This window comes from Thermothelomyces thermophilus, chromosome 5 (assembly GCF_000226095.1).
Source record: "Thermothelomyces thermophilus ATCC 42464 chromosome 5, complete sequence".
NCBI classification, from domain to species: Eukaryota; Fungi; Ascomycota; class Sordariomycetes; order Sordariales; family Chaetomiaceae; genus Thermothelomyces; species Thermothelomyces thermophilus.
The window spans coordinates 2,030,868-2,148,166 of NC_016476.1; the positions used below are offsets into that span (position 1 = coordinate 2,030,868).

The 117,299-nt window shown below is 46.7% G+C and overlaps 23 protein-coding genes and 2 non-coding genes across 25 annotated transcripts; 10 read left to right on the top strand and 15 right to left on the bottom strand.

The window, feature by feature from the left end:
• Window positions 1–12,956: 12,956 nt before the first annotated feature.
• MYCTH_2308475 (uncharacterized protein) lies at window positions 12,957–14,863 on the bottom strand. The gene has a single exon (XM_003665063.1). It carries the CDS (start codon window positions 14,765–14,767, stop codon window positions 13,058–13,060), a length of 1,710 nt encoding a protein of 569 aa, XP_003665111.1. The 5' UTR covers window positions 14,768–14,863; the 3' UTR covers window positions 12,957–13,057.
• Window positions 14,864–15,127: 264 nt separating this feature from the next.
• On the bottom strand, window positions 15,128–17,407 carry MYCTH_2308476 (uncharacterized protein). The gene is made up of 2 exons (XM_003665064.1): window positions 16,386–17,407; window positions 15,128–16,267 (listed from the first exon to the last, which is right to left on the bottom strand). The coding sequence occupies exons 1-2, from the start codon at window positions 17,089–17,091 to the stop codon at window positions 15,333–15,335; spliced, it is 1,641 nt and encodes a 546-aa protein (XP_003665112.1). The 5' UTR covers window positions 17,092–17,407; the 3' UTR covers window positions 15,128–15,332.
• Window positions 17,408–19,463: 2,056 nt separating this feature from the next.
• On the top strand, window positions 19,464–21,756 carry MYCTH_2308477 (uncharacterized protein). The gene is made up of 5 exons (XM_003665065.1): window positions 19,464–19,748; window positions 19,824–20,204; window positions 20,334–20,723; window positions 20,908–21,263; window positions 21,498–21,756. The coding sequence occupies exons 2-5, from the start codon at window positions 19,911–19,913 to the stop codon at window positions 21,727–21,729; spliced, it is 1,272 nt and encodes a 423-aa protein (XP_003665113.1). The 5' UTR covers window positions 19,464–19,748; window positions 19,824–19,910; the 3' UTR covers window positions 21,730–21,756.
• A 1,776-nt stretch (window positions 21,757–23,532) lies between these two features.
• MYCTH_2119965 (uncharacterized protein) lies at window positions 23,533–24,585 on the bottom strand (the record flags this gene model as incomplete). Its single annotated transcript, XM_003665066.1, has 3 exons — window positions 23,533–23,805; window positions 23,903–24,158; window positions 24,218–24,585. 3 exons carry the CDS (start codon window positions 24,583–24,585, stop codon window positions 23,533–23,535), a joined length of 897 nt encoding a protein of 298 aa, XP_003665114.1.
• Window positions 24,586–25,370: 785 nt separating this feature from the next.
• Window positions 25,371–27,561, bottom strand: MYCTH_2068188 (uncharacterized protein; the record flags this gene model as incomplete). The annotated part of the gene is made up of 3 exons (XM_003665067.1): window positions 25,371–25,608; window positions 26,116–26,391; window positions 26,507–27,561. The coding sequence occupies 3 exons, from the start codon at window positions 27,559–27,561 to the stop codon at window positions 25,371–25,373; spliced, it is 1,569 nt and encodes a 522-aa protein (XP_003665115.1).
• Window positions 27,562–28,982: 1,421 nt separating this feature from the next.
• MYCTH_2308482 (uncharacterized protein) lies at window positions 28,983–33,257 on the bottom strand. The gene is made up of 5 exons (XM_003665068.1): window positions 32,817–33,257; window positions 32,718–32,765; window positions 32,496–32,664; window positions 30,033–32,440; window positions 28,983–29,957 (listed from the first exon to the last, which is right to left on the bottom strand). The coding sequence occupies exons 1-5, from the start codon at window positions 33,141–33,143 to the stop codon at window positions 29,277–29,279; spliced, it is 3,633 nt and encodes a 1,210-aa protein (XP_003665116.1). The 5' UTR covers window positions 33,144–33,257; the 3' UTR covers window positions 28,983–29,276.
• Window positions 33,258–35,047: 1,790 nt separating this feature from the next.
• MYCTH_2308484 (uncharacterized protein) lies at window positions 35,048–37,500 on the top strand. The gene is made up of 3 exons (XM_003665069.1): window positions 35,048–36,192; window positions 36,252–36,390; window positions 36,447–37,500. The coding sequence occupies exons 1-3, from the start codon at window positions 35,063–35,065 to the stop codon at window positions 37,347–37,349; spliced, it is 2,172 nt and encodes a 723-aa protein (XP_003665117.1). The 5' UTR covers window positions 35,048–35,062; the 3' UTR covers window positions 37,350–37,500.
• A 20-nt stretch (window positions 37,501–37,520) lies between these two features.
• MYCTH_2128965 (uncharacterized protein) lies at window positions 37,521–38,911 on the bottom strand (the record flags this gene model as incomplete). The annotated part of the gene is made up of 9 exons (XM_003665070.1): window positions 37,521–37,610; window positions 37,675–37,837; window positions 37,911–37,929; window positions 38,022–38,181; window positions 38,238–38,437; window positions 38,505–38,572; window positions 38,644–38,668; window positions 38,739–38,770; window positions 38,871–38,911. 9 exons carry the CDS (start codon window positions 38,909–38,911, stop codon window positions 37,521–37,523), a joined length of 798 nt encoding a protein of 265 aa, XP_003665118.1.
• Window positions 38,912–39,716: 805 nt separating this feature from the next.
• Window positions 39,717–41,323, top strand: MYCTH_2308489 (uncharacterized protein). Its single transcript, XM_003665071.1, has 2 exons — window positions 39,717–40,168; window positions 40,353–41,323. The coding sequence occupies exons 1-2, from the start codon at window positions 39,929–39,931 to the stop codon at window positions 41,226–41,228; spliced, it is 1,116 nt and encodes a 371-aa protein (XP_003665119.1). The 5' UTR covers window positions 39,717–39,928; the 3' UTR covers window positions 41,229–41,323.
• Window positions 41,324–41,483: 160 nt separating this feature from the next.
• MYCTH_2308492 (uncharacterized protein) lies at window positions 41,484–43,845 on the bottom strand. Its single transcript, XM_003665072.1, has 6 exons — window positions 43,436–43,845; window positions 43,063–43,347; window positions 42,453–42,941; window positions 42,255–42,366; window positions 41,802–42,141; window positions 41,484–41,693 (listed from the first exon to the last, which is right to left on the bottom strand). The coding sequence occupies exons 1-6, from the start codon at window positions 43,713–43,715 to the stop codon at window positions 41,559–41,561; spliced, it is 1,641 nt and encodes a 546-aa protein (XP_003665120.1). The 5' UTR covers window positions 43,716–43,845; the 3' UTR covers window positions 41,484–41,558.
• Window positions 43,846–45,010: 1,165 nt separating this feature from the next.
• MYCTH_2128968 (uncharacterized protein) lies at window positions 45,011–47,639 on the top strand (the record flags this gene model as incomplete). Its single annotated transcript, XM_003665073.1, has 10 exons — window positions 45,011–45,159; window positions 45,289–45,444; window positions 45,659–45,927; window positions 46,119–46,204; window positions 46,291–46,430; window positions 46,504–46,633; window positions 46,715–46,811; window positions 46,900–47,169; window positions 47,365–47,449; window positions 47,522–47,639. 10 exons carry the CDS (start codon window positions 45,011–45,013, stop codon window positions 47,637–47,639), a joined length of 1,500 nt encoding a protein of 499 aa, XP_003665121.1.
• Window positions 47,640–47,845: 206 nt separating this feature from the next.
• On the bottom strand, window positions 47,846–47,927 carry MYCTH_t156. Its single transcript has one exon. It is a non-coding gene; the product is annotated as a tRNA-Ser (tRNA).
• Window positions 47,928–48,038: 111 nt separating this feature from the next.
• Window positions 48,039–48,112, bottom strand: MYCTH_t155. Its single transcript has one exon. It is a non-coding gene; the product is annotated as a tRNA-Val (tRNA).
• Window positions 48,113–48,291: 179 nt separating this feature from the next.
• On the bottom strand, window positions 48,292–48,759 carry MYCTH_2128969 (uncharacterized protein; the record flags this gene model as incomplete). Its single annotated transcript, XM_003665074.1, has 1 exon — window positions 48,292–48,759. The coding sequence occupies one exon, from the start codon at window positions 48,757–48,759 to the stop codon at window positions 48,292–48,294; it is 468 nt and encodes a 155-aa protein (XP_003665122.1).
• A 1,396-nt stretch (window positions 48,760–50,155) lies between these two features.
• Window positions 50,156–52,629, bottom strand: MYCTH_2308494 (uncharacterized protein). Its single transcript, XM_003665075.1, has 3 exons — window positions 51,002–52,629; window positions 50,771–50,882; window positions 50,156–50,693 (listed from the first exon to the last, which is right to left on the bottom strand). Exons 1-3 carry the CDS (start codon window positions 52,485–52,487, stop codon window positions 50,513–50,515), a joined length of 1,779 nt encoding a protein of 592 aa, XP_003665123.1. The 5' UTR covers window positions 52,488–52,629; the 3' UTR covers window positions 50,156–50,512.
• A 581-nt stretch (window positions 52,630–53,210) lies between these two features.
• MYCTH_2308497 (uncharacterized protein) lies at window positions 53,211–54,859 on the bottom strand. Its single transcript, XM_003665076.1, has one exon. The coding sequence runs from the start codon at window positions 54,574–54,576 to the stop codon at window positions 53,512–53,514; it is 1,065 nt and encodes a 354-aa protein (XP_003665124.1). The 5' UTR covers window positions 54,577–54,859; the 3' UTR covers window positions 53,211–53,511.
• Window positions 54,860–69,932: 15,073 nt separating this feature from the next.
• On the top strand, window positions 69,933–71,195 carry MYCTH_2308500 (uncharacterized protein). The gene has a single exon (XM_003665077.1). It carries the CDS (start codon window positions 70,020–70,022, stop codon window positions 70,965–70,967), a length of 948 nt encoding a protein of 315 aa, XP_003665125.1. The 5' UTR covers window positions 69,933–70,019; the 3' UTR covers window positions 70,968–71,195.
• Window positions 71,196–71,823, top strand: MYCTH_2308501 (uncharacterized protein). Its single transcript, XM_003665078.1, has one exon. The coding sequence runs from the start codon at window positions 71,206–71,208 to the stop codon at window positions 71,371–71,373; it is 168 nt and encodes a 55-aa protein (XP_003665126.1). The 5' UTR covers window positions 71,196–71,205; the 3' UTR covers window positions 71,374–71,823.
• Window positions 71,824–87,200: 15,377 nt separating this feature from the next.
• MYCTH_2112012 (uncharacterized protein) lies at window positions 87,201–88,052 on the bottom strand (the record flags this gene model as incomplete). Its single annotated transcript, XM_003665079.1, has 1 exon — window positions 87,201–88,052. One exon carries the CDS (start codon window positions 88,050–88,052, stop codon window positions 87,201–87,203), a length of 852 nt encoding a protein of 283 aa, XP_003665127.1.
• A 775-nt stretch (window positions 88,053–88,827) lies between these two features.
• MYCTH_2308502 (uncharacterized protein) lies at window positions 88,828–90,373 on the bottom strand. The gene is made up of 2 exons (XM_003665080.1): window positions 89,643–90,373; window positions 88,828–89,479 (listed from the first exon to the last, which is right to left on the bottom strand). The coding sequence occupies exons 1-2, from the start codon at window positions 89,694–89,696 to the stop codon at window positions 88,913–88,915; spliced, it is 621 nt and encodes a 206-aa protein (XP_003665128.1). The 5' UTR covers window positions 89,697–90,373; the 3' UTR covers window positions 88,828–88,912.
• Window positions 90,374–90,925: 552 nt separating this feature from the next.
• On the top strand, window positions 90,926–91,381 carry MYCTH_2128976 (uncharacterized protein; the record flags this gene model as incomplete). Its single annotated transcript, XM_003665081.1, has 1 exon — window positions 90,926–91,381. One exon carries the CDS (start codon window positions 90,926–90,928, stop codon window positions 91,379–91,381), a length of 456 nt encoding a protein of 151 aa, XP_003665129.1.
• Window positions 91,382–92,611: 1,230 nt separating this feature from the next.
• On the top strand, window positions 92,612–94,954 carry MYCTH_2308506 (uncharacterized protein). Its single transcript, XM_003665082.1, has 3 exons — window positions 92,612–93,604; window positions 93,699–94,164; window positions 94,239–94,954. Exons 1-3 carry the CDS (start codon window positions 92,776–92,778, stop codon window positions 94,714–94,716), a joined length of 1,773 nt encoding a protein of 590 aa, XP_003665130.1. The 5' UTR covers window positions 92,612–92,775; the 3' UTR covers window positions 94,717–94,954.
• A 1,113-nt stretch (window positions 94,955–96,067) lies between these two features.
• MYCTH_2066239 (uncharacterized protein) lies at window positions 96,068–96,861 on the top strand (the record flags this gene model as incomplete). Its single annotated transcript, XM_003665083.1, has 3 exons — window positions 96,068–96,387; window positions 96,515–96,560; window positions 96,655–96,861. The coding sequence occupies 3 exons, from the start codon at window positions 96,068–96,070 to the stop codon at window positions 96,859–96,861; spliced, it is 573 nt and encodes a 190-aa protein (XP_003665131.1).
• A 192-nt stretch (window positions 96,862–97,053) lies between these two features.
• Window positions 97,054–97,750, top strand: MYCTH_2308510 (uncharacterized protein). Its single transcript, XM_003665084.1, has 2 exons — window positions 97,054–97,397; window positions 97,474–97,750. The coding sequence occupies exons 1-2, from the start codon at window positions 97,194–97,196 to the stop codon at window positions 97,627–97,629; spliced, it is 360 nt and encodes a 119-aa protein (XP_003665132.1). The 5' UTR covers window positions 97,054–97,193; the 3' UTR covers window positions 97,630–97,750.
• Window positions 97,751–97,961: 211 nt separating this feature from the next.
• On the bottom strand, window positions 97,962–98,854 carry MYCTH_2308513 (uncharacterized protein). The gene is made up of 3 exons (XM_003665085.1): window positions 98,400–98,854; window positions 98,265–98,322; window positions 97,962–98,208 (listed from the first exon to the last, which is right to left on the bottom strand). The coding sequence occupies exons 1-3, from the start codon at window positions 98,709–98,711 to the stop codon at window positions 98,147–98,149; spliced, it is 432 nt and encodes a 143-aa protein (XP_003665133.1). The 5' UTR covers window positions 98,712–98,854; the 3' UTR covers window positions 97,962–98,146.
• Between the last annotated feature and the right edge of the window lie 18,445 nt (window positions 98,855–117,299).

A 117,299-nucleotide genomic window follows, 5' to 3' on the forward strand; every position in this document is an offset into this window, starting at 1 on the left:
TATAAATATCCTTTAAATCCGAATAGGAAGTCTATTTAAGGATTTTCGTAACTTTAGTATTATTAGGCAGTTGCCCTTCGGGTATATAGAGGTAGCTAAGTAATACCGTTTATAGGCGGTACCACTAGGATTTCCTAGCTATAATAATAGCTCTGGTAAGCTTAGCGTTTAGGAGAACTATATTAACATTTTAGAGGTATTTAACTATAAACTTCCGTAACCTAGGGGTAACTTCTTCCCTATTATAGTCAAACTATAGCCCCTTTATATAGATATCATCTAGGTAAACATAATATATATCCGGAATTAGGTTCTAAAAGATCTAGGTCATCGCTTATTAGAACTAGGCAATAGAGTTTATTCTACCTATAAGGAGAGTATATATCTAGAAGAGGCTAATAGGCGTTTAAAAGGTAGTAAGATCCTAGCTCTATTTGTCAAGGCTAACTTAGTCGTACCTGGAAAACAGGTTTAAGAGGGAGATAACTTTATAACCTCTAAAGTCCTTACTAAATTCCTCTATAGCCGGCGGCACGAATACGTCCTATATAGTCATAGCGTTAGCTTTCTAGGCGTTATTAATTAGCCAGAGACCGCCGTCCTTTTTAAGGACTAGGAACTAGTTATTATAATAGCTCCTATAGCTAGGCTCAATAATACTATACTAAATCCGCTACTTTAGGAGGTTAATAACCTTTGGCATTAACGGTTTTAGGATAAGGATACTCTTTAATTGCTACGCTATATAGGGGATAATCCGGATAACCTAAGGGGGAACAATATTAAGGTAATTCTATCTATATTTAGTAAAGTCCTATACTAAGGCGGCCTCCTAGTTCTATAGGACCTATATAAAGAGTTCCTTCTCCTGGTCAGATAGAAAGCTTCCTATAGATATAAGTAGTATATTAAGCCGTTTGGTTATAAGCTACGCCCTAGGTTCTAAATCCAAAAACCGTAGCGTGATAAGGCTATCCTACTCTAACCTAAACTTTATCTTCTTAGTAGCTTCCCCTAGGCACCGTTCCTACTAATTAGGGTTACTATTAGGTACCGAACTATCGCTAATAGCCGTATCTATAGGGTGAACTTTTCTAGCTATAGACTTTTGTATAGTAAACGTTTATACCTCCTATAACTCTTTTTTAACCTCTAATGTAAGTTTCCTAAGCGTTTTCTATCTATCTAGATGGCTAGGCTCTTCCATTTCGCCTTCCGTTTCTTAGTATCTCTATTTTAAAGTGTCCTATCTAGTAAGACAAAATATTGAAACTTTAGTAAGTGTATTAATAAGAGGTAGGCAAGAAATCCTTGGTATTATATTAAAAATAGCTTCATTAGCCTAATTATTAAGAAATCTAAGTAGAATTTCACTATCCTAAATATTAGCGAACGTAAGGGTAATAGTAGTCATTATAACTAGATGCTAGAGTTTATCCCCTATAAGTTAATATTTTCTTTCGAATGTCGTTTTAGCTATAATGTCTAAGATAACTAATACTTTAATTAATTTATTTTTAGCGATAATATTCGCTATAACTAGACGGCTAGCTTTATAGCTAAATGTTAGGCTTATATTATAGATAAATAGTATACCTAGTAAGATTTGGTAGCTACTAGTATCTCTATCTAAAATGAAGAAATGCTTATAGATCGAAATAGCCTTTAAGATAATCGTATTAACTATTTCTCTAATAAACGGCCTACTATTATAAAGACCCTAGGAAATCACCGTCGTTATCTATATAGGGAGATAGTATCTCTATACTAGGCTAAGGGTAATTATATTATACTTAGATCTAGTATTAATTAGAGTAAATACCTTCTTACCCCTTAGATCTTTAAAGTTATAATAAAGTATTAGTAATATATATATCTATATAAGTATACCTATCTAGATCTTCTAGCTAGTAGAGAGCGTATAGATTAGAGCCTAGAAGGATGTTTTAATCTTTTATAAGTCTAGCTAGTCTTACCGTCTAGTAAGGTAGTTACTTTAGAACCTATCTATTATAATAGCCCACTAGCTATTACTAGTAACCCCTAGAAATGCTAGAACCGTGATCACGGACTTTTCTCCCTTAATACTACTCCATCTACCTAGATGGCTAAGGTATATCTTAACCTCTTATAGCGTTCTCCCTCTTACTTATAAAGCTAGCTTATTAGGGAAGAGAATAGCTAAGCCCTTATACTTGATTACCTCCTAAGGACTTTTATAATCCTACTTAAGGAAAGTAATTAATACGTTCTTAAACGCTAGGGAGATCCTTAAGACCTTATTAATAGTAAGTATCTTTACTTAAAGAGCCTTACTAACTAGAGAGAGTATATTATAGGCTATACTCTCCTTAGTTAATTTCTCTAATTCTCTAAAGCGAATAGTTTATTTCTATCTAGCTAAGAGGAGAACTCCCTTACTAGTAGGGTTAATAGCCCTCTTAGTAATAGCTATAACCCTTTAGCTTATAGCTAGAGGTTTAGCTCCTCTTATTTCTATATTCCTTTTTAGTAATTAAATAGTCTTTACTTTATTAATTCCCTTTTACTAGATAGGATCCTATATTAGCTTATTCTTTATTTCTATAAAATAGCACTTTACAAAGGTAATACTCTATACTATAGTTACTATATCACTATCCCTATTAGAAATATCTTTACTATTAACCTCCGACTCGACAGTATTAAAAGCTTGTATTACTATCTAGTCAGATCGTAACACGTTTATTGATAAGCCCTTACAGTCGGTGGTAAAAACGAGGTCATCTGTCCGAGACATTATCTATTTTACCTACTAGATAAAAGTATATCTACCTTGCTTACGGTCTATCTAGAAATTGATCTCTCTAGCCTTAGTATAGTTATAGATTAACTCTAGGGAAACTCTCTTAATATTAGTAAGGCGATTTAGAGAGATTATAACTACTTCTAGTACGTATAAACCTTTAATATACTAAAGGAAGGCCTTATTAGTAATAAGGTTTAGGTCTAGATAGTACTCCTAACTATATTCCTTTTAGTAGCTCTCTATAAACCATTAATATAGCTTTTAGCTAGGAAGATTTAGCCAAAGAGAGGTATAAGTGTAAATAATATACTACTAGGTCCCTTGATTAGCTATAGTAGCTATATCCTTATTAAGGATTTCGATTTACTAGCTTTCTAGAAGACTAGGATCTCTCTTACCTAGAATCTACTTAAAACCAAGCTAATAGACGAGACCATTATAGATATCCTCTACTAGGACCAGATACCTATAGGTAAAGTATATCTAGTTACTATAGTAATAGTAGCTATAAGGTATAGCTAAGGTCAAACTTAGCTAGAATTTACTACTCTTCTTCTTTTACTAAGATTCTTAAGTAGCTAATAGGTAGGTCCGGATTTCCTTAATCTTGTCGTCGCTTAGGTTATCTATCTGGTCATAGGAACGCCTACCTCTCTCTAAAAATTTACAGCCAACTTTGCCCCTATTGATCTAAAGCTTATATAAGGTGTCTATAAGCCTATTAACAATCTTATCAAAAGTAGTATCTCTTTAAGCAGATAAACCTAAAGGACTCTCCTATATCTAGGGAGTTAAAGGACTTTTCTTAATAGGTTAGCTTACCTATAGCTTGACTTTTCTTCCTTTCAGATCTAGCTTATAGTATACTAACCTAATATTAACTCCCTTATATAGATATTCCTATATAAAGTTATAGAAGTCCTCCTACTCTATATTATTAACCTATAAGTCACCCTTCTTATAGACCTAAGGACTAGTCTAGAGAGTAAGGGGAAATCTATCCTATACCTTCTAGATAGCCGACGATTAATAGACCGCTTTCTTTTTCTTTAGCACTTAGGTAAGCAGGACATTAATATACTCTAGGTAGTTATAGATAGACTTGGCCAAATCTATATATTAGGAATCTAGAAGATGCTCTAGTTCTCGAGTAGAAGTTTCCTAGAAAGAGTCGTTCTACTTCTAGCATTCCTTAATAGTAGCTTTAAAAGTAGCCTAGTCCTTTTTCTTTGACTCTAGCTACTAGTTAAGGATTTCCTAAAGGTTATCTATATATTATTATTCGAAGTAGGAGATCTTATTATTATTATCTTTACTAAAGATCTTATAGGCCTTTATAAAACGTTTAAGGTACTTAGTAGCATTATAACTAGAGAAGAGACTAGGTAATCCCTTATCTATTAGTAAAGGGAATATAACCTAAATAACTTTGGCAAGTCTATTTACTATAATACTTACTTAAGTATAATACTTGACTTCTAAATCTAAAGTAAGGTTTCTAAACTCTAATAATTAAGGCAATTCTAATAGCATCTTTCCTAATAAGGTTTTAATATATCTAGATATAAGAGGCATTAAGAGTAGTAATTCTAATTAAAGTATTTACTAAACTAATAAAAAGAATAATACCTAAGGTTACTATTCTTAATTATACTTTTTTATTTAGGTAACTTCTTTAAGATAACTCTTCCTTCTAAATAGCTAATCTAGGAAGCCTTCTTCCTTTCTTTTAGGTCTTCCTATAACTAGTAAGATCAAATATAAACTTAGTCTACCGCTTTTACTCCTTCAAAATATACCTAGTAAAGCCATTCCTAAACCTTTTAATAGGGGATACCCTATAATAATAGCGCTCTAACCCCTAAAGTTAGAACTCCTAAAATAATAAGACAAACCTATACTAGACTATTAAAGAGTAATAATATATAAATAGATATACCCTTACTAGCAAGCGCTAGTACTAAGGTAACTAGGGCTAGGATAGCTATAAAGCTTTCCTCTAATGTCTATATAAGTCCAAAATCTCGTTTCTAAATCCTGAATAGTTCTAGCATTACTAATCTATATTTTAGAGTTTCTTTCCCTTTAGATAGACGTTAAACTCCTTTAAACGTATTATCCCGCGATTCCTACTATCTCTACTAGCGGTGTTATTACGTTAGGGCAAGAGTGGTTCCCTAGCCTACCACTAGATATACCGATCTCTTAGTACCTATATTTGCTCTTCTTACTTTCTTAATAGTTTTACTATACATGCCTCTATATATATATCTTTACTCCTTTATTGTAAACGTTACTATCCTACTATACTTAAAGTCTAGTAGTCTAATTTAGACTTAGAGCTAAGCTCTTCCTTGATTAAGCCCCTAAAATATAAGCTAGTACTAACCCTCTAGGGTACCATTTAGCACCTCTAGAACCAAACCTCCGTCTAGTCAGATAGGGAAGAGCTTTAGCTTAAAATGTCTAGGGCATCTAAGTATTTATAGTTATAGTAGGCAAGTTTAACTATCTAGATTATAATAGCGGTAAAGGTAGTAATAGTAATGTCCCTCTAGATAGACGTAGAAGAGTCTACTTATATGGAAAAAAGATATCGTAGCTTATAAAAGAAAGAAGAACTATATTCTATTACTCTAATCTATTAGAGTAAATGAGTGTTAAAAGCTATCTATTATCCTTATCTATCTGTCCAGTGCCCCTAGATAGGCAACTCCTATTTATACCTATTATATATAGTAAAGCTCTATAGAACTGGAAAAATAAAACTGTACCCTATGCTCCTTTAGTTATATTAAGAACTTCTAGCCCTAATCTAATAGGTAATAAGAGCTAAAGGTAGGGTTTATAGTAATAGAGGACTATAATAATTAGTAAAGAGCCTATAAAAAGAGAGGTAAATAATATATAGAGAGATACTTATTTAGCTAGTAAAATGCTCTATATTCCATATACTTAACATTTTATATACTAAGATTATATAATATAATAGACTTAGAGCTATTAATGGATAATTAACTAATAGGTTTACTAGTTATAAGGAGTCAAGTTATAGCTTAAACCTTATAGTTATATGTACGATTAAAATAGCATTAACTACTATATTTAATATAAGTAATATAAACTATACCATTTAAATATATATAAAATGTAAAATAGGGCTTATAATAATAATAGTAAGAGTAAAAGGAGTCTTATAAACTACCTAGATAGCAAACTATATAAGGGTAAGGCATTTTATAGATATAAAAGAGTTTTATAGAGGAGAGAAAATAAAGGCTATAAAAAATTAGTAATATAGGTAGAACATGCTAAAAATTTAGACAGAGAAAATAGGGGCTATAAAAATTAGTATGCTAAGGAGAATAGGTAATCTCTTAGAATACGGAACTTATATCTTTGCAAATACCCTACCAAAACATACGAAACTACCATCGCTGGAAAGCTCTCGAAAACCGCTATCTAACGGTACCACTTTCAACTACGCGCGAGCCGTTGCAGGTGTGCAACAGGCATCGTAGGCGTAGGAACCGGACCCGACCGCAATCCGACCGTACCTCACACGCCTGTCAAAATTTTCACCGTATAGACCACCTAGTGCCCCTAAGCGTAACGTCGATTTAAGGCCTAACGCTAAGCCACTGAGTGGGGAGGCCTATGGCTTCGAACTAATTAAAGGGGGGCCTACTATAGGACTACCTTGCCCTAGATATTAAGGAGCTAAGGGGTCTCGTTACGTAACTAGTCAACCTTGTACTAAGCCCTAAATAGGGCAAGGTATAGGACCTTGCTAATAGGCTCTTATAGGGCCTTATGACTACTATTATAGGCCTGGTTCTGAACCTATAGGAACTTATAGCTAAGGAAGTTAAAAAGGGGCTTAAAGAAGCCCTTAAGGCTACTCCCTGCCCTACCTAGGCATAGGTAGCTATAAGCTTGTAATAGGGGGTAATAGGCCCCTAGGGAGGCCTACTATCGGCCAAGGCGGTGCCGTTATAGGTCTTGTAGGAGGTTATAATACGGAACGTAAGCCTATAGGAGGACCTTAAAGCCTGAACCCCGGCCGAGATAGTCTAAGCAGTTAACGGGGCTTCTAGCTGCTAGGGAGCTATTACGGCTAGGAAGCTCCCAAGCAAGGATATAATAGTAGTCTTTAAGGATAAGGCTACTAAGGATTAGTATTTGGTTAACAAGCGATAGGTAATTATAGCCTTTGGAGAGGAGGCTAGGGAGGTTGGTAGGGCCTATATAGTTCTAGCCAAAGGAGTCTAGAAGGAGGAGCTATAGGGGGTTAGCGAACAAGATTTCAAAGGGGCTATAGGCCTATACTTAGTCGAAATAGTCAAGTTCTGGCTGCTAAAGAGCCTATAGAGGAAGTGGGCTATAGTACTCCTAGGCCTATAGAACCTCGAAGAGGCCCGGAAGGCCTATAATAAGGGTGTAGTCTAGGATACCTAGGTATTAGACTATAAGCCTTACTAGGATACTTTAGAGCCGAGGTAGTGCTATAGGTATTAGAGCTTTGGCTATACCTAGTAGTATTACTAGTGGCCGGCCTATTATAGCTATTATAGCGTAAAGGCCTATAGGGAAGGGGGGAAAGCTAGGGAGGCCTAATGCCCTACCTACTCTAACCAACTCCCTTATAGGTATACGGCCTGTAAGGGCCCCTATATAGCCTAGTATAGGGGCTGCCCAAAGAAAGTCAAGGCCTAGGAAAGGGCTAGGGAGGCCTATTAGTATAGACCCTAAACCTTCTAACTACTAGAGTAATTATACTAGAAGGTAGCCTTCGAGTTTAGTAACTAGCCGGAAGATAATAACTACTATTAAACCAGGGCTAAACGCCCTTACAAGAGGCCTACCCTAGCCTAATAGGCGGCTAGGAGCGCCTTATTTGACGCCCGACAGACCCGTATCTCCTTTCTATAGCCTAGAACCTCCTCCTTTTTACAACTAGCCGAGGGGGTAATGGTTATAGAGCTAACTACTATACCCTCGGCCTCTGCTCCAGCCACCTCGAATGCAAATTAAGATCCTTTAGTAGAATACCTAAGGTAACAAATAAGCCCTTAAGGTCCTATTAGAGGAAGCCAAATACGACCTACTAGCTATTTAGGAACTATAGATTAACCGGTTTATAAAGTTAATATACTACCCCTAGGCTTTGAAATACTACCTAGTCTACAAGCCTAAGGGTAAGGCAGCTATTCTAGTGGCTAAGCGCTTCCTAGTTAGCTAGTAGGACTATTTAGCAGAGGAAAACTGGTATAAGGTAACCTTTCTAGCCCTAGGAGAGAGGGGGTTTAAGCTCTAGTTAATCTATAATAATAAGGGGGAGCAGGCCTTCTTATAGGACCTACTAGCCCTACCTTGGCCAACCTACCCCCTAATTCTTATAGGTAACTTTAACCTCCACTACCTAGTCTAGGACCTATTTAACAGGCTTAGCCCGGGGGCTAGGGATCTCCTTAGCCTTATAGACTAGTAGGACCCCGACCTATATACGCCTTATAGCCAGGTCACTAAGGCCCCCTAGAGGGACTAACGTAGCTAGCCTTCTATAATAGACCTATTCTAGGCCTTGGCCGGGCTAGAAGTGACCTATAGAGATATCATAGAACGTGGGAAATCTGACTACTACTTATAGGCCCTAAATGTCTCCCTCTAAGGGACTAATAGGCCTGTACCGGCTAGTAAAGGGTAGGACTAGAAGAGCCTAGACAAGGAGGTCACGTAGGCCGAGGCGGCCTACCTCCTACTCTGGCTTGGTAGGTAGGTATCAGCCCTGGCTAGGCCTATCTTCTAGGGCCTAGAGGAGCTTTTACAGGCCTTTGACAGGCTTATAGAGGCCCTCGAGGAGATAGCTTTGGTCTCGGCTCCGGCAAAGAAGGCTAGTATAGGTGGTAAACGAGCTCGATAGTAGACAAAGGAGGTTTAAGAGGCCTAGAAGAGGGCTAAGGAGGTAGAGAGAGCCTATAAGGGCTCCCTAAACCCCTATATATAGGAGGCACTTCAGCAGGCCCTACGGGACTAGGCTAAGACCATTACAGCCGCGAAGACCAAGAGCTAAAGAGCTACGCTACAGGAGGTAACTAACCGGCTAGACCTGCTATAGAGGCTAGAGCGGTAGGCAAGGCTATAAAGCTACCTACTAGTCAACCCTCTAAAGCTCCCGGCCTTTGAAAGAGGGCTTATAACCTACTAATAGAAGGCTAGGGCCCTAGCCGATAAGTTCTTTCCGAACCTAGAAATAGACCTATCGGATATCGACAACTCAGAACTAAACAACCATTAGGAGCCGAAGTTTGAAATAGACCAAGAGGTCACGGTAGGCAAGGTTAGGGTAGTACTAGCTAGAGCGGCCCTATAGAAGGCCCTAGGGGAGGACCTCCTCCCTATAGGCCTATTAAAGGCCTATAGGCGGCCGCTCTACCAGATACTAGCTAAACTAGCCTCGGAGAGCCTATAGCTTGGCTATTTCCTAGCCTAGTTTAAAAGGGCTAAGACAGTAGTCCTCTATAAGCCTAGCAAACCCCTATAGGCCTACTTTACCCTAGGTAGCTATAGGCCTATAGCCCTCCTACTAATAGTAGGTAAGGTACTAGAGGCTATAGTTACCTAGAAGGTAACAGCCGTTGTAGAGGCCTATAGGCTTCTCCCGGCCGAGTAGATAGGTAACTAGGAATATAGGTCTATAGAACTAGCCATTTAGCTTGTTACGGCCTAGGTTTAGGAGGCTTAGAGGTATAAGGCGGCTACTTCCCTCCTATAGCTCGATATCTTAGGGGCTTTTGACACTATTAACTATACCTAGCTACTAGCCACTTTACAGAGCTAGGGCTTCCCAAAGTGGTTAGTAGTCTAGGTCAGGGAGTAGCTATAGGATAGGGTAGCTATCCTCTACTTTGATAGCTAGGAAATAGAGGATATAGTAGTAAGGGCCGGGGTCCTATAAGGGTTACCCCTCTCCCCTATACTATTTATCCTCTATATAGCCTCCCTCTACTAGGCCATTTGCTAGGCTAGCCCTATAGTTAGTTTAATAGGTTTTACTGACGATACCAACCTCCTAGCCTTTAGAAGGGCTGAGGAGGCCTGTAATGGTTAGCTACAAAGGGCCTAGAAGGCCTACCTCTAGTAGGCAAGGACCCGGGGTATAGCTTTTGCCCCGGAAAAGTGCGAGCTCATCTACTTCAACAGGGGCCGGAAACAGTGGTTACAACTGCTAGAGCTCTTACAGCCTAGAGGGGGTATTACTACTATAGCGCCTTCGAAGTCGGCCAGATTCCTTAGGGTCTGGCTAGACTAGAGGCTATAGTAGGGCCCCCACTACACAAAGGTAGCCAAGAAGCTAGAAATCTAGGAGTTTGCCCTAACCAGGCTTGCTACAAAGACCTAAGGCCCTGGCCTCCTATAGGCCTACAAGGTCTATACTAAGTATATCTATAGCGCCTTAGCCTATAGAGCCTTGAACTTCTATAAGCCTACTAAGCTAGGGGGTAAGCCAGAAGGCCCTGCTAGGGAACTATCGAAGGCCTAGTATAAGGCCCTTTAAGTAGTTACTAGGGCCTATAAGGCTACCCCTATCCGGTACCTCGAAACAGAAGCCTAGGTACTACCCCTCGACCTCTATCTTAATAAGAGGCTAGCTAACTTCGAAGCCAAACTCGACCAACCGCTCTTATAGACCGGGGTAGGTCTAGGGGCCTCCCAGGTCCCTACAAAGGCTCTTATCTAACAGGCCTATAATAGACTAAGCTAGAGGTTCCGGAAGAGAAAGGCCAGGGTAAGGGGCTAAGAGCCGAAGCCTATAGCCCTAGAGGTAATAAGGTCGACGGTCCGGCAGTAGGTTTAGGAGGGCTATAGAGGGGGTCGACCCCCCCCATAGACCCTATAAAGAAGGCTATAGGCTATAGAACTAGCCATATTAGCTAGCTAGAGCAACCGTTAGAGGGCTAACCAAGCTAGTAGGAGGATATAGTACGTATTAGACAAGGACCCTCTATACCTAGTTTTTATAGGGGAAGGCCTATAAAGGTACTAGGGCCTAACAAAGGCCTAGAGCTCCCTACTAGTATAGGCCTGTATAGGGGCTATTAGCCTCCGTGACTTCCTTTTTAGGGTTCAAGTCCCAGGGGTCAGTACCCCCTACTATGCCCATAGCCAGGGGAGGGAAACTATAGAGTACCTAGTCGTATAGTGCCCGAACCTATTAAGAAGCCGAATATAGGAATCCTAGGAAATATGGTTATAAAGGGACCTAGACCTTGTTCTACGGGGTACAGGGACCCGTAACCATCGTTTGGCAAGGAGGGTTCTATAGTGGCTAATGGACCTAGGGAGGCTCCCAGAATACCGCCTCGTAAGGAGGCTAGACCGGGAGGGAAGGCCTCTATAGGGCTAATCTAGCCACTTCTCCTTTTCTTTGTAGTATATTGGTACTCCGGATTAGGCATTAGAGGCGGGACAGAGGTTTTTATCCGGCCTATTAGGCACGGTTTCCTTTGTATATAACTAGAGAGGCTCTGGCATGCTTATTAGCATAGCAGTGTAGGACTAATAATAATAATAATAATAAATTAGTACGCTAAAAATTTAGGCTATAAAAATTAGTACGTTAAAAATTTAGACTAATGAAAATTCTTAATAGTTTTCGTATATTAGAAAGTTATCTATTAATAGCCTTCTTAGCTATAAAACGTTAATAATTAGTTAGTATAGACCCTTGCTTTCCCGTAAAAAATATCATCCTACTAATAGTAAACGTTTTTTCCGTTCTGTAGTCTATATATAATAGACAAGCCCTGGACACGCTGTCGCGTCCGGGCTGGTCCTGGGCACGCTCGGCTCCTGCCTGTTCTGGCTGGTCGGGTTCGTTCTGCTAAGGGTCTATTATGTCGTCGTCGGCGTGTGCAAGGAGGCGGAGGGTGTAGTGAAAGCCCCAAAGATGGGGCCCCGGAAGAGGGGAGGGGAAGGGGGGGTAGGGGAAATAGAATGGACAGAAAGGGAGAAGAGAGACAAAAGGTTCGGCGATGAACTGTTAATCGGGGTGGGCGTGGTAGCGGATCCGACTAGCGGCGGACGAGGTTGTTGACCGGAATGGTGAGCCTCCTAGATCCGACCTCTCCGAGCGTCGAGCAGCCCGATGTGTGTCATCACTTGGCCAATAAAAGAAACCTGAAAAAGATCAGCTGCAAAGGGTACCTACACAGCATGGTGGAACTGAAGAGGAATGAATAAGCCTGGGCTAGCTTGGGCCTTGATTGTGTAATAATATTCCCTGCTGACCCTCTAATTACTCTTACCATCCACCACCGTTCCGAGACTGGGCGTCGATTGACACAGCTCGAGATTGCACTCCTGAAAGAGAAGAGACTGGCTAGTCTCTTGTAGGTTCGACAGTTATCACATCATGATATCTCGCAATCATTTAATTATCCAAGGGTCAGCAACAACTCAGGAGCAGTCCACAGCACTCATACAGGTGTCGGGCCAGGATTCCAACGTCACGCAATCTCCCCACCGCTCTAGTACTGTTAGACAGTAAGGTTCCATAATCTGCCCTATATCTGATTAGGGGTCTACATTCACCTACTAATTCGCATGTCAATTGACATTCCGACAAGGCGCTTGCGCTCCGTCCGGAGTCGTCAACACCACAGAACCACAAAGGTCTGGTGCACGACGACGCTTGTTCCTCAATTGCCGCTGCAAGCATGTCGTCTTTATCGAAAAGCCCTCTATCATTCTTCAGTTCCCGAGTAGATCACGCCAAATTTGGCGAGAACCTGCTAATGCCCCCAATCAATTTTGTCTCTCTTCCGGCCTTAACCCAGCCTGATGGCGCCCACGGTTGACGGTTGTCCAGTGCTTGCAGCAAGATGATTGGAGTGTCTCGAGATTAATCGAGATGAAACCAAAGACTTATACTGAGTGACCGGCGTGAGAGCAGACTGAAGAAGAGTTGAGGGATGTCGACCAAGCCGCTGCCGACGAGGGGGGGCCAGCCATGAAATACGTCCCAGGTGTGTGGAGCACACGCAGCTCAATCCATCGACGGGGAGTTCCGCCCCGGCGAGCCATGGGTGACACCAAGAGCTACCGTTCCCATTCGCGCTGCGAAGGTCACTCCCTCCAGCAGCACATAAATATGGGCAAGACCACAACGGAAGAGGGAGTCTTCGCATGGCGCCGAAAGGAAAAGATGCAGTGGGGGTCAATATGTGCGCATTCCGATTCTGGCTCTCGCACGGCTCCCCCTCCTAATTACCTCCGCTCTGCAGCTTCACCGACTGTGTACCCCCTGGCGACACCACTCCTGCCCTCCTCGATAGCGGCGCTCTCCTCCATGACGTAGTCGCTCCCGAGACCCTGCCAAGTGCGCTGCGACCGGAGGTATTCGGCGCCAGGGCTGACCACCCCGTTGACCGTGGCCAGCTCCGCCTTGGGCCGGAGGGCCAGCGCGCTGCTCGATCTGGCCTGCCCTTCTTCCGGTCGTGTCCCTCCCTCCTGCTTGGCCTTGCCGTTCGCCCTCGTTGTCCCGCTCCTCATCGGCCGACTGTGACTGACCAGCTTTCCGGTCCTCAGATCGAACTCGGGCGGTGCGGACTCCTCCTCATCCTCCTCCTCCTCCTCTTCATCGTTCCTATCCTCGTCCCTGCTCCCATTGACCCTCTCGTTCTCTCCTCCCATCTCCATCTTACCTCGCACACCCGCCTCCTCCCCCGATACCTTCTCCTCCTTCTCCATACCGCTCGCCCGCCCGAGGACTTCGATGCCGCCCCACCACTCGCCGGTCCAGACCCTCCGGTCGTCCCCGACGAGGGCGAGGTCGAGCTCGAAGGGGGTGACGATGGGCCGGTAGTAGCCGTCGGCGTCGCCGTCCTCGACGAGGCTGCTCTCCCAGCAGCCGACGACGACCCAGCCTTCGACCTCGGCAAAGTTGGCCAGCTTGGCCGGGTTGAGCTTGCCGACGACGACGGTGTAGCTCTTCTTGCCCGCGGCGGCGATCCGCGCCCGGATCGCCTCGACCGACGACAGGTAGTTGGCCACCGAGAGCGTGTTGACCAGGATGCCGATGATGCCGGCCGAGGCCAGCGTCAGCAGGCGGGCGTACCGGCGGCCCAGGAGGCGGGCCGTCGAGAAGGCCGCGGCGGACGACGTCGCGCCGCTGGTGGGGTCGGTGGTGGGGTGGATGTGGAGGTCGCGGACGCGGGAGGAGAGGGCGAGCAGGAGGGCGGTCGGGGGGGTGGAGATGTGGAAGATGGAGTGGGACTTGAGGTCGACGGCGGAGGGGTCCGCGTCGGTTGCTTCGCCGCCGGGGAGGACGAGTTTGCGGTTGGGGATGGCGCCGGTCGGGTCGTGAACGATGGCTGTGGAGAGCAAGTTGGCGTAGCCGCGTTTGTGCAGCTCGGACGCGAGCGCTGGCACGTGGTCCTGATAGGTCACGTCGGCCATGAGGACGACCTCGGCGTCCTTGTCGGGATATTGCTTCTCGAATGCTGCCAGGGTCTCGCCGTGGTCGAGGTCGTGGTGGGTGAAGACGTAGACGACGGGGAGGCGGGAGGTTGGAGAGAGGCACGAGCGGCCGTAGTGCACCACGACGTCGGCATTGACGTGCTCGGCAGCGATCTCGTCGACGCAGCACGCGCTGTAGGAAGTATCGGCCAGGATGTATATCTTTTCCGGTCGTTCGGATGGATCGCCGGACCGGCCGAGGGACTCGAGCTCTGCGTTCAGTGCCTGGACCACGCGTGGCCCATCTCGCAGCATGTGGTCGGGGAACTGGAGGGCTATCCTCTTCCACCCGCCCTGGCGCACCTCCCTCGCCGTCCGAGCAATCTCGTACACGGCGCGCAGCTCATCGTCGGATTTCGGCGGCGCCTGGGCGTCGGCTTCTGGGGAGGTCACAGCATACTCGAAGACGTGTTCCGCCGGGGTCGAGAGGACGGGCGCTGCTGATAGTTCGGCGGTCATGGCTGCGAGACTCGAGAAAAGAGGGTTGGCTCAAGGTCGTAGGCGAGGTCGACTTTCGGCCGAAATTTTTGGCGGGGTCGTTGTCCAAAGCCAAACTTGCCCCGCGATTTGGGGGACGTCGGGTAACTGCGGGTCTGGCTTGTTGCTGGTCCGCCGCTGGCCTGCAGTGGCCGAGCGGTCGAGCCCACGGCCACCACCGCGGGTCCGAGAGGCACAGGAGGCGAGCCAACTACCTTAACTACCTAGTACCTCAACTTCCTTTCCAAGGTCAGTCGGAAACTCTTTAACACGTCATACTTGTCGGCAATACAGAGCGCCTTCTGAAAATATTTGCAAAGTGAAAACAAATCGAACCAAACCGGCTTGCATCAACCAATGATGAAGTAACTACTGTGCATCGTATTTACGTTGACATTAATTGTGGTTCTCGACTTGCTCTACTGTGTAGACTACGTTCTATGCTAATTAGATACCCCATATGAATTTTCGCTGCCGCTGATGCACCATCCAAGCACCTTGTAAAAAAAAACCCTCTCTATATCTATCCGACATCTCCGCAGCTCAATTAGAAAATCTCACGCGGATCCCATCCAGCCCCCAGAATTCGGGCAGTGGTGTAGCACCCTAGCGCGACAAAGTACGACACGCCCGCGAAGATGACCAGGTTCCTCCAAGCGCTCTCTGACGATCCCAAATCCAAAATGGCGCCGCCGATCGGCACGCTGCTGAGAGTCCCGAAGCTGGCCACCATCATGGCGGTCGAGAAGAGGCGTCCGTACCGTCGGTGATCGCACAGCTGGCCGAGGCAGACGGGCACCAGCCCCAGGTTGCTCCCGCTCGCGATCCCGAAAAGCACCGCGTACGCGATCAGCATCGCCTGCGAGCTGCCCGCGGGCAGCCACAGCGCCAGCACCGTGATGACGCACAGCGCAATGGTCACGATGATGACGTTGAAGCGCCCGAGGCGGTCGGCCAGGAAACCCGGGAGCACCCGGCCGAGCACCGAGCCGGCGTTCAGGTACGACAGGAGCAGGTAGCTCTCCGTGGCGTCCTGGCCGTGGGCGACCGCGTACGAGACGATGTACGTCAGGGGCACGAACAAGCCCCACTCCATGAAGAAGATGCCGATGGAGGCGAAAGCGAACCGGGCATCCGTGAAGACGCTGAAGTCGGGCCACACCGACTGCACCTTGCGCCGGCCGTCCTGGCCCTTGGCGGGCGTCAGACGCGTCTTGATAAAGAGATTCGACGGGACGGCCAGGCCCAGCATGATGAAGGCGAGGACGCGGCAGCTCCATGCGAACCCCACGCCCGGAAGCAGCGCCCTGAGCAGGACGGGAAACACGACCCCGCCGACGCCGCCGGCGGTGGTCGCGATCCCCGTCGCCAGCCCCCGGCGGACGTTGAAGAAGTGCGCTATGGCTCCGTAAGCCGGACTGTTCAGCAGCGCACCCCCCAGGCCTCCGAGGACCGAGTACGTGAGGATGATCTGGTAGTATTCTGACGTCTCGTCAGCACCACGAGGTTCGACCAAGCCAACATGGGATAGGGAAAAAAAAAGAGAGAGAGAGAGAAGAAAGAAAGGCAAGAGAGATAATTAAGGGGAGAGACGACATACCCTCGCACCAGCTCAGCAGCAGCAAGCTCAGGAAGATCAGCCCGCTGCCGGCGGCGACCAGCACGCGGGCGCCGAACCGGTCAAAGACGGGCCCGACCTGGATGCCGACGAAGAAGACGATGAAGAGGTAGAGGCTGAAGATCCAGCCGATCTCGGACGACGTCTTGTGGGCCAGCTGGTGGGTGGTGAAGTACGACTCGAACACGGCGGCCGAGTTGATCAGGCCAAAGAGCGACAGCATGGCGCAGAAGGAGCCCAAGACGACCAGCCAGGCCGTCAGCCCGCCCTCGGGGAAGTCCACCGTCGTCGCCGCCGAGGGGTGCAGGGTCAGGGCGGCGCCGGTGGGGAGGTCGTCATCGACGCCGCAGCCATCATTGTTGTCATTATTATTATTATCATCATCATTCTTATGGTTGTTGGTATTGTTGTTTCTGTGCTTGTGCTTGTTGTAATCACCATCCTCGTCGCTGGGGCTGTCCGAGCTGGCTTGTTTTCCCTCGGTGATGGCGGAGGTGGTGGTGTTGTCCTTCTGGAAGGTCCCGGGCTTATCGGCGGAAACGGTGTCGCTGGAGGTGGAGTCCGGTATTAACCCGGCCTTTTTGGGATCAGGCAAGGAGAGGGAGAGGGCGGACGAGTCGCTGGCCGTGTAGCTGGCGTCGCTAAGGCAAGCGACCGCCGGCCTTACCCCATCGTTCTTCTCCCCCATCTTATCGCGGCCTGTCCCTATCGGCTACCGCGATAACAGGCGCCGGGAAAGCCGGCGTAGGGTGGATTCGGCTCGGTCCCCGACAGCCCCCCTGAAGGGTGCCACTTTCTCCCTACGGGTCCTTATAATAATTGGTTTTGTTTCGCGTGGTCCTGGTCGGAGGTGAAGACCAATTTTCGCGTTCCGGCCTGATGAATCCGGAAGATTTGTAACCACGGCGGAGTGCAGCAGAGATGAAGATTGAACCCTATCAATTGACACAAGAAAACAGTTTGATGACGTGATGGCAGATGCTTTTTTTTTTTTAGGAACTCAGTGAGCTCTCACCGCAGAAGAATATATTCAGAATATATTCACTCGGTTTCTGTCGCCTTCTTACGTGACCGAAATAGAATTTTTGCCTGGGTCTCGGCTCTCCTTCTCCACCTTCCCCATTGCAAGGTAGTAATAACAGGTAATGACAGCAAGCTACAGCCCTCACCTTTGCCGGCAGCCGCCGCTCTCCTACCGCCCCGCTTCGATTGCAAAACGGTTGAAAGGTGGTTTGCTGCAACATGTTGACTCCATCATGGCAGTGTGACAGATTCCAACTGTGCCACTGTTCAAAAGAGCACAAAGATCCGACTTCCCTCGTCTTGTGTTTCGGCGCCCCGTTCCCACTTCCTCTGAAAAAAAAAAAAAAAAAAAAAAAAAAAAAAAAAAAAAAAGCTTTGACGGCCTTGAACCGGAGACCGCCATCGCCCGGGACTTGGCAACCCCCAACAGCCGAAGCTAACCAGAGACTTGAGATCCACCGGAGGGCAGTTCGCACGTGCAGACATTGGCACTGAGACACCACCACCTTGGACAAAATAATTAGACGCTCCATCACCTGACGCGCAAGTACTCAGTAGGAGTCAGCACGAGGTCAGAGACTGGATCTGACCCCTTTCGGGTCGGGTTACTCGGGAGGGGAAGCTGGTCTCGTGCACACACGGACGAGATGGCGCTCTCCCGCCAGTTTCACCCCAGCTGTGCAGAGTGTGCCAGCAGCGTGGACAGCGCTGGTCAAGATTGGCCGTCACACTGGCACAAAGCATCCGAAGCGACGTATACGGAGTATTATAGTAGAGGTTGTTGTAGGGAAGGTTGGTAGATAGGCCGGGTAAGCTAATAGGCCATCTGCCAGGATGTGTTGGCGCTTGTAGACCGGCTGCCGGGTTCGTGGTGCGTCAGAGGGGGCATCAGAGTATAGGCGGTGTGTCTTGCTGCCAATTGTGTAATTACTGTACAGCACTGCCGGTGTGACGTACAGTACACTATTGTCAAACAGTTGCACAAACAAGGCCTCCTTGTGCTGCTTGATCGGGGTTGGTGTAAGTATAGTACATACATATGTACATATGTATGTACTTAATCCGTACAGCACATGCAGAATATCTTGGAGGTCCTCTATATCCAGACCTGAAAGCATTTGACCTATTATATGGTTAGATATGTATGTAGGTCATTAGGTACATACATACTTCTTTTATCTACGTGGATCGACAAGGTAGAAGGGTATCCCGTGGAAACAAGGGTCTTCCCCGCTAGGAGAGGACTAAACGTATCACCCAACACCATACGTTCTACCCGAGACCTGGTAGAACAAATCTTGGCATATCCTATCCTACGCTCTGCCTGACGATTGGCTCTGATCGGTTTCCTCTCCTAGTATCGCAACCCAAAGTTACTCTCTGCCTCTGAACAAACGGCAGGTACTATTTGGCAAGGGACCTAGGTGATTAGACGATGCTGTATTAGTCGGTGCCAGATGCACCCTCAGAAACTGTTTCGCCGTACCGGCTGTTTGTTCACAACATTAGCTAGCGCATTGGACCCCTTAAATCTAGGGACACTACCTAATTGATTAATACGTGACGCAGGCAAGGACGTCGATCACCTTGAATATTCGATACTGCAGCGGCCTTCGAAATCAAGCCGTTAACAGAACGCACTAGTCGCCGGATGCAACAGGGCAAAAAAGGAAGGAAGGAAAGAAAACAGAAGAAAATCAAACACCCTTTCGTCTCTGTCGTGCAGGCTACGGTGGAACGAAGGACTGCAACTGTCACAAAGCCGCAGAGAGGGTCAATAACAACCAGCTTGGCGAAGGGAAGATCCCCACGACTTATACGATACCAAGAGCCGACGTATATTGCGATTTGGCGAGTCGGACAACCATGGTCCGGCCCTTTTACCGGACAAGACAACCCCAACGTTGCTCTGAGCCGACGCTGCGACCGGTTGAATGTGGCAGCATGACCGCCAAGGAATCACGGATATGACGGACCCCCGCTTCTTACAACGCATCGACGACCGTCCTTGGTCTCCAACCTTCCCTTCGCCGCTGCTTGGTGGCAGTGGCGATTAAGGACAGTTGCAGACTGGGAGGGAGCACCTAATTTGGTTGAACCCCGGTAGATAGGCTTGCAACTTGCGACCCGGTCGAGCTCTCATGGGCTTATAACCCCCCCCCCCCCCTTCTTCGAATGATGCGAAAAGGAGGATCGAACGGTTAGGGAGAGCAGGGTGTATATACCATCTAATACGCTCTGGTGGCCGCATTCTTCCCAGTGCCGGAGATAGAAGCTACCTAATTAGGCACTACCTGACCTTTACATACATACCTATATAAGGTAGGCAGGCACCTAGGTTGATAAGCCGATCATCATCTTGCTTTTGATCTTTCCACTAATATTAACATGGAAAAGGCATTAGCAGCGAACTCGCGCGGCGCAGGCAGGAGAGACGACGTTTGATACTCAGGAATTCGTACGCCAAAGCCTCGAGTCGGAATCATGGGCCCTCACAGCACGCTGGCGGGCGTCATTGCCCTGGCCGCCTTGTTGGTGACCGACGTCTCTGCTCAATCCTGTCCCGGCGTGACCGGCCGGTTCCAGCCCAAGATGGGCTCGGGGTACAGGTACAGCGTGCTCGCGACCGGGCTCCGCAACCCTCGTCACATTGCCGTCGACGCTGCGGGCAACTTGTTGGTGGCCGAGGCCGGATCCCAGGCCGTTCGTCGACTGGTGCTGCAAGACCAGGGAGACATTGTGTGCGTCCAGTCTAATACACAGATCATAAGCGGATCGGTAAGTACCTAATTAATTACCTAGTTGAGCTGGGCATGCGTCTCGCCAACGAGTAATTATCCCCCTTAATTATCTCACCAAACCTTCTTATTCTATAAACACACGCTTAATTACACACTTCCTCGCAAGACAAACCACGGGATCGCACTCAGCGCCGACGGCAAGACCCTCTTCACCTCGAACCTCGCCAGCGTGACGGCCTACTCGTACGACGCCGCCACCGGCCAGGTCGGCCAGGCCAGGCCGATCGTGACGGGCATGTCCTTCCAGGGCAGCCATCCGACCCGCGCCATCGCCACGTCTAAGTGGAGCCCGGACACGATCCTGGTCGCCCGGGGCTCCCAGAGCAACATCGACACCCTGGCCGTCGACCGGGCCGCCGCCCGCAGCATGATTAAGACCTTCAGCATCAGCCAGGGCCTGCAGGCCGCCCACGACTACGCCACCGGCGGCGAGGTGCTCGCATGGGGCCTCCGCAACATTGTCGGCATGACCGAGGATCCCGTCTTTGGCGGTATCGTACGTCCCTATGGCTCCTATTGCTTTTTTTTGTTTTTTTTTTTTTCGTGTATGTGTGTGTGTGTGTGTGTGTGTTTGGGGGGGGGGGGGGGGGGGATCAGGGGAAAGGGGAAAGAGGCAATCCAACCGTAGGGAAGAGAACAGAGTCGCTAACGCCGTCTGCACCCCCCTCCTTCACTTCCAGTGGTCCGTTGAGAACCAGATGGACGACTTGCGCCTCAACGGGAGGGACATCCACAACGACAACCCGGCCGAGCGGCTGAGCTACCACGGGATCCTCAACGACACCGAAAACCGGTACAAGGGCCTCAACTACGGCTATCCGTCGTGCGTGCCCGCCTGGGACCCCCAGAATGTCGGCATCGACGGCCTGCTGGTCGGCTCCCTGTTCAAGCCCGACAACGTGCCCAACGTCGACGCCAACGAGTGCGCCAACAATCGCATGACAGGCCGTCTGCACTTCCACGCCCACACCGCCCCGCTCGACATCAAGTTCAACAAAAACAGCACGGCCGCCTACATTGCTTTTCATGGAAGCTGGTGCGTTCTTCCTTTTCTTTTTGTGCCCCCTCCCCCCCGTTTTGCTTTGCCATTCCTCCTGTCTTAGTTCCGCTTGTTTCTTCCCTCGAGGGTGATTGATTGAAGGGTAGAATGGAAAGCATGGAATCGAGAGAGATGAAAAAAATTGAAATAAAAACTCGATTCCAAATCGAGTACCTAATTAATTTACAAACTCACTCTTACACGTACACTCACACACGCACACACATATAGGAACCGCAACCCGGCTGATGGCTACCGCGTCACGCGTGTCGACTTTGCCGACGGCCAGCCCGTGCACCACGTCACCAGCAGGACGGCCCAGGTCCCCGTCATGGAGAACAGCAACATTGGCGCCTGTCCCATGAACTGCTTCCGCCCCGTCGGCCTCGCTTTTGACGAGAAGGGCCGGCTGTTTGTGTCTAGTGACTCGTCGGGCGAGATCTATGTCATTTATGGTGCTTAGGGGCTAGGATAGGAAGACATTGGGAAGTGAAGGAAAAGAAGACGGGTATTGGGTTAAGTTGTGTTTATGATTCTCTTGGGCATGTTGTACCTATCTGAATTAACATTTAAACCATGAGTACGTATTCCAACATTGGCAATCACTCGTAGATGTGCCCCGTACTCATACCCCTTAATTATCCTTCAAGTAATTAAATGTTTGGTAGGATTTACTAGGCAGGGGGAAGGGGGGGAGCGTCCCCCTGTGCTTTGTACGTCGCTTTGTCGGTTTTTGCTGAATGGGTGGTCCGGTCCGCAGGCGTACCTGATCACTCAAAGCTGCCTCTCTTATAAAACGTGACACTACGCATAAACAGGCGAATTGGCGTCACAAAGTGTGAGAAGCGTACAGTACAAGCTTCTCTTGCATGCTCCACAAGCGCCCAGGGCAACGTGTATTGCTCGCTAAACACATTGGCCATTCCCTTTGTCTATAAATAGCGCTCTTTTACTCTCTCTTTCTTAGGTAGTCTACAAGGCACTCTGTTGAACCTTGGAAGCCACCGCCGCAGGAACTTCTTCTGTTGTTCGAGACTTTTAACTGCGTTTCGTACAAAGCTTTTGTTCCAAACTATTAGCTTGTAAGGTCTCTCGGCTCGCAGTTGAAGAAACAGAAACACCACGACGGCTTATGATGGACAGTGAGGGCTTCCGCCTAGCTCTTTTTTTTGCCAGATTCGAGTCAGGCGAACACGAACAATGGGCATCGTGAACAGCGTGGTCCAGGTAACCAATGACCGACCCTTTTGAAAGTCTACATGTACCAGTATAAGAATCACTGCTCCTCTAATACCCTTTACTTGAATCAATATTACTCTCTCCACGCAACTTAGCATATCCAGGAAGAGGAAAAAAAGGAAGAAAAGAAAGCAACAGGGCAGGACTCCTCACAAGTGATCTATATTACAACTCGCCCAACCCCATCACCACAGACTCGGCATATCAAGGCCCCTGACCAGAACGAACATCAACATGCCTTCTCCTTCTCCTTCTTCTCCCTCCGGCAGCACCGCGCCCTCGGTCCGCATCACGGACGACTACGGCACGACAACGACTCACGACCACACGCTCCCGCGTATCGTGGTGGACCCGCCCAAGGAGAACCGGGGCAAGTGCGGCGCAAGCAGCACTGCTGCGGCAGGTGTGCGAAACGGGGACAGGCTCGGCCCTGTCCACGCTGCCAAGACCAGCAATAAGAAGTGACGGCTGCCTATTCCCCTTCTCTAGCGATCAGGGAAAGGTGAGAGCGGGACGGAATGCCAGGCTGGTGCGTAATTGCATGTCCCAGATCTGGATGGGGGTCTTGGCGTGGATAAGGTATACTGAGGGATCCGTGAGATGCCGAGTTCATCTGGGTAGTAGAGGGTAGGAAAACATGCTGAGCTCCTTTATTGGCTTGCTTAGAAACAAGAAAGCCATGGCTGGCTGTGATTGGTGAATAGGGAAATGAAAGGGCGAGAGACGGCCACGAGTTTGTGCTGACACGTGGTTGACAAAGGCTAACCCTCTGCAGAGTGCCTAATTACGTACCTAATCAATTGAAGTGAGGATAGGATGAGATTCATGTGCTTGGTGGCCATGGAAGCCTAGTGGGGTGAACGACTGATTAAACAAAACTGCCAGCCAAGCACGTAGAATTTCTATTTTCCAGGCGGATGCTCTTTTGGAGAATGTCGTACGTACGACCACCTCTGTCCGGAACCGGAGACTACATGCGGTCTCCTTTTCCTGTCGGATAGCCCGCCATCGTCACCATCAACATCGTTTATGATGCATATCCCAGCAGGATCCTGGGGGCCGTGTTGGAGGAGTCCTTCGTCGTCGTCCACTCGTCGGGCTCCGGCTCGTCGACGTACTCGGTCTGGCCGACGGGGCGGTTCGCAACCCAGCGGACCAGCAGGTAGGCGTCCTTGGGGGGCTCGGGTCCCCGCAGGTCAAGCCGCCGCGACCGGCGCAGGACCAGCTTGCTGGACTTGCCGTCGAAGTGTACCTGCGTGATGCGCGCGAACAGGTCGCGATGGAGCGTGTAGAGCATCCCCTATGTCTCCTTTGTTAGCGCACGTTGGGGAGAGGTCGCTAATGAAGAATGCCGGGTAAGTGTTCTCGGGGAAGAAGCGTAGGGGTCCAAAGCGTACGGGTTTGGTATGATGTCCGGTGTGTTGGCCCTGCTCTAGCCGGAACCTGACCAGCCGGACGGCGGAATGGACCTCGCTATACAGGACCTGATCACCAGGCGCAACGTTGGAGTCGGCCATAACGCACGCAACATGCGGCTTCGTTTTGTCGACGGGAAAAAAGGCAGCCACCGGCAGGTAATACTCCTCAGGCATTAGCCGCTGGCGGAACGGGAGGGCCAGCCCCGTGCACTGTCTGATTTCCAAAGCGTCAGTGCTAAATCAACAGGGTGTCAGTCTTCAAAGGAATCCGCTCAATCAGACGGGGAAGCTTACAACCAGGGATCCCAGATCTCGTTGTCCATCTCGTACAGTTGTTCAAGACAGTGCTGAAACCATCTGAACTTGTAATCCTCAAACCGCCATTCTGCGGGGGACATGTCTGGTCCGAGTCTATCCATCCATAATTCGTCGCAAGCAACTTCGGCGACGAGCTCATCCGGGAGCCATGATTCAAAGAAGCGGGGGTCGAAATCCCGCGTCCCGTCGTCGTCGACATCGAGTGGCTGGCGCACGGCAACCCCTAGATAATCGAGATGTTCTTGGTCAAGAAAAGGGGTATTGATCAGTTCAAGCTTCTCCGAGATCTGAAGAACCCTGAACAACTGTTCCTGCTCAAGCGCGGCGCGTCGGATTTCCTCCATAGTGCGCAAAATATAAGTTAGCAGGGACGGGTACACGCCGAGTTTGACTCTGAATGTTGGTGCGTGTGAATGGGAGCGACAAGTTTCTGTTAGGCGACGATTGTGGCCCAAAGCGGACGAGAAAGCTGCGGGTTCCGAGTTCAAGAGCTGCGGATTTTCCTTCCCTGTAGGGAGTATTTTTGAGATGGTCGCCTGGCTGCCTCGCAAGGCATGCCCGCGCACCCGCCGAACAAATCACAGGCAGGCGCCCGCACTCAATCTCTTCCAAGAGTACGATTGGGTGATATAGAGAAATGTCGGTCCCAACACACAAACAAACAACAAGGGTTCAGAGCGATCGCCCAGTCAAAGCTTGCAGGCACGGAACGCCTACAGTGTACGGATTATTCCGGATGCTCTGGAATCGGGAAGCCCTACAGAGTAATCCGTATGGGACAAAGAAGTGGGAACTTGGCACTGTGCGCCATTTCGTTCTGATGGCCTGCATTATGCGACCGCTCTCCACATTCATGCCATCATGCCATAGCACCGGAATAACAGCGCGCATGTGATTGAGATTCGAAGAGCGTGGGAGACACTTTATTTAAGGTAAAGTTCGTGAAAAAAAGAAAAAGCGAGAGCGAGAGCGAGAGCGAGAGAGAGAGAGAGAGAGAGAGCGAGCGAGCGAGCGAGCTAAAGAACACGACTAATAGCTGAACGACAGAACGATGAAACGACAAAAAGCCAAAAAAACATGATGACAACAGACAGAACGACGTTAAGGCCAGGGCTCGTCAAGGCTGTTTCTACTTGGACGATCCGCTACTGGCAGAGTGAGAGTGCGAAGATTCATTGATGTGCAGCTCTATCATCAGGCCGAGGAGCCGACGGACGAAGACCTGCATGTTCTCTTTGTCGAACGTCTTCCAGGGACCGAAGCGGTGCATAACCAAAAAGCCGTCAATCTTTGGGAGGTCTGGAGTTTGAACCGGTTTTTTCGGATTGTCGCCGACGCTGGCCTGCTGGGTCGCCCGAGCCTTGGCCCTCGTCACTGGGCCGCTATCCTCTGGCTGGTCCGACTTCGTTGCCGACCGTATTGCCAAAGCGCCCGAGATGCCAGAGGTGCGTGTTGTCACCCTCGGCTGGTCGCCACCGCTGGCCTGGGGCTGCTTCTTCTTTTCCTCACCCGCGGGGGCATTTTCTGATCCACGCGACCCTCGAGAGGGACTGGTCGAGCTGCTACGCTGTGACTGGTTTGAGGCCGGCGGCCTCAATGTCTTGCCCGAGCCACCGTCGGCGCCGGTCGTAGAATGGCCCGCGCCCAACTGCGAGGCATGTTGGGTCGCCCCAGGCTGAGCCCTCGTGGTGCGCCCGCTATTCGCGGGCTGGCCGGTCTTGGTTGCCGACCGTGCCGTCAGCGTGCCCGAGGTGCCGGTCGAGCTGCTGCGCTGTGACTCGCTCGATGCTTGCGTCTCCGGTGTCCCGCCTGCGCGGCCGCCACGGGTCGACTGATTACTTACCAGGGATGACTCGGCCTTCTGCCGACGCGACCTCTCGCTGAGAGCTGCCTGCACTGCCGGGTCTTTCCATCCTTTAATATCGCCTTCCACGCCCATCTTTTCGATCTGGTCCAGAAAGGCTGGCGAACCGAGCGTTTCCTCGAAGTTGCTTGCTAGAAGATCAGGACGCGTATGCTTCAAGGGAGGCGGTCTCGTCGTCGTCATGCCCGCCTTTAACGGGGCGTTACGGATGTACTCCTCATACGCCTGTCCATACTCGCCGATGATGATCCATATCTCGTCGCGGGTTTGGGAAATCATCAGTCGCCTGAGGAGTCAGATGCACGGCGGTTAGCAATGGCGTTTTCTGTGAAGAAGTGGGGTGGAAGGACGTCGATGGAGAATAAGGTATCACGTCTCTCGTGTTGCTTCGTGGTGCTTACCTCTTTCTACCGCTGGCAGAAGCCTGAAGGAGTCCAACGTGACTCTGGCTGTTGCAAATCCAAGCGGCCATCTCAGCCGCCTCTTGTCTCTCAGTCGGCACCTGGATGGAACTCCTTACGGCCGACTTGGCTTCACAGATGGCCAGCGGCCGTGACAGGCCGCCTTCAAGCGCTCCATTGCACAGGTAGCCGTCCACTCGCGCCTCTAGCAAGACGCTTTCGTCGTATTTTCTTGTCTCTTGATTTGCCGTCGGTACCTTGAGGTGCAAGGCCATCCGGGGCGGAACCCAGTGCAGCGGTTCGAAGTTCTTGTGGAAGAGCTGCGTCACCGCTTGGAGCAGCAGCAGCAAGGCCGTGTTCACGTACGCCTCGTCTGCCGATGGCCTGTTCTCTGCAGTACCTCTGGCTGCCGGGTACGATCTCGCCGCCGGCGTCGCGGAGATTGGAGGGATCCCAGACGTGGACGGCTGCGAGGGCAAATCCGCCCCCTGCGGCTCCTGCTGCTGCGGAGGTGTCACTGGTCTGGCGCTGCTGGTTCCAACCAGAGGGCCCGATCCAATCCGAGGTTTGAAAATCTTGGACCTTCCTTCATTGTCACCTTTTGTGTGTGTGATGGCCATGACCTGCCAGTACCGCACCATGGCAAAGTAACCGGAGGCAGGAGACGGATGCAGGTACTCCGGGTCCCCTTGGCGCCTCTGAAATTCATGCAGGTATTGGTCCAGAGGGGCGAGTTTCTGGGACATCAACCGACTTGCCCATTCATCAGCTGTGTGGGAAATGAATCCCTTGTACCCGGTCTCCTTGTCGTCTCTGAACAGTCTCGTGAAGCTTTCGATGTGGGTCCCGTTGTACCGGTACCAGATTGTGCGGAGGTGGAGGTACTCGGTGTGAGTAATATCCGATCCAGATTTATCGAAGAGGCAATCCGAGACGGCAAGTTGGGTGAGCCTTCCATGTCGCTTGACCTCGTCTCGGATATCTTCGTCTTCTCGGACTGCCGAGGCCCATTCGTTGATGGTTTTGGCCACATCATGCCGCTTAGCAGTCGCCATCGTAGGGGAATGCGTAGATTGACAGATAGGAGAGAAAGGTGATATCAAGACGTGGTTAGATGAACGCCGACCTGCGGTGTTGCTCTAGATCTGATCTCTGGTGCTGGGGAATGCGTAGATTGACAGAGAGGAGAGAAAGGTGATATCAAGACGTAGTTAGATGAACGCCGACCTGCGGTGTTGCTCTAGATCTGATCTCTGTTGCTGCTGTTCGTCATCTGTCCAGACAAGCAAGGCGCGGAGATGTGAACCTTCTTATCCTCTTTCCGTCGCCGATGGTCTTTCTCTTTGACAATCCCTCTCAGGAACTCCTGAGCCGTTCTCGAGGACGCCGCCTGGGTTGTCCTCCAGGTTGACCTTGGTGCTTGAAACAAGACAACCCAGGAAAACGGGCCAACATGGCCAAGATGTCACTATCTTTAGGACGGCTCTGACCACAATCATCCATACGCAACACACATTCCACCTTCCAGGAGGAGGCTGAACGGAGGGCCGACAAGCGGCGCAGCGGACGCTTCACCTGGCCGGGTGATGGCGTGGCCTGCGGCGGGAAGTTTGGCTTCAGAGTGTTGATTTGCGGGAGGGCGGCCCCTGAGACCCGATCGGATCAGGACGAGATTGCTGGACGAGATGGCATAGCTTACGCAGCCCACCATTAGCACCAAGACATCCGCCTTTTGCTCTCCTCGAAGAGCCTGAAATGGCGAGAGAAGGGTTGTGGTGTGCTGGCGTTGCGTCCCCATCGTGAATCATAAAACGCTCCCAAGATGAAATAGCTCGGTCGATAGGGAGATAATAGGTAAATAGTGCGCCGCAGACAGACTCTCTCCACCACCGTCGGATGCTCGTTCCTCTCTTAGGTCTCAACTGGAACGAAACCGGAAACAGAATACAAACATTCAACCCACTGACTGACCATCTACTGTCGTACTGCGGCGCAAAAAATGTTGGCGTTTTTGCGCCCCTAATTCAGCCCCTGACCCGACTCTGCAGCCGCGAGTCGTCTCAAAGGCCGCCGGACAAGGCCAGCCAACATGCGACGCATTTGTGCGGGATGGCCGGCTGCACTTGGCCGAACACCTCAAGGGCCTCTCCAAAGACGCCAGATCATGTTTGGGATCTCGTCGCGTCGGGGGCGGCCAGCTTTGGTGGTCTGTTGGGCTGCCGTTCCGGAGCCTCGGGACCGCCCGACGTGTTCGATTGGGCAGCGCCTCCAACAAACCTCACCAACCGGCCAGCACTACGGTCCCAACGACACAGTTGGCAGGACCTGCCGGCCTGTGGCGAAGGCAAAATCAGAAACAAGATGGGCAAAAATTGTTCTCGGAGCTTCTGGAGTCTTTGCCGAAGGGGTGCGGTCGCAGGTTGGCTTCCATCGAGTCTGCCTTTCGCAACCGTACTAAGAAGTTCCCAAGCAGGCAACAAGATCAGTCAGGTCCGTGTCCCAGATCAAGCAAGTCCGCCATGTATTCCCTCCATTACATTACTTCCCGTCCCTTCCAGGGATGCCGACCGAGCCTCTGGTGAAGCTAAATTGCTTTGCCCACGAAGCAATTACAGTTGCAACCATTTCTATGAATAGCAGCAGAAGAGCATCCAAAATACCGTTATTCCCTGCGACCGTTAAGCCGAGCCTCCCGCAACAGCAGATAAACATCTCCAGCAACCAACCGTAAGCAACTTCCCTGGTTAAGCGTCGGAACCGTTTCTCCTCCTTAGAGCGCCTCGATAGCCCTCAACAAGACCTCCAATCCCCTCTCCCCCACTTCTTCTTCTCCATCTTCCCGCAACAGGCTCGCCACGTCGCTCTGCACGCCCAGCGGGATGTAACATCCGAGCTTGGCCTGCTCCAAGCTCTCCTTCAGCCGGCTGGTGTGCTCCCACGCCCGGGCGGCCACCTCGGCGCGCTCGATCACCCGCCCGGGAATCCCGCACATGGCCGCGCAGTGCATGCCGAACGACCCCTCCGCCACGCCGTCCTCGAGCCGATACAGGAACGTCACCCGCTTCCGCTCCTCGTCTACGTCGATCTGCATGCGGCGGGCCCGGACCTCCGGGTGGTGCGCAAATTCGGCGGCCAGGCTGTGGTAGTGCGTGGCGAAGAAGCCGACGCATCCGATGTGGGACGCGACGTGGTGCAGCACGGCCTGCGCGACCGCGACGCCGTCGTACGACGACGTCCCGCGCCCGAGCTCGTCGAGGATCACGAGAGACCGCGGCGTCGCCTCGGAAAGGATCTTTTTGGTCTCCGACAGCTCCACGAAGAAGGTGCTTTGGGCCGCGAAGATGTTGTCATTGGCGCCCAGCCGTGACATGATGCGGTCGATAGGGGTAAGCCTGGCGGAGGACGCCGGGACGTAGCAGCCTATTTGCGCCATGATGACGGCGATGCAGGACTGCAAAGGCCCGGTTAGCGACGCGTTTGATGGGATATGGGAGGGAAAAAGGAAACTTGGGTCTCGGTAGCTTACCATGCGGAGGATGGTCGACTTTCCCGCTGCGTTTGCACCCGTAAGAAGATTGATCTTCGCCTCGTCGCCGCCGAGCTTGATGTCGTTGGGTATGAAGTCAGCAACGGTGTTTACCATGCACGGGTGGCGGAGCTCCTTGAACTCGATCACGCTCCGGTCGTCATCGACAAACACCGGACGGCAACTGGGTGTGCCGAGAGCGGACGAAGACTTGGCGAGGCTGATCAAGCAGTCTAGCTGCGCGATGATGCGGATCGCTTGCAGCCAAATATCGTAGTCGACGTCGAACCGCTTGAAGAACCTCGACGCTACTTCTTTCACAATTTGGGAGTGCGTCTCCTCGGCCTCCTGGAGCTCTCGCACAAGGTCCTCTAGTTCCCTGAAGTAGTAGCGCTTGACGGTCGACGTGGCGGACATCTGCCGCCAGCTCGCAGGGACCTTGACCGCTTTGGGGACCTCGATCTGGTAGATCTCCTTGCCTACGTCGGTAAACTTGAGTGTCTTGCACTTGAGAGCCGTCTTCTGTCTCTCAAGCAGGGCATGCAGCTCGTCCCTGATCCGATCAAGCTCGTTCAGGCTGTTGTCGAAATCCTCCTCAATGCCCTTCTCAGGGATGAGCAGTTTTTCGTCCCGGGCCTTCCTCCGATCGAAGGCAGTTTCCCAATACCCCAAGGGTTCTTTGAGATTGGGCATAGAGGCAATGAGTTTGTCGACCAGGCCGTTGCCGCCGCCGAAAGCGCCCAGCAGCCCCATTACGTAGTCAATCTGCTCGAATCCTTCGAGAACGCGGACAAAGTCTTCCGGCCGGCATGCACCGGCGTGAATACGTGAAATCAGCCGCTCGAGGTCCGGCATCTTGGCCATCTGGGACGAAAACTGCTGCAGAATGCTGCGGTCCGCGTTGAGCATGTCGACCGCGTCGAGCCGCTCGTTGATCTTCTCAATGCTGCACAGCGGGTGGCAAACCCACTGGCGGAGGAGGCGCTTTCCAAACGGAGTAATACACCTATTTAGAAGATTGAACAATGTGCCTTCAGGCCCGCCGTTGACCGTGTTTGCAAAAATCTCGAGGTTGATCAGGCTCTGGCCGTCCAGGATCAAGGTGCCGTTCCGGTGGATCGGGCTGTACCACGTAAAGTTGCCTTGAGACAGCAGGCTCTGGTCGAGTTTCAGGAGGCGCAAGTAGTGCGTTAGGCCTCCGAGAGCTGACATGGCCAAGTCCTTGTCCTTCGCCTCGTTGAGCTTCTCGGGCCACACCCCCTCCTTGCCCTCTTCGGTGCTAAAATACCCGCCGCATTCCAGCTCCCGTCTGGTGAGCTCGGCATCCCAGAACTCGGTGCCCGGCTTCAGGTAGTTCCAGATGGTGGTTGGTCCGGTATTGTTCTTCAAGATGCGCAGGGCCCTGGTGGACAAGCGGGACTTCTCCAGAAGCAACTCACGAGGTGACGTCTGAGCAACAAATGTTTCGAACTTTGTCAGATCCACGTCGTCCTCAAATTCAGAGAGGAAGAACTGGCCCGTCGCGGCATCGACAAATGCGATGCCAAATGCGGGCTTATCATTGACCACGGATTCCTTGATAGCCGCGCAGTACGTGGCCATGTCATCCTGCAGCATACTGCCGTCCACAAGAGTCCCGGCCGTGAGGATGCACGACAGCTCCCTGCGGATGACCTTGTCGGCCTTTTTCGCATTGCTCTCGCGCTCACGCATTTCCTTGCCCAGGGCGGACTCCATCTGATCGACGCGTGCAACCTTGTAGCCCTTGGCCACGAATTGGTTGACCCACATGTCTAGCGAGCTTTCGGGAACGCCGACCATGCGCATATTGACGCGGTCCGTAAGCTTGAGGTCGAATAGCTGGTGCCCGATTGTGGCATCGTTCTCGTAGAGCTCGTAGAACTTTCCCTTCTTGAAAAAGACGATGGTATCCCAAAGGTTCTTCTTGATGTCCCAGTATTGCTTCTCGAATGGCGAGAATCCCCGCTCGGCCATTGGGGGTATGTAGATCGACGTGGGATCAAAGTCCGGGTGCCCTGGGGGGTTTTTGTTGCCATCTAGAATGTTGGCTAGCCATGGGTATCGTTCCTCGGGTTCCTTTGTGTGCGCTTTGGGTTTCGGCTTCGGCCCTGATGGCTTTTGCGTCGGAGGGACAGCCCGAGACGCGGGCTCACTGGGTCCGATGCTATCCGGGTCATACTTCCATTTCTGCGCGGTCGATGTGGACGGGGGGATATCCAACATCTCCTCATCATCAACCGCCGACGGGGATCGCATATCAGGACTGGGTGAAGAAGAAAGATTGGCCTTTTTCCGTGGGCCAGTGGGCTTAACTGCCCCGCGCTTCCTCTTCTTTGTCCGAGAGGGCGCGTCGGAATCGTCCGAGACAACGAAGTCCGCCAGGTCATCTGGCCCAGACTGTTAGCTTTGGATATTCCATAGTGTTGGGACAGGTAGGACTACCATCATCTTCCTCGTAATCATTCTCGTCGGCCTCGTATGTGTCTCCGTCGTCCTCGTCAGCAACTGTAGCGCGGGGCCGCCGCTGTCTGGACCGTCTCGCCTTCAGCGTAGCGAAAATTTCGTCGTCATCCTCATCGGAGGATTCGGCATAGTTGACAGTCTTTTTTGCCTGAAAGATATTAGCAAACAAGCTCGAGCGTGGTTGGATGGGCAGGTGGGTACCTTTCGAGATGGGCTGCTGTGTAGGGTTGCCTCTTCGTCGGCAACGGACTTCTCGAGGTTAGCTCGTGTATTGCACGAGGAAACGTCTGCAGTAGGCACCTTGACTGTAGTCGTATCTCTGTTTTCTTGAGAGCTCGAGGGCTCGATGGCATCACTGCTTGGGAGGGGTGTGACTGTCGTGGTACGCCTCGCGAGCATCGAGTTGACTCTGGTGGTCTCTTTTAGGCATCGCGGCGACGTGTCTCTCTTGCTTGTGGAAGCCGGCTTCGTGGATGGCGAAGAGCTGGCCCCATTGGTGCTTCCGGCTCCGCCTGTCCTAGAGAAGAAGCCGAGGATGCTCTGTTGCTTGCCCGTCGAAGGCGCCTTCTTTGCAGTGGTTGGTATCTTTGCGGGAGTGCGGACGCCAGCAGCCGATTTCTCTCCCATTGTGCTACGTTCAAGGACTTTGTAAGAGCAGTCAACTGCATAACAAGAAAACTAAGTTTAAATCGAATAAACACACGTATGGGAAGCAGTCTGGTGGAAGCTGGTGACGCTGGGACAACTTTAAGTGGAACGCGAAGAAACGCGACATGCTGCGAGACTCGCGTTTGTGCCAAGCCCAGCTGCCGAGCCAGTGACATGCCCCACGCGGCACCTTCAGGGTCCGCCCTGCGATCAACAGCACCTGCTACCATCAAGACCCCGGCTTTCACATTGAATATACTTGGTACGTACATACTAGAGAAGAAATCCTCATTACCGCTCGGACGAGATTGCGCAGTGCAAAAACGGCTACCTATTCTGAGGCAACAACGGTGGCAAGCATAATATTTCCAACCACCTTGTTTTCGTCCATTGCGCATCTCTCGATCAAGATCAAAACTCAACCAGCCACAGCCAGTCGCAAGTTCAATTCAAGAGCCATCAATGACAGCCGCCAGATACCTTGTTATATCAGCTACTCCATATTCTTTTGGGGGCTCTGCACTATCACGTTTTCCCACAATGCTTCAGTTGGGATGCATGGCCGGGCAAGGACTAAACGGAACTAAGGCACGTAATCCAGGATCCGTACAGTATACATATGCACATCTGTCTTTATAAAAGGTAGCACGATACCTTTCGTTTTCTGAAGACAATATTTCTTATTTACTTTGTACCATGGATCAAGACTTCCAAGACCAACGCCGCCCCTAGGCCCCTGTGTTGCAACTAATGGGTCTACACTATACGACTGTGTATGTTGTATGTACTCCGTACTGTACAGTACATCCATGCGTACAGTACTCCGTACTTCTTGAATGATTATACACTATACGCTAAGCGGGAGGGGCATGTGACGCGGACATCGACCATGAATGCTCCGTCTCCTTCTCCGCACCGATCCGACCGTCGTCCGGGTTTGGCACTGGACGCCCAGACAGGCAGAATTTGCCCGGATGCCCAAATACCCATGGCGTGGCCGAGGTGGGAGGAACCGATAGGCTGGCGCTGGGCACGGGTAAATCCTCACCGGACAAGAGGGCATGTGTGTACAGGCGACGCAGGAGGTCGACCAGGATTCGAACCTGGAAATGATGCGAACATGGGGATGCAACGTTTGTCTCACGGAGCATGAGCTGCCGGCGCCGCATCAACCTTCAATGATAAAAATCATTGATGCGTTCGCGGGGGCAGGCGGAACCGTCTCCAAAAAAAAAAGACGACACCGTAAAGCGAAAGCGATCGGAGAATTGTTTTAACTAGTTTGTTTCTCCAGCCCCAACACAAAGCTGCTCGCAACGGAAGTGCACGCTGAGGGGGTTCCCCGAGCCCGCCCCGGACACAGCTGTCAATCGCCGCTTGTCAGCTGCCATCGCCCAGCTTCCCCCGGATTACCCCAACGTCCCCGACCCTCCGCGACTCCCAGCGGCTCGGCTGCCCTTGGTGCGACTCCTCCCCACAACAGGCCCGAGGCGGGGATTTGAGCGGTCGAAGAGAGAGAGCCACACGGGTTGCGCGTGTGCGGCGCAGAGATGGTTGCCGACGTGATGGACCGGTCGGACAGTGTTACCGTCGCTACTGACGGCGCCCGCGACTCACCAAAGGACCAGAACAGCCGCAGGGCGGCCGCTTGCCTGGTGTGCCGCCGATCCAAAATCAAGTGCGAAAAGGGCCGCTCCAAGGATGACGACCGCTGTCACCGCTGTCTCCAGCTTGGAGTCCAGTGCGTGCGTCCCGACTTCCACGTCGGCCGCCGGAAGGGAGTGAAAAAGTTAGTTTTGCACCTCACCTCTTTATCATTGTTCTTTTTCTCGTTTCTATATTTTTTTTTCTCTATTCTCTATGTATTCTGTATGCAATTGAGACGGCTACTGACGTGTATGCACAGCAAACGTACGGGACTGGAGAAGGCGCTGCATCAAGTGGAGCAAGCCCTCAGGCGGACCAGCTCCGGCGCCGAAGCTACCAAGATTGTCTCGGAGCTCAAAGTCCTCCTGGGCCCCGGGCCCCACGGGCCAATATCGCTGCTTAATCATGACCAATCCGGGACCAGGAGTGCGGAACCTCGCCGGGAATCCAAGCAGGGCGACATCCTCTTGCCGGATGCCTCCTCGGATGCCGGCGACAGCTCGACCTCGGATCAGGATGCCATGAGTGTGCCGCAAGGATCGACGCCGTCTCAGGGCCATGTTGCGGAGGAGAGTTTGGCGGTCGACGACGCCGAGAACCCTCTCCAACTGCTCGCGCGGGCATCGGATCTGCATGTCTCACCTAAGTCAGGGGCCGACCACGTGGCGGCGGAGCACATGTCTCACCAACGAACGCGCCAGAACAAACAAAGCGAGAAGATATCCGAAGTCGAGAAATTCTTCAAGCTCAGCCAGTTCAGCCTCGACACGGGGCCGGACCTGGACCCGATCAACCTCGGCCTGGTCACGGCCGAGGAAGCCGAAACACTGTTCAACTTCTTCCACCAGAACCTTGCCCACACCCGCTGGGGCCTTGACCCGGCCCTCTACACAGCCTCATTCACGCGCTCCCGCTCCGCCTTCCTCTTCACCTCCATCGCCGCCGCCGCCGCCCTCTTCATGCCATCCGCCTCGGCACTCTCACGGCGGCTGTCCAACCACTGCAAGACTCTCGTCAACCGCATCATCCTCGACCGCTATCGCTCCGTGGAGATTGTGCTCGCGTTCATGGTCAACGTGCCCTGGATGTTCCCCGGCAAGCACAGCACCGACGATGAGACCTGCTGGTACGTCTCGATGGCCACGACCATGGCACTCGACCTGTCGCTGCACAAAATCCTGGTGCCGGTCGCGTCGCTGAGGGATGGCGCTTGCGGGCGCGCCGGCAGCTACGGGGGCATCGCGCGCGCGGATTGCATTGACCCCAAGGTGGCGCTGGCCCTCGACGGGTTCGCCGACGTGGACCCGAACTCCGAGTTTGGTATGAGACTCCTGAGGAGGCGGGAAAGGTGTTGGATCGCTCTGTTCGTGTTGGAGCGAGGGTAGGTGTATCCACTTCCAGAGGCCCGGAAAAAACGGCAGGCGGCTAACGCGACTGTAGGATGTGCCTGGCGAGGGGCCGCTGTTACACTCTACCCATCACTCCCATCCTTCGGGGGTGCGATCAGTGGCACCTTTCGAATATCGCGGATGCCATGGATGGGCATCTGGTGTCGATGGCGGTCTTACGAAGGGACCTGGTAGGTTTGGCGAGGAAAACTGAGTCTGTATGGGGAGCCCGGCTGACCAGGTGCAGGATGAGCTCTTCTCCTCAATCAGGACCCTCTGCGACGAATCAAGGGACGGCCGGGTGGACGGAGCCATGGTTGCGCGATCAATTCAGATGATGGTAGAAAAGTTCTTTGACGAGTGGCATGCCAAATGGGGCATCTCCATCGGCAGCGGGCCCCAACACCGGCTACCCCCTTACGTCCAGATCCTAGTCACGCACACTCGCCTCTCCATCTACAGCACAGTCATCAACCACCCGACGGCGCCGACCGAGGTTCGCCACTTCTTCCACGCAGCGGGGCTCTCATCAGCCCTGAACGTCATGCGAGCCGCGATCCAGGGCGAAGGGCAGCTGTCGAGCATGCCCAACAACACGGCGATCATGATATCCTTCGCGGCGTGCTTCGCGTTGCGCTTGAGCGGCCAGTTTGCGGGCAATTCGAACCTTGCGCCCAGCGTCCGGACGCTGATTGGTGAGACGGCCGAGGTTCTGGAGCGCATAGGCTCGACTACGGAGCATCGCAATGGCATGTCGACGCTGTATGGCAAATACCTCAAGTACATTGTTAAGAAGGCTGCTGCTGCTGCGCCGGCCCCGTCTGAGAACGGGACGAGGCCGCGTGCGGGGACGCAACCGGAGATGCTTTCTCGCCACCACCCGGCGGCCGCGTACGCGCGAGGGAACAACGCTCGCGCCAGCTTCAGTGTGGCCGACACTATCCACCGTAGCCCGCCCGTCTCGAACTTCATGGAGCCGCCGCTGTGGTCGGAGCCGGTCCAGTTCTCGTCCATGTCTGACGACCAGATCGTCGAAGCACTGAGCAGGGTCAATAACGAGTTCGACCCGGGGCTGAGCATGTACCCTTGGGACGACGCTGCTGCTTTGGACTGGCTAAATTGGTCTAATCTACCTGACTTTGGAACCTGAGTACAAATGTTTGCACAAGTCAAGCAGTTGCACGGGCGGGCGTTGAGGCCGTCAGATTGACCAGGTCCTGCAACTTCTCCATGAACACAAATGTCAAGACGGTATGTGGCCTGGTCGGGTGTCAGTTAAACGCCGAGGCTGGGAAGGGTAAGGGGAGGGGAGGAGGGTCACTTACGTCAACCTCAGCCATGCAGGCGTCCATCCTTTCATCAAGAACATCGGGCCCTCCCGACTCAGGCCTTCTTTTACCACTTGCATCACCTAGGGACAAAGTCGAGTCAGCGATCGGCTCAATAGGGGCATGCCGGATGGCGGTAGATTGTACAGTGGACCCCTTTGCGGCATTCTGTATCCGGCTCTTCAACACATCGGCGGGGGCACACGCGGTCGTGGCTACCGTCCCAGCGAACAACGAGGCAAGCGCATGCGTCCGGATGTCGTCTCGAAGATTGGTCCTCGAGAGGATGGTTCGTTTCGCTGCGGCATATCTGGGCGCGCAAGGTCAACAAACACCTTTCTGCCTCGCCCGTTTTCAAAGGTTTTTCTTGGGTTACTCCTTACGGCGCGATCTGAGAGACATCTTGGCGAAGCGTGTCAGCGCGCGTACACACACACACACACACACACACACACTGTATGTAGCTTGGATCGAACGACGAGGGGTTGCCTTACTCATGAGCACGCTCCTAACAACGTTCGCAGACAACCCCCTCCCAAACACCCTGATACCCTCCTCTTTTCCGATGCGGTACAAGCCGGTCACCGCGTCGGAGTATCCAAAGCGTTCGGGAATCGGCTTGGCGGCATCGGCGCACATGCGAACAAGGATGACCTTGCCGACACTGTTTTAGTGGTTCTGCCAGCAGAGCCGTTCCGGTGGCTGCTTACCTCTGTTGGGTTCCCGATCATGCCCGCCAAGCCCCCCGCAACCCCAGCACATGCGATGGTGGACGCGGTGGACAGCTTCGAAGTTTCTGACTTCTGCTGCATCTGCCGAGAAAGAAGGTTGTACAGCCCGAAGCGGGCGGTCGAGTAGGTGGACTGGCGGAGGATGGACGCCGAGAGACCGGACCAGAGGGAGAGGAGTCCTGTAGCGAGGCAGGACAGTCAGTTGGCCGGACGGTGGCGGGAGCCTCTCTTCGGGGGGGGACTGACCGTCGCGGAGGGCAAACTTGTAGAGGGTTGATAACATGGGGGCGCGCGTCTGAAGGACCTGCATCCGGCTGCGGGATAGGTATGTGTTAGATCGGCGGTCCTGTACAATAACAAAGAGGGAGGGAATTCAGTTCCATACTATTTTGTAAGATCCAGGGGATGTGCTGGCACAGGAATGTTAGAAGTGGATGTATAGACAGTAGTTGCTCGGCTGCCTTAAGTTTAATCACCTACTGAAGCACACGGCCATGGAGGCTGCGGCTCCGCTGTTGTGCGGATGCAGTCATGCAGTTGTCAGGACAAAGACTCCAACATTTTTTTGCGGTCCAAGTAAGTCAGACAATGAATAGGGAGAGGAGCACTCACCCCAGCCAAAACGGCTGCTTGGTTCCCTTCTGCCCGGCCATTGCTCCGCTCCGGCCCAGCATTCAAGAACAAACAACTCGTCAGGTTTCGGACGGGATGGCCTTGCCACGTTTGGGTTCACAACAGGAATATGGGGTACTGTACATATACACCTAGGTTAAAGACATACATTACACGGCTCGCAGCTGTCAAGGAAAGCTCTCAGATCATCACGGATGTCTCTTAAACCCTACGCATACGGAGCCCCGGGGCCCTGATCTGCGACCCCCAACTCCTCCTGGCGCGGCGATGCAAGCACAAATACCCCCGACAGGCCACGCGAGCCCCGACGGAGTGGGCCGACATAGCCGCTCTCAAGAAATGCGACAGGACATTCATGATTCCAAGAGTCTAGACATGAGAAGAGGACCTTTGGTTCGCTACGCTACGGCTCTGTGACCCTTATCGCTCGCTCGCGTTTGACGGCGATGCCCCGTTACTGTACGCATCACATCGTACATACATACATAGATACATACGTTCATCACATGCCCGCCCATTCCCGGCACTGCAGGCACGTTCCAGGCTTCATAGTCATCAAATTCGCTGGTCTCGGCTGCCTCGTATTGTATGTACTACTAAGCATGTCTATACAACCACTTACACCGTTGTGCCCACTCCCCTCCCCCTCCCCCTCCCCCTCCCTCCTTTTCGCAAGTGGGTCTCGGCCGATTCTTTTGGCTGCCGAGACGCGGGCGGCCAAGTGCGGTTACCCACTCCGATGGGGCCAGCGGTCGAGGTCATCGGATCAGGGGTCGCAAGCAAGGGTTCTCGGTCTCTTTCTTGTCTTCTCACCTGCCGGCAATCCGAAGATCGCAGACCAACCGATGATGCAACACTGCGGCCCACAGACCAATTGAGACGGAACAAACACTTGGGAAGAGCAGACCTGAACTGCCGGAACTACCTTGCTGGGATACTGCCTTATTTTTTTTTAAAAAAAAGAAAGAAACTAACCTTGTTTTCTTTATCTTTTTATTTTCTTTCCTTCAGAGCTTTTTTCCCCCTCCAGACTTGGCATGCCAGATCCGGCGGCCAGGAACCGGAAGAGTCTGAAGAAGCGAGTCGACAAGAGAGCCGCCGCCGCCGCCTCCCGAGACATGTCGAAACTCTCGCCGTCGCTCAAAGCGCTCATCAACGCGCCGTTCGCACGGCCCGGCCAGGCGCCCGCGCCACGACACATTCGCGATGTGTACACGCGCATCGCGCACGAGGCTCGCGAGCGCAGGTACGGCGAGCGGCCGTGGGTGACTCTCTCCGTACGTTGGCTCCCCCTGCAGGTCTCCTAGCCATTTCTTTCCCCTTCCTTTTCTTCTGCTTTTAATCTGTTCGCCCTGCCCTCTATTCCCCCTCTGCCCCTGGAAATTCGATTTAGAAAAAAAAAAAGGAGAAAGAAAAAAACCATCCCAACATAAATAATAATAACCATGGACGCGACCGCAGGCGGCAGCAACGTTCACGCTCAACTCGCCGGCCTCGCTGCTGGTCCTGCACGAGCTGGCGCCGGGCCTGAGCGGCGGGGTGCTCTCGCCGCTGGCGGCGGCCGAGCTGATCCGCGAGGTCGGGCTCAAGTGCATCTCGTTCAACGGCATCCCGCGCACCATCAACTGCCTGGGCGCCTTCAGGGCCGGCGTCGCGCACCACCCCTGGGCCGCCGACCTGGCCGCGCGGGCGCCCTCGCGCGAGGTCACCCCGGCCGCCCTCCCGGCCGTCGACGCCCGCGGCCGCGCCCTCTGGCACAGCGTCTACACCCCCTTCGACGACAAGCTCGTCGCCAAGCTCGCCGACAGCCACCCGGACCTGCCCGTGCACATCCTCGGCAGCCACTACGGCCCGCTCCTCTCCGACCCGCCCCGGCCGCGATCAGGGACCGCGCCCGCGTCGTCCCCGTCGTCCCCGTCGTCCCCGTCGTCCCCGTCGTCCCTGCCGCCGCCGGCGGAGGCGACGGTCGGACGGAACCTGACGAGCGTGGTGGCGGTGGCGTGCCTGCGGGCGCAGACGGGCGTGGGGCCGCAGGTGCTCTCGCACGTCTTCGGCCTGCGCAAGGGCGTCGAGCAGGGCGCGCACCGGGACGAGGCCGCCGCGGCGCTGGGGCCCGAGCGCGGGCCCGCCGAGGCCGACGGCCTCGAACGGCTCGCCTCGGACGAAGGCTGCGAGTGGCTGCTGCGGAGCGTCGACGCCATCGCCGAGGCGGTCGGGCCCAGCTTCGCGCGCTGGGACGGCGAGGGCCAGGGCGAGGGCAAGAGCCAGGGCCAGGGCAAGAGCGAGAACGGGAGCGAGAGTGAGGGCGAGGGCGGGAAGGAAAAGGCCAAGTTATAGGCTGAATCTCATTTTTTTTTCTCCCTCTTTTTTTTTCATCCCCGGTCTCACTTCGCTTTTGCTTTTTCGCTTTTGTTTTTTATATATACCTAGAGCGTGTGGGGAGGATGAGGCGACCGATATCAGACTAGGGGAGTAGATCAGACCAGCGCTAATATGAAGTATGTATGTACATACGTGTGCATTGGTAGTAGATACGAAGGTATGCCACATACATACATAGATGCTAAAACAAAAGCAGGAAAGCTACGGAATGCCATGCGCTCCACAACTCAACCGTATCCTCCTGGCTTGTGACAAAGGTATCAAACAGGGGATTGCCCCCCCGCGCTATTCCATGAGCTTGAGGTCTTCCGCCACCGTAAACGCCGCGTCCGTCTTGTTCTTCACCTCTTCCGCCTCCACTCCCGGTGCAATCTCCGTCAACGTCAACGTCCCGTGCTTGCGGTCAACCTGGAAGACACACTTTTTGTTCCCATGTCAGCACCGTTTATTTACACCCCATAAACGAACATCCTGACACACAGCGACATCTTCTTTCACTAGGAAAAGGGGGAAATGAGGCGGGCTCACCAGGTCAGTGATGATGGTGCTCACGACGCGCGCGCCCGTCAGCGGCAAGGTACACGTCTGGACGATCTTGCTCGTGCCGTCCTTGGCCACGTGCTCGGTGGCGACGACGATCTTGGTGTTGTCCGGGTTCGAGACGAGGTCCATGGCGCCGCCCATGCCCTTGAACACCTTGCCGGGGATCATGTAGTTGGCCAGATCCCCCGCGGCGCTGACCTGCAGGGCGCCGAGGATGGATACGTCGACGTGGCCGCCGCGGATCATGCCGAAGGACTCGGACGAGTCAAAGGTGGCGGCGCCGGGGACGAGCGTCGTGGTTTCCTTGCCCGCGTTGATGATGTCTCTGCATCGCGGGATAACGTTAGTTAGGAGAAAAAGAAGAGGGGGGTAAGAAGAGGGGGGTAAGAAGAGGGGAGAAAGGGGGGGAGGTTAGTGATAGGGAAAAGGGGCCCTTACGGATCAACCTGGTCGGGGAGGGGGTAGTCGCCCATGCCGAGGATGCCGTTCTCGGACTGAATCCAGACTTGTTGGCCTGGAGGGAGGAAAGAAGGTGCCAGGGTAGGAATGCCTGAGAAGAAAGAGAAGAAAAGAAGATGTTAGCTTTGCCGCGTCATCTCTCTCTCTCGGAGGCCGAAATTGGAGGTTCTCACTCACCGACTCCCAAGTTGACGTAATAGCCCTGCTTGAGTTCCTTTGCCGCCCTCCGTGCGATGCGGTCGCGCCGGACCTGGGCGTCTCCCTTGCTCTTGACCGCCTTGCCGTCGTCCCCTGCCGAGCGAGTCTTGAGAACCTCAATCTGGGACGGCTCGGTGGCCGGGACGATGCGGTCGACAAAGATGCCGGGGAGGTCGACGTCGTTGGGATCGATCTCGCCTACTTCGACAACGTTCTCGGCCTCGACAATGGCGAGCTTGGCAGCCTTGGCCATCAGGGGCGCAAAGGACTTGGTCGTATAGCGGAACACGCAGTTGCCCGCCTTGTCCACCTTCCAGGCCCGCAGGATGGCCACGTCGCCGGGCAAGGCCGTCTCCATCAGGTAGGTCCGGCCGTTGAATATCCTCGTCTCGCGCGGCCTGCCGTACTCGACCACGTTTCCGTCGGCGTCGAACCGGACAGGGATAGCCCCTTGCTGTACGAGTGTATCTGTGTGGCTTCTGTTAGAGAAGATGGTGCTCCCCTGCTGCTGAAACGCCCGTTTTTTTCTTCTTTCCCCTTCTTCTCCTACGTTGGTTTTTTTTTTTTTTCAGGGGCTGCATTGACTTACTGCCGCCAGTTGGGGTAAAAAAGGCCGGGATCCCGCTCCCCGCCGCTCGTATCCTCTCAGCCAGCGTCCCCTGGGGGCACAGCTCGACCGCGATCTTGCCCGTGAGGTACTGGCGCTCCAGCTTCTTGTTCGAGCCCAGGAAGGACATGATCATGCGGTCTACCTGCCCGTTTTCGGTCAGCAGAGCCAATCCCCCGCGCCCTTCGGCTCCGGCATTGTTGGACACGACGGTCAGCGAGTGGAGGGATTCGGGTCCTCGGTTCCGGAGTGCCGTGATGAGTGTTGCTGGTTTGCATGTCAGCTCTCTCCGTAACCCACCACTTCCTTGGTCAAGGCAAGCCGTCCGGCTCCTGTCCGGACACGGAAAACTTACAGGCGACGCCGCACAAGCCAAACCCGGAACTCAGAATCACGGAACCGCTGTTGATGTCGGAAACAGCCTCGTCCGCGCTCTTCCACACCTTGGAGGCGGCCCGGTCAACGTCGGGGGCCGCAACCGACCTCCGATGCCTCGACTGCGAGAAGCTTCTGGTGCAGCCGATGGCCAACCTGGTCCCGCCTGGCAGCAGCGGCGCCCTGAGCCCTCTGGAGACGCCACTAACCGCGACAGCGGCTAGCTGTCGGGAACAGGAACAGGCCTGTCGCGCCAACATGGGCGCCGTTTGCCTTGCTGCCCGCGCGACGCCAACCATATTAAAATGTCTTTTGGGAAAAATCACTGCCAAGGAATGGTCTCTTCTCAGCTCGTCGACCAATTCTGAAACATTGAGCTTTGTGTATTTATTTTATTTTATCTTATTTTTATTTTATTTTATTTTTTCTGTTTTGGAGTTGAGCGGAGAGTTTTGGTCCTCGGCCCAATGATGGCGCCAACGGCGCAAGCTGAGCCAGGCGGCTTCTTCTTCTGGCAACCGGCGGATCGGCGCCAAGCCTACGTCACAGAGGGACCGACGCGCCGGAGCTCAGATTTTGGCGCCGGGTCCGTGGCCGGTACTGCCCACTCAGCAACCAGCTTCCCCACAAGAAAAGGCCTAGCTCCCTGCTGCCTGGGGGAACCGGCAGCTTGGCTCGGGACGCGATCTTGTCCAAGCGACCCCGCTTTCATCCAAGAAATCCTGGGGCTTGTTTGCGGGCCGTGAACGACGGCGCCACGCTTAGTGTACAATATATTAGCTGAGACGACTGGGACTCCATACGCTTAATACCTCCACATGCAACCCGCAAAAGCTTAGCGGATGTATGTCTCACGTGGTCAGGCTCGGCAAGGCAATTAGTCTAGTGAACAAGCATTTGACCGATATATACAACAGTACATATTATTATCCCTATCCAAAAACTTTAGAGGTAATACTACAAGCATTCTACCCAGATAGCGATTGCCCGCATCTGGTCTTTGAGTGGTGATACTTTGTTTGTAGTGTGGTGTTCGGATTTATTCGCACTTCTTTTTCCGTATGTAAGGCACAACAAGCAGACGGCCCGGCGGTGGTCATGTCTCGGGTCCGGTGCCCGGTTGCGGGCTCGGCCCGCAAACAACACTACTTGCAGTATAGATCAGCAGGCGGTGGGGGACACAGCGGTTTACCTTTCAGCTACACTACTACACTAGGCAGGTGGCTAGCTAGGCTGCATCTGCACCTCTCGACTTTTCGTCACGGGTTCTGGGCATCCAACCAACAGTAACCAACAGTAAGGACTAGCGAATGCAACCCTGGTGTTGGTAGTTGTTATCCGGTTGCTCACTTCCACCTTCCTCAGCTACTTTACATCTATCGACTCTGCCCGAACAAAGCATCTCGACAATTGCAATCTTGTCTCGGAACCTGGGAACCCGAGTCGCTCAAACCTCACACACGACAGCTTCACACACCATCTCTCGACAGCCAAAAATTCATCGCCGTTCACTCGTCCTTCCCAGGGCTTCCAGCTGCGTCCTATTATTTAAACCATGTCGGCCACGCATTCCGCTGAGCACGACAAAGAGAAGGGCGAGAGCGAGCATGCGCCCTCGGCTCAGGTTGGCTTCGTCTCCAACGCAGAGACCTTCGCCAACGAAGCGCGCCTAACCAGGCGCATTCTCTTCAAGACCGACACAAGGTGAATGACCCTCTTCCATGCTTATCATCTCTCCCTCTACATGTTTACATCCTCACTCATAATTAATCCGAATGATCCTCCTCGGCCCGGCCTTCTTCGACGCTAACCTCTACCAAACACGCAACGCAGGATCATCCCCATCCTCTCCCTCCTCTTCCTCTGCTCCTTTCTCGACCGCACCAATGTCGGCAACGCCCGCATCCTCGGCCTCGAGGACGACCTGGGCATCACCAACCTGCAGTACAACCAAGGTCTGGCCGTCTTCTACGCGACCTACATCGTCAGGTACTGCTTTCTCCCCCCCCCTCTCTCCCCCCACCCCACCCCACCGTCTCTCCTTTGAACGCCAAGCACTGCGTGATTGATGCCTTTGTGCGTCACGATTACTCTTGGGATAACCTATTGTTGAATCTGATGATTTCTGATCTGATGATTTATGATGTGATGATTTCTGGTATGATGATTTCTGACGCGGGTGAGGCGATGACGACGACCACAGCGAGATCCCGTCCAACTTGATCCTCAAGGCGATGACCCCGACCGTCTGGCTGCCCGTGCTGACCGCCCTCTGGGGCATCATCACCATGTGCCTGGGCTTCGTCCGCAACTTCGCCAGCTTCTTCGCCGTCCGCGCCGTGCTCGGCCTCGCCGAGGGCGGCCTGCTCCCCGGCATCGTCCTCTACCTCTCCGGCATGTACACCCGCCGCGAGATGGCCCTGCGCATCGGCGTCTTCTACACGGCCGCCTCGCTGTCTGGCGCCTTTGGCGGTGCGTTTGTTTTTCGTTCTTTCTTTCTCTCTCGCTTTTCGTTTCCTTCATTTCATCTTACTCTTTTTTTCTTTCTTTTTTCGTTCCTTTTTTTGAAAGGGGGTTTAGAAACGTTCACAAGTGTCGCACTCGTTGGAATCGTCCTGGGGTCGCGCTCTGGTGTGCATGTACTGACGACCGTCTGGATGTAGGACTGCTGGCTCGGGGCTTGTCCGCCATTGGCCCGAGGGGAGGGCTGGAAGGATGGCGCTGGATACTCATGATCGAGGGCCTGATTGTAAGTCTTCTTGGAGTCTTCTTGATAACAGGGACCCAAATGTAGGAGAAAATGGGAGAAGTATTAAGTGCTAACTGCGGATTCAGACGGTCGTTGCCGCGGCCATGGCGTACCTACTTCTCCCGACGAGCATCGCCACGGCGTCCTATCTCAATGAGGAGGAAAAGTCCTTCGCGCTGCGTCGTCTGCAGGGGCTTACCCCTTCGGCTCGCGATGACAGGTTTGAGTAAGTGGCTGACCGAACGATATTGGCCGACACACAGCGGTGCCGCCCGAGTACTGACTTGGATGTTGCGCAGCCCGGTCCGGGAGCGCGAGGAAGAGTTCAAGTGGTCCGAGGTGCGCCGCGGTATCTTCAACATACAGGTCTGGCTCTCGGCAACTGCCTACTTCGCCATCCTCTCCGGCCTGTACAGTTTCGGCTTGTTTGTCAGTAGCCGCCCCCCCTTTCCCATCTCCCAAGTTGCTTGTCTTCGCACATACTTAAACTAACGATGCGTCCGCTCTCAGCTCCCAACCATCGTTGAAGACCTTAATATCACTGAGGGACCCAATGAGACCCAGCTCTGGACCGTTATACCCTACGCGGTGGCGACCCCGATCACGGGTAAGTCACCCGCATCGCATCCCCCAACCAACCTCAGAAACCAGAGCCAGAAACTAACCACTGAGGAACCATGCTCCGAACCAAAAAGTCTTTGTCGCCATGCTATCCGACCGCCTCAACCGGCGGGGCACGCTCATGCTGACGACGCTGCCCATCTCCATCGTCGGCTACGCGGTCATCGCAAACGTGATTTCGGCCAGGGTTCGCTTCGCCATGACCTGCCTCATGGCCATCGGCATGTACGCCAGCGTGCCCTGCGTGCTGGTCTGGAACTCGAACAACTCGGCCGGCCACTACAAGCGCGCCACCACCTCGGCTCTGCAGTTGGCCGTTGCCAACTGCGGCGGCTTCGTCGCCAGTACGTCATGTTTTCTTTTTTCACCGTTACATTCTTCTTTTATTACAACGCCTAGTCCTGTCGCTGCTGTTGCTGCTGCTGTTGCTTTAGCAATTCGTTCTTGGCAACCGTTTCTCTTCTACCCACGGCGGATAAGATGGAATTCAAACAAGGGCTCGACTTAATTAGACCAGAGACTGACAAGAAGATGCACAGCTTTTATTTACCCCAGCAAGGATAAGCCACTCTATCATAAGGGCCACACTATCGTCCTGGGACTGCTGGTTTATGCCTGGTTTGCGTAAGTCTGGCCGTCCTCTTTCCCTCTTCTTTTTCCCCGCAGTGGCCGGGTTTGCTGACATAGAGACCACAGCATCTTGGCCAACGTCCTGTGGTGCGCCAAAATCAATAAAGACAAGAGGGATGGCAAGTACGCGCAGTACGAAGGCAGCGGAGACGATCGGGATCCAAAGTTCAAAATGGTTCTGTAAGGTTTTGGTATGAATTGGTGTGCTTGTGTGTAAAGCGCATTGAAAACGCGGCCGCTAGTAGGCCTTGTCGGGAAGCGAACAAGAAAGATCTATTACATAAATATCTGCGAGTCATAATAGTCGCTCTTTAATAAATCGGGTGACTTTATCCCTCGGGACAGAGGAGCAAAAAGGTACACTTAAGGAGTCCAAGAGGACAAAAGGTTCGACGCGAGCCGGATTTGAACCGACGCCTCCGAAGAGATGAGATTTCGAGTCTCACGCTTTAGACCACTCAGCCATCGCGCCTTGATGGAAGAAACCGGTTGTTTGCAGAGTTGATAAGCACGGAGACAGCACAAGTGCGGTCAGAAAAAAATATGTGGCAAAACAATGCCGGAAAACCAGCAAAAGACAAGCTGATCCGATCCAGGTTCGAACTGGAGACCTTCAGTGTGTTAGACTGACGTGATAACCAACTACACCATCGGACCCATGCTTGCTAGTTCTCAGGACTCTGTCCCGCCCTCTATAATCTCTTGCAGCGGTCACGAAAACATGACAAACAGCTTCCTTTCAGAGTAACCAATCGATCCAGGCCCAGCATATATACGCTCTAATGAGAATGACTAAAATCAACTTATCATCCGATCATATCACAAACCGACGACATCTATGGGTGGACTTGAAGTAAACCCGTCTCGGAGCCGGTCCTGGCGTCCGGTCCAAGACAGGTGCCCCGCATCCCGGTCGCCGCAAATGGGCTGCCGGGGGCGGAACCACCAATCGCGGGCAGCTGTGCCAGGTCGGGCTTCGACCCGACCCGCACAGGGACGGCTTTTTTTCGCCGTGCGTGTGCCGCGGCCGCTGCAGGGGACCGCACAGCGTCGCAGCTCGGAACAGTAGCCGAACGAGGCCTGGCAGTCGCACGCCCGGGTCGCCTTCCCTGAGGGCCCTTATTCTGGGGCTCCCGCTGGCACAGCTGCGGCGTTGCTGAGCGGCTCGGCAGTTCGGCGGCTAAATTGCCGCCAGCCCACACACACCCCCTGAAACACAATGTCTGGGCTGACATCTTGCTGGCCGTCATGATTGCCCGTCGCATTCTCGCAACAGGGCGCTTCCAGACGCCACATACGGCCATCGCGGTTCTGTTGTCTTCTGAAAAACACCGCTGGGCTCTGGCTATAAGTAACGGATGTGCTCATCTCCGTCCCTCTCCCTTTGTTTTTTCTATCCATCCATATCCTACACTCGCTCATATCCCGGGTCCCCGCCCTGGGGTCTTTGTCGCTCTTTTCCAGTCCTGATCCCAGCCAGGGGCACTTCCACTCTTTTTTGTATGCACTGTACAGTACATACATAATTACACACACTTCGTTCTTACCGACCTACTCTACTCTCGCGTATATTAGCTCCATGCCGCTCTCTTCTCCGCGCACGACATCCGCTCTCAGCCGCTCTTCTCATGCACGTTCGTTGATCACGGCAAATTGCATTGATCAGCATCGTCGATTCGGGAAGGGGGATAATTATTAATTACGGTCGCTTTCTTTGAGGTGCCAGGTTTGGGTGCTGTATTACATTCTTGGGAGTCTGTTTGGATCACTTTCCATCCCTCTCTCGTTTACTTCTTGATTTTTCCGCCCTCGCTACGGGTATTACGACGGTCACTCATTCTCTGCGGCATCGCTACGCTCGCTCGCGCACCAACTGAACAGAACCACCCGCTCACGCTCTCTTCACTGCCGATTTACGCTACGTTCCGGCCCCCGACTCAAGTCGCTCTTTTCACCCATAATAGCCCGTCGGCTTCTCTGCCATTCCTTCAATTACCAAGCTTTTGGTCGCTCTTTTTCGCCGCATTTTTCACAGTCACTCCGTCAACCATTAATTAATATTACTCGGTGATCTCAGCTCAACTCGGATCTGAATCCACAGATCCTGAACCACCTCCATCCACCGGCTCCTCTCGGCTCAGGCTGCTTCCGACACTCCTTCTCTTCATTCAGCCGCTTGACATTCGAACTCGCTCTCTTTCCATATCCTTCGAGTCGATCTCTTCATATCTATCACTCCAGTTCGTTCGGACCACGCTCTTTCGGCTGCCCCATCCCTTCTAGTGCAGTCGCTCATGACGTCGATCGACCGCTCCCTTCGTCAATCCGGGGAGGGCAACAACTGACAGACGCGAAACAAATTCTTTCTTCGCTCGTCCCCTTCAAGCGCACCGTCCGTTCGTTTGCATGCCGTTGCGCCTCACAGACGCTGTCGCTGGTTTAATAGCCCGCAGCAAAGCCATGCTCCCATTTGAGCTCGCATTCTGTCAGCAACCGGTCCTGCCATATCATCGTGCATGGTTTCAACTCGGGTATTATAGACCAGGTTTATCAGAGGCGTTTAGAGGGCCTGGCACTAGAATGTTAGTTAGATTTTCTCTGCTTTGCTATAGAATGATTGATTTGCTTTGTTACGGGCCTCGGGGCTACGAGATATCCTGTTTCCTACTTTGTGCTGTGCATTCGGTAATAATGCTCAGTCCTCGATTGAAACACCAAACGTGCATGATCCTTGTGGCTTTCTCCGCTGATCTTAGGCAGATTCCAAGCCTGAGCAACCTGATATGAAAAAAAGAAAATGCTTATCCTGAAAACTTGGTTCAACAAATAAGCTATAGACGACACATCAGTGGACCGGAACAGATGATGCGCTGGCAGTCTTGGCCTCGAGACTCAGAGGATAACAAGCCTCTACTCGCATCTACTGATTAGTATCGGCATCTCATGCACTCAGCGCCGGTGACATTAGAACGTGGGTATAGATAACCGCTCGTATCGAGAGTCGGTGCCACTCTGGGTTTACGTGTAGGCGGCTGACGCGATGTTCTACTGGTGACTCTAATCCCATATCCAGCTTATTGCTCTTATCCAACCGCTCTTCTTGCTCAGTGTTTGCTCCGGGTAGTAGTCGTCTGCCCGGGCTAGGGCATCCCGAAGAGGTATCTCGTCCAGCGACACAATCTTGGTCTTCTTGAAAACTTTCCAAAACAAGAAGGCAGTAAGCATGATAGGGATGTCCCTGGTTGATGCGAGCGAGCAAGTTAGCAAAACAATCAAGTCATCGCCCGCGCACCTTCGAGTGGAAATCTAACTTACAAGTACGACGAGACGAACTGTGCAGAGTCCCAGTTACCCCTGGTGAAAACGGAGAAACCGCTGGTGAGAAGGATGATGACGCACATGAACAGCCCGGCGGGCGAGGAGTACTCTTTCATCAAGTGTCAGCTGGTAGTCCTGCCAATTCCCAAAAAAGAAAAGAAGAAAGACACAAATGGAAGGGGAGAGAGGGAAAAAAAAAGAGAGAGAGAGAACAAGAAAAGAACGTACTTGTCCACCAGTTGTGCCACGGTAGCCGACTTGGGTCGATGCCCTGCCTGTTCAGAGCTTGCAACAAGCGGATGTGATTGAACAGAATCGAGGACCAGGAAAAGAGCACTCCGGCCGCCGTCAGCGAGACCAGCCACCAGAAGACGGTGATGGCGGCTTCAGACAGGCTCATGAAGCTGAGGAACATGAAGGCCGTGAACAGCAGGACGCACACGTAGGGCGTGCCCCACGGAGTGGTCCGGAGGAAGATGCCGGGGGCCTGCCTCTTGACCGCCAGGCCGTACAGGACTCGGGTGCCGGCGAGCAAGGCCTGGTTGGAGGCGGACCAGGCCGAGGTGATGACGACGGCGTTGACGACGGACGGGATGGCGGATATGCCGGCCTGCGAGGCGGCAATGACGAAGGGGCTCTGGGCGACGGTGCTGCCGGAGCCGTCAAGGCGGTCGTCGTTGCTGGGGACGAGCATGCCGACGACGAGGACGGCCAGCATGTAGAAGAGGACGATGCGGATGAAGACGCGCTTGCAGGCGCGCGGGATCGCCTCGCGCGGGTTCGTCGTCTCGGCGGCCGCCATGGCAAGCGACTCGACGCCGGCGAACGAGAAGACGGCGCCCGTCATGACGGCCCAGAAGCCGAGGAACTTGCCCCAGCCGCCCGTGGCGATGTATTCGACAAAGGGCCCCGGGTCTTTCCAGTAGCGGAACCCGATCCGCTCCGTGCCGGGGACGCCGCCGAGGTTGATGACGAGCCCGAGGATGATGAGGAAGATGACGAGCAGGATCTTGACGAGGGCAAACACGAACTCGACCTCGCCAAAGACGCGCACGAAGGCGAGGCCGACGCCGGCGGTCAGGACGACGAAGACGATGATGATCCAGGCGGCGCTGACGTCCTCCCACCAATAGCGCACGAGGACGACGACGGCGGTGGCCTCGCTCGGGATGCTCAGCAGGTTGCCGTAGACCAGGTTCCAGCCGATGGCGAAGCCCCAGGCCGGGTCGACGAGGGCCTCGGCGTGGCGCACAAAGGAGCCCGTGACGGGCATCAGGGCGGCCACCTCGCCGAGCGCGAACTGCACCGCGCACACCACCAGGCCGATGACGGCATAGCCCAGCAGCGCCCCGAGCGGCCCGCCCCGCTGCACCGCCCCGCCCAGGCCCAGGAACAGGCCCGTCCCAATCGACCCGGCGATCCCCAGCATTGAGAGGTGCCGCTGGGCAAGCCCTCGGCGAAGGCGGGCGGCTTCCACCGCCGTGGGAGCCGTGTCGGCATTGTTTTCGATCCCGGGAATGGTGGGGGACTCGTCATGGGGCCCTCCGGCGCCGTGGTTGGCCGATGGCGTCGTCGGATTGATGGTGGTGTAGTTGAGGACAGCGCCCGTCTTGAGGTGCGTCGATGAGGTTGGCGACGGTGCGAAGGCCCCGGCGGCTTCTGGGTCGGCGTCCGGATCGGTGGCGGGGGCGCCGCTGCCTTGTGACGGAGCCATTGCTGTTTGTTGTGGATTGCCAATTAATATTAATGAAACAGAAACCGACGCGAAACTCGTCTGCCTCGGCTCGATCCGTTCCTGAGGAGTGTGACTTCACAAGCTAAAATATTGCCCCAAGAGCTGTTGATCACCCTCGGTGGCCAAGAAAAAGAAAAGAAAAGAAAAATGAATGAAAACAATGAGAGGAAAGTGCCGTCGGACATGTCAGCTAGCAATTGTGCTGTTGACGCAATGCAACATTGGGATTTCGTGCAGGGTCAGATCCACTTGGCGAAGCTTAGAACGGCAAGTTCAATCCAACCCGCTGATAAGAGCTGCCAGAAGAGGCGTAGTCACCCTACAAGGACGGATTCGGAGTTCGTACTTAATTACAGAGAGCTTGTCTAAAGACAAGTCTGCGAGTGATCCAAAGTTATACTACAGTAGAAGGAAAGATTTTTTCCCCAAAAGAAGGTTATAATTAAATCAACCCAAAGCAAGTAATCTTACTTGATTCTCGGTTGGTCAAGGAAGGAAGAAACATTGCAGAATTAAGTTTTACTCTTTCTCTTTCTTTCCTCTCCCTTTTCTTATTTGTACCTTTGCCATCACAAATCCGTACGGAAGAGTTTGCGGGTTTACGGGATTGAGGCAGCAGGCGCTGACACTTGCAAGGACAAGTGCATATTAATTATGGATAATTAATTGGTTAGGTATGTACTAAAGATGCGAGCACAGCACAGGGAACGGAATCCAATCTATACAGGCACCTATCTACGTACCTCCTGCTTCGTAGCTTTCATGTCGTACTGCAGAATATCACGTCATCGGTATACTAAGAACAAGAGTCTTCCACTTCTTTTCTTTTCTTTTTTTTTGACGTCTTGTACCCATGGTCTGGGCTAGGTAACATGCGCTGCTGCGAGGGATAAACGGAGAGACAAAAGAGGCTCAGATGCTATATACAGGTCGTTCAGGTGGCCGTTACGGTCATGCTCGATGCTGAGGGATACGGGCGGTAAAAAGCATGCTCTCCAGTCACTTAGTTTCCGGTTTCGGCCTCATCACCGTTTTCACTCTCGCTGCTGCTGCTGCTGCTGCTCCTGTTGCTGTTGTCGTTGGCAGCGTTGCCTCCACGGTTCCTCCCAGTCCTCCCTCTGCTGCGCCCGGTGCCATTTCCAGTCCCAGTCCCGGTGCCATTGCCAGTGCCATTGTTATTGCCGCCAGCGGCACCACCGGTCGGGGTCGGGGTCGGGGTAGCCGTGCCCGCGTCGATCACGGTGGGCGTCAGCGTCGGGAAGTTGGCCAGCGTGGTGGACAGCTTGAGGATGGCCTCGACGGCGGCGCGGTTCTGCTCCGCCTCGGTGCCCCCGGCGATGCGGTTCGCCTCGACAGCGGCCGGCAGGGCCGCCTGGTTGCTGGCCACCTCAAAGTTGATCTTGTCCAGGGTGTCCTCGGTCTTGATATCGGAGGGCTGATTGGCGGCCGGGAGCGGGGTGTTGTCGGTCTGCTGGACGGCGAAGCAGCCGCCGAAAGGTCCCGCCTGGGCGTTGTTACGGCAGCGGACGGTGCAGACATTGCCGGTCGAGGCGCCGAAGCAGTTGAGATTGTCGGGCAGGGCGACGGTGATGTTGAAGTCCTTGGCCTGGACCTGCGACAGCCCGTTGGAGCCGGGCACGTTGTTGGTCACGGTCAGGTTGTGGGTGAAGACGCCCGTGTTGCTGCTCTCGTCCAGGTCGCAAAAGTAGGGGCCCGCACCGTCGGCGTTGACCTGGTGTATCGTGATCTGCAGCTGAGTGCCCGCCTTGACCTGGGTCACGGCCTTAGCCGCGAGTGCGTTCTCGGTCGCCTCGCCCACGTCGATGTTGCCCGTGAGCTTAGTGCGGCCGCAGCTGTTGACCGTACCGGCCGCGATCTCGGCGTCGCGGATGATGGTCGTGTCCATCTGGCACGGGTTGATGGTGGTGCAGTTGCGCGCGATCGCATCGTTGACCTGGAACCCCACCGACGGCGGCGACCCGGCCTCTCCCTGCGCGGCCAGGATCACCCCGTGCGCGCTGGCCAGGGTTGCGAGAGCCGCCAGCGGTGGTACGAGCTGGGCGAGCATGGCGGAGACGTCGAAAAAAAAAATCGAAAAGGAAACAAGATGGGTTTGGTCCCTGACCAGGAGAGAGAAGACAAAATCCGAAGCAGGGAGATTCGGAGAAGAATGAATAAATCAGGCCCAGCCTGCTACGGAAAGAAAAGAAATCAAGAGAATGAGCAAAGGGCTCAGCAGTGCGCAATCTCTGTATGATGATTGTTGGTGTAAGAGGGGGATGAGCAACGCTGCGTGTCCCCCTCTTTATAGTCGTCGAACTCTCATCCCATGACTTTTGATACCATTCTCGAATTGCGTTTTAGCTAGATGGGTAAGGCAAGCACGGAGTTGGTGGTCTGTACCCTTCGAGATCTGAGCGACAGCGGCTGGCGACTCCAAGGAGGCGTTTCATGCCCACCATGTATTCAGCGAGTCGCAGCGACGTGGACGACGTGTGACGGTATTTCGGACACCGGGTTGCATCGAAATCCCCCCTTCCCGGGTTTCACTTAGATGGAGTCTGGAAAACTCGAACGTTCGCCGTGGCCCTGGCGCGTAGTCGGGTCGCGAGATCAGGCCGGCATCGTCCGATATCGTGACGATTGATCCACTCAGGGGTTGTTCCTTGTCGAAAAGCAAAAGCGACGCCGCAATTGCCCGCCAGCAATTGCACCTTGAGTATGGGTATTCCGACTTTCCTCTTCGCCGGCCCACACACTGCAAAACTGTTAAAACTGTTTGAACTGTTTGATACCTGACCCTTCAATGCACTCGGCACCCAAGCGACGATGGTTATTCCCGGAAAATCCCCGAGGCTCTTATGGTAGATGAGATCAGCTCGCCCGTCCCATTCCGTTTCGGTATAAAGATGTTTTCGTAGAGAGCACCGGATAAGGAAGGCTTCGCGTCAGGTAATTACTTCTAGATCGATCCCTCGCACTTGACTACCGAGATTCACCAGGTAGCTAGATACCTAATCAGGTAAGTGAACTTCCTACCAGCACAATGATGAATCCTTCACAGGTCCCTTCCAGATGTGTTTTGCAAGGAGCATAAGACAGTACCTTACACTACTATGTGCATGTGCATGGATCTCGTAACTGCGATCTAGCCACTGGTTTCCGGACGACTGGCTCCGCTGCCAAGACAAGGAAGTGTTTCATCATCATATACTTAGCAGTGTTCTGCCTTATCGCACCCTTTCAAAAACGCTTCGAATTACCAAAAACGACACTCTCCTTCTTCCAGGCTGGCCCCCTACATCTGAGGTAGACGCTCGGTTGAAACTGAAGTCTACGTAGAGATGGTAATTATCGCACGAGCCGTGACATAACGAACGACGAACGAGCCGATCTGGCCCGGAGTTGCACGGGATGCACTATACTCCATCCTCCGTATTTAATCAGTCAATCAGTCCGTCTCAAGGTTCAGGCGGCTCACGGCTCCGGCTTTGGGCCTTTGGTAACGGGGTAGGTTCAGGATATCTCAAAAGGTACAGTGAAGTGGAGAAATGAAAGCAAAAGCTCCCTTGATCATTTGATGCATCCTCTCCTCCCCTCTTGCTGTTCGCAACATCCTGTCATCCGACGACGCTCTACTGCCATCACGACCCATAACAAAGCTTTGGGCGCGCGAAAGCACCAGTGACCCGCAATCCCTGCCTCTCTCTTAAGCCAGTCAGAATGACCGACTTTTTGGAGCGCCTTCTGCCGCCCTGGAAGGACACAGTCACAACTACTATCCGCATACCCATTCCGCCCTCTGCGCAGAACGAAATGGAAGGAGAAATTCTTGCGACGGCTATGAAGCGTGAGTCTTTCTTCTACTGTCCTTTTACTTGGTCCCTTTATGTCATCGCTCGCGTCGCGCAATAACCCACCCTTCCCGCGGCCCGCTGCTGACAAGTCCCAAGACTCTCTTTCTAAAAAGGACGCCGACGAGGGCTTCGACCTGGTTGTGCGGAAGCGTGTCTTCCACTTCGCGACGACGGAGATCAAGACGAAGCAATCCGTCACTCTGGATCAGCTATGGGCCGCCGAGATGGCGGCCACTCGGATCTCCACGGCCTCTGCTGGATATGGGGCCGTGCTGATCGGTAGCATTCTCGCCACGGGCCTCGCTGTTTAGTTCACGGGAAGCCGCGAGGTTGCCAGGAACGCTTTCGTCAGTGAGTTTTATCCCCTCCTCGCGCACGGTCCCATCTTTATTTACTGATCATTCCTACTTGTAGTGCACACAAAGCGCAATTAGCATCACGGTATTCCAAGTCATCAGAAACTCCGTTATAACGAGCAGCTCAGTGCAAGGGAGCACTCTCAAGACTCAGGGTCAGCTTGGTCATGCTTGTGGAGAAACCTGCCAGGTGCGCCGTGACCATTTCGCAGCCCTATTCTGCTCGCCTGTGCCGGAACTAACATCTAGACTTCTGCCAGCCTTCTGATGGTTTCTCATAGCACCGAGACTAGGCGTCGATGGTACCTGTGCGAGGGATATGATGGGATTGAGTTGGGGACAGAACTTTCCGTGCAGAATTCGGTGGGGGATTTCTCGGACGGAGAACACCTACGACCTGTTACTAGAGAAGGGGCTGTCCCAGATTGGTTGCCCCAAGGCAGGTTGAGAATACATACTCCTCTCCTCTGCAGTTTGGCGCTCTAGCTCGAGGCTGTGGCTGCCGAAGACATGTCGCTATACACTGATAGAGTGTACATCATCCGCTCTCTCCCGTCTTTAACGCTCACTTTATCCTTTTGCATAATAAAGGACCTGCCGAACGCAGTGATGAGCTTCCGGGAGCGTTGAAAGCAGTCTACAGCGGGTGGCTATACGAAGGAAAAGAGTGCCTTGTTAAACTATCTATAAAGGAGACAAAACAACTAATATTTATAGACAAAGGAACTGGCCAATGCGTTAAACAGCCTTATATAGTTATGGCAAACGTGTGGCTAATACGTTTGGAAGCTCTACAGCTTCCGATATAACCCCTAGTTAAATATAGTAGTCGTTTAACTATGCTTTGTAGTGATACTGTTCTTAGTGTTATATCCTTTGTCGCTCTTACCTCGATGGCTCCTTTAGGGGCCTACCTTCTGTATTTAGAAGTCTAAAAGAGTTAAATATAGTAGAGTGATTCCTTTAAAGCTATAGATTAAATATAGCTATTGTAACTATAGTAACGATAGTATCTCTAGTTTTAATTATAGTAATAATAATGGGATAATGCCTTTTATATTTAAATTAATAGATAACTTGTTAGGTATACCTATTATAAATACTATAACTACTAATAGGTTAACTCTTACTCTTATAATGCCTTGAAAGTGTAAGTATATCAAAGCTTCCATATTATAAGTGTTCTAGTTATATTAAGATTGTTTGAGCTAACTAAATATAATAATATTAAAGCTAGTAAGCTTTATAAGATACCCTATAAAATATATATATAGTCAGCTCTAATAGGACGTTCTTTTAGCAAATGTTATAATCATTCTAGCACTAGCTCCTATTACTACTATTATACCTATAGTTCCTATAAGTATAAAGATATATACTAATTATATATATATCTAATAGCTCTTATAATACTTATATTAACTATAATAGTAGTCTTACTTCTTATATTAGGTCGGCTAAGAATTTGACAAAGGCTCTATTAGATAGTGCTAAGGCTTTTATAAGTCCCTAGATCCTAAACCTCTACTCTTAACGTATAGGCAAATTACTAATAGTTATACATAAGATCTTAAGAAGTTATATATAGTTCTTTGGAATGACCTTAAACATGCTAATATAGATAATGTAAAGGAGTATAAGCTTAATAAGGCTAAACTTGTATGTTTCATAAAGATTGCCTACTCTATATATAATATCTTCTACTAGTTAGGCAAGATCAAGGAGGCTTATAATACTCATGTTAGCATGTCTAACGATATATTAGGTGTTATATCGTTACCTAGCTAGGATAAAGGTATAAGTAAGGCTATTAATCCTAGCGACGGCTAATAGTAGTAGATAGAGAGTATTAGGTAGTATTTTATTTAATAAATTTAACTTATTTTCTACCCCCTAGTTATATAAGTCTATAATTAATATCTTAACGATTAAAGAGAGCCCTCTAACGCTTAAAGGCTTATTAGCTAAGTTATTTAGTAAGCCTATCTACTAATATCCAATTAGTTAGTAGATATATAGCTTTGAATATTCCTTTTACTACTTCCTAGTATGACTATATATTATATCATTATTATTATTATTAGTCCTATACTACTATACTAATAAGTATACTAAAGCCTCTCTAGTTATATACAAAGGAAACTATACCTAATAGGCTAGATAAAAACCTCTATCCCTTCTTTAACGCCTAATCTAAAATACTAATACACTATAAAGAAAAGGAGAAGTAGCTAGAATGGCCCTATAAAGGCCTTCCCTCCCGGTCTAGCCTCCTTACAAGGCAGTATTCTAGGAGCCTCCCTAGGTCTATTAGCTACTATAGAACCCTCCTTGCCAAGCGATAGTTATAGGTCCCTATACCCTATAAGATGAGGTCTAGGTCCCTTTGCGACCGTATTTCCTAGGATTCCCACGTTCGGCTTCTTAGTAGGTTCGGGCACTAGATAACCAGGTGCTTAACAGTCTCCCTCCCCTGGCTATAGGCATAGTAAGGGGTACTAACCCCTGGGACTTAAACCCTAAATAGGAAGTTATAGAGGCCGATAGCCCCTATATAGGCCTGTACTAGTAGGGAGCTCTAGGCCTTTATTAGGCCCTAGTGCCTTTGTAGGCCTTCCCTTGTAAAAACTAGGTACGGAGGGTCCTTGTCCGACACGCGCTATATCCTCCTGCTAGCTTGGTCGGCCCTCTAACGGTTGCTCTAGCTGGCGAACACGGCTAGTTCTGTAGCCTGTAGCCTTCTTTATAGGGTCTGTAGGGGGGGTCGACCCCCTTCATAGCCCTCCTAAACCTACTACTAGACCGTTGACCTTGCTACCTCTAGGGCTATAGGCTTCGGCTCCCGGCCCCTTACCTTGGCCCTTCTCTTCCGGAACCTCTGGCTTAGCCTATTATAGGCCTGTTAGATAAGAGCCCTTATAGGGACCTAGGAGGCCCCCAGGCCTGTCCTAGTCCATAAGAGCGGTTAGTCGAGTTTAGCTTCGAAGTCGGCTAGCCTCTTATTAAGATAGAGGTCAAGGGGTAGTACCTAGGCTTCCGTTTCGAGGCACCGGATAGGGGTAGCCTTATAGGCCCTAGTAACCACTCGAAGGGCCCTATATTAGGCCTTTAATAGCTCCCTAGTAGGGCCTTCCGGCTTACCCCCTAGCTTAGTAAGCTTATAGAAGTTCGAGGCCTTATAAGCTAGGGCGCTATAGATATACTTAGTATAGACCTTATAGGCCTATAGGAGGCTAAGGCCCTAGGTCTTTGTAGCGAGCCTAGTTAGGGCAAACTCCTAGATTTCTAGCTTCTTAGCTACCTTTACGTAATAGGGGCCCTACTATAGCCTCTAGTCTAGCTAGACCCTAAGGAATCTGGCTAACTTTAATAGGGCTATAGTAATAGTACCCCCTCCGGGCCGTAGGAGCTCTAGCGGTCGTGACTACTGCTTCCGGTCCCTGTTAAAGTAGATAAGCTCGCACTTTTCTAGGGCAAAAGCCATACCCTAGGTCCTTGCCTACTAGAGATAGGCCTTTTAGGCCTTCTATAGCTGACCGTTATAGGCCTCCTTAGCCCTCCTAAAGGCTAGGAGGTTAGTATCATTAGTAAAGCCTATTAAACTAACCGTAAGGCTGGCCTGGCAAATGGCCTAGTAAAGGGAGGCTATATAGAGGATAAATAGTATAAGGGAGAAAGGTGACCCCTATAGGACCCTGGCCCTTACTGCTATATCCTCTGTTTCCTAGCTATCGAAGTAGAGGATAGCTACCCTATCCTATAGCCACTCCCTAACCTAGACTACTAGCTACTTTAGGAAGCCCTAGCTCTGTAAAGTGGCTAGTAGCCAGGTATAGTTAATAGTGTTAAAAGCCCCTAAGATATCAAGCTATAGGAGGGAGGTAGCTACCTTATACCTCTAAGCCTCCTAAACCTAAGCCGTAACAAGCCAAATGGCTAGTTCTGTAGACCTATATTCCTAATTACCTATCTACTTGGCTAGGAGAAGCCTATAGGCCTCTATGATGGCTGTTACCTTTTAGGTAACTATAGCCTCTAGTACCTTACCTACTATTAGTAGGAGCGCTATAGGCCTATAGCTACCTAAGGTAAAGTAGGCCTATAGGGGTTTGCCAGGCTTGCGGAGGACTACTATCTTAGCCCTTTTAAACCAGGCCGGGAAACAGCCAAGCTATAGGCTCTCTAAGGCTAGTTTAGCTAGTATCCGGTAGAGCGGCCGCCTATAGGCCTTTAATAGGCCTATAGGGAGGAGGTCCTCCCCTAGGGCTTTCTACAGGGCCGCCCTAGCTAGTACTGCCTTAACTTTACCTACTATAACCTCCTAGCTTATTTCGAACTTCGGCTCCTAGTAGTCGTTCAGATCTAGGTCGTCAATATCTGATAGGTCTACTTCTAGGTTCGGAAAGAACTTATCGGCTAGTGCTCTAGCCTTCTATTAGTAGGTTATAAGCCCTCCTTCAAAGGCTAGGAGCTTTAGGGGGTCGACCGGTAGGTAGCTTTATAGCCTTACCTACCTCTCTAGCCTCTATAGTAGGTCCGGCCGGTTAATTACCTCCTATAATATAGCTCTCTAGCTCTTGGTCTTTACGGCCGTAATAGTCTTAGCCTGGTCCTATAGGGCCTACCAAAGTGCCTCTTGCGTGTAGGGGTTTAGGGTACTCTTATAGGCCCTCTCTACCTCCTTGGCCCTCTTCCGGGCCTCCTAAACCTCCTTTGTCTACCATTAAGCTTGTTTGCCGCCCGTACTAGCTTTCTTTACTAGGGCCGAGACCGTAGCTATCTCCTCGAGGGCCTCTATAAGCCTGTCGAAGGCCTATAGAAGCTCCTCCGGGCCCTGGAAAACAGGCCCGGCTAGGGCCAATGCCTACCTACCAAGCCGGAATAGGAGGTAGGCTACCTCGGCCTACGCGACCTCCTTGTCTAGGCTCTTCTAGTCCTACCCTTTACTAGCCGGTACGGGCCCTTTAGTCCCCTAAAGGGAGACGTTTAGGGCCTATAGGTAGTAGTCAGACTTCCTATGTTCCGTGATATCCTTATAGGTCGCTTCTAGCCTAGCCGAGGCCTAGAATAGGTCTATCGTAGAAGGCCGGCTACGTTAGTCCCTTTAGGGTGCCCTAGTGACCTGGCCGTAGGGCGTACGTAGGTCAAGGTCCTACTAGTCCATAAGGCTAAGGAGGTCTCTAGCCCTTAGGCTAAGCCTGTCAAACAGGTCCTAGACCAGGTGGTAGAGGTTAAAGTCACCTATAAGAACTAGGGGGTAGGTTAGCCGAGGTAGGGCTAGTAGGTCCTGTAGGAGGGCCCGCTCCCCTTTGTTATTATAGACTAACCAGAGCTCAAACCCCCTCTCTCCTAGGGCCGGAAAGGTTACCTTATACTAGTTCTCCTCTACCGAGTAGTCCCACTGGCCAACCGGGAAGCGCTTGGCCACTAGAATAGCCGCCTTGCCCTTGGGCTTGTAAACCAGGTAGTATTTCGAAGCCTAGGGGCAGTATATTGACCCTATAAACCGGTTGATCTACGGTTCCTAGATAGCTAGTAGGTCGTATTTAGCCTCCTCTAGTAGGACCTCAAGGGCCTGTTTGTTGCCTTAGGTGTTCTACTAAAGGATCTTAATTTACATTTAAGGTGGCCGGGGCGGAGGACGAAGGCACGGTGGTAGTAGTAGGCTCTATAGCCATTACCCCCTCGGCCGGCTGCGAGAGGGAGGGGGTTCCAGGCTATAGAAAGGAGATACGGGTCTGTCGGGCATCGAATAAGGCACTCCTAGCCGCCTGTTAGGCTAGGGTAGGCCTCCTATAGGGGCGTTTAGCCCTGGTTTAGTAGTGGTCGTTATCCTCTAGTAACTATATATTATAGATATCTATATACTATAGGTAAGTATTAATATATTTATTCCTAGCTATTATTAGTCTTATTATTTATTAATTGTTATAGTAGATATTCTAGGGTTCCCTAAGCTTAAGATCGATATCTATAAATAGCCTTTTAAGTACTATAGCCTCTCTTATTATAAAGGAGAACGTTAGAAGTTTTACTTTAATGCTTAATATTATAATAGTATCCTAGTACAATGCCTTCTATATAATAGGACCTCTAAATAGGAAGAAGATATATCCCTATGATAAATACTATATATCTAGATCATTTATATATAAAGCGTCTTTAGTAATTATAAGCATTAGACTTTCTAATACTTATTTACTTTTATATTAAATTAATAGGTAAGAGCTTATAAATAAATATTTTACTACTTATTATACCTCTAATAAATAGTCTAGTCCCAGGTTAGTTAGGTATTAAGAGAGTATTAAATAGGTATATACGATATCTAGACGTAGTATAATTATATAGTATAGGATTAACCTAATAAGCTCTTAATACTCTTTAGTCTATATATTAGTAACGTTCCCTTTAAACCTCTTAAGTTCTTTATAGCTTAAGGGAGTTAGCTTATATATACTAGGTATATCTAGCCTATATCTTCTTACTATCTTTCTAATATATTAGTCGTAGACTAACTATATCTTATATATAGGTCGGTCTCGAATTACCTTAATACTAAGGAACCAACCGACATTACCCTATTTATAGATATTATATCGAGCTTTAATTCCTTCTATTATACGCTTAGCCGCTATAGCGTTACTTTTATAGAAGAAGACTAAGAAGTCGTTAATATAGAAGATTAGGATAACTCGTTTATTATAGCTTAAGAAGAGGTACTTCTCTTTACCTAATAGTTCTATACCTAGATCTAATGACATTTTATAGAACTCTTTATACTACAAGAGTAGCAAGTCTCTTAAGCTATATAGAGCTCTTTGTAACTTTATATATTTCCCTAGCTACTTAAATCCTTTTAGTAATTCGTAGATAATAGGATTATCTTCCGGTCGTTTGGCATTAAGGAACGCTTACGCTATATCGAACTACTTAACTTCTAAGTTAAAGTACGTAGCGATCGCTATTATTATATAGAATAATTATACTACTAGAGTGGCTATATACGTACTTTCTACCGAGCTAATATCTTATAGATCTCCTTATATATAGATCCTTGCCCTATACCTCTCTAAGAAACCGTCCTTGTCAAACTTATACGCGAAGACCTATTTCAATAAGATAGGTTACGCTTTTACCTGCTTATATAGTACGATCTTCTATATTCCCCTGCTTTCTAAGTTATATATTTTCTTATGAGCTACGTCTTTAAACTATTGTTTTAATAGGTAGTTATATAGGTCTTACTAGTTAGTAGGAATACAAGTAAGATCGTCGATATACTAATATAGCTTATTTAGGGCTACTCTAAGGTATATAGTATCCTTCTATTATATAGTAATAGTAAATATTATATATATTGTTCTTATATTCTAGTCCTCTAGGTAAGCTTCTTATTAATTGGGTAGGTAAGTCTTATAGAACTATTACTAGAGTTCCTTTATTATATAGATAAAGGAATAGTAATAATTAACTTTCTCTTTATTTTATAGCCTTTTACTTAATTAGATAAGGTCCCTAGGCTTGCGAGCCCTCCTCTTACCTCTGCTTTTCCTAGTAAGAGGTTATTAAATAGCTTCTCCTTTGCTTCTACCTTCTAGAAGATACGTTAGCTAATCTAGACTTTGCTTAACGCTTTACTCCTCTAGCCTAGCTAGGTACAATATATTAGTAGTACTATCCCTAGCTTCTAGCTCTTCTATTAACTTATTATACGTATTAGATTCTTCTATAGAAGGTATTCCTCTATTAGATTTGATGGCTCCCTTACTCTCCCTAATGTTTAGTTAGCTAACTAGTAACTAGGAAGGCCTTGATTTAAACCTTCTTACTTCCTAGTAGATATCCCCTTTACTAGCTAGTATAAGGCAAGTTACTAAGGGCTTAGGCATATATTTAGGGGTTAAGAGTCCTTTAAAGCTCTCTATCTATTTGGTAAGTTTGTCTATTACTTATGTCTTTGCTATAGGAGTCTCTAGAACTAATTACTCGCTTATAGGCTATATATTAGAGAGCTCCTTTACCTTTAAGTCTTGACCTCATTAGAAAGGTTAGTCTACTACCGGACTTTCTTACGATAGAGGTAGCTAAGTTACTATAATAGAGTCTTCTATTGGTTGTCGGGTCTATTATAACGCTTCCTAGAGAAAGTCGGTATCTTAGGAATCTTTGCTAAGATCGAATTAATTGACTTCCTAGCTTGCTACCACTAGTAATAACTCTATTAGCTACTCTTTACCTAGATAGTAGAAAGTCTTCCTATCGAAGTAAACGTTACAAGTTATAATAACCCTATCGAGCTTGGATATCTAAATACGATAGATATTAGATATGTAATATCCTACAAGATACCCTATTAGCCTATATAGTAGCACCTTAAAGTCCTTTATATGCTACTTAGCTTCCCTATCCTTATAGAGGATATATACTTAGTATCTATATATAAAGATACTATTCTAGTCTAGGTATAAGTCGCTAGTTAATATAATTATTAAGCTAGGTTCATACTAGCGAAAATACTATTTAAACTAGTTATAGAGTACTTCGTTAGGAGTTCTAAATAAGTAAGTATAGCTTAGGCTTATTATATATAAGTATACTACCGCTTATATACTTTCTAACTAGAGCTTTATGGACAGATTCATACTATTAAGTATCTTGATTAAGCGTAAGATTAGTTCTTACCCTACTTGCTCCACTAATCCGTTAGGCTTATAGGTATATAAAGGTAAGAGTTTAAGATCAATACCGCTTTCTATAGCCTAAGTCTAGTAATATATCGGTATATGCCTTACTAAACTAATTATTATAGTATTATTATTCTACTTGATCTTATAGATAGCAAGCCTATATTAGCATCTTACCTAGCTCTCGAAATTCTAGATGATTCCTATAATCTGGTCTAGTGACTTTATCGTTAAGAGGAAAGGGAAGAGCTTCCTATTATACTTATCAATAATTATAAGTAGCTATCGCGATCTATTAATCGCTTTAGAATAGTCGAACGGATCCTAGGCCACTTACTAGAATAGGTATATAGATTTCTACTTAGAGAGTATTTTTCTGAAGATAACCTTACTTATATAAGTATAAATGTAGCTCTTGTACTTAATGTATACTATCCCCTTAATATAGACGTTTCTAGTATTATTAATAAGCGCTTTTAACGCTTCTAGTCTAAGGTAGCTAGCTCTTAAATGCTAAAGATCCTTAGTATCCTTTCTTATAATACGTAACGCTTACGTCTAGGACCTTTTACCGTACGTAGTAAACACATTCTATAAAAATATATAAACGTTTATAATACCTACTTTATTAATTAAGATATAGTCTAGGTAACTTAAGTAATAGAAAAGTAGCTTATATTTAAGGAAGGTAAGATTATACTTATATTCTAACTTACGAAGTATAACGTCATTTTCTAGTATTCCGAAATATAGAGAGTAATCTAAGCTATAGTATCAAGTGCTTACCTTAAGTAATGGAGCTTCTAAGATAATATTAATATAAAATCCTTTAATAATAGTAATATCCTTAAGCGTTAGGTTCCTGGTATATAGTCTATATAGTTTATTTAGAACGTTCTCGATTACTTAAGTGCCCCTCTTACTAATAGGAAAGGTCGTCGTACCTGCTTTAATAAATTTAGGGTCTTCTACCTTAACGAACGTCCTAGGCAAAAGGAACTTCTTATTATTAACCAAGTAGGTCACGCTATATAAGTCTAGTAAAGTACTTTCTAAAAGAGGATAACGCTATAGAGCGATTATACTAAACGCCTTATAGTAAGTTAAAAGCTTACTAAGTAGTTAAAGGCTAATAATTAATATATTAAGGGAACTAGGGTATCCTACCCTTGATTACCTAGAATAGGATAGCTTTCCTTACTAAGTAATAAGTTAACTTTTTAGTCTAGCCTACTTTAGCTCATTAAGCTCCTAGTAAATCCTCTTATACTCCTTTTCAGAAAGGTATAAGTATTACTTGTTACTATAGATAGCTTATTTAAGCGTATAGTAGTCTATTAGATCCTATAGATATCTTAGACACTTATAAGGATATCTTATATTATATTACCAAGTATATAAGTCTCTACCTCTCTCCTTATTACTTTTTTAAGCTATAAGAAGTGTTAATATATGAGTTATTAAGAAAATTCTATACTTCCGAAAAACTCTAGGTTATATATCGTTATTAATTAGGATTTTAGCTATTATAAAAAAGGTACTAAGCTCCAGAAGTAATTATCCTATATTATTAGTAAGCTTGATTTCTATCCTCTTATTTACTACCTAGGTTAATAAGATATATATAGTAATAGTATTAAAAAAATATAAAGTCCTTATATACCCTATACTTCTAGGATATTATATTAGATAGCTTACTTGAAAGTAATATTAAAGTTATAAATCTAGTACTATAGATCAACTCCTAAATGCTTAGCTATATTAAGACTAGCTATATATTATATAGCAACTATTATATAGAGCATTACAATAGATCGTATAAGTATAGAGTAAAATGCCTAGATAATCCCCCTAATAAGGTTAATATCCTTCTTCCTATATACTTTTATAGCTTTATAAAGTTTAGGATCTATAGTATATACTAGCTAATATTATAGCTATCTTATCTACTTATTAACGTCCATAGTATATATAATATCTTTATAAAAGAAGTCTTATAATTATATAAATTTGGCTATAATAGCTATATTAGAAGGTATCAAATCTATAGATATTAAGGGCAATAATCCTTCTAAAAGTTGCTCCTAGGAAGCTAGGATAAGGTTATCTCTAGCTTACTTACAGGTTAGGCACTACAGAACTTCTAGATCTAGCTTACGGTCACTGTTAGGGTTAACAAATCCCTATATACTAGCAAATTTAGCCTATAACTATAGTTTAATATACTATAAGTTCTAGGAACTAGGCCCTATAAGGTATATAGAAGTCTCGACTAGGATCTCGGATATAATAGACGTGTTATCGAAAGCGTATTAAAGCAAGGTAAGAGAGTTCGTAATAGAAGAAGCTATTACTAATATTAAAGATACATCGGTAGAAGAGTAGTCAAGGCGCTAGGCTTATAACTGCCAAACGTAGTGATAAGCTTCCGGGAGCGTTAAAAGCAGTCTATAGCAGGTGGCTATACGAAGGAAAAGAGTGCCTTATTAAACTATCTACAAAGGAGACAAAACGACTAATATTTATAGACAAAGGAACTGGCCAATGCGTTGAACAGCCTCATATAGCTGTGGCAAACGCGTGGCTAATACGTTTGGAAGCTCTACAGCTTCCGACAGGACCAAAGCGCACCAGGTGTTCCTAGCGCCTCTTTAATCCATTACCAATCTCACCTCCAGGTCCGCCGGACCTATTATTTCTCAGACCGACCCGTTTTCCACACGGTTTCCACTGCTTTTCGGCAAGACGGCCATGGTAACTGAATATTCAAAACTCGGGCAATGTGAGCAGGAGCCAAAGGCCTCGAAAGAGGCAAGGCAGTGTAACTTCGTTTGAAAGCCTCTACCTAAGAGGAATAACGGGCAGGCTAGAACGGTGAGCCTACATTATAGACAACTATATAAATTGATTGAATAGTAACTGGGTAACAGACTCCCGACCAGACTGATAAATTGTGTAGGTAGTAACTAACAGAGAGTTTGTTATTCTCGTGCTCTTCCAACATGAGCGACCACTTAAATTTCTACAGTGGACCCAGGCCCCACTCTCCACAACACATATTACATGAGAACAGCTGGAACTGGCCTTGGTGAGATTGAAGCGTCCACAAACCTCGAGGCACACAAGCATGAGCCTAAGGTAGCGTCTCAAACGCAGGTAGATATGGCCGGAGACGAAGGACCTAGTCCTGGGTTTGCCCAAGCCACCCGCGACTTTTTGAATTGGTTCCAGGCTCTGCCCGGAGCAACTTTTCACAACGAGTCTATCGCAATCGAGGACTTGAGAGGCCAAGGCCGAGGCCGAGGAATCAGTGAGTGGTCTTTTAAGAAGTTTTGTCATTTCTTTCTTTTCTTTTCCTTTTGTGCCTTTCTTTCCTTATCTTTTCGTTGCCTCATTGTTCATACCCCTTTCGGGTTAAGCCTGCCCGGCGGAATAAATTGTGTGTGCGTGTGTGTGTGTGTGTACAGTTATATCGTCTAGTAGAATAGAGCAGCAGCCTATCATTTATAAAGTAGTCACTGTACAAAGCCTCAAAAGACAATATACGTAGCTTTGGTAAAAGTCTCATGTCACTAGGTAGCTTTTCCTTCTCTGTTTATCCCTTACCCTGAGGAACTTATCCTTATATTGACGTGCGTAACGTGTATGATAAGCGAATGTCACACGGAATCGCCCTGACATGTCTTCTCTCTTTCTCCTCATCTTCCTTTATAACGCAATATAAGTCACAAAAACGACGAGGCTCAGGTGCAATTAGCCCTCCTGGCAATGTAGAATGATCCGAATTTAAGCGCTCGAGCCGCGGGTAAGATCTATATCGCTAGTTTAGATCCCTATTATTATATTCTTTAGCGACTTCTTCTAGTTCGACCCTATTTGTCAGACTAGCCTCCTCTTACTAGAGCCTAAGGAGAACGGCAGATAGAGACAGGAGAGCTCGGCAAAGTACCTGGCAGTATATAAGCTGTTCCTCCAGTTTATAACTATTGTCATCCTTCGTGAACAGGTTCGTGCGGCCGGCTGTCTAAGGCTGCGGGGCTTCCTCTGGTGTGTATGTAACGGCGATCAGACCGAGCATGACTTCTAGCGGCTGTGCCACCGCCTCTATACCCTATCGTCTCGGACCTCTTTTATAGATAGCCTTAGAGGCATCTCATTTGACGGCGTCTGGCCGGTCTAGGGGGGTGTTGTGAGCGGCCAATTGGCTCCACTACTCCAGACCAATGCTACTGTATATGCCAAGACATGGTAGAACACACAAGATCCCGGAGTCCGCACCCACAGCAACACTTTGTCTTCCTAACACGCGTCGTGAGGTCCTGGCGCAGATCAGGAGATGGGCTGATGGAGACTGCGAGAGACGGATATATTGGCTCAAGGACATGCTTGGCACGGGCAAGTCCACGATCGCGCTGACGGTCGCCCGCGAGTACTAGACGTCTAGTGGGTCCTCCAACGCCTTTAAAGTTTTTCGCGCTCACAGCTTGAGTCACGTAACAAGGGCAACAAGCCTAATAACGCCCCTTTCACCACCTGGCACTTCATCCCCATCTTTCACGATATTTGACAATCTACCAGTTTCAGATTTGACAGCACCACTCAGCCCCGGAAATGTCGAATCTACCAACACTCGTGCTTGTGCACGGCGCCTGGCACCGGGCGTCGTGCTTCAACCCCATCACCAGTCTCCTGCAAGAGAAACACGGGCTGAAATGCATATTGGTGTCGCTCCCTTCAACCTCAGGGAGCCCCGAGGCCACCTTCAAGGATGACATCGATGTGGTCCAAGAAGCAATAGCCAGCGAAACGAGCGCCGGGCGCGACGTGGTCGTCATTGCCCACTCGTACGGCGGCATGGTTGGCAGCAGCGCCATCAAGGGTTTCGCGAAGAAGACGGGCTCAGCCCCCGACGTCGCGGGGCACGTCATCGGCCTCATCCTCATCGCCTCCGGCTGCAACCTGCCGGGACTCTCCTTCATGGACCCCTTCTTTGGTCACCCGCCCCCCTCCTGGCGCGTCAACAAGGAGACGGGATACGCCGAGCTCGTCGTCTCGCCGCGCGAGCTGTTCTATCACGACGTGCCCGCAGACGAGGCCGAGTACTGGGTCTCCCAGCTCACCACCCAGAGTCTCAAGGCCCTGTTCGAGGGCGGGGAACACTCGTATGCCGGCTGGAAGGACGTGCCTGTGTGGTACATTGGCACCATCGAGGACCGCGGTCTGCCGGTCGTGGCTCAGCGCCTCGGCATAGGCATGGCGAGGGCAATGGGCGGCGTCATCGAGCACAGGGAGATGCAGACGAGCCACTCGCCCTTCTTGAGCCAACCGAAGGAGACGGTGGGGATTATCCTGGAAGCGGTCGAGGCGTTTACCGGCAGGCCGGTCGAAGCCACGCCGACGAGCAGATCGCCACCCAAGGGGGTAACGGTACCCGCCGTCAGGCTCTGGCAGCCTCTCACGTGGTATCGGTTTGGCCTGCCGCTGTCCTTTGGCCGCTTGATGGGTGGGGCCTTTCTCTTCTTTGGGTGGTGTAGGAAGGTGTTTGGCGGCTCCAAGTAGGCTTGCTTGGGGTTCCAGTTCTACGGCGCGTCTCATCTCTCTATTGTAGTTTTATTCCTGTCAAGCCGCCGACTCGCCTATCAACAGTGCTACCGCCGTGCTGCGCGCCCGTATCTATCTCCGCGTCCAGCAAGAGCCGTCTCTGGCTGCTCATGTGCGCAAGAGATACGACCACGCAAGAGAGAAGCTGTTTCAGGACGCGAGTTCATGGTGGGCATTCTCGGAGATCCTCACAAGCATGCTCGAGGATCCGAACCTGGGGCACACCTTCCTCGTCATTGACGCGCTCGACGAATGCGTCACAGACCTGCCTCTATTCCTGGATTACATCGTCGCCAAATCACCCGTGTTTTCGTGCGTCAAGTGGATTGTCTCAAGTCGCAATTGGCCGGATATCGAAAACTAGCTAAAGACATATCTTGGCAACGGAAAGTGGGAGGAGACCGGTTGCTGCGATGTTTCAGAACAGACGGGACAGGCTGACGGGCGGTGGAGTTGCACCAGGTAGTGGAAACGCATCCAGGCTTGATGCGGATTGGGCTCCCAAGGTTCGCACGCTGGCGGCTAACCGAGACAGTAATGATACTACTATAAGATTGCTTGCAGGTACAGTACCTGAGGTACTGGGCAGACCTAACGAATACGAGCTTACACGCCGTGCCGACAGGTATAAATGCCTTCCTGAACAGGGCAACTGGGAAGGTAGAGCGGCACGGAGGCCTGGGTACACTAATCACCTACCTTACGGATTACACTGATTATGCTGTCCTGGGCATAGCTTCCCCTAATTAATAATTGAACGCTTTCCTTGTATGTACTAGTATGTGAGGTAGCTTAATTAGGTATGTTTAATTACACTGATAATAACACCTGAAGTACCCAAGGTATTCAGGCAATCAATCACTTTCTATGATTATCACGTATCACCGCTCGCTGGCAGTTCAGGCCACCTACCCAGGCAATCTCGGATGTTGGAGGTAAACTTAAAGTGCGTATTAATTAATTAGCTTCTGCGTATTTAGAGCCATCTCCTTCCTGAGCATAATAAATGCGGCCTCTCGTCGATTTGACCGTGTCCTTGAAAACTTTTCATCCGCTGTGGCTTGTACAAAGAAGAAGCGATTCCCTGGGCTTGACCTGTCGGTTGGTTACGAGGGAAAGGGCGTATTAGCCACCTCTCCCCTTCACAACGGTTCAACGCATTACCCGCGCCAAGGCAAGCCACGCTTCAACCACGCTCCCCGTTTCGGCCTCGGTCTCCTTGCCGTGACCATTTCACGGGAGAGACCCCGACGACGGAATCAACGCCCGACCGCGTGACAGGTAATGCGAACTATTGATCGGCTCTCGAAGCAAAACGAGGACCTAAATCTTGGCTTCATGTCCCCCCCTGACGCGACCCTTCCCCGTCTTGCTGCTAAGGGACATCCGAGATGCCATCTCCGGGATAGGGTAGGCGCTGCTGTTCTCTGTTCCAACTTCTCTTCCGTCCAGCCCTCCCTTTGCCGGTTGCCGAACGCAGTGGAAGCTCCGGGAGCGTTGAAAGCAGTCTGTAGTAGGTTGCTGTACGAAGGAGACAATGCCTTGTTGAACTATCTACAAAGGAGACAAAACGACTAATATTTATAGATAAAAGGAACTAGCCAATGCGTTAAATAGCCTTATACAGCTGTGGTAAACGCGTGGCTAATACGTTTAGAAGCTCCACAGCTTCCGACACACCCCCTAGTTAAAGGCGATAGTCGTTTAACTACGCTTTGTAGTGATACTGTTCTTGGTGTTATGTCCTTTGTCGCTCTTACCTCGATAGCTCCTTTAGGGGCCTGCCTTCCGTATTTGGAAGTCTAAAAGAGTCGAGTATAGTAGAGCGATTCCTTTAAAGCTATAGATTAAATATAGCTATTATAGTTATAGTAATAATAGTATTACTAGTTTTAATTGTAATAATAATAATAGGATGACGCTTCCTATGTTTGAATTAATGGATGACTTGTTAGGTACGCCTGCTACGAATACTATAACTACTAGTAGGTCGGCTCCTACTCCTATAATGCCTTGGAAGCGTAAGTGTATTAAAGCTTTTAAACTGTAAGTATTCTAATCGCGTTAAGATCGTTTAAGCTAACTAAATATAGCGATATTACTACTAGCGAGCTTTATAAGGTGCCCTATAGAATATATATATAGTCGGCTCTAGTAGGACGTTCTTTTGGCAAATGTTATAATTATTCTGGTGCTAACTCCTACTATTACTATTGTACCTATGATTCCTATAGGTATAAGAAGATATATACTAATCGCCTATACGTCTAATAGCTTTTATAATGCTTATACTGACCATAATAGTAGTCTTACTTCTTATATTAGGTTAGTAAAGGATTTAATAAAGGCTTTACTAAATAGAGCTAAGGCTTTTATAAGTCCCTAGATCCTAAACCTCTACCCCTAATATATAGGCAACTTACTAATAGTTATATATAGGATCTTAAGAAGTTATATATAGTTCTTTAGAGTGACTTGAAACACGCTAGTATAGACGATACGGAAGAGTATAAGCTTGATAAGGCCGAACTCGTACGTTTTACAAAGATCGCCTACTCGGTATATAACATCTTCTACTAGTTAGGCAAGATCAAGGAGGCTCGTAATGCTTACGTTAGCGTATCTGATGACATATTGGGCGCTACATTATTGCCTAGCTAGGATAAAGGTAAGGGCAAGGCTATTGATCCTAGCAATAGCTAATAGTAGTAGATAGGGAGTATTAGGCGGTATTTTGTTTGACGAATTTGACTTATTTTCCACCCCCTAGTTACGTAAGCCTATGACTAATATCTTAAAAATTAAAGAGAGCCCTTTAGCGCTTGAAGGCTTATCGGTTAAGTCGTTTGGTAAGCCTATCTACTAGTATCTGACTAGTTAGTAAATATATAGCTTTAAACGTTCCTTTCGCTACTTCCTAATGTAATTATATATTATAGATATCTATATATTATAGGTAAGTATTAATATATTTATTCTTAGCTATTACTAGTTAAATAGTTTGCTAATTATTATAGTAGATGTTCTAGGGTTCCCTAAGCTTAAGATCGATATCCGTAAATAGCCTTTTAAGTGCTATAGCCTCTCTTACTATAAGGGAGAGCGTTAGAAGTTCTACTTTAGTATTTAACATTATAATAGTATCTTAGTACGACATCTTCTATATAATAGGACCTCTAAATAGAAAGAAGATATATCCCTATAACGAATACTGTATATCTAGATTATCTATATATAATATGTCCTTAGTAATTATAAGCGTCGAACTATTCAGCACTTGCTTACCTCTATATTAGATTAATAGGTAAGAGCTTCTAAATGGATATCTTACTACTTATTACGCCTCTAATAAGTAGTCTAGTCCTGGGTTAGTTAGGTATCGAGAGAGTACTAAATAGGTATATATGATGTCTAGACGTAGTATAACTATATAGTATAGGATCGATCTAACAAACTCCTAATACTCTTTAATCTATATACTAGTAGTGCTCCCTTTAAACTTTTTAAGTTCTTTATAACTTAAGGGAGTTAGCTTATATACGCTAGGCATATCTAGTCTATATCTTCTTGCTACCTTTCTAATATATTAGTTAAAGATTAACTATATCTTATATATAGGTCGGTCCCAAATCACCTTAATGCTAAGGAACTAACCGATATTACCTTGCTCGTAGATATCGTATCGAGCTTTGATTCCTTCTATTATACGCTCGGCCGCTATAGCGTTACTTTTATAGAAGAAGACCAAGAAGTCGTCGATATAGAAGATTAGGATAACTTGTTTATTGTAGCTTAAGAAGAGGTACTTCTCTTTGCCTAATAGTTCTATACCTAGATCTGATAGCGTTTTGTAGAACTCCTTATATTATAAGAGTAGCAAGTCCCTTAAGCCGTATAGAGCTCTTTATAACTCTATATATTTCCCTAGCTACTTAAATCCTTCTAGTAATTTGTAGACGACAGGATTATCTTCTGGTTATTCGGTGTTAAAGAACGCTTACGCTATATCGAACTACTTAACTTCTAAGTTAAAGTATATAACAATTACTATTATCATATAGAATGATTATACTATTAGAGTAGCTATATATATACTTTCTACTAAGCTAATATCTTATAGATCTCCTTATATATAGATCTTTACCTTATATTTCTCTAAGAAACCGTCCTTGTCAAACTTATTCGTAAAGACCTATTTTAATAGGATAGGTCGCGCTTTTACCTACTTATATAGTACGATCTTCTACGTTCCCCTGCTCTCTAAGTTACATATCTCCTTATAAGCTATATCTTTAAACTATTATCCTAACAGGTGGTTATATAGGTCTTGCTAATTAGTAGGAATGTAAGCAAGATCGTCAATATATTAATACGGCTTATTTAGGGCTACTCTGAGGTACGTAGCGTCCTTCTATCGTATAGTAGTAGTAAACACTATATATATTGTTTTTATACTCTAGTCCTCTAGGTAAGCTTCCTATTAATTAGGTAGGTAAGTCTTATAGAACTATCACTAGAGTTCCTTAATTATATAGATAAAGGAGTGATAGTAATTGACCTTCTCTTTGTTTTATAGCCGTTCGCTTAACCGGATAGGGTCCCTAGGCTTATAAGCCTTCCTCCTGCCTCTACCTCTCCTAGTAGGAGGTTACTAAATAGTTTCTCCTTCGCTTCTACCTTCTAGAGGATATGTTAGCTAATCCGGACTTCGCTTAACGCTTTACTCCTCTAGCCTAGCTAGGTATGATATATCGGTAGTACTGTCCCTAGCTCCTAGCTCTTCTGTCTACTCGTTATATATATTAGATTCTCTTATAGAAGGTATTCTTCTGTTAGATTCGACGGCTCCCTTGCTCTTCCTAGCATCTAGTTAGCTAGCTAGTGACTAGGAAGGCCCTAATTTAAACCCTCTTACTTCCTAGTAGACATCCCCTTTACTAGCTAGTATAGGGCAAGTCACCAAAGGCTTAGGCGTATATTTAAGAATCAAGAGTCCTCTAAAGCTCTCTATCTATTTAGTAAGTTTGTTTATTACTTACATCTCTACTATAAGAGTCTCTAGAGCTAATTACTCGCTTATAGGCTATATATTAGAGAGCTCCCTTACCCCTAAGTCTTAACCCTATTAGAGAGGTTAGTCTACCGCCAGACTCTCTTACGATAGAGGTAGCTAAGCCACTATAATAGAGTCTTCTACTAGTTATTAGGTCTATTATAATGCTTTCTAGAGAAAGTCGGTATCTTAGGAATCTTTGCTAAGATCGAATTAATTGACTTCCTAGCTTGCTACCACTAGTAATAACTCTATTAGCTACTCTTTACCTAGATAGTAGAAAGTCTTCTTATCGAAGTAAACGTTACAAGTTATAATAACCCTATCGAGCTTGGATATCTAAATACGATAGATATTAGATATGTAATATCCTACAAGATACCCTATTAGTCTATATAGTAGCACCTTGAAGTCCTTTATATGCTACTTAGCTTCCCTATCCTTATAGAGGATATATACCTAGTATTTATATATAAAGATATTACTCTAGTCTAGGTATAAGTTGCTAGTTAATGTAATTATCAAGTTAGGTTTATACTAGCGAAAATACTATTTAAACTAGCTATAGAGTACTTCGTTAGGAGTTCTAAATAAGTAAGTATAGCTTAGGCTTATTATATATAAGTATACTACCGCTTATATACTTTCTAACTAGAGCTTTATGAACAGATTCATACTATTAAGTATCTTGATTAAGCGTAAGATTAGTTCTTACCCTGCTTGCTCTACTAGTCCATTAGGCTTATAGGTATATAAAGATAAGAGTTTAAGATTAATACTACTTTCTATAGCCTAAGTCTAGTAGTATATTAGTACACGCCCTATTAAACTAATCGTCGTAATATTATTGTCCTACTTGATCTCATAGATAGTAAGCCTATATTAGTGTCTTACCTAGCTCTTAAAGTTCTAGATAACTTCTATAATCTAGTCTAGCGACTTTATTATTAGGAAGAAAGGGAAGAGCTTCCTACTATACTTGTTAACAATTATAAATGGTTATCGTAATCCATTAATCGCTTTAGGATAGTTAAATAGATCTTAGGCTACTTACTAGAATAGGTATATAGACTTCTACTTAGGTAGTGTTTTCCTAGAGATAACCTTACTTACGTAAGTATAAGCGTAGCTCTCGTACTTAATATATACTATCCCTTTGATATGGATATTTCTAGCGTTATTAACAAGCGCGTTTAACGCTTCTAGTGCGAGGTAGCTAGCTCTTAAGTGCTAAAGATCCTCGGTGTCCTCTCTTATAGTAGGTAACGCTTACGTCTAGAACCTTCTACTATACGTAGTAAATATATTCTATAAGGACATATAAACGTTTACGATACCTGCTTTACTAATTAAGACATAGTCTAGGAAGTTTAAGTAGTAAGAAAGTAGCTTATATTTAAGGAACGTAAGATTATACTTATATTCTAACTTATAAAGGATAACGTTATTTTCTAGTGTTCTAAAATGTAATAAGTAATCTAAGCTATAGTACTAAATACCTACCTTAAGTAATAAAGCTTTTAAGATAATATTAATATAGAATCCTTTAACGATAGTAATATCCTTAAATATTAGGTTCTTAGTATATAGTCTATATAGTCTATCTAGAACGTTCTCGATTACCTAAGTACCCTTCCTACTAATAGAAAAGGTCGTTATACCTACTTCGATAAACTTAGGATCTTCTACCTTAACGAACGTCCTAGGTAAAAGGAACTTCTTATTATTAACTAAGTAGGTTACGCTATATAAGTCTAATAAAGTACTTTCCAAAAGAGGATAACGCTATGAAGCGATTATACTAAACGCCTTATAATAAGTTAAGAGCTTACCAAGTAGTTAAAGGCTAATAATTAATATATTAAGGGAACTAGGATATCCTACCCCTAACTACCTAGAATAGAATAGCTCCCCCTACTTAGTAATAAGTTAATTCTTCAGTCTAGCCTACTTCGGCTTATCAAGCTCCTAACGAATCCTCTTATACTCTTTATTGGAAAGGTACAAGCGTTACTTATTACTATAGATAGCTTGCTTAAGTATATAGCAGTCTATTAGATTCTATAGATGTCTTAAACTATGACGAACCCAACTTAGACTTCTTCCAAAAGGGTTTAGACGAAGGTAGATTGAGCGGGACAAGCGGGCAGGTCGTCTAAGGGATTTGGTGAAGCCAAAGGGTTCACAACAACACTAGAGTTATCTCTTATAGTAATCAGCAATACTTGGTATAAGTACTATAATTATAGGACAGGTTGCTATCACTAGTGAACTCTTAGAGTCTACCTAACAAGTGACTATCTATATGTATATATAATCCTAGTGATTATTCTTGATTATAGTAATCGTAAGTGATTATATGGTGGTGATTACCCTGATCACTGGTAAGCATAGTAATTACTATGCTTCCTATGTTGTAATTAGTCCTTTCGTTCCTTTGACTTGATTAGCCCGTTTGTGCTAGTGGCTTAGGCAGCATCTGTATATATATTTCCGTGACACGATGCCCTCCCTCCAAGGCTTTCGACCTAAAAGCCCTCTTTAGGTCGTCTTAAATAGCGCTAACATCCCTTGCGTTCCTTATATATATTTTTTTTCTTAGCCCCTTGTTACCCTTCGTACTATTAATTATACCGTCTGACACGCGTAGATCCCTAGCATCTATTTGTTATAAGCGTTTAGCTTAGTTTATTTCTAATCACGGGTTTGTAGTAATGGCGTATTTCTATTATATAGAGTATAACTAAGTATGCAAAATGATTAAAAAGTCTTGTCGCTACAAGGCTTACATACGTTAGGGTTATGTTTACGATGGTTCTAGCGTTCTAGTTTCTTCTTATAAGTTCCCGTTTTCTTATAAGGGCACGTCTTTAATCATAATATAGTAGATCGTATTATACGCGAGTAACGTCGTTTGAAGGCTAAAGAGAAAGAGGCTAAAGCCTTGCTATAAGAATATTAATACAAAGCTTCTAAGGCGTTAGCCTATCTGACTCGGGTCCGTAAATAATAAGAGTTCCTAGTAGAGAAGGGGGCAGATATAGTTATATAGGGTTTGTCAAATCTAGACGAATTAGAGGCGGTAGAATAGTAGGAATTAGGGGCTGTTATATAACTTAATAGTGGCGTTAACGTTATTAACTAGGGCGCTATTTTCGGTTCTGTCCTAGGTTTGCCTTTAGCCGATCTAGGTTCTACCAATAGAACTGTTCTAGTTTCTTAGGGTAGTTTAAATTCTTAATAGGTTCCTATGAGTTGTCTTCTAGTCCGAAATTAAGCTATTTGACTAGGTACTATAGTTCCCTATTAATAGTATATAAATCTAGAATTTCTTCGACGTCCTATTCTTTTTCTTTGTCCTTTGCTTCGATATATATAGTAGCCTTGGCATTTTTCGGTACTAGTTCGAGAAGTGAAATATAAAAAACATCCGTCTATAGTTATATAGATGACAGTAACGATAGTCGGTAGTTAGATGTCGAAATTTGTTCTTTGATAACGAAGGGTCTGACCTTCTTGAAGTCTAGCTTTGTGCTTAGTCGTTTAGTTTGTAAGTTTTATATAATTAGGTAGACTTTGTCTCCCCTCTCTAGGCAAGGTCCCTTAAGCTTATATTTATCGTAGTAGTTCTTTATTCTAGTCTTGATAAACTCGAGTTCCTTTTTAAGCTTTTTATATAGTACGTATATTTGTTCTGCTTTGACTATTACTCTTAGCACTATAACCTCTAGTCCTTGCCTAAGGTCTGCTTTATATCTGTAGTTTGTAAAGAACGGTATAACTTTGGTCGTTTCTATTGATATTATATTATAAGCGAGTTATACTGTTGGCAATAGCATGACCTAGTCGTCTTACTAGTAGTTAACGTAAGAGTAGAGGTACTGCTTAATAACTTAGTTTAGTCGCTTTGTTTGTCTATTAATCTACGGGTAATATGCTATTAATAGCTTGCTATTGATGCCTAATTGTTATATTAATGCTTGCTAGAACTTTAATACAAACTTAGTATCTCTATTAGTGACCTATTCTTATAGCTAAGCATGTACTGATGTAACTTGCTAATAGATTACGTCTATTAACTATTCTACTATCTAGGACTCCTTGTAGGGAAAGAAGTATGCCTATTTAGTTAGGCGATCTACTATAATAAGAATACTATTATAGATTACTCCTATAGCCATATCCTTAGATTCTGGTATCTTTGTAATAAAGTCTATTGTAACTAAACTCTATAATTTGTCAGCTATTAGCAGTAGCTAAAGTAGCCTATATGGCTTATGTCATGCCGTTTTACTTCGATTATAAATATTATAGTTCCGTATAACTTTCTTAACTTATACCGTTAACTATAGAAAGTTATAGTATTTCTTAACTTATATAATAGTCTTTATAACTCCTTTATGTCCTCTAAGTTTCGACTTATAGAGTTCTCGAATCATTCGTAGCTATTGATCCCTATTGTAGATATATGCTTTACCTTAGTACTAGAGTTTCCTATCTTTTTCTTCTACTCTATTAGGTACCATTAGTCTAGGTGTTGCTTGATACTATGTTTTGTTAATCCTTTCTTCTCGAAAGATTGTATAACATTCTAGTAACGAGTTAAGTAGATTATCTTCCACAGGTGTTTGCGTTTCGTGATATAGCGTTCTGTCTATTCGTTCCTTAAACAACGGTGGTGTTATTTCTATTCGTCCTTCCGTATGATCCGTTCGTCGGCTTAAGATGTCTGCTTATACGTTCTCTTTGCCCTTCTTATAGCGGATCTTAAAGTTAAATTCTACAAGGAATTCTACCTATCGTATTTGTCGTCTATTAAGCTCCTTTATTATTATAAAGTATTATGAATTCTTGTAATCTATATATACTTGTACTAGTTTAATTATACTACTAAGGTATAGTTACTATTCCTTAAAAGCTTTGACAATTATAAGTAGTTCCTTGTTATTAATCGGATAATTAAGACGTAGTCTATCGAGCTTCTTTAAAAAGAAGGCTATAGGATGTAGCTTTCCTTGTCTATCTCGTTATCCTAATTATCCTCCGATAGCATAGTCTAAAGCGTCCGTTTCTATCTTAAATAGCTTCTTAGAGTCTAGTAGTACTAGTATTAGATCTTTGATAATAGCGTCACGGATCTACGTAAATGCTTACTTATATTATTCTTCCTATTAGAATTTAGTATTCTTCTTGGTAAGTTTATATAAAGGTTGTACGATTGCTCTAAAGTTCCTAATAAACATTCGGTAGAAGTTTGTAAATCCGATAAAGCTTCGTACTTCTATAACTAACGTCGGTTATAGCTAGTTCTTAATAGCTTTAACCTTTAAAGATTCTATCCGAATTTATCCTAGGGATATCTTATATCCTAAAAATACCGTTTTCCTAATATAGAATTCGCTCTTTTTCTTGTTGACTAATAGTTTATATATATATAGCATGTCTAGCACTACTTTTATATACTTCTAGTATTTATCTATTGTCTTAGAGAAAATAAGTATATTGTCGAGATAATATACCATAAATTTGTCAAGAAAGGAGTAGATAGCTTAATTAATCAGGGCTTAAAATATTACTAGCGCGTTTATAAGTCCAAATAGCATGACAAGGTACTTATAGTAGCTATAAGGTATCCTAAAGGCCGTTTTCCACTCGTCGCCTTCTTTGATCCATATATAGTTATAGGCCGATAGCAAGTTAAGATACGTAAAATATTAGGCTCCTGCTAACTGATCTCAGAGCCGTAAGATTAGCGGTAATAGGTATTGGTTTTTCACGGTCTATTTGTTAAGTTGCCGATAGTCGACATATAACCGTAGCTTTCTATCTTTCTTAGGCATAAACAGGATTAGGTAGCCTACTAGCAATATCGACAGGCAGATATATCCTCTTCGAAGGTTCTCCTCTAAATATCGCTTAAGTTCTTCGTTCTATGCCTAGCTTACATAGTAAATCTTAAAGAACTTTAGTCATGCTCCTTCCTTAAGCTTAATCTCGTGATCCTATAGGCTATACTCTAGTAATCCTTCTAGATGCTTCGGTTCGAATGCTAGGTATCCTCCGTATTCCTTTAGTACTTCCCTAGTCTTATCTTGTCTTTTGGTTTTCTAATAGTATACGAACTTGGTTCTATCTATAGCGATACTAGCGATTTCTCCTATCTTAACCTATTACTCCAATTATAGTACTCTATATTCGTCAATAGAGAGAACAGCTATTAGCAGTTTAGCTCGTTCCTCCTATTATAATGTTAGTGTCATTATACCGCTTTTTCTAGAGTCTATGGTAGTCTGCCTACTATTATCTATCTCTTATAGTAGATCTGTAGGATATGCCTTCCTTTAAGCATTATCTGCTTACGATCCTTATATACTCCCTATCTTACTAGTCAAATATAACTCCGTTCGGGGTTGTAGGTAGCTACTATTCTTCTAACTAATGTCTAGGTTATAATCTTTATACTATAGTAACCTTAATATTATATCTTTATCGTTACCTATATCTATAATGTTAAATATAACTGCTATAGTCTTCCCTACTATAGTAATATCGATCGGTTCGGTCTCCCTATATACCTATTACGTTAGAAATAGCCCTTTAATCATGCTATACTTCTGCTTTATTCTCTAGGGTATCTGTAGCTGATTTATAAGTGTCGGCGAAATCAGGTTTATCTCTACTCTACTATCTACTAGTACAAGCATTTCGTGCTGTTTCTATTGTGCTATTATCTATAGTCGCTTGTCTTGCCGCCGTTATCTAAAGATTATAGCAATTTCCTATATTTCTATTAGGAGGTCTCGATATAGTAGTCTCTTACGCTAGTTCCTCCTATACTATACTACTACTTGCTACTATATAGGCGTTAATAGTTTCTAGGCCCCTTAAAAGGCCCTAACCTGTTTCCTAGGTTAGTGCTAACCTCTTTGGTTATTCGGCTAATAGTAGCTTTATTAATCGTACTCATTTCTATAAGCTATTAAGTGCTTACGGCTTCCTACTATTAAGTCCGTTCTACTTTTCGTTATATATGCTATAGCTTCATCTAAAGCTCCCGAATTCGCGATTTCTTTTCATCTATATAATAGAGGCAATCGTTGCTCTAGCACGAGTCCTATATATCTCGTCCTGTTCCGTAGTGCCTAGGCTAGGCTCGTCTTAGAACTATCGTAATGCCTTCTAGATCGTAGGCTTCGATCTTCTAGAGTAATTCGGCCGCTCTATTTCCTATATTGTAGACCTATTCTATAGGGCGTAAGCTTCTATCCTTATTTCCTTATTAGGTCGGCTAGTAATTGTTTTCGAATTTGTTATAGAAGTGATATCGGCATCTATATGCTATACACTAGAACTAAGGCACTTGTATATATGCCTTATGTTGAAGATATAGTTATGTAGCGTTGCCTAGGAGGTATTAGAATTCCTTCCCGAATTCTTCCTATTATATATAGACTATAGGTACCCTAATGCTAAGATAGGAGTGTTTCTTCTAGTAGCTTTCCTATATATGCTTGTCTTTTCCGTAGTTCGCGTATATAAACTAGTATTCTAGGTTCTATACGTCATTACTAAGTTACTAGTCGTTAAAGTGCTTAGTATAGCTATTAGGCCTATTATATATTATAGGCTGTTTTCCTTTAATAGTTTCTATAATATATCGGAGTTCCCTCGTCTTGTCCCTTATCTTATTATTCTACTAGGCAAGTCAAATTAAGCGTCTATCCCGTTCGTATAGTTCTATATTAAGCCGGAAAACTTTATTATAGTACTATTTAATTCGTTCTTAAAGGAATAGAATATTAGGTCTAGGTCTTTTAATTCCTTAGGTATCGGTTGTCTATAATCTATCCTACCTCTATATAACTATAAAACCCTACTACCTTAAGGCTAGGAGAATCGAAATTGGTAGTATGTATCCTCCTACCGTATCCTATTTAATAAGACCTATCTCTAGGTCTATAGTGACTAGTTCAAAGTACGGTGCTTATTCGTCTTTACTATTGCCGTCGTGTCTAAGACCAGCTATATTACTACCCTTATCTTTATAGCTTGTAGCCGCTACTTCGATAACGTCCTTAGTAGTTTCGTCGATAGCTATAATTTTCTTTCTAGGGACTACCTTCTACTCTTTCTTCGGGCTTCGACATTCTCGCTTATAATGCCCTTTCTTTCCGTAGTTATAATAGGTAATATTAGACTTATCTTTAGTCGTCTTCTTCTAGTCCTACTTCTATATTATATCTATATCTATAGCTTTAGGGTATATCCTATATAAGGTATTAATATACGCTCGCTTTTTCTTGTCATTAGCTTTAACCGTGGTTCTATTTATTTAACCTCGTTTTTACTACTCTTATATATAGAGTCAATTATCGATTTTAATAGCCTATATAATATATTTATCTAGGGTCTTAGGCTAATTATACTTATATAGCTCGTCTTTAACCTTTTCCTTTAAGCCATTATGGAATAGTTATATTAATACCTTATTATTAAGCTAAGACTTAAGTATATCTTATCTAAACTATATAGTATAAGAAGCTACTAACTTAGTCTATTAGAGATTAGCGAGTCTTTCTTATATATAAATCTTCTTATCTTTGTCGCTAAAAACCTTCTAAAGCTCTTCTTCGAAATAGTTATAAGATCAAAAGACTATTTATATAAACGCGTCTCGGTCGTCTTCGTCTTCCTTAATAAGATAGTCATTTTATATAGGCTTAAACTATTTAAATACCTTGCCCTCTAGTCTTGTAGCTATATAGAGGACTTTAGCTTTATCATTTAGAAACTTGTCGTTATTAAGCCGGAAGTAGGATCGGAGGTTTATTAGGAATCCTATAAGGTCTTCCTTAGTTCCTCTATATTTACTAGGTAGTTCGATCTTAATACGGCTTGCTTTAGCGCCTTCGAGTGCTTTAATTTTAGTATAGGCCTTGTTAACTAATTTCTACAAGTGCTTTTCGCTATTCTCGAGTTCCTTAATTCGAGCTTAAGTAGCCTTATCTCTCTAGTCTAACTCCTAGATTTGCTAATAGAGTTAACCAAGCTAGGTAAGTAGCTGTTTAGCTATAACGTTAATAGCTATGTCAATATCGAGGTCGAAGTCACCTCCGTTCTAAACTATAATAGAACAAAGGGAGTGATAGTAACGTGTAACGAACCTAACTTAGACTTCTTCTAAAAGGGTTTAGACGAAGGTAGATTGAGTAGGACAAGTAGGTAGGTTGTCTAAGGGATTTGGTAAAGCTAAAGAGTTTATAACAATACTAGAGTTGTCTCTTATAGTAATTAGTAATGCTTGGTATAAGTACTATGATTATAGGATAGGTTACTATTATTGGTAAACTTTTAGAGTCTACCTAATGAGTAACTATCTATATATATATATAATCCTAGTGATTATTCCTGATTATGGTGATTATAAGTGATCGTATAGTGGTGATTACCCTAATTACTGGTAAGTGTAGTGATCACTATGCTTCCTATGTTATAATTGGTCCTTTTGTTCCTTTGACTTGATTGGCCTGTTTGTGCCGGTAGCTTAGGTGGCATCTATATGTATATTTCCGTGACATAAACGCTTATAAGGACATCTTATATTATGCTGCTAACTGCTATAAGAGTCTCTATATAAGTCTCTACCTCTCTCCTTACTACTCTTCTAAGCTATAGGAAATATTAGTATATAAGTTGTCAAGAAGATTCTATACTTTCAAAAGACTCTAGGTTATACGTCATTATTAATTAGAATCTCGGCTATTATAATAAGGGTACTAAGCTCCAGAAGTAGCTATCCTATACTATTAGCAAGCTTAATTTCTATCCTCTTATTCGCTACCTAGGTTAGTAGGATATATATAACGATGGCATTAAGGAAGGTATAAAGTCCTTATATACCCTATACTTCTAAGATATTATATTAGATGGCTTACTAGAAGGCGATATTAAAGTTACGAATCTAATGCTATAGATTAACTCCTAAATGCTTAACTATATTAGGACTAGTTATATATTATATAGTAACTATTATATAGAGCATTATAATAGATAATATAAGTATAGAGTAAAGTGCCTAGATAATCCTCCTAATAAGGTTAATATCCTAGTTATATATTATATAGTAACTATTATATAGAGCATTATAATAGATAATATAAGTATAGAGTAAAGTGCCTAGATAATCCCCCTAATAAGGTTAATATCCTTCTTCCTATATACTTTTATAGCTTTATAAAGTTTAAGATCTATAGTATATACTAGCTAGCATTATAACTATCCTATCCGCTTACTAACGTCTATAGCATATATAATATCTTTATAAAAGGAGTCTTATAGTTATACGAATTTAGCTATAATAGCTACATTAGAAGGTATTAAATCTATAGATATTAAGGGCAATAATCCTTCTAAGAGTTGCTCCTAGGAAGCTAGGATAAGGTTATCTCTAGCTTACTTACAGGTTAGGCACTACAGAACTTCTAGATCTAGCTTACGGTCACCGTTAGGGTCAACAAATCCCTATATACTAGCGAATTTAGCCTATAATTACAATTTAATATACTATAAGTTCTAGGAACTAGGCCCTATAAGGCATATAGAAGTCTCGACTAGGATCTTAGACATAATAGACGTATTGTCGAAAGCATATTAAAGCAGGGTAAGAGAGTTCGTAACCGAAGAAAGAAGCTACTACTAATATTAAAGATACGTCGGTAGAGGAGCAGTCAAGGCGCCGGGCTCATAACTGCCGAACGTAATAGGAGCTCCGGGAGCGTTGAAAGCAGTCTGTAGTGGGTGGCTGTACGAAGGAGACAGTGCCTTGTTGAACTATCTATAAAGGAGACAAAACGACTGATATTTATAGACAAAAGGAACTGGCCAATGCGTTAAACAGCCTTATACAGCTATGGCGAACGCGTGGCTAATACGTTTGGAAGCTCCATAGCTTCCGACACCGGTGCATCTCCGTCCTTAGGTCTGTGACCGCGGCCTCCGCGGAACCTCCGCGAGATAGTACAGAAGCAGCCACGTTATCGCCGCCGCCGCCGCCGCCACTGCTACTGCTACTGCTGCTCTTCCCTCGCAGCTCTGGAGGCTTTTTCTTTTTTTTTTTTCCTTTTTTTTTCCGCTTGTGCTCAGCAAACCACTCTCATCCCCCCTTCTCCTCCCAACAATATCGCGCCGGCCCGCCTCCTCCCGACGATCCGCCGGAGGATGATGCTCGGCACCCTGGTCGGCGAATGGGATGCGGCGCGCCCCCGCGCCCGGCCGCGCGACTCGAGGCACCGCAGCGCTTCTGCCCGGTGTCTCGCGATGTGCTCCCGCTCGTGCTGCGCGTGTGCCTTCTGATGCTTGTGCTCCGGCGCCGGCTCGGCCCGACCGGCGGAAACGGCTGTCGGGATCGGAGTCGAGGTCGGAATCGGCGTAGGCGTAGGGGTCGTGGTCGACAACGACGATGGCGGCGGCGGCGGCGGCGGGAGTGCCGGGAGTGGCGGGAGTGGCTTGTTCACGTTTATGGGCTTCGCTGTGCGCCGCTTCCGCATTATCGTGTGGCCAAAGGAGCTCCTCATCGTCCTCCGGTTTCTGCCGGTCTTGCTCTCGCAGGGAAGGGATGATGATGTTTGAGCACGATTCTTTTGTGGCCCCCCCAGTCGCCCGGACGGCCCGGGTTGGCGGCGGGCGTGATGTGCAGCAGGGTGGCCGATTTGTTCCAGGATCCGGGCGAGGGTCTGCCTGTTGAGCGATATGCGTTGGCGGAGGGCCACCGAGTCCCGGATCGGATGCGCGAGCACTCGGACCTTGGGCTCCTCGGGCCGCGAGCATATCGATCCCATCGTCGTCAGTATGGTTGGCAAGCTTAGGCTCTGCAGAGCGTGATATTCAACCCCCGTTGCCGGCGATGACTTCGTGTGGCTATTACCATAGAAGATGAACGCGGCTGTGTAATGATTGTATGACTTCTTTATGACCTTGAAGGTTTCCGGCATTGCAAAAAAGAATCATAACCTGGAGGATATCATTTCATGGTTCGATAGCCCTGACATTGGTCTGATCTCCAGGGGCATGTGGTTCTCCTTCCAGAGCAACTGACCATATCGTTCTTTGGGTCGCCAGTGTAATACGGTATAGCCGCATGAACACTACCGACAAGTGATGAGATGATATATCACGCCACGAGACGTTTCCCGTCGTTGGAATATCCCAGGTGACGGGATATGCATCACAGGCCTTGCTCAACAATGCGTGTGTGCAAGTGCCCTCGCGAGGTCCTCGTAAATCACTCAAGAGTTCCGTGGAGGACTGCAAAACAGCCTGAGATCTTCTTGGACTGCTCTGGAGATCTTAGATTTGAAACGGTCTTAATCCTGTCTTCGGGCTGGCCTTAGCTTTTAGTAAAAGAGTAACTAGTAATTAATTAATTAGCTCGTAGGTGTTTGACATCGAATGCATTGCGCAAGAATCGCCGAGAAGTAAATGTATAAAACCACAAACTTCATACTCGCTTGCCGATATCATCAACATTACTATCTACAATGTGTAGGTGCAGATCCGTCAATATGGACGCGGGCCAGAATCAATCATTCAAGTCATGAAATCGTAACCTGGGCCTTATCAGCCCTCCTCCCATCGCACCCCTTCCGTCCTTCTGAACGCTTTCCGTGACGTTACCGACAACCAGACCCCGATATATGCTCCAGCATAGATAATTAGGCGATCGCAGGAACCGACCCTTCGGACGAAAAAAAAATAAACCAACATAACCGCAACAAACCCTCCCTATTCCCCTTTCCTCTTCGTTTTCCTTTTCTTCATTTCGTTCCTCCCCTTCTTTCCTCTCGGACACGCCTCAGACATAAGCACGATGGTGCGAGTGCGAGCTCCGCCGGCTCCCGCCATGGCGGTGGCCGCTATGGCTGCGGTGGCGACTGCGGCTGGCGTGGCGGCTGTAGGTGCGGCGGCGCTCGCTCCGGGCGGCGTTGTCGCCGTGGATCCAGGCCAGCACGGCGGTGATGAAGAAGAAGATGGTGTTCATGATGCCCAGGCCGAAGCTGGCCTTGAGCATGGCGCACGTCTTGCTGACGCTGATCTCGGGCAGGCCGTAGTTGATGCGGGCGTTGCCGAAGATGCCGAGGCTGATGTCCGTGGGCGACCCCGGGCGGACCGAGGCGCAGTCGGTGCGGGCGACGAAGCGCAGGTAGTAGACGCCCGCGATCAGGGCGCCGACGAAGGCAAGGTCAACCAGCGCCACGAAGTGCGCATTGGCCGACGACCGGTGGTAGCTGAAGAGCGTGAAGATGGACCAGGCCAGCGCCAGCACCGAGACGATGAAGAGGATCAGGATGTGCGCCGGCGTCATGACGTTAGCATCCAGGTAGCCGTCCACGAACCAGGCGAGCATGCCCGTGATGGGGATCTGGGGGCGTCACAGTTAGTTTGATTCAATGTTTCAGTCATAATGAGGGTGTCCGATGGGATGGGATGGGACGGGGACTGAGAGCGAGGAAGTGAGTGTAATAGGCGAGTGAGTGAAATGGGATGGGTGAGCAAGTGAGAAGAAGCAAGCGGGATGGGAGTACCAGTGTGACGATCTCGGCGAAGCGCCAAAAGGCGAACATAATTGCGAACAACATGATGGCGAGTGTTGTCGGAGTGCGATCGGGTGTCGTCGCCGATTCTTGGGAAATAGTTGGAGAGTTGCGGAGGTTTCTCAAGCGAACTGGTTGGGTACGTTCCGTCGGGCGCCCAACAATCTCATCCGCCACAAAAGCTTCTCAGCGAAGATCCTTTGGCGCAGGAAGGGATTGGTTCCCAGCTTCGGAGTTCTCGGCTGTGACACCAAATGCGGCAGGGAAGTGTATGATATGAGTGTGCTTCTCCTTGCTGCGGAAACGACGTTTTGAATCTCTCTCCCAATCGGCCGCTGCGTGTCTGGGTGGCGCTATTCAATCCCCGCCCGTGGTTGACACAGGGTTGTCGAGCGGCAGTCCGATCGTCTCGAACAGAGAGATACTGTGATATAGTAAAACGTGAGGTGCACGTTTTCCGGGGACTTAGGGCCCTCGGAGCGTCTGCGCGCCGATTCGTCGTCGTGTTGGCACACTGTCCCAGGAAGGCGGGCAAGCGGGGCCGTTGGCACAGGAACAAGCGCAGGTTCAGGCACCACGTTGCCAAGCCCAAGCGGAAACAGCGAGGATGCTTGCAGCGCGAAGCCGCAAACTAGGAACAGAACGGTTTGCAGGAGATTAGATTTTTAGAAATTTAGATGGCAGGCAGACTTCAACAACTTTGCAAGAAAAGAAAATATGCAAAAAAGACATAGAAATCAAAGGCTGCGCAAAGGGCGGATTCGTGGTTTCAACCAATCAGCGCTATAACTCAAAATCCGGATGGCTGGTCGACGCTGCACTGTCGCGGCGCTTCGGTGGCTTGAACACACGTGCTGCAGGGAAACCTGTGACTGCTTCCAAGGTTCTTCGTCGCTCTCGCCCTCATTGTCTCCTACCCTCACAATATAATTGTGGTTCAATGAGACGGCTGCCACGTACGACCATACCCACCAGAAAGCACGGCATCCCGTCCGCTCTGCCCTAGTTAAGCTGGTGAGGGTCCGGGTAGTAGTTGGGTCGGTGACGACCAGCGAATGCCGGATGTTGTACGTTTTTGCTCTGCTTTTTGATTTTTAGCTTTGATCGGATTCTGTGGGATGCGAATGCAGGGAACAATAGCCGTGATATGAAGAGGCCGAACTGGGGCGAGCCCTGGGGCGGGGAGAGCCCAAGCCACCACAGGTTCTAGTAGGCCCCTTAGGGCACCTCTTACCTTAACTGGTACCGGACTTGTTACCTATGGGCAAAGCAGCATGTCTGGTATTGAGACTGTGCTTAATGTATCAAACATCAAGAGTATGCCTCCCCCCCCATCTGGCATCAATCCAAAAGCTGGTGGTGTTCGCCTCGCCGGCCTTACTGTTCACTCATTACGGGAGCTCGGCTTCCCGAACCGGCTCGACAGTCTGCTAGGTGTCCCCAGATTGTTTCCCGGTTCCAGTGAACCAACGGCTTCCCCATGGGAGGAGAGTAACCCCATGATTCCATCAGCGGCGCCAGCCGAGGGTCTGGACGCAGCCGAGCGAGAGATGCTGAGGAATGCACTGCTGAAGAGGGAGCATGTTCCACATCAACCTCACCACCGTCAAGTTGGACACCGTTCTGCCGCTCCGGGCAGCGAAGGAGTCGTTCTGTACCGTGCGATGCGCATGGCAGCCCGGTGCGCGGCTGGGAGCGGCCGGGTGTGGGGCGTTGAACTGGGACGCTAGATGGGCGGCTGCGCCCGACGGCGACCTTACAGTGTATATACATACATACTGTAGTATGTACATACATATATACTGCGTAATTAGGTCATTATTGGAGGTTGCTTCAAGTACGGATTAGACCAGTGGTTCAGATTATGTTGCATTGGCAGCACACGTCAGTGCGAACGCCTCGACTAATGATATTTGTGGTATGTACAAATCCGGCTCGCATGGGTGATGGTGTTCTGTACGGATTACACGTGCGGGTATGCGGATGCGACGCTCCCTCGATATTCGTGGTGATAATCCATTCCATCGAGGCTGTGGAGAATTTTGATCAAGATGCTGCGGTTGGGATAGCGCCCAGCAACTAAGGCCCCACTAGCCTATCATTTTAGTGTTATCGCGATAAAACCGCTTATCACTCTGGCTCAAACGATTCACAACCACAAAAGCCTTTTGCTCGCATTGGCGTTGTTTATCGTCATTCGGTCATATCATCACCCTTCGGCCATCTCCTATCGCTCTGGAGCGCTCTCCAGCCCCGGGGTCCGCAAGCACACCCCCACGCCCACGCGAGCGCAAGACATGGCGTGCATAACCGCCCCAGAATCGATCGAGCCCTGCCGTTGGTTCCAGTGATTCCAGTGTCCCGTTATTGGTCGCTCAAGTCAGTTTGACTGATTAGTGGGCATCTCGACTTGGAAACTCAGCCGAACACCTACCCGAGTGCAACTCGCCCTCACTTCATTATTCACACTAGCCAACTACACTAGCCAACCCTACGCGCTCTGTGGCAAAGGGCTGCAGGTCATGAATCTGATGTCAACGCACCCCCCGTGGAGGAGGGCAAGGGCAACATGGGAACTATTGAATGGAGGACTGTCTGAATTGGGCATCCGAGCACCGTAATTCCCGGCAAAGCATCTGCGCCAGTGCGCGGGAAGCGAAGCCGACATCCGGGAGGACAAAAGGGCAATGATGCTTGCCAGAGGAAGCACATCCTAACCCCTTCTGCAGACCACGAGCTGCGGAGGGTTCCACATTCGCCTCTGGCTGCAACCCGCAAACGGTGGGCCTGGTCATGATAAACCTGGAAACCAGCGATAAGCATGCAACAAGCCTTGTAAAGCTTTGCCATGCAGTTCGCGATTGAATAAAAGGCCGTTGCCGGTGCCCGCCTCCGACTGCCTGGTAAGCGATCAACGGTCGGCGGTTGGGACGGTTGAGCAGGTTCTCCGCACATACATACCCCTAAATACCCCATTTCCTCGAGCTTCCTTCGAGGTACTCTTTGTGGATTGGAGTCTCGGACCGGAGTGCACACACAAAGCGTACCTCCCCTCCCGCCTCGTACTCCTCCCGGCCCGCCAGTCTAGAGTCCCGACTTCGGAACTCCGGTTTTTCTCACCACCATGGACGAAGACCAAGCACCGTCTCAGATCGTCCCGGAGCCGGCTCCGCGGCGGACTCTCGCCGACCGGCTTCGCGGCGTGAAGAAGACTTTTCTCACTAAGGAGGGCCTCATCGGCAACTACGACTATGCCTTCCTCTTCCGTCCAACCCTCCCCTTCATGAAGAAGGCGGACCAGCCGCCCCCCTTTTTTGGCCTGAACGACCGGATGCCCGTGTTGTTGGCCCTGATCCTCGGCTTCCAGCATGCCCTCGCCATGTTGGCCGGCATCATTACCCCGCCCATCATCATGGCCGGCTCCGGTGGCGCCAACCTCAGCTCCGAGCAGACACAGTACCTCGTGTCCACCTCCCTGATTGTGTCGGGCCTGCTGTCCGCCATCCAGATTACCCGCTTCCGCATCCTAAAGACGCCCTATTACATCGGCACCGGCCTCATCTCCGTGGTCGGCATCTCCTTCGCCATCATCCCCGTCGCCTCCGGCGCCTTCAGCCAGATGTACGCCAACGGCTTCTGCCCGACCGCCGAAGACGGCACCCCGCTGCCGTGCCCGGACGCCTATGGCGCCTTGCTCGGCACCTCGGCTGTCTGCTCGCTGCTCGAGATCCTCATCTCCTTCATGCCGCCCAAGGTCATCCTGCGCGTCTTCCCGCCCATCGTGACCGGGCCGACCGTCATGCTGATCGGTATCAACCTGATTGGGTCCGGCTTCAAGGACTGGGCCGGCGGCTCAGGCCTCTGCTCTGAGGCAAACCCCTCCGAGTTTTTCGCTCGGTGCCCCGACATCACCGCGCCGCATGCGCTGCCCTGGGGCTCGGCCGAATATCTAGGTGCGTTGAACCGCCGAGCATCATCGCCATCATCACCGTCATTCATCTTCCCTTCTTCCCGACATATCAGACCAATGCTGATGCCGCCTATCAGGTCTCGGCTTCTCCGTGTTTGTCACCATCATCCTCTGCGAGCGCTTCGGGTCGCCCATCATGAAGTCGGTCAGCGTCGTCATCGGCCTGCTCACGGGCTGCATCATCGCCGCGGCCTGCGGCTACTTTGACCGCTCGGGCATTGACGAGGCCCCGGCCGTCTCCTTCATCTGGGTGCACACCTTCAAGCTGTCCGTCTACGGGCCCCTCGTGCTGCCCCTCATGGCCGTCTTCATCATCTGCGCCTGCGAGGCCATCGGCGACATCACGGCCACTTGCGACGTGTCCCGCATCGAGGTCGAGGGCAAGATCTACGAGAGCCGCATCCAGGGCGGCGTGCTGGCCGACGGCATCAACGGGCTGCTCGCCGCCCTTGGCACCATCACGCCCATGACGACCTTTGCCCAGAACAACGGCGTTATTGCCCTCACGCGCTGCGCCAACCGGTCCGCGGGGTACTGCTGCTGGTAAGATTCCAACCCCCCAACTTTTTAACCCAGAAACAAGAGACGAGGAAAGCTGACTTTCTCCTGCTTCCTAGCCTCTTCCTCGTCATCGCGGGCATCTTCACCAAGTTTGCCGCCTCCCTCGTCGCCATCCCGTCGGCCGTCCTCGGCGGCATGACGACCTTCCTCTTCAGCGCCGTCGCCGTCTCGGGCATTGCCATCATCGCCCGGGGCGTCCCCTTCAACCGCCGCAACCGCTTCATCCTGACCGCGGGGCTGGCCCTCGGCTACGGCGCCACCCTGGTGCCCGACTACTTCAGCCACGTGTTCACGTACGACGGCGGCAACAAGGCCCTCCGCGGCTTCCTCGACGCCATCGAGCTCATCATGGAGACCGGCTTCGCCGTCACCGCCGTCGTCACGGTCGCGCTGAATCTCGGCCTGCCCGTTGAGCTGGAGGATACCGTTGCGGCCGACCAGCCCGCCGGCGCGGGCTCGTCGGTAGTCCGGGATGAAAGGGGCAGTGGCAGCGGTGAGGAGGGCGCGGAGTTGAAGGCAGTGAAGGTGGCGTAGGAGCGCATCTCCCCTCCCTCCCTTCCTGGGATTGTACGAATGGCATCTTGCTGTATGCGTGTATTTTGGTGATGGATACCCTGTTTCCTTGTTCATTTTATCTATTCGAGAAGAGTCACGCTTGATCGATGATGTTTCTTTTCCTACCGATGAGGGAGGATCTCCAGTCATCCATTCCCCAGCATTGGTACAAACGATCTAGAAATTATAAACTTTGAGGGTGAAGTGACACCTGGAAGCCATGAAGATCCTAAGCTAACGCAGCTTAGAATTTACTATATCGTGTTGCAAAAACCTCTTGACTCCCGATGAAACGCTCTAAGAGTGTTTCCGTAGAGAATTCGTCGGACAACTCATTCATCACACCCAAGGAGGGTGACTGAACGCCTCCAAGAAAGTGGCCTGCCAACGCAGAAGTGTGCGCGGTTGTATCCTTGTTCGTTCGGAGAAAACCTTTCTCTTCCCTGATTCGGCGATGACAGTCGTTAGGCTGATTCAACGCACTACGGAGGCCAGTAACATGTTTCTCTGCATTAACGATGCCGCCGTTACAGCCCTTCTCTCCCGACAAGGTAATAGAAACCAGTCGGACTCTTCTCTTTTAGTATCCGGTTCAAGTCATTATCGTTGTTTCGGGAACACCTTGACCGTATCATCACGGCGTGTTCTAGAAGGATAATAATGTTGGGACGACAGGACTAGTCGTTAGCTTTGATGTTAGAACTGGGTGCTGACACCTGTCAAGTCATCAGTCGGGTGCTCTCGGTGACCTGCATACGGTGAAGAACGGCTCTTTTTGAAGTTTCTCAGCCTGAGACGAATAAGAATGCTTGGACATTGCTTTTTTCTTTTTCTTTTCTTTTTTTCTTTTTTTCTTTTTTTTTTTTGGTGTTTACTCCGAGTTACCCTGTAGCCCCTGAACCCTGTAGCTGCTGATTACAGTCAGTTGCGAGCTCAGCAGGTGACAAACGGAGAAGACGCTACTGCCTCGTCATACAGCCGCGAGAAAGTACCGTTTCCAGTTCAACGAGAAACTCGACACCTTCTAGAAATAGCAGAGGTAACACTCTATGGGGGTCAGCGAAATGGAAGTCGCAATGGAGCCAAACCCTAACCCTGTCTTCCAATCACTATTACCCCAGCCATTGAGTGATGTCAACACTGAACCGCAGGCCCGCTCGGCTGGTCGTGCAGCATCCCGAAACCGAAGCTTCTTCGCCGACACAACAGCTCCTTATCAATTGCAACGGCAGCCACGTTGCGCACACACTCACACCACGTCAATCGAATCCTACTGACTGCCCAATCTCGAGACAACTAGAATTTTTTTTTTTTAGAAAAAGGCAGAGAAATGTTCCGGTCAACCTTCCGCCCTCTCACTTCCGCAGCTGCGGCCGCGGCGGCCACGGCCTCGCGCCGCGCCGCCGTCCTCGGCAGCGCCGCCCCGCGCGTCTCCCAGTTCCACAGCACCGCCCGCGTGCTCATCAAGCCGGGCGACCCGCTCCCGGACACGGACGCCCTCATGGAGGGCAGCCCGGGCCAGCGGGTGAACCTGGCCGAGGAGGCCAGGAAGTACAACAGCATGCTGCTGATCGGCGTCCCCGCCGCCTTCTCGCCCGCCTGCTCCGCGACGCACGTCCCCGGCTACGCGAGCCACCCGCGCACCAAGGAGTTCGAGCTCGTCGGGGTCGTGTCGGTCAACGACGTTTTCGTGTGAGTTTTGCCCCCACCCCCTTTTGTTATATTGTTTTTGGAAGGGGGGAGGGAACGGGTGTTGATGAAGAGGAAATTGGTTTAGGATGAAGGCCTGGGGTGAGACGCTGGACCCTGCCGGGCAGTTGGGCGTAAGTCTTGCCTCGTTTTTTTGGCGCCCTAGATGGGTAATTTTTGGTAATATGTGCAAGAAGATTTGCTCACGTCCGTCCGAACAAATGTTAGATCCGTTTTTTTGCCGACCCGACCGGCAAGTTTACCAAGATGCTCGACATGGCGTTTGATGGCTCGGCCATTTTTGGTGGGGACCGGTCTAAGCGGTATGCCATCATTGTCGAGCAGGGCAAGGTCAAGTCCGTTGCGGTCGAGCCTGACAACACTGGCACGAGTGTGTCGCTGGCGGAGAAGGTGCTTGGTCCGGTGTCTCCCTAAAATGACTGGCTCAGCTCGAACGTTTATTACGGCATATTCGGCGTCTCGAGCAGAACGAATTACGGCAACCGCGCGCCGGGGCTTTGAAGGGGAATTACTTAATGAGAGAGAGGTGTCCTTACGGTGTTCTAGTGGTCAATTTCAGTCAATAAGCTTGCCCATCAGGTCACGAAAAGCCTTGGATCGCAGCTTTACTCGTTACTTTGATCTCTGGTGCATTGTCGGACCCTAACCCGGATGTAGACGGCCTTTTAAGGTCCCACCGCTCGCCGTGTTTTCGGTAGAAAGCCACACAACAATCTCATCCCCATTCTCTTTTAACTCGCCTCGCAATGTCAGCCCGCGCCCTCTGGTACGTGGCTGCGACGAAAAAGTCTGCCAAAAACATCTTGTACATGCACTGCAATGTCAAGCCGGGGGCAAGCAAGAACCGCGAGGGCATTACCTCGGTAAACGATGAGGCAGTTGAGATATGCGTGGCCGCGCAAGCGCGCGAAGGGGAAGCCAACAAAGCCGTGATTCGGGTGTTGAGCGAGGTATCCATTTCTTCAAGATTATTCGCTCCACTGGCTATCCCTGGCCCAAACTAACACCATACCCTTCCCCCCCCAGGTACTAGACCTCCCCAAATCAGACCTCCAGATTACCCAGGGCCTCAAGTCTCGGAACAAGACGGTTGCTGCCGTCGGTTCCTGGGTCAACTCGGGCGAGGAGGAGTGTCTGAAGCGGGCGAGGGAATGTCTCGACAAGGCCATGGAGAACTCTTGACATGTGATTCTCCCGAAACCTCCCTCGCGCTGCCTCTGAATCGGGACGCGCCCTTGGTTATACTGATCGCTGGTCTCGTCCTCCGAGGTTCTGGGACATACCAAGCCGTAACCCCAGGTTTCGCAGCCAATGTTTCGAGCTAGCTTGCCTAAGAACGAGTATTGTGGTCGGCATTGCAGTCTGTTGGGTACCGGTATTTCGTGCCACCCGTATTGCGGTTCCGTTAAGGCAATTTGCCGATTAAGCTCGATCCCTTCACCGGATCCCACGCACCCTCGGTCTCACAAGCCCAGTAGGCCGCGTTCCCCGGGTACCACCGCGGCCGCCTCTTGTCGATCCTCTGGCCGATGTCGTGCCCCGAGTGGTTGCAGTAGGGGCAGGAACTCGAGATTGGCGGCTTGACGCTGGTGTCTGGTATCGGAGGGATGACTTGGTGGATGGGGGGTTCTCGACAAACGAAGTGTCCGTTGTCCTGGCTCCCGTTAGTTTGGTGCCTTTTGCTGCCCCGCTAAGCGACCTACATGAATGTAGTCTCGGTATCAACCTCGCCAGCCGTTCGTTCAGGAGGTCTTGTAGGGTCTGCATCCATGTCAGTAACTCTCCGCCTAGCCCTTATTGTCCGTCTTGTCACCTACTCTGCTGTTGTTCCTCTTCCTTCAACTTCATCCTCTTAAACGACTCCGTAATTGGGCCCTGTATTCCCCCAAGAAGTTACGTGATGAGCAGCCGTCCACAAGTCACCCGATTTCGAATCCTTGTTTGAAGCATACCTCGGGAAAGTCGACACAAAATGCATTCATATTCAGTCCATACAGGAAGCTTGCGAAGCTCTCGCTGAACCGAGCGAGGCTCTCATGCATCAGCTGGAAGTGCATCATGTTGGCCTCGAGGTCTGCAATCGAGTCTGACAGCTCAGCAAAGGCAGGTTCGAAGGCATTGAGTGGGAAGGAGGCGGAGTCTCCCTGCACGCTGTTGCGGGCTGAGTCGCGGAATGAGGAGCGTGACGAGGGCCGAAGAGGGGTTGTTGGACGAGAGCGGGAAGTAGACCGCGCACGTCGGTGGGAGCTGCCATCGTGGGCCATGCCGAAGCAAAGCTTTTGGTCTGTTTCGTGGAACTCTGTCCGTCGCGCTTAGAGGTGATTGCTTGGGTTGTCCTTTGATCAATGTTTTGTTTGGTTTCCCCGATCCTCAATTTGGAAAGCTTGGGACCGGAGCTGCCCACGTGTTGCCCCGCATTCGATTTCGATTTCGCGTTTCGTCTGCGGAGCCCACTAACTACCACGCGATTGACACTCAGCACTACCTTAGGTAATAAGTTCCCACAGATACACTGAAGCGGCCTTTGGCATGTTGTATATATGTATAGTCACATCCAAAAAGTGATTAGCCGTTTTTAGAAGGTGGGACCTGACTTACATCCCCCCCTCCACCTCCTACACTGACAAAACCAGTTTTTTCTATCCATAACACATAATATGGGGTACAAACCGAAAACCGACCGTAGAGAGCACTCTCCTATAGTGGTAGAAGTCATTAAAATGCTCTATAAGTTAGGTTATTTAGCCTTAAAGATACGAGATATTAACAGCCTTCTAAAGTCTACTATTATAGCTATCCTCCGTCGTAAACAAAAGGCTACCGAGCCTGGTTTTTAACCTAGAAAACGAACTAGCTAGCTAAGGAAGCTTAATTCTAGAGCTAAACGACGTCTTATTTACTATATAGCCTAGAACCCCTTCGAAAGCCTAGCTTATATAAGTACCTCCTCGAAATCAAGTTACTAGCTTTACCTAAATACTATATAGGTATATCTTATAAAGAACAAATACTATACTTTCTAGCTATCACGAACGCAAGCCGACCTATGCCTACGGCCGGCCCACAGCGGCCGGAGGGCCCACGCCCGGGCACTAACAGGTATGACCCTGCTATAACAGGCACGATCAGGGCACGGCTAGGAAAAGGGGAATAGCCGATCCGTAGTATAAGATGTACCTATTAGCCCATAGATCCGAAAGGGAGGTTCTCCTCCCTAAGGATCAGTCTATATAACTACGATTAGGGAGAGATACAAATAGGAAGCCCGCCAGCCCTAGAACAATCGACTCCCCCTACCCCCGCAATTAGTGCGAACTTGCTTAGAAAGGCCTTCGTAATAGTGCTACCTCTCTTGACAACTAGCCTAGCAGCAGGCTACCCCGATAGTTTCTGATCCTTCTACCTTTTGTCAATCGAGATGGTACCGTCATTTAGCCGTTTAATGCCTATAGAATAGGAGGAAGGACCTTCGAGCCTAAGTAAGACTCTTTTAGCCTAGTACTAGCTATAAAACCATTTAGAACCCCCTCTTTACGTTCTAATACTCTCTGATTTAGAGCCCTCGATATAAGGCCCCGATTGTAAATAGCTTATCTAGAACCTAGAAGGCTAGGTTAAGGAGTGTTACAAAAATATATATACAGGACGCCACCTAAGCCGCCTCCCTAATAGGCCAATAAGATAGCAGGAATAATAGGCCAATCAGGACAGGATCACACTTAGCAAGGAATGATCCTAGCAGAGGATCACTAGCTTACGATGTAAGCCAGGTAAGCCAGTACAGAGGATCACTATAACTATTAGTAATCCTAGGATTATATATATATATAGATAGTCACTCGTTATAGTAGACTCTAGGAGTTTACTAGTAATAGTAACCTACAATTATAGTATTTATTCTAAGCACTACTAACTACTATAAAAGATAACTCTAGTATTATTATAAACCCTTTAGCTTTACCAAATCCCTTAGACAACCTATACACTTGTCCCACTTAATCTACCTTTGTCTAAACCCTTTTAGAAGAAATCTAAGTTAGGTTTGTTATATATTGCTATTACTCTCTTTGTTCTATTATAGTTTAGGACGAAGGTAATTTCGGCCTCGATATTGATATAACTATTAACGTTACGGCCGAATAACTGCTTACCTAGCTTAGTTAACTCTATTAATAGATCTAGGAGTTAGACTAGAGAGGCAAGGCTGCTTAAGCTTGAATCAAGGAACTCGAGAATGGCGAAAAGCACTTATAGAAGCTAGTTAACGAGGCCTATACTAAAATCAAGGCACTTAAAGGCGCTAAAGCGAGCCGTATTAAGATCAAACTACCTAGTAAATATAGAGGAACTAAGGAGGATCTTATAAGGTTCTTAATAAACCTCTGATCTTACTTTCGGCTTAATGATGATAAGTTTCTAGATAATAAAGCTAAAGTCCTTTATATAGCTATAAGACTAGAGAATAAGGTATTTAGATAGTTTGAGCCTATATAGAATAACTATCTTACTAAGGAAGACAAAGACGACTAAGACATATTTATATAAGTAGTCTTTTGATCTTACGACCGTTTTAAAGAAGAACTTTAGAAGGTCTTTAGTAATAAAGATAAGAAGATTTATATATAAGAAAAACTTGCTAATCTCCGATAGACCAAGTTAATAGCCTCCTATGCTATATAGTTTAGATAGGATATACTTAAGTCTTAGCTTAACGATAAGGCATTAATATAACTATTCCATAATGGCTTAAAGGAAAAGGTTAAAGATAAGCTATATAAGTATAATTGGCCTAAGACCCTAGATAAATATATTATATAGGCTATTAGAATTGATGATTAACTCTATATATAAAAGTAGTAGAAATAAGGTTAAATAAACGAAACTACGATTAAGGCTAATAATAAGGAAAAACAAGTATATGTTAGCACCTTATATAGAATATATCCTAGGGCTATAGATATAGACATAGTATAGAAGTAGGATAGAAAGAAGATAATCAAAGACAAGTCTAATGTTACCTACTATAACTATAGAAAGAAAGGACATTATAAACAAGAATATTAAAGCCTAAAGAAAGAATGGAAAATAGTCTCTAGAAAGGAAATTGCGGTTATTAACGAAACTATTAAGGATATTATCAAAGTAGCGGCTATAAGCTACGAAAACAGGGATAATAATATAGATAGTCTCGGACGCGATAGTGATGGTAAAGATAAACAAGCACTATACTCCGAATTAGTCACTATAGACCTAGAGATAGGTCTTGCCGAATAGGATATGGTAGGAGAGTATATACTACTAATTTCGATTCTCCTAGTCTTAAGGTAGTAGGGTTTTATAGTTATATAGAGGTAGGATAGATCGTAGACAACTAACATCTAAGGAATCAAAAGACCTAGACCTAATGTTCTATTCCTCTAGGAACGAATTGAATAGTACTGTAACGAAGTTTTCTGGCTTAATACGAAACTATGCGAATAGGATAGACGTTTAATTTGACTTGCCTAGTAGAGCGATAAGATGAGGGACGAGATAAGGGAACTCTAACGTATCGTGGAAACTATCAAAGGGGAACAGTCTATAATATATGATGGACCTAATAGCTACGCCAAGTATTTTGATGACTAGTAACTTAGCTACAACGTACGGAACCTAGAGTACTAGTTTATATATATAAACTATAGAAAAGACAAACGTATATAGGAAAACTACTAGAAGAAATATTCCTACCTTAGCATTAGGGTATCTATAGTCTACATATAGTAAGAAGGATTTGGGAAAGAGTTTTAATACCTCCTAGGTAACGCTATATAACTATACCCTTGATATAATATATATATATAAGTGCCCTAGTTCTAGTATATATTATATAAATACTAATACTACTTTTGTAATAAATTTGAAAACAATTACTAGCTAACCTAACAAGGAAATAAGGACAGAAGCCTCTACCCTATAGAATAGGTCTATAATACTAGAAACAGAGCAGCTAAATTGCTCTAGAAGATCGAAGCCCGCGACCTAGAAGGCATTATAGTAGTTCTAAAACAAGCCTAGCCTAGGTACTACGGAACAGGACGAGATATATAGGACTCGTGTTAGAGCAACGATTACTTCTATTATATAGACGAAAAGAAATCGCGAATTCGAGAGCTTTAGATGAAGCTATAGCACGTACGACGGAAAGTAGAACAGACCTAATGGTAGGAAGTTACAAGCACTTAATGGCTTATAGAAATAAGTATAATCGATAAAGCCGCTATTAGCCGAACAACCGAAGAGGTTAGCACTAACCTAGGAAACGGGTCAGAGCCTTTCGAGGGGCCCGAAAACTATTAATGTCTGTATAACGGTAAGTGGTAGCGTAGTATAGGAGGAACTAGCGTAAGAGACTACTATATCGAGACCTCCTGGTAGAAATATGGAAAATCACTATAATCTTTAGACGATGGTAGTAAGATAAGCGACTATAGATAATAGTATGATAGAAATAGCACGAAATGCTCGTACTAGTAGATAGTAGAGCAGAGATAAACCTAATTTTGCCGATACTTGTAAATTAGCTATAGATACCCTAGAGAATAAAGTAGAAGTAAATTAGCTATAGATACCCTAGAGAATAAAGTAGAAGTATAGTATAATTAAAGGGCTATTTCTGACGTAATAGGTATATAGAAAGACTAAACCGATTAACATTACTATAGTAGGGAAGACTATAGTAGTCGTATTTAGCATCGTAAATATAGATAACAATAAAGATATAATATTAGGATTACTATAGTATAAAGATTATAACCTAGATATTAGCTAGAAGAATAGTAGCTACCTACGACCTCGAACGGAGTCGTATTCGACTAGTAAGATAGAGAGCACGTAAGGATTACAAGCAGACGATGCTTAAGGGAAGGCATATCCTATAGATCTACTATAAGAGGCAGATAGTAGTAGGCAGACTACTATAGACTCTAGAAGAAGTAACATAACGACACCGACGTTACGATAGAAAGAACGAGCTAAACCACCGATAACTATTCTCTCTATTAACAAATGTAGAGCACTATAATTAGAGTAGTAGGTTAAGATAGGAGAAATTGCTAGTATCGCCATAGACGGAACTAAGTTTGTATACTATTAGAAAACCGAGAAACGAGACAAGACTAGGGAAGTACCGAAGGAGTACAAGGGACACCTAGCATTCGAACCGAAACATCTAGAAGGATTACTAGAATATAGCCTATAAGATTATAAGATTAAGCTTAAAGAAGGAGTATGACTAAAGTTCTTTAAGATTTACTATACGAGCTAGATATAGAATAAAGAACTTAAGCGATATTTAAAGGAGAACCTTCGAAGAAGATATATCTGCCTGTCGACATTGCTAGTAGGCTACCTAATTCTATTTATACCTAAGAAAGACAGAAAGCTATAGTTATACGTTAACTATTGGTAACTTAACAAATAGACTATAAAAAATCGATACCTATTATTATTAATTATATAGCTCTAAGATTAGTTAATAGAAGCCTAATATTTTATACGTCTTGACTTGCTATCGGCCCATAACTATATATAGATTAAAGAAGATAATAAGTAGAAAACGGCCTTTAGGATACCCTATAGCTATTACGAGTACCTTATTATGCTATTTGGACTTACGAATGTGCTAGTAACGTTCTAAGCCCTGATTGATCAAGCTATTTAACCCTTTCTTGACAAATTTACGGTATATTATCTTGATAATATACTTATCCTTCCTAAGACGATAGACGAATACCGGAAGTACGTGAAAGTAGTGCTAGACGCGTTATATACGTATAAGCTATTAGTTAACAAGGAAAAGAGTGAATTCTATATTAGGAAAATGGTGTTTTTAGGATACGAAATATCCCTAGGACAAATCCAGATAGAACCCTTAAAGGTTAAAGCTATTAAGGATTAGCTATAACCGACGTTAGTTACGGAAGTACGAAGTTTTATTAGGTTTACGAACTTCTACCAGATATTTATTAGGAACTTTAGAGCGATCGTACGACCTTTATACGAACTTACTAAAGAGAATGCTAAATTCTAATAGGAAGAGTAATATAAGCAAGTATTTATATAGATCCGTGACGCTATTACTAAAGATCTAGTACTAGTATTACTAGACCCTAGGAAGCTATTCGAGGTAGAGACAGACGCTTTAGACTACGCCATCAGAGGATAGTTAGGATAGCGAGACGAACAAGGGAAGCTATATCCTATAGCCTTCTTTTTAAAGAAGCTTGATAGACCACGTCTTAATTATCCAATCTATAATAAAGAACTACTTACAATTATCAAAGCTTTTAAGGAATAGTAACTATACCTTAGTAGTACGATTAAACTAGTATAAGTATATACGGATTATAAAAATTTATAGTACTTTACGACGACAAAGGAACTTAATAGACAATAAATACGATAAGTAGAATTCCTTATAGAATTTAATTTTGAGATCCGCTATAAGAAGGGTAAAGAGAACGTACGAGCAGATGCCTTAAGTCGACGAACAGATTATATAGAAGGACAAATAGAAACAACGCTACCGTTATTTAAGGAACAAATAGACGGAACGCTATACTACAAAACGTAGATACCTGTAGAAGACGATCTACTCGACTCATTCCTAGAATGTTATATAATCTTTCGAGAAGAAAGGATTAACGAGACGTAGTATCAAGTAGTACCTAGACTAGTAGTACCTAACGGAGTAGAAGAAAGAGATAGGAAACTCTAGTACCGAGGCAAAGTATATATCTATAATGGGAATTAATAGCTATAAATGATTCGAGAACTCTATAAATCGAAACTCGGAGGATACAAAGGAGTTATAAAGACTATTATATAAGTTAAAAAACACTATAATTTTCTATAGTTAACGGTACAAGTTAAGGAAGTCGTACGGAACTACGACATCTATAATCGAAGCAAAACGGTATAACATAAGCTGTATAGGCTACTTTAGCTACTACTAATAGTTAATAAACTATAGAGTTTAGTTATAATAGACTTTATTACGAAACTACCAAAATCTGAAGATACGGCTATAGGGGTAATCTATGATAGTATTCTTACTATAGTAGACCGTCTAACTAAATGGGTATACTTCTTTCCCTATAAAGAGTCCTAGATAGCAGAATAACTAGTAGACGTGATCTATCGGCAAGTTATATTAGTATATGCTTGGCTATAAGAATAGATTACCGACAGAGACATTAAGTTCGTATCGAAGTTCTAGTAAGCGTTAATATAACGATTAGGCATTAATAGCAAGCTATTAACGGTATATTACCTATAGACTAATAGATAAACGGAGTAACTAAACCAAGTTATCAAGTAGTATCTCCGTTCTTATATTAACTACTAGCAAGACGACTAGGTTATATTATTGCTAATAGCATAACTCGCTTATAATATAATACTAATAGAAACAACTAAAGTTATACCGTTCTTTACAAATTATGGATACAAAGTAGACCTTAGGCAAGGACTAGAGGTTATAGTGCTAAGAGCAGTAGTTAAAGTAAAACAGATGTATATACTATATAGGAAGCTTAAAAAGGAACTCGAGTCTATTAAAACCAGAATAAAGAACTATTACAACAAATATAGGCTTAAGGGACCTTACCTAGAGAGAGGAGATAAAGTCTATTTAATCGTATAAAACCTATAAACTAAACGACCAAGTACAAAGCTAGACTTTAAGAAGGTTGGACCCTTTATTATTAAAGAATGAATTTCGATATCTAACTACTAATTATCGTTACCATCATCTATACGACTACAGATAGATATTTTTCATATTTCACTTCTCGAACTAGTACTAAAGAACGCCAAGGTTGCTATATATATCGAAGTAGAGAATAAAGAGAAAGAATAGGACGTCGAAGAAATTCTAGATTTACGTATTATTAACAGGGAACTATAATATCTAGTCAAATAGCTCGATTTTAGACTAGAGGATAACTTATAGGAACTAGTTAAAAATTTAAACTGCCCTAAGAAACTAGAATGGTTCTACCGCTAGAACCCGGATCGACCGTAGGCACTAGCTCGGACAAAATAGCTAAGTTAGCCTCTAATAAATCTAGGCCTAAAGAGGACCAATTAAACGGGACGTCAGCACCCTAGGACCGTATATTATTAATAACGTGTACCTCGGAATCCCATACCTTCTATTCTTCTACCTCTATTTTCTTTAGAGACTATATACCTTGACGAAATAGCTCGGAACCCTGCTCCTTTAAGAAACGTTTCTAGCGACGAAGACAAGCTAATTGACCGATAGCCGTCTAAAGTTAAGTCTAAAGAATAAAAAGAGCCTCTTTAGCATCGGCCTCTTCTTGTTCTACGCGTTTCTATTTAGATATAATCTTCGTCACTATAAAAGATTAGCTACGAATATTAAGGTAACAAATAAGGCTACAAATAACTAGACGCTATATTAGAACTATCGTAAGAACGACCCTAATGTATATACTTGCTATAGCGAGAAGAGCCTAACACTATATAATAAGCTAAGTTCCACTTAAAATACTATAAATATAGTATAACGTCTACGCTAAAAGAATTAATAAAAGAAGTAGGTACGGCGCGCTGTTAGGATTTCGAAGATCGACACTTAGAGATATAATCTGCTATCTTGTTAGTTACTAGTAGTACGGAAAAAGGGAAAAATTACGAGGTATATATAGAAAAGGACGTTAGTACTATTTGAAACGGCCTAAGATAGGCTTTCGGGTCGAAAGCCTTAAAGGAGGGGCATCGTATCACGAAAATATATATATAGGATGCTGCCTAAGCCGCCTCCCTAATAGGCTAATAGGATAGCAGGAATAATAGGCTAATTAGGATAGGATTACACTTGGCAAGAAATGATCCTAGCAGAGGATCACTAGCTTACGATATAAGCTAGGTAAGCTAATACGGAGAATTACTATGACTATTAGTGATCCTAGAATTATATATATATATAGATAGTTACTCGTTATAGTGAACTCTAGGAGTTTACCAGTGATAGTAACCTATAATTACAGTACTTATACCAAGTACCGCTAGCTACTGTAAGAGACAACTTTAGTGTTATTATAAACCCTTTGGCTTTACCGAATCCCTTAGATGACCTGTACACTTGTCCTGCTTAATCTACCTTCGTCTGAACCCTTTTAAAAGAAGTCTGAGTTGGGTTCGTCATAAGGAGCTAGAAAGGCTATAATAGCTATAAGACTAGGAAAAATTCCTATTAGAGAAGCTAGGACTACTAGACTATATAAAGGCTTCGAAACGACCTTAATTACCTACTGAATCCTCTAATTCTAATGACTTAAGATACCATTCTAAGGCTATTAAGGTTACTAATCTAATTCGATTTACTAATATAATGACCTATTAGCGGTGGCGAGAGTAGCTCTAAGATTTGTAATACGCTTTTTAGGGAGATCTAAAGCGGTTTAAAATATTATAGAATCGTATCTTATTTATGTTTAATTATATAGACAAGTAACCCTAGAACTGCTAGTATAGCTATTGTTAGAACGTATTACCTAAGGAGCGTAATTAGTTAGAAAATGACTAGATGCTATTTAAAGAATAGACAAACGCCTATATAATTGACCTTATTAACTAAGTATCCTAAGTAGCTAAGGCTTTAAATTTAGCCTGCTAACGAAACGGCTAATCCCTATAGGATCTTTACCATTACCTTAAGTCCCTTAAAGCTTAATTTCTCCATTAAGATGAGAAAAGCCGAGCTTTAAGCTTCTATACTAAGCTATTGCCTTTTCTTATTTAGTATATTAAATATTACTATACCTACTGCCTAGAGACAAGAGAAGGAATAGTATAGTTAGCGTTATAAATCTAGTATAGCTTCTAGTGACTAAATCGTAGTTAGACTACCCCCTTTTTGCTACTAATTTAAGATTAACTACGTTATACGCCTAATATATTACGTTCCTATACGTCATCGTCCTACTATTAAACTAGACCTATAACGAAGCCGTAATCGGCCTTATAAGGCGCCCTAAACTTTATATTAACCCTTACTCCTAAGATATAGAGTGATAGCTTGTATTTCCGATATAGAAAAGAGGGACATTTTGTAAGAGATTGCCTAGAAACGGTATAGGTTACTTCCTATTAACAAGGTTAATACCCTAGTTACTAGGGTTTAGGCCGTTTTTACTAGGGAAACAGGAGTTACTTATAGTAGACCCTAATACTATAGGAATAGCTATAGGGGATGACCTAAAAAGGGAGTATATATATATAATTATTATAATAAACGTATATAAAGGCGTTTCGATAATAGTAGACCTAGATTCTTATATAGAAATGAATATCATAGACTTTAATCTCATTTAGAAATACTAATTAAAACGACTTACTTATATTCTACCTATAATTCGATAGTTTAACAAAACGGTTATAGTATTCTATAAGGTATATCAAGTACTAATTATACTAACTAATGAATATAGAACTATACATTAATATAATTACCTTTATATTACTATTAGCTATAATACCAAAACCTTGCTAGTCTTATTAGGAATGCTTACACTTAGCGATCTTACTATCTTATTATTCCCGATAGAGAATCGCTAATGATTTCCACTAGAAACCGAGATAGCCTGATTCCAATACCCTAAAAGAATGGAAAAGGACTGCCAAAGGGGAGCTAGGGTCTTTGTATTAACTACTATTTCGGATGTCTCTACGGATCTATTCCCTAACGAGAAAGAATTGAAACCCTTAGGAAACCTAGAAGAAATTCCCCCTAAGCTACAAGACTTTGCCGACGTAATAGATATATCAAATTTAAGTATCCTTCCTTCGTTTAAAGTAACTAACTATAAAATCGATCTATAGCTAGGGACGACTCCCCTAGTTAGACCGATTTACCCCTTATCCCGGTATAAACTTAATATACTATAGGAATACTTAGACAAAAACCTCGCTAAGGGGAGGATTTAACCTTCCGAGAGTTTAGTAGCTAGCCTGGTCCTATTTATACCCAAAAAGGATGGAAGCCTTTGTCTTTATATTAATTACCAAGGACTTAATATAATTACCTAGAACAATTACTATCTATTACCCCTTATCTCAGAGATTCTTAACTATACTTCTAGCGCTTAATTCTTTACTAAGCTTAATATTAAAGATACTTACTACCGGATTTAAATATAGAAAGGGGATAAGTAGAAGACTACTTTTTAAACTTATTATAGATTATTTAAGTACTTAGTTATACCATTTGACCTAATAAACGTACTAGCTACTTTTTAGAATTATATTTATTAAGTATTAGGTAGATTGCTTAACGAATTTTATATAGTTTATTTAGATAATATCTTAATTTTTTTACCTAACCGTAAAATGTATATAAAATATATTTAAAAGGTCCTCGAACGACTATAGAACATATAGCTATATTATAAACCTAGTAAATGCTTATTTCATAAGGACTAAGTTAACTTTCTTAGATTTATAGTAAATTGGTAAGGAATTATAATAGACCTAGTATAAATCGAAACGGTAGAGAAATAGCTAGAACCCTAGACCTATTATAACATTTAGGTATTTCTCGGATTTATTAACTTTCATTAGAAATTCATTCGCAATTTTTCATGGATTGCCTACCCCCTAACAAGTCTACTAAAGGGGCTAGAAAAGGGGAAGAAACCGGGAGGAGTCTAGTTTAACCTTAAAGAACAAAAAGCATTTCAAGAAATTGAAAACTATTTCAAATCGGCGCCGGTTCTCTGGCATTTTAATTCTAAAAAGCCGATAACCATTGAAATAGACACTTCTATATTTGCAATAGGGGCTATCTTATTATAGCAAGCAGAGGACTTTTGAAAACACCCTATTACGTTTTATTTGGCTAAGTTCTTAGGACTAGCCTACCACTATAATACCCCTGACAAGGAAATAATAGCGATCGTAGAAAGCTTTAAGCACTAGTAACACTATTTAATAGGAAATCCCTATAAAATCACCATCTATTCGGACTATAACAATTTACAAGGATTTATAAGACAAACCTAACTTAATAGTTACTAAGCTAGATAGTATATATATCTCTTAGGCTTTGATTTTACTATTAAACACTAGCTAGGGAAGCGAAACCCTATAGATAGCCCTTTAAGAAGATCGGATTATAAAGAAGATAATCCTTTTAAGAACTAAGAATGGTTACCTATAATCCAAAGGAAGATAGCAAACTATAAAAAGGTATAAGAAGCGTAAAGAGTTTCGCGATCTTTTCAATACTAAATCAGAGTCTAGTCATTAAAAGTTAATCTAAAGGGATTATATAATATAGAACGAATATACCTTGAAAGAAAGCCGATTATATTACAAAGATAGGCTAAAGAGGCGGTGAAACTAGAATTAGCTTCTGCTATCTAGCTATTATAAATACTTAGAGGGTGTATTTTAGAGCTCTAAAGATTAGACCCCTTAACTTAAAGAGTAAGGAAAGGCCTAGAAAAGGGTATAATAAAAGGCTAGCAAAGTACTATGACGAACCTAACTTAGACTTCTTCTAAAAGGGTTCAGACGAAGGTAGTTTAAGCGGGACAAGCAGGCAGGTCGTCTAAGGGATTCGGTGAAGCCAAAGGGTTTATAACAACACTAGAGTTGTCTCTCACAGTAGTTAGCGATGCTTAGTATAAGTACTGTAATTATAGGTTGCTATCACTAGTAAACTCTTAGAGTCTACCTAACGAGTAACTATCTACATGTATATATAATCCTAGTGATCACTCCTAATTACGGTGATTGTGAGTGATTGTATGGTGGTAATTACCTTGATCGCTGGTAAGCGTAGTGATTACTATGCTTCTTATATTATAATTAGTCCTTTCGTTCCTTTGGCTTGATTGGCCTATTTGTGCTAGTAGTCTAGGTAGCATTTGTATATATATTTCTGTAATATAATGCCTTCCCTTCGAGGCTTTCGACCCGAAAGCCCTCTTTTAGGCCGTTTTAAATAGCGCTAATATCCCTTACGTTCCTTGTATGTATTTTTCTCCTTAGCCCCTTGTTGCCCTTCATACTGTCAATTATACCGTCTGACGCGTATAGATCCCTAGTATCTATTTGCTATAAGCGTTTAGCTTAGTTTATTTCCAATCATAGGTTTATAGTAATAGTATGTTCCCATTACGTAGAGTATAACCAAGTGTACAAAATGATTAAAAAATCTCGTCGCTACGAGGCTTACATACGTCAGGGTCGTACTTACGATAGTTCTAACGTTCTAGTTTCTTCTTGTAAGTTCTCGTTTCCTTATAAGGGTATATCTCTAATCATAATACAGTAGATTATATTATATACGAGTAACGTCGTTTAAAGGCTAAAGAGAAAGAGGCCGAAGCCTTGTTACGAGAATATTAATATAAAGCTTCTAAGGCGTTAGCCTGTCTGACTTGGGTTTATAAATAATGAGAGTTCCTAGTAGAGAAAGGGGCAGATATAGTTATATAGGGTTTGTCAAATCTAGACGAATTAGAGGCGGTAGAATAGTAGGAATTAGGGGCCGTTATATAACTTAACGGTAGCGTTAACGTTATTAACTAGGGCGCTATTTTCGGTTCTGTCCTAGGTTTGCCTTTAGCTAATTTAGGTTCTGCCGATAGAACTATTCTAGTTTCTTAAGGCAGTTTAAATTCTTAACTAGTTCCTATAAGTTATCTTCTAGTCTAAAATTAAGCTATTTAACTAGGTACTATAGTTCTCTATTAATAATATATAAATCTAGAATTTCTTTAACGTCCTATTCTTCTTCCTTGTCCTTTGCTCTGATATATATAATAATCTTAGCGTTCTTTGGTGCTAGTTTGAGAAGCGAAATATAAAAAATATCTGTCTGTAATCATATAGATGACGGTAACGATAGTCGGTAGTTAGATGTCGAAATTCGTTCTTTAATAACAAAGGGTCTAACCTTCTTAAAGTCTAGCTTTGTACTTAGTCGTTTAGTTTGTAAGTTTTATATGATTAGGTAGACTTTGTCTCCCTTCTTTAGGCAAGGTCCCTTAAGCCTATGTTTATTATAGTAGTTCTTTATTCTGGTTCTAACAAACTCGAGTTCCTTTTTAAGCTTCTTATATAGTATATATAGTTGTTCTACTTTAACTACTACTCTTAGCACTATAACCTCCAGTCCTTGCTTAAGGTCTGCTTTATATCTGTAATTCGCGAAGAACGGTATAACTTTAGTCATTTCCGTTAGTATTATATTATAAGCGAGTTATACTATTAGTAATAATATAACCTAGTTATCTTGCTAGTAGTTAACGTAAGAACGGAGATACTACTTAATAACTTGGTTTAGTTGCTCCGTTTGTCTGTTAGTCTATAGGTAATATGCCGTTAATAGCTTGCTATTAACGCCTAATTGTTATATTAACGCTTGCTAGAACTTTGATACGAACTTAGTATCTCTATCAGTGATCCATTCTTACGGCTAAGCATATACTAATGTAACTTGCCGATAGATTATATCTACTAACTGTTCTGCTATCTAGGACTCCTTATAGGGAAAGAAGTATACCTATTTAGTTAGGCAATCTACTATAATAAGAATATTGTCGTAGATTACTCCTATAGCTATATCCTTAGATTCTAGTAGCTTTATAATAAAGTCTATCGTAACTAAACTCTATAGTTTATCAGCTATTAGCAGTAGCTAAAGTAGCCTATATAGCTTATATTATGCTATTTTACTTTAATTACAAATATCATAGTTCTATACAGCTTCCTTAACTCGTACCATTAGCTATAGAAAGTCGTAATGTTTCCTAACTTGTGTAACAGTCTTCGTAACTCCTTTATATCCTCCGAGTTTCGACTTGTAGAGTTCTCGAATCATTCGCAGCTATTAATCCCCATCGTAAATATATACTTTACCTTAGTACCAGAGTTTCCCTTCTCTTTCTTCTACTCTATTAGGTACTAGTAGTCTAGGTGCTACTTGATACTATACCTTGTTAATCCTTTCTTCTTAAAAGATTATATAGCATTCTAGGAACGAGTCAAGTAGATTATCTTCTACGGGTGTCTGCGTTTCGTGATATAGCGTTCCATCTATTCGTTTCTTAAATAACGGTGGTATTATTTCTATTTGTCCTTCTGTATAATCCGTTCGTCAGCTTGAGATATCTACTTGTACGTTCTCTTTGCCCTTCTTATAGCGGATCTTAAAGTTAAATTCCGCGAGGAATTCTACCTATTATATTTATCGTCTGTTAAGTTCTTTTATCATTATAAAGTATCGTAGGTTCTTATAATCTATATATATCTATATTAGTTTAGTTATATTACTAAGGTATAGTTGCTATTCTTTAAAAGCTTCGATAATCGTAAGTAGTTCCTTATTATAAATCGGATAATTAAAATATAGTCTATCGAGCTTCTTTAAAAAGAAGGCTATAAGATATAGCTTTCCTTGTTTGTCTCGTTATCCTAATTATCTTCTAATAGTATAGTCTAAAGCGTCCGTTTCTACCTTGAATGGCTTCTTAGGGTCTAGTAGTACTAGTACTAGATCTTTAGTAATAGCGTTACAGATCTACGTAAATGCTTACTCGTATTGCTCTTCCTATTAGAATTTAGTATTCTTCTTAGTAAATTCGTACAAAGGTCATACGATCGCTCTAAACTTCCTAATAAACATCTGGTAGAAGTTTGTAAATTCGATAAAGCTTTATACTTCCATAACTAACGTCGGTCATAGCTAATTCTTGATAGCTTTAACCTTTGAAGGTTCTATCTAAATTTGTTCTAGGGATATCTTATATCCTAAAACTACCGTCTTCCTAATATGGAATTCGCTCTTTTCCTTGTTAACTGATAATTTATACGTATATAGCGCGTCTAATACTACTTTTATATACTTCTAGTATTTATCTATTGTCTTAGAGAAGATAAGTATATTGTTAAGATAACATACTACAAATTTGTCGAGAAAGGGTTAAATAGCTTGATTAATCAAGGCTTAGAACGTTGCTAGCGCGTTTATAAGTCCGAATAGCATGACGAGGTACTTATAATAGCTATAGGGTATCCTAAAGGCCGTTTTCTACTCGTTACCTTCTTTGATCTATATATAGTTATAGGCCGATAGCAAGTCAAGACGCGTAAAATATCAGGCTCTTACTAACTAATCTCAGAGCTATAAGATTAGCGGTAATAGGTATCGATTCTTTATAGTCTATTCGTTAAGTTACTAATAGTTAATATATAATCGTAGCTTTCTATCTTTCTTAGGCACAAATAGGATTAAGTAGCCTGCTAGTAATGTCAACAGGTAGATATATCCTCTTCGAAGGTTCTCCTCCAAATATTACTTAAGTTCTTCGTTCTATATCCAGCTTATATAGTAAATCTTAAAGAACTTTAGTTATACTCCTTCCTTAAGCTTAATCTCGTAATCCTATAAGCCGTGTTCTAGTAGTCCTTCTAGATGTTTCGGTTCGAATACTAGGTATCCTTCGTATTCCTTTAGTACTTCCCTAGTCTTGTCTCGTCTCTCGGTTTTCTAATAGTATACGAACTTGGTTCTATCTATAGCAATACTAGCGATTTCTCCTATCTTAACCTACTACTCTAATTATAGTGCTCCGCATTTGTCAACAGAGAGAACAGCTATCGGCGGTTTAGCTCGTTCCTCCTATCGTAATATTGGTGTTATTATACTACTTCTTCTAGAGTCTATAGTGGTCTGCCTACCACTGTCTATCTCTTACGGTAGATCTATAGAATATACCTTCCCCTAAGCATTGTCTGCTTATAATCCTTATATACTCCCTATCTTACTAGTCAAATATAACTCTATTTAAGGTTATAAGTAGCTACTATTCTTCTAGCTAATGTCTAGGTTATAATCTTCATACTATAGTAACCCTAATATTATATCTTTATCGTTACCTATATCCATAATACTAAATATAACTACTATAGTCTTCCTTACTATAGTAATATTAATCGGTTTAGTCTCCCTATATACCTATTATATTAGAAATAGCCCTTTAACTATACTATACTTTTGCTTTATTCTCTAGGGTATCTATAACTAATTTATAAGCGTCGGTAAAATCAGGTTCATCTCTACTCTACTATCCATTAGTACGAGCATTTCGTACTATTTCTATTATACTATTATCTATGGTCGCTTGTCTTACCGCCGTCGTCTAAAGATTATAGCGATTTCCTATGTTTCTACTAAGAGGTCTCGATATAGTAGTCTCTTATACTAGTTCCTCCTATATTACACTACTACCTACTATTACACGGGCGTTAATGGTTTCCAGGCCCCTCGAAGGGCCCTGACCCGTTTCCTAGGTTAGTACTAACCTCTTTAGTTATTCGGCTAATAGTAGCTTTGTCAATCGTACTTATTTCTATAAGCTATTAAGTGCTTACGGCTTTCTACTATTAAGTCTGTTCTGCTTCTCGTTATATATACTATAGCTTTATCTAAAGCTCCCGAATTCGCGATTTCTTTTCGTCTGCGTAATAGAGGCAGTCGTTACTCTAGCACGAGTCCTATATATCTTGTCCTATTCCGTAGTGCCTAGGCCAGGCTCGTTTTAGAACTATCGTAATGCCTTCTAGATCGTAGGCTTCGATCTTCTAGAGCAATTCGGCCGCTCTATTTCCTATATTATAGACCTATTCTATAGGGTATAGGCTTCTGTCCTTATCTCCTTATTAGGTCGGCTAGTAATTGTTTTCGAATTTGTCGTAGAAGTAATATCGGCATTTATATGCTATATACTAGAACTTGGGCACTTGTATATATACCTTGTATCGAGAGTATAGTTATATAGCGTCGCTTAGGAGGTATTAGAATTCTTTCCCGAATCCTTCCCACTATATATAGACTATAGGTACTCTAATGCTAAAGTAAGAGTGTTTCTTTTAGTAGCTTTTCTATATATGCTTGTCTTTTCCGTAGTTCGTATATATAAACTAGTATTCTAAGTTCTATATATCGTTACTAAGTTACTAGTCGTTAAGGTACTTGGTATAGCTATTAGGCCTATTATATATTATAGGCTATTCTCCTTTAATAGTTTCTATAATATATTAGAGTTCCTTCGTTTCGTCCCTTATCTTATCGCTTTGCTAGGCAAGTCGAATCAAGCGTCTATCCCATTCATATAGTTTTGTATTAAGCTAGAAAACTTTATTATAGTACTATTTAATTCGTTCCTGGAGGAATAGAACATTAGGTCTAGGTCTTTCGATTCTTTAGGTATCGATTGTCTACGATCTATCCTGCCTCTATATAACTATAAAACCCTACTACCTCAAGGCTAGGAGAATCGAAATTGGTAGTACGTATTCTCCTACTATATCCCATTTGGCAAGACCTATCTCTAGGTCTATAGTGACTAGTTCAGAGTATAGTACTTGTTTATCTTTACTATTACCGTCGTATCTAAGACTATCTGTATTACTACCCCTATCTTCGTAGCCTATAGCTACTACTTTGATAACATCCTTAGTAGTTTCGTCGATAACCGTAATTTCCTTTCTAGGGACTGTCTTCTACTCTTTCTTTAGGCTTCGACATTCTTGTTTATAGTGCCCTTTCTTTCTATAGTTATAGTAGGTAATATTAAACTTGTCTTTGGTCGTCTTCTTCCGGTCTTACTTCTATGCTATATCTATATCTATAGCTCTAGGGTACGTCTTATACGAGGTACTAATATACACTCGCTTTTTCTTATCGTTAGCCTTAACTATAGTTCCGTTCATTTGGCCTTATTTTTATTACTCCTATATATAGAGTCGATTATCGATTCTAATAGCCTATA

What these genes read in the sequence shown, in the direction of transcription:
- MYCTH_2308475 (XM_003665063.1), bottom strand. Translation starts at nt 14,767, where the DNA reads ATGACCGCCGAACTATCAGCAGCGCCCGTCCTCTCGACCCCGGCGGAA.
- MYCTH_2308476 (XM_003665064.1), bottom strand. Translation starts at nt 17,091, where the DNA reads ATGGGGGAGAAGAACGATGGGGTAAGGCCGGCGGTCGCTTGCCTTAGC. An exon ending in GCTGCTGAGCTGGTGCGAGG is followed by an intron (nt 16,268 to 16,385) that starts GTATGTCGTCTC and finishes ACGAGACGTCAG; the next exon opens with AATACTACCAGATCATCCTC.
- MYCTH_2308477 (XM_003665065.1), top strand. Translation starts at nt 19,911, where the DNA reads ATGGGCCCTCACAGCACGCTGGCGGGCGTCATTGCCCTGGCCGCCTTG. An exon ending in ATCCCGTCTTTGGCGGTATC is followed by an intron (nt 20,724 to 20,907) that starts GTACGTCCCTAT and finishes CTTCACTTCCAG; the next exon opens with TGGTCCGTTGAGAACCAGAT. An exon ending in ATTGCTTTTCATGGAAGCTG is followed by an intron (nt 21,264 to 21,497) that starts GTGCGTTCTTCC and finishes ACACACATATAG; the next exon opens with GAACCGCAACCCGGCTGATG.
- MYCTH_2308482 (XM_003665068.1), bottom strand. Translation starts at nt 33,143, where the DNA reads ATGGGAGAGAAATCGGCTGCTGGCGTCCGCACTCCCGCAAAGATACCA. An exon ending in TGATTACGAGGAAGATGATG is followed by an intron (nt 32,441 to 32,495) that starts GTAGTCCTACCT and finishes AGTCTGGGCCAG; the next exon opens with ATGACCTGGCGGACTTCGTT. An exon ending in AGTCGACCATCCTCCGCATG is followed by an intron (nt 29,958 to 30,032) that starts GTAAGCTACCGA and finishes GGGCCTTTGCAG; the next exon opens with TCCTGCATCGCCGTCATCAT.
- MYCTH_2308484 (XM_003665069.1), top strand. Translation starts at nt 35,063, where the DNA reads ATGCACAGCAAACGTACGGGACTGGAGAAGGCGCTGCATCAAGTGGAG. An exon ending in CTGTTCGTGTTGGAGCGAGG is followed by an intron (nt 36,193 to 36,251) that starts GTAGGTGTATCC and finishes ACGCGACTGTAG; the next exon opens with GATGTGCCTGGCGAGGGGCC. An exon ending in CGGTCTTACGAAGGGACCTG is followed by an intron (nt 36,391 to 36,446) that starts GTAGGTTTGGCG and finishes GACCAGGTGCAG; the next exon opens with GATGAGCTCTTCTCCTCAAT.
- MYCTH_2308489 (XM_003665071.1), top strand. Translation starts at nt 39,929, where the DNA reads ATGCCAGATCCGGCGGCCAGGAACCGGAAGAGTCTGAAGAAGCGAGTC. An exon ending in GGCCGTGGGTGACTCTCTCC is followed by an intron (nt 40,169 to 40,352) that starts GTACGTTGGCTC and finishes ACGCGACCGCAG; the next exon opens with GCGGCAGCAACGTTCACGCT.
- MYCTH_2308492 (XM_003665072.1), bottom strand. Translation starts at nt 43,715, where the DNA reads ATGTTGGCGCGACAGGCCTGTTCCTGTTCCCGACAGCTAGCCGCTGTC. An exon ending in TTTTACCCCAACTGGCGGCA is followed by an intron (nt 42,942 to 43,062) that starts GTAAGTCAATGC and finishes GAAGCCACACAG; the next exon opens with ATACACTCGTACAGCAAGGG. An exon ending in GCACCATCATCACTGACCTG is followed by an intron (nt 41,694 to 41,801) that starts GTGAGCCCGCCT and finishes GGGAACAAAAAG; the next exon opens with TGTGTCTTCCAGGTTGACCG.
- MYCTH_2308494 (XM_003665075.1), bottom strand. Translation starts at nt 52,487, where the DNA reads ATGGCTCCGTCACAAGGCAGCGGCGCCCCCGCCACCGATCCGGACGCC. An exon ending in GTGGCACAACTGGTGGACAA is followed by an intron (nt 50,883 to 51,001) that starts GTACGTTCTTTT and finishes ACTTGATGAAAG; the next exon opens with AGTACTCCTCGCCCGCCGGG. An exon ending in CAGTTCGTCTCGTCGTACTT is followed by an intron (nt 50,694 to 50,770) that starts GTAAGTTAGATT and finishes CGCATCAACCAG; the next exon opens with GGACATCCCTATCATGCTTA.
- MYCTH_2308497 (XM_003665076.1), bottom strand. Translation starts at nt 54,576, where the DNA reads ATGCTCGCCCAGCTCGTACCACCGCTGGCGGCTCTCGCAACCCTGGCC.
- MYCTH_2308500 (XM_003665077.1), top strand. Translation starts at nt 70,020, where the DNA reads ATGTCGAATCTACCAACACTCGTGCTTGTGCACGGCGCCTGGCACCGG.
- MYCTH_2308501 (XM_003665078.1), top strand. Translation starts at nt 71,206, where the DNA reads ATGCTCGAGGATCCGAACCTGGGGCACACCTTCCTCGTCATTGACGCG.
- MYCTH_2308502 (XM_003665080.1), bottom strand. Translation starts at nt 89,696, where the DNA reads ATGTTGTTCGCAATTATGTTCGCCTTTTGGCGCTTCGCCGAGATCGTC. An exon ending in TCGCCGAGATCGTCACACTG is followed by an intron (nt 89,480 to 89,642) that starts GTACTCCCATCC and finishes TGACGCCCCCAG; the next exon opens with ATCCCCATCACGGGCATGCT.
- MYCTH_2308506 (XM_003665082.1), top strand. Translation starts at nt 92,776, where the DNA reads ATGGACGAAGACCAAGCACCGTCTCAGATCGTCCCGGAGCCGGCTCCG. An exon ending in GGGCTCGGCCGAATATCTAG is followed by an intron (nt 93,605 to 93,698) that starts GTGCGTTGAACC and finishes GCCGCCTATCAG; the next exon opens with GTCTCGGCTTCTCCGTGTTT. An exon ending in TCCGCGGGGTACTGCTGCTG is followed by an intron (nt 94,165 to 94,238) that starts GTAAGATTCCAA and finishes CCTGCTTCCTAG; the next exon opens with CCTCTTCCTCGTCATCGCGG.
- MYCTH_2308510 (XM_003665084.1), top strand. Translation starts at nt 97,194, where the DNA reads ATGTCAGCCCGCGCCCTCTGGTACGTGGCTGCGACGAAAAAGTCTGCC. An exon ending in TGATTCGGGTGTTGAGCGAG is followed by an intron (nt 97,398 to 97,473) that starts GTATCCATTTCT and finishes TTCCCCCCCCAG; the next exon opens with GTACTAGACCTCCCCAAATC.
- MYCTH_2308513 (XM_003665085.1), bottom strand. Translation starts at nt 98,711, where the DNA reads ATGGCCCACGATGGCAGCTCCCACCGACGTGCGCGGTCTACTTCCCGC. An exon ending in TTTGTGTCGACTTTCCCGAG is followed by an intron (nt 98,323 to 98,399) that starts GTATGCTTCAAA and finishes GGGGGAATACAG; the next exon opens with GGCCCAATTACGGAGTCGTT. An exon ending in GGAAGAGGAACAACAGCAGA is followed by an intron (nt 98,209 to 98,264) that starts GTAGGTGACAAG and finishes ACATGGATGCAG; the next exon opens with ACCCTACAAGACCTCCTGAA.